Here is a 144,179-nt window from a genome sequence, read left to right on the forward strand (position 1 = left end):
TCAATTTCCATAGATAATTTTTCTCTTTCCAAGAAGCCACATAATGCAATATACAGATGATGTGCTATAGATTGTACACTTGAAACCTATAACATTTTATTAGCTCATGTCATCCCAATAAATATAATAAAATGAAAAGATACAGTTCTTGCCCTCAAAAAACTAAGTAATTGAAAACACATTTTGCCCCCTTGTCCTGGAGTGACCTTGGTTCAGGGTCTTTGTCTAGAACTAAGACAAATGGAGTTCTCATCCTGGTTGTGAAGTTACAGAAATCATGGTTGTTTCATCTGGAAATGCATGTTGTTTTTCTTTAGAAGGTGTTCTGTTATAGACCACATGGTTTCTGACTTAGTCAAGTTCTAGTTTCTTAATCATTCAGAAACTCTCATTTCAATCAGATACTGTTAATTACGCGTGGAGCCCCCTCCTTTTTCCTCCGTGAAATGACAAAGAAGATACCAGCTTTGGTTGATTTCCTTGTAGATCACTGATCCTACTGCTTAATAGAATAAATTTACGAAAGACTCCCTGTGGGAAACATGATAGTTGAGACTTTGCTTATCCAGTTCTTACATTTTTTTTTCTAACCCAGAAACCATGTATAAAGTACCGTTAGGTGCAAGGGATCTGATTTCATCAGTCTTTACATGGGAGTTCAGATAAGTTGGATAAAAACATGTGACATTTAAATACTCAAGGATAGAATATAAAATAAGTAAACATGTGGACATGGTAGGGTGTGGGGACTGACCACCATATCAATGCTTCTTTACTATTACTGCCAGAATTCTGATTTCAGTAACCTCAGTCATTTGAGGTCTTGGAGGTAATTTGAGAAAAAGAAAGCCAAGACTGAGCTGAGTTGCAAAAGCTTGAAAATATTATTGATTTCTGGATATTTGGCTAGACAGTGTGGATACAAGGGTCATGGTCAACTCTATCCTAGCTGCAAGTAGACAAAGTGAACAGAGACAAGTCCTTTTTTCCATCTTACTACACCAGCCTTCACCCTTAACCTGGGCAGTTGGTTCTGTGAAATCTTTTATATCCCGTCATTTTTTGGCATCTTTTGTTTTTCAGCTTGACCCCTCCATCAGCTGCCCCATGTATAGCCTTAAAAGATTAAACCCATCAGATAGGGAACATGCGTCTCTTCCCCTTCCTACTCCCTGCTGACAGGTTTTGACTGGCACCACTCTGAGATGTTTGTCTCAGAGTTCAGCAGCCAAAGGTAAACAAACCGCAGAGAAGTTGCTAAATAAACAGAGCCACAGAGCCATTTCATTTTCAAGAAAGCATCCTGCACAAAACAACTTTAAAGAGGAGAAAGCTTATCATCTCCCATTTGTAAAGCTGGTTACACAGTTTGCTCTGAGTGAGAAAACTTGGATCTCTTCAACGCAATTGCTTCTTCTTTATGACTTGGGAACTTTTTCTTTCTTCCTATTCTCAATGGCAATAACCTTGTCCAGGATCTATGGGCTATGCCCAGCTAAGTGTCATAGAGGAGGCACACAGGAGGGGAGTGACTGAATTCTCAAGAGAGGGGGATATTGGTGAGAAAAAGCTTTATAGAGGTGATCATTTTTGAACTGACTCTTGAAATATGAGCCAATATTAGTCTGAGGATTTTTTTAAAGATATATATTTTTATTGATTTTTTTACAGAGAGGAATGGAGAGGGATAGAGTTAGAAACATCAATGAAAGAGAAACATCGATTAGCTGCCTCCTGCAGGCCCACTACTAGGGATAAAGCTGACAACGAAGGCACATGCCCTTGACCGGAATCGAACCCAGGACCCTTCAGTCCAATGCTCCATCCACTGAGCCAAACTGGTTAGGGGCAGTCTGAAGATTTTGGAAGGATTGTCTAGTTGGAATGGATATGAAAATTGACAGGGAGTTATAAGAGATGAAGCTTTTGCAATAGAGAGTGACCACATATCTCCCTTGCATGTTACACTGAAAAGTTTGGATTTTATCTTAGGAGCAATGGGAAGCCACTGATAAACTAATCTAGTAACACCCATATTTCTGGTTTGGGCACCCTTGTGAATGATATTATTACTAACAGACAGGAAAAAAAAAACATGAGTGGGGAGCACATTTGGGGGATGGATAGCTCTATTTTGTGTCTGTTGAGTTTGGAGGGCCTGTGGAACTTCAGAAGGTATTCAGTAGGTAATTAGGAGCTCAGGAGAAAGATCTGGGCCAGGACTTAAATCTGAGAGTAAACAGCCTACAGATAGTTGAGAAAGTTGTGGGATAACCGCAATTTCCCATGAACGGGTCGAAAGAATGAGACGAGAAGATGACAACAAACTGAAAGCCAACTAAAGAAACTAGGAAGGAATGATCAGAGTAGTGAGGGCGAGCCAGGAAGAAGCCAATGTGATAGAAGCCAATGGAGGAGAGAACTTCATGAGAGGAGTCATCAACCACTCCAGATGCTGCCAAAGAATGGTCAAATCATATTGGTTTGGAGCTCTGTTATTAATGACCTTGGCAAAAGCCATTTCAGAGGATGAGATTTCAGAAAGATGGAGAGGGAGTACATTTTGGAAGATTAGCAAGGCAAGACAATCAGAAAGAGAGAGAGAGAGAGAGAGAGAGAGAGAGAGAGAGAGAGAGAGAGAGGGAGCAAAAAGTAGATCAGAGCAAAATCTCTGTTTTGGGAATCAGTGAAAGGAGTGTTGTATAACATTGCTCATGCCATGTTTTGATCTCCCTTTGCATGCAAGAAGGAGCCAGTTGGGCTGGACACACAGCTGTGGGCCAGTGTCTCAGGAGGAGCTGGTCTAAGGGGGTATGTGGAGGGCTGGCCCTTGTTCTGTATGCATCGACCTAGGAATGATCCAAGAAACTGTCTGCAAAAATAGGGTTGCACTGGATGTTCTCTGAGGGCTCTTTCAGCTCTAAAATGTTATGATTCTGTGATTAATTTAGTAAATAAATTAATAGTGCAAACAGTATTTCAAGAGGGATGTTTAAATTACTTATGAAAAAAAGCTTTTTAAGTACCCTCAAGCATCTCCAAAACATCTACTCCCATAGAAATAATTGATACACCAATTACAGTTTTTCTTACATATTCACTCAAGCAGATTTCCTAAGAAGTGTGCTTGGCCACATTCTATTTACCTAGTCCAAGTTCTTGTTTGTATTTCAAAGCCATCAAACTGCATTTCTTTAAACAACATGTTTCAGCCTGGCCAGGCCCCCAGTGGGGCTGAATTATTAAAGTTTTATATTATGTGCAAGATGGGTTCTTGATGAATTGGTTCATCTCTGGAGAAATGCCCATCTTCTTCTTAATTTAGGACACAGCTGTTAGAATTGCCGACTTCATCAAAACGGCCATATATAACTCAGACAACGCAGACACATTTCCTCTCAACTGGCATGGTCTTTGAGGACAAACCACAGTCTAAAATGTTTGTGTAACAGGAAAATGCGGTGTCTAGATGATCAAACAAGATGGAAAATAATATATTTTTACAAAATTTGCATATATTATTAAAAACCACCTGATGATACACCTACAAAATGAGGACACAGCATTTAAGAGAGACAGCCTCATAAAAATGCAGACAGATTAAATGTGCATGTGACCGACAGACCAAGCATTAACAACAATGAATTGGATTTTTTTCTTCTTCAAGTCTGGGAGTTCAACAGCAATGCTCCCTACCATTGCGAAAGCAGGTGAACCCTCTGCTATTAATCTTATGTTTTGGTTATTTTATATTGGGATGAAATGTGTGAGACACTTAACCACTCTGATGCTTAGTTTCCTTAGCTATATGAGGCTGTAGGGTAGGGTCCTGGAAGAAATCAGATGGCTCATACAGACTGGGTAATTCAAGGAGCATTTAATCTAAAGCTATTTACAGAAATGTGGGCAGAATTCAGGAAAGGCAGCAAGTGATGGGACAATTTCCAGAGATAGCAGGAGCAAGGGCAAGCTCTATGTAGAAGTTATCTGACATGATCTGTGCACTTAGGAGAGGGATGCAGTCAACCTGTTGTGACCTGGAAGAGAGAGAGCTGGAGACTTCACTGCCCACCTACCTACCCTTCAGATCTCTTGTTGCCTCCAATGGGCCAAACCTAACTATAAGTGAGAGATCAAAGGAGCTAGCCGAGGCACTCTATATGGACTTACCTCCCAGGGCAGAGAAGGGAGAAAATGGATTTGAGGGTCATAGGTGATATCCACTATCTTGAATAGCATAGGTACCAACCTTATATGGTTGTTGTGAAAATTAGGGGGAAATGGAGAATAAGTGTTTAGCTCAGAATCTGACTCCTATTAACTACTTAGCTTGATAAATATTAGCAGCTACCATCATTTTTATTAAGAAAGGAATTCAATGGTCTGACTTTTGAAGAAGTAGTATAGCCCTAGCTGGTTTGGCTCAGTGGATAGAGTAGACTGAAGGGTCCTGGGTTCCATTCCACTCAAAGGCACAGGCCTGGGTTGCAGGCTCGATCCCCAGTTGGGGGGCATGCAGGAAGCAGCCAATCAATGATTCTCTCTCATCATTGATGTTTCTATCTCTTGCTCCCTCTCCCTTCCTCTCTGAAATCAATAAAAATATATATATATATATATTTTAAAAAGAGGTAGTATATTAGTTCCCTACAAAGTGAGAGCCTAAGACAAAAGTTTTTGTGCAGATAATTTATTTTGGAAGTGGTTCCTAAGAGCATGAGTGATGAACTGAGGAGAGAGGGAAGGATGGAAAGCCAATTCAAAGATGCATTATTAACTTGACCATCACTGTGTAGCATGATTCAGCTAGGACTTTCTGAAGAAGACTTAGAATTTATTCCAGACTAGTCTGCTTAAGACAGTAGGGCTGGTAGGAGAACACTAGCTTAATCAACCATTGTTAAGAGTTTCCCTGCAGGGTGCTAAATTTCTTGTACTTCTAAGCTGTACATGCATGTGTCCAGGCAGCTTCTCCTAGGTATCCCATGATACATCAGCATTAGGGCTGAAAGCTAGAGATATGTGAGCAGCTAAGGTAAGGTTATACCAACTGCTTGCTGCCACAGTGGCTAAAGAGTGGTCCAGAAGAACACAAGATGGGGCATAAAGGATGGCTAATAAAGTCCCCAGGATAATAGTAAAGGCAGAATGACTATGTATTGGGATGGGTAAATGTGGCTTGTTGTGCAATGTTACAGTGAGATTCCAGTATTATTTCTAATTTTGCCCTAGTCCACTATTTCCTCAGAGAAAACATTAGGTCTGTGACATGCAGTTACAAATAAAAGATGAAAAGTATTTGAAACAGCCCCAAATGCAAAGTTCTTTTTGAACAACCACTCATGGTTTGCTGTATAATCTGGTGGAGAGGGCCAACATTAACATTAAACACAAGATAATACATAAGTAATTAAATTTTCTTGAGTGTTCTGATGTTATAGACCTGCAAGTCTGCAAGTCAGGGCAGGTTTCCTTGAGAAACTGTAATTAAATTCAGACTTGAATAAGGGAACAACATTCCAGATGGAGGGAAGAGCCTGTGAGACAGACAGAGCATAGCCTCAAAGCTAAGAGAAATCGGAGCGAGGGGAGGAGTGGCACAAGATGAAACTTATAACCTGGGAAGTGGTGAGGCAGAGAGAGATTATGCAAGGTCTTGCTGACCAATAAAACTTTTGAACTTCCTCCTGGGAAGTCATTGAATTTTTATGTGTGTAAATAGGAGATACACAAGATTAAATTGAATGTTTAAAAGGCTTCTTGGTGAAGGAGAGGACACGGGAATGGATGCAGGGAGATGAGTGAGTCCTAGTGAGAGATAATAATTGACATACTGAGGACACAAGTCACTGTGATAGGAGCTGAGTCAATCATTATTGGATTCCAAGATATACCAGGATGGACGTGACCTGCATCTATGGAAGATTTTATGACTTCTATAAAAACTAAGGTATCTCATTTCAGATTATGGGCAGCAGGTGAATCAGCAAAGATGAATAGAAAGGAGAAGGAGGAGGAAGAGGAGGATGAGGAGAAAGAGGAGGAGGAGGAAGAAAAGGAGGAAGAGGAAGAGGAGGAGGAGAAGAATAAAGAGAAGAAAAATAAAGGAAGGAAGAAAGAAAGAAAGGAAAGGGAAGAAAGAAAAAAGAAGAAAGACTTTATAGCATGAACTGGAACAAAAAGAGTTGAAGGGGATTGCTGGCTTAACATTATTCAAGACCAGGTTTTCTCCACCCTATTAACACTATTAACATCCTGGTTTGGGTAATTCTTTATTGTATGGGAGCTGCCTTGAATATTGTAGAATGTTTAAGAGCATCCCTGGACTCTCCACACTAGATGCCAGTAGCAACCTCCCCTTTCCATCTGTGACCAAAAAATGTCTCCAGACATTGTCAAATGCCCCCTTGTCTGGGAGGTGAGAGGGCGATCACTACCAGTTTAGAACTACTGTTCTGTGAGAGTTTTACATACCATTAGAAGGAACACAGATTATTCAAGGAGCCTAAAAAGTACATATATAATGCTAATTAGACCAGATAGACCGGACGTCTTCTGGACATCCTTCCAGACAAAGCCATGGTGGTAGGGGCTGAGGCAAAGGTGGTTAGGGGTGATCAGGCTAGCAGGGGAGAGCAGTTAAGGGCAATCAGGCCAGAAGGTGGGGAGCAGTTAGGGGCATCAGGCAGGCAGAGGCAGTTAGGGGCGATCAGGCAGGCAGGCAGGTGAGAGGTTAGGAGCCAGCGGTCCCAGATTGTGAGAGGGATGTCCAACTGCCCATTTAGGCCTGATTCCTGTGGGATCGCGCCTAAATGGGCAGTCAGACATCCCCCGAGGGGTCCCAGATTGGAGAGGGTGCAGGCCGGGCTGAGGGACACCTTCCCCCAGCCCCGGGCATGCTGCCTTCTGGCGATTGAGCCCACAAACCCGGGCACGTGCCCTTGACCGTTATCTAACCTGGGACCCTTCTTCCGCAGGCCGACAATGAGTCAAACTGGCTAGGGCTAAAATCATTTTTAAACCTCATTTTATGGGGAACTGAACCAACAGTTGGATTACCAATTTTTCACCTTTGGAAATAGTTAATTTACTCCCAGATAGTTTTGATTAATGGTAATCTAGGTCAAACAACAAGAGAGATGGTTTATTACAACCTCTCTCCTCTCTGAGCCAAAATGTTTCACGTGTGGAAAATAAGTTAAGTTGAAAAACAAGTTGAGTCAGTAGGTCACCAGAACTATGTGTGACGAAACTTTTATGCAAATTAATCTGCATTCTGCTGCTGAAAGAGAAACATGGAGAAGATAAAAAGTTGGCATTAATAAAAATACAAATATTCATTTTTTCTTCATTTTCCATAGACCAGAAAGAGTTTAGATGACTTATCCATGGTGCAGAAAGACATTTTTACTTGCAAATCATCAAACTATACATTCTTCCTCTTTCAAAAGAATGATCTAGCCAGTACTGGAAATTTCTCTCATTGAAATGTTGCATGACCTCTCCACTCCATTTTGAACACCTTAGCTGAAGGGATATTTTGTCAATATGCAAACTCAACCATGCTATAAAGCTGGTTATCGGCTTGCCATTGTTTTCAGGCTAAAGACCATAATCCTTACCAAGGCTTCCCAGGCATGCCTTTACCCATGTGTTACATGTGCTTTGTCCACACAAAGCTTATGTCAGTTCGGGGGATATTTCATGGGCTTTGCACACGTTAGTTCCTTTGTCTGGGAAACCTCCCACAACTTCTTCAGTTTAGTCAACATTCTCATCCTTCAGATCTCAGCCCAAGCAACATTTCCAGACAACCTTTCCTAACCAAACATACAAGTAAACAAATGCCTCTTTGTCAGTCTAATAGCATCACATATCTTTTCTTAATAACTCTAATCACATTTGTAACTTTATATGTGTGCTTATTTGATTAATGTCCATCTCTTCCACTTAGCTGTTATCTCTGTGGATCAGGAACCATTGTGTGCCCATCACCCAGCATAACATGTTCTCAATAACTATTTGCCAAATTAAGAAATTCATTAATTCGTTAGTCAATATTGTATCACAAGCAACCATGTACATCAGAAGTCAGCAAACCATGGCCCACTGGACTGTCAACTGTTTCTGTAACTAACACTTTATTGAAACACAGCCACACCCGTTTGTTTACTATGTCTTTGACTGATTTTATTTTACAAAGGTAGCATTGAGGAGTTGTGAGAGAACATGTTGTCTCTAAAGCTTAAACTACTATCTGGCCCTGTATAGGAAAAGTTTGCTGACCTCTGAACTAAGACATTTACTCTTGTTTGGCTTATAAACTAGTTGTCATATAATAATCCCAGGAAAATATGAGATAAAAGTATACGAATATATATTTTCACTATCAAAATATTTAATAGTAGCAATCCTCCCATGAGCACTTGCCATGGGTTAGCCATTGGGCTAAGCCTGTTACTTACATTATCTCTTAAAACCCGAAAAGGGCCCCATTTTATTTGAAAAAGAAAGTATTCAATTTAACTCAGTTTCCCAGAACCATGAAGCTGATTCAGAGAAATGTATGTCATCGTTTGATGTCTTTTTGTTTGATTCAGGTGGTGACAAGTCATGTCTAAAATGTTTCAGGTGCTACATTCCTCAGACTGTCCAAAGAACAGAGGTAAATGGGTCAGCTTTGGCCGTGAGAAAATGATAGGCAAGCAACTTGGGAAGTCAAGTGGAGGAACAAAAACTCAGAATGGGAAACTTGAAAATGAAAGTAAGAAGGCCATAGGAAATGCATTGGATCAAGAGAAGCCTCGCCCTAGCTGGCTTGGCTCAGTGGATAGTGAGTCAGCCTGTGGACTGAAGGGTCCCGGGTTCAATTCTGGTCAGGGCTCATGCCTGGGTTTCAAGCTCAGTCCCTAGTAGGGGGCATGCAGGAGGCAACTAATCAATGATTCTCTCTCATCATTGATGTTTCTATCTCCCTCTCCCCTCCTCTCTGAAATCAAAGGAAAAAAATATATATATATATATATTTTTTTTTAAAAGAGAGAAACCTAGATAAAAATTCTGGGCAACCAATCATTGTGATTAAGGCACAAGGGCTGAGAAGAGGATGCAGCTTGCTGGGAACTTGGCATTCTGAGGACACCCCTCGCAGAGCCAGAGCCAGATTCTCAGAGTGCAAGCACCTAATCATGATGGTAGAGGCAATTTAGTCTACCTGGCTACCTAGACTGGAGAGAGAAGACAATTCTTGGCAGGTATAAGAAAAGTAAGATTCCAGTTCATTGGGCCAGCTGGCTTTGTCTTTTCCTTCATACCTGTTCCTCCTTCTCGTCTTCATATTTCTGACATATGCCTGCATTTTCCAAGTTTGTTTTATTGACATCACCAATAAATCCCCAAGCCCCCTCCCCATCTTGCCACCACCATTTGCTAACACAAGCAGAATGTCAGGTGTCCTGTCCCATGTTTCCCTAACATGGTCAAGTTCCATTTCCCCCTTTTCCTTTTCTCATGCCATTGGCATTTTCTGGGATGGCTTTACCCAATTTTATCACCCAGAAAAATACACACTTATCTGACAGGGCCTAGCCCAAATGTTACATCTTCTTAGCAGCTTTTTCAGACTTCCCCATCCCTCAGGAGGAATTAATTACAGCATCTCTATGCCCATAGCCCTTCTTACATAGAATGTTTATACAGCGTTTACAGCTCCCTGCTACCCTTAGGGTAAAGACAAAACCCTTCTGTGTGGCTTATACCAGTAAGTTCCTCCATAGGTTCTGTCCCACCTCACCAATTTTGTACTCAGGTTTTCCCCATCGCTCTCTGACCTTGATGGAGCTATTTTTCCTGAATAGAAGGCTCTTTTCTCCCCTCTTTACCTACTTAATATCTACTTTTCTTTCAGATGTCAGCTAGAGAGAGAGACTTCCATGAGTTATCTGACTAGGTCAAATGCTCCATTTTAGCTCTTATAGCTGCCTAGGCCTTCCCTTTATAGCCCTGTAAGGGGAAATTCTACTATTGTTTGTGTGATTACCCAATTGGCTGCCTCTCTCACATACCACATATGACAAGAGTTAAAAAAATGTTCCTGTTATTACTGGCCTGCCAGCCCAGTGCCAGGCTCAGGGTAAGCATTAAGCACATAGTGGTCAATGAATGACTCAGTGTTATGTTTATTTGCCTATAGGTCTTTCTGTCTCTTCAGATAGAAAGCTCCTGGGAGGCAGGGCTGTAACTCTTAGTCCTTTAGACTCTCAGTGTGTGCCCTGGTACCTTCCATGTGGTAGGTGTTCAGTTAATGTATTTTGAATTATCTCATAGTCCATTTCAATGTCATGGGTTGGTTTCAAGTTTGACCAGCAAGTGTGGTTCTTTGATCACAAAGATGACACGATGAGAGTCTATCCATGAAGAAAAATCTGTTCCCATGGGAATGTTCCCATACAGACTTCTTTCAGTCATTGCATGGCCTGTATAATTTATCCCTCATGAACAGCGCTCTACCATCCCTGATGCTCTGGTGATCCATGTAGAAGCCTCAGTGAGTGGCTTTTTCTTCTCTTCTCTTCTCTTGACCTGCAACTTTTGGGCTTCTTTCCTATTAATTTCATCATAATCACACTTCTGTACCTCCGACTCTTCCACCCCCCATCTGGTGCTACACTGCAGGAACCATTATTTGCTTTCTTAATTGCACCAATTTAACTCTACTATCATCCTCCTGTGCAGATTTTCTTTAAGAAGCAAAATGACAGTATAAAGGGAGTGCCAAAAAAGGAAAACAGAGATTGTCTTCCTCTACTTAAAGCAAAATAATTCTGAAGGCAGATGTGGGAGGAATAGTTATATTTTTAAACAGAGGAAGGTGGGCAACTGGTGATGCTCTTTTTGATCTAAAGCAAGCAGAAAGTCATGGATGCAATTTAACTTTCTGATACTTAAGTTCTAAAATACTACTAGAATGGTTTGCCTTCTGACCTCAGAGTCCTTGTTCTGCACGAGGGAGTGAACCTAGATCAGGGATCAATAAATTGAGAGCTGAACCTCAGGAAACCCAAGGCTGCTGAGGGAGGTGACAGGCTCAGCAGAGAAGTCGAGAGGGCTCCTGAGACCCTCCAGGCTGCCCTGGAGATAAAATTTGATTCCTGATGTTTCAGTTCTGAGCCTAGTGTCTGGAAGATCGATATTTGTTAAATGAATGACACTGTCTTATAGATTGGAATTTTGTGAAATTTTATTTGGGGAATAAAAAAGGGTTTCAGTGATTAAAAAAAACTAAAGTAAAAACCACTGTATTAAGTACCCTTAAAGCCCTCTGTGCTTTAAAGAAAATGACCTCTGTGAAGTTTAGAATGTCAATTATATAAAAATAAGCAATATAATAGTCTCAAGGCAAAAAACATCCTAACCCATTATGCAACATGCATCTTCATTTGAAAATCATAATCTATAAAATATACATTAAAAAACCTAACAGTGTAAAGCAATTGGGCACATAGAAAATGAATTCGATGCATAATCCACTATCCTACTTTTGCCTCGATTCTTTAGCCTTAAACCTAATCTCCCCAGGAGTTTTCAGGACATTTCATGAAAGCAGGACTCAAGATTTCAGTATCATTCATATCATGAGTCCTGAACCAACTTGTCCTGATCCATCGCTAATCACTCCCCAACTCCTTCCTGAATCTGGCAGTCAGGGCTCTGCCCCTCTATGACCTTTAAGTGTCCTTTCCTGTAATAAAACCTATCCCTTTGGCCACACTGTCTCCAGTGTGGTAGGCTGCTTACTCAAATCTTGTCCACAGAAACTTGAACCTGGCACAGGCTTCTTAATTCTGCCCCATCAAACACAATTAGAACATAAGGCCTTGAACATCAGAATTCCAAGAGGACTCCAAAAGTGTGGTCCCTGAGTTAAGCCACCATGTAGTCCCTGTGTTTAGACCAATATGGCATGAAGAGAAAAGGCCACCTCTGAGAAGTGCAAGAGGCCTCGGGGGAAGTATGCCCGGACATTCCCAGGTCCTGTTTTGGTGGCCTGAGGCATCACTCTCACTCCAGGTTTCACATGTAGTATCTGCATCAGACATATTTATGAGTAACACAACCTTTTTTTCTTTTGGAGGATATTTAAGAAAAAAAATGAATCATTATACTTTGCAGATCCTAAAGTCTCAAGTTCTCTATCAAGTCAGTGTGTGTGTATGAGTTTAGTTAGGTATCTCAGCCCCAGGGAGGCAGGGAAGTCAATATAATAAAATCAGTATCATTTTTGTCTGCCCTGTATCTCCTTGCTGCTTATTCTACCAACAGGATCTACTCTATTTTCAGGGACCGTGTGGTGGTGGTGGTGGAGTTGCTAGTCAAAAGCCCCCATCCTTTTACCAAATCCCCAGCCATGAGGAGGGTCACTTTACTTAAACAATTCACCTGGAAACAGGGATGAGCTTAGAAGTTGGGTATATGACCCACCAGAGTCAATCAGAGACCTTTCATAGGACCTATAACTGGATGCAGTGAGGAAGACGATTCTCATTCTGCTGGGATATCTGCTCCAGAATGCTGTGGGCTCAGGGTGGCCAACGGTCTTGTCCTCATCACACAAAAGGATACCATCTTCTGGGAGAGAACGAGATCAGCTCTTAGAGAGAAGAGGGCCAAGAAGTGGAGACCCGAGAACCCCACTGTTCCCCAGATCTGCTTGAGATGGAAGCTTCCTCAACCTATGTTATGAGAGTGAGTTAAGTCTCCTTTTTATGTAAGCGAATTTGCATTAGGTTTCTGTCATTTGCAAGTAACAGGGGTTTGACCAACACAGAAATTGGTATCTAGAAGTAGGGCATTGCCAGTGATGGGCCCCATAATGTGAAATTTTGTACTTGGGTTGAGGTGAAGTAGAAGACTGTAGTGAATCTTCTTTCCTAGGCTGGAAAGATCAAATCTTTGTTTTGCACTAAGGATTTGCACTAAGGATTTTAGGACTCAGATTAAGAACCTACCAAGCCTGGAGCTGTAGGGGATTTGTTAGAGAAATAAAAAAATGATGGAGGGTGTTAGCTACTTGTGTAGTCACTATTGCCCTGAAGAAAGGGACAGGTTGATGGATCGAAAACAGTGAAAGGATAACATATATCTGTTGATAGCCAGAAAGCCAAGACTTCTACGGGTCAGATAAGCATTTATTTGTGTAATTACAAATGCTAAAATATCTGTCCCGTTCTCAATTTAGTACACAGAAAGACAGGAGATTATAATGGAACCAAGAAAAGGCCAGAGAATATGAGAACCTCTCCTAAATACTACCTACTCTGAGTCATGCCTGTTAAATAAAAATAATAATTACCCCCATATCCCAAAGGGATATGGCCTGAGGGCCAAGGATAGATTAGCTCTAACTCACTACCACAATTTATTGTCTCGTATAGTCCTACAGCGAAGACCAAGATGAACATATATAAAAGGGAGCTAGAAGCATGGGCAGGGAACCAAGTTTTGTTGCTAAGACACAGAAACTGAAAGTCAGGATTCAGATTTACAAATTGTTACTGGCCAACATTTCTGGCACTGGTTCTGACCTAATGGAATTTCTCCAGAATTGATTCCATTAACAGCTTACTAGCGTTAGAAGGAGTTAGCCTATATGAGAAACCGCAGACCAAGAAAGGGACCTGTGATGCTCGACCCTTAAGGTAATACCCAGGACCCCATAGCCTTGCCTTGGAATTGGGCTGCTAACCAAACCCCAGAATATCCCTCTCCACCAATGTCAGGGAGAGCCATGGAGTGCAATGGCCAAGGAGGACCCTCTTTATAAGTAGGACTAGGAGTGGGATTGGCTTCCATAGAATTCCTCTAGCCCTAGGGACATATGTTCTTATGATTCCTGTCCAGCAGGATATGGAATATGTATTTGTATTTTTTTCTCTTCTCTACTTACCAAATGGGAGTTTCAATTGCTGTTGTTCTGTCTCTACTATTTTATATTTGGTATGTTGAGGTGGTTAACCTCATTATTTAGTTCTAGGTTCCACTGTTGTGAGATGTTATTTCTGGATCTACTCAAGGCAATGTGTATGGTCCACAGATGCTAGATGTGGATGTGGATTTGGGAAGATAATCAAATTCTCAGGTGGGGACACCTGTGGGATTACATGTATTCAGTAAAGAGTAAACATTCTGGGAAATCAAGGGGTGGAATATAGAGAATACCTTTTTTTATGTCATCCAGAATATATTCACCCTTTTTCTAGCAACAACTCCCTTAATTTTCATGAGATAAGTTCCCCTGCCTATTCCATGGGGTGCTATTGGAGCTATTGGTCACAGTAGTCTCTGGCCACAGGGATGGATAGTCATTATGTTCCTCCTCCTAGAAATAGTGATTGGTACAAGGAGTAGGCATATGACCAAACAAGCCAATCAGAGCCCTCCCCTGAGATTATTGTATGGAATCTAGAAGATAGTAACTTGCTCTTTCTGCTGTGGTTTTTCTACCAGAATGCTCTAGGACAGAATGTTCATTATAGAATTAAGGGAGAACATCTACAAAAAGAGAGAAAGTGAATTACTTAGAAAGAGAAGCCAGGGCAAAAGTCAGGGTGGGTGGGGGGGAGGGGGGGGAGTAAGAAATAACAAGAGACAGACAGACCTAGACTAAATGACTACATTTAAGTCCTAGTCATTCCTGAAACAAGTTCTACCTCCAACTTCATAGTCACATAAGCCAATAAATTCCCCGTTTCCTTTGAGCTAGTCTGAGTTGAGTTTCTGTTGCTTGCAACTAAGAGAATCCAGACTAGTAGAATTGGCTGTCCTGCATGTGAAGCCCGGGATCTCTTTCTGAAAGTATTATGAAGAATCATAACAGCACTTATTTTTTATGCTGAGAGCACCAAGATTACCATTTTGTGCCTCAATTAAGACATCAATTCAGATAGCTGTTCTACACATGTAATGCACATTTGTGAATAACTTGTGTGAAATCAATAGCATCTTACTCATACAACTCTAGGTAGGGCTCTTTAGGACCTTTCATGATGAATCAGTTTGGACTCCTGAGGTCAGCAATCTAGACCACCAACTGAGCCATTGATATGGTCAGAAGACTGGTTAACCTTACAGACTACTCTTAAGATTAACAGTGAACTATGGCAAGTAGGGGAAGAAAGTTCTTCAGGGACTCATCTAAGGAAGTTCACTAACACCATGAAAAGCTCTTCCAGTGCCATAGGACAGCCGGGAACTTTTTGCCTGAAACCAGGGAACCCAGGCCCACATGCAGAAGACTAGAAATGGACAAGATTGTCACGCATGGCTGATTTCCCTCTCTGTCTATCACAACTTACTGTGATGATATATTCTGGGTGTCAGGTCTTGCTACAAAACAACACGATGGTAGATTCTATAAGACTGTGGTATTTTGTTAACCCACAAGACCAGTTATCAACCCACTCCAAGTCTGGACAGAGATGTTTGACCAGCATCTGCTGCTGTGATAGGACCTAGGCTCTATGGGACTCTAGAAGGTTTCTTCATGAGCTGGTACTCTGGAATCCCCTAAGTATTCCTCCTTCAGAAAGAATCTGTGTCCTACAGCTCTTTCAGCAGTTATCCACTGTTGTAAAGTGGTGTGGTGGCAAGGTGTGCAGTAAGGGGGGTGTTCTATAATCTTCTAGTTAAATCTTAGTCTTTTAGTGGGCCTGTGTCATGGAACTGTGACCTTCACAAGTTTTTCTCTAGAGGTATAGCTTTAATTTCCTTGCATCCTACTTCTTTCCAATTTATTTCATTGAAGCTTTGACCCCTGTTAAATTTGTATTTTCCCCTGTAAGTTAGAGGGGTCTGGAATGGGAAGAATGCCTTCCCGCCAGCTGGGAGAGGCTCTGGCAAAGTCTTTTCCCTTACAGAGTAGGTTTTTGTCATGAAGAAGGCTCTTTCCCTCCAGACCTAGAGGTCATCTTTCTCAGATTTTCATCATGAGAACCTGGTGGGATTCCTGGAAGGACAACCCATGAAGGTGTAGGGGCCGGCTCTAAGAGTATGATCCCCAGGAATTTTCACTCTCATGTTCCTTCACACTCAGCCTCTAGCAATTCGTCAAAATTACAATTTAAGTGTTTCTACCAATTTATGGTTCCAGTAACGCTTGTTCTTGGCTGATTCAGCAGATCTTGGCTGTGTTTCTCTGGATGTCCCAATCTCTCCAGATTTCAGAATGGCAGTTTGCCCTGCAACCCAAGTTTTCTGATAGGTCCAAGTAAAAACATCAATTTTTAATTTGTAAAATTTTCTTCTTGTCATAAGAACAGTAGTGATGACTTCCAAACTCTTTACATGATGTATCTGAGGCCAGAAGTCACAAGTGAATTCCAATTTGCCAGTTCCTTCTTGGATCTCCAACCCTCAAACTGTTTCTTGGTCTCTGTGCAGCAGGAAGGAGAGTAACATGGCCAGAGACTTCATACCTTATGCTAATGACTCATTGGGTCTCTGGAGCAAGACACTTTTAAAAATATATATTTTTTATTTTTATGTAGTCCCATTTGTTTATTTTCTCTTTAGTTTCCAATGCCATAAAAATAAAAAGTTTCTGCACAGCAAAAGAAACCACCAACAAAACAACAAGAAAGCCCACTACATGGGAGAACATATTTGCCAATGCTATCGCTGATAAGGGTTTAACCTCCAACATTTAAAGGGAACTCATACAACTCAACAAAAGGAAGATAAACAATCCAATCAAAAAATGGGCAAAGACCTAAATAGACACCTTTTAAAAGAGGACATTCAGAAAGTCAAGAGACATATGAAAACATGCTCAAAGTCGCTAGTCATCCGAGAGGTGCAAATCAAAACAACAATGAGGTACCATCTCACACCTGTCAGAATGGCTATCATCAACAAATCAACAAATCAACAAATGACAAGTGCTGGAGAGGATGTGGAGAAAAAGGAACACTTGTGCACTGCTGGTGGGAATGCAGACTGGTGCAGCCACTATGGAAGACAGTATGGAGTTTCCTCAAAAAACTACAAATGGAACTCCCATTTGACCCTATGATCCCACTTCTAGGAATATATCCCAAGAAACCAGAAACACCAATCAGAAAGGATATTTGCACCCCTATGTTCATAGCAGCACAATTCACCATAGCTAAGATCTGGAAACAGCCTAAGTGCCCATCTGTAGATGAATGGATTAGAAAACTGTGGTACATCTACACAATGGAATACTATGCTGCTGTAGAAAGGAAGGAACTCTTACCATTTGCAACAGCATGGATGGAAATGGAGAGCATTATGCTAAGTGAAATAAGCCAGTCAATGAAGGAAAAATACCACATGATCTCACTCAGGTATGGATAATAAAGGCCATTATAAACTTTTGAACAAAAATAGATACAGAGGCAGAGCTGCCTCGGACTGTCAAACTACAGCAGGAAGGCCGGGGAGGGTGGAGGGGGGGAAGGGTGGGGGTAAGAGATCATCCGAAGGACTTGTATGCATGCATATAAGCATAACCAATGGACATAAGACACTGGGGGGTAGGGAGGCCACGGGATTGTCAAGGGCGGGGAAAAAAAAAAGGAGACATATGTAATACTCTTTGTAATACCTTAAGCAAACAAAAAACAACAACTTATTTCCTCTACTATTTCATATGGTAATCTTATTTGCCACTGATGACTAGAACAGATGAAGTCAATGCTTTCTAACATTTGATAAATACATTACATCTACCATGAGCATTAACAAGAGACTTGAAAGCCATGCTCCCTAATGAAATAAAATCAGGTTATTGTTCTCATAAAAAAACAAAACAAAAAAACACACAAACAAAATGTATATATATATTTCAGAGAGGAAGGGAGAGGGAGAGATAAAAACGTCAATGATGAGAGAGAATCATTGATTGGTTGCTTCTTGCACACCCCACGGGGACTGAGCTCATGACCCTGGCATATGCCCTAACCGGAATCAAACCATGACCTCCTGGTTCATAGGTTGATGCTCCACCCCTAAGCCACACTGGCCAGGCTGGAGCCAGACACTTTGATGGAGAAAATCAAGTGTTGCTTTTCAGCTCAACACTCTATTCTTACTGGACATAAGTCAAGGCATCCTCAACCTCTTGAATTTTCTTCAGCACTTAGAAGTTACATCATTTATTGATGAGTCAAAACATCTTTTATTGTAGCACCAATTTTGTTTGATAGTAATTTATCCACAACTTGTCCTTCTCTCTCCCCTTTTCCCGTAGTCTTCAGTTTGGTAAATTTTTCTGCCGTTTTTGTTATTTCACAGTTCTAGGCTTATAAAGGGATACAGCAACACAGATCATGAAGGGGCAAATAATCTGAATACTTTACTTTTATGATTGCTCACCAATGTATATTCAATCTGAGAGCACTTGGAGTATGATGTCTGGGATGCTTTGAAGCAACATGAACTGCCAATCACACTCAAGGATGTATTCAACCCTTAGACCAGGCAGGTGTCCCCTCTCATGATTTATTCAGACACCTTGCAGGATGTGCAGTTTGGGAGGAGAAATCTGCTACTGACATATTGGTGAAAAAGAAAGGTGAGGTCAAATTGAAATTTTCTGCAGATGAAATGCAATCTTAACCATTGTAGTCTTGTCATTTAACCACAGTGGTTGAAGTAGAACTCTCTCAGTGTGTGTGATTTGTGTGATTTGAGCACAATCCTACTGATAGGTCAAAAGCTCAGATACTCTGGAAAAGGGTGTAAGATAATGCAGGGACTTAATTTTTTCTAAATCTTCGAGGTCATGTGGGTTCATGGCTAACATTTTCCAACTTCTATGAATGTTGGAAGTATGTGTAAAGAAGTAGGAAAGAATCATTATTTTATATTTTTAAGCCAGTTCTCCATGCTCTCCCATTTTAATTGAAAATGTTAATTTTATTCATTTTTTCAGGGGTTTTTTTTTGTATCTAGGTAAAATGAAGTTTGAAATGTTAAGCTATCAGGAGCAGAGGATCAGTTTTGAATTATTGTGGCTGTATTTCACACTAGTACATTTCAAATGGAGGAGAAAAATACTGAAAATACTACTTGTGTTTCTTTACTTCCCACAAAGTGAAAAATTGAATTATACTCATGATGATAATAATCTGAATTAATTACGGCTTACACAGTGTACAATTCTGGCTCACTATGTGGGGAGCAGTTATATCCTAAACTAGATTATGAGAGTTATCTGCTGTCACTCTCTCATCTCAAGCTAGAAAATGAGTGGCACTAGAACTTTATTCCCTGCTGTAAGCCACTGGACAGGTCTATGAGTCATAGTGTGATTAATGAATAAATTATCTGGGTAATGCTCTCTAATTATGCCCATATCTAACCATTGAATCTTCTGCCTACCTAGTTACTACTGTGCCTTTCCATTACACTAGACCAGAGAGTGTGGTTTGGATTCAAAGATGAGCAAGAATAATGGCTTAGATTGAGTTTAAGTCATCTTTTTCATAAGTGTTTTTACCAAAACAAGAAAAAGACAGAGGTAATTGGCTATGATTCTCCATTCCACCCATGTTTATCATGGAAACATACTTGAGGTTGGTGGTCTTGGCTGTGTGGGTAGAGCAAGGTGCCCACCAGAACAGAGAAGCAGACTCTGCCCTGCTTCCAGCCCCAAATTACTTAAGGAACTATACAAAGTAATAATTCTGTTACTCAGAACTAATAGAGATTCTAGGTCTTGAAATTCTTGTTGTGCCTAAATTGTCCCTTAACTGCAGCTGTGTTGGAGAAGCCAGGAATTTTCCATTGAAGTTCACTTGGAAACTCTCTGTGGGTGGTCCGACCTGTCATAACCATTCACAAAAGACATGTAGTGGCGTCACGGAGGAACTTGGTTTGGCTCCTCTCAACTAAAAAATCTCCACCCAAGCACATTCTGTGCTTGACAGTGTCTGACATCCAATTGCTGCCAACTGTGGCAATTCCTCCTGAGATCTCTTCTTACAAAGGACGGGTTTCCTCAATTGCATTAGGTTCTGAATATTTACATTAATGTCCTGGCACTTGTCTTGGTAAACTGATAGCTCACCTCCATGCAAAAGTAGGCTGTTCTTCTATTGGGCACGGGAGACCTTGGTCACCCCTTCAAATCCTTTTGGCTTCAACCAGTGCTGTGGATGCTTTGATCATCTTTAGGGAGTTGCAACTGGGCAGTATTGGACAACACTGCTTTAGGCATGTCTCATTTCCCTCTTGCGTGTGTGTGTGTGTGTGTGTGTGTGTGTGTGTGTGTGTGTGTAGATTTTCATGCTACATCAGAGAGGCACCTTGAGGCCTCTCTGATGTAGCATGAAAATCTCAGGAAATGGCTCTTCCCTTCCATATGTTTAACCTGGAAATGCAGATGTACATGAGGCTACTAGGGGACAGGGATCATTGATAAATGCTTTCTCTATTTGAACTCCTGGAGAGATGGTCTGAATGACATTTATGAGGATCTTCAGAAAGTCTTGGTAGGATTGAACACCAATCGCCTATAGTCAATAGCACTTCCTCACATGGCTTGTCCTGCTTGCACTTCTGATTTCTGAGGTCACATTCAGAAATAAACTACCTGCAGCCAGCCTTTGTTTCAGACTCCACTTTCAGGGAAAACCAAGCTAAGATACAAGGATCGAAGTTGGGCTCTTTAAGTCTCATGCTAAGATGTCGGCGTTGCTATCTCTGTTATCATCTGTTTTCTGGAGAGAAAGAAACTTCTTTCAACCTCATTGGGTTGTCTGCTGTAGAACACTTGTGAAAATCTTCAGAAAACAAATAACATATGAGAAGCAGTTGAGAGGAAATAACCTTGACAGGGAAAAACCAAGGGGTATTATGACTGTATCAGGATCCTGAGGGAAAACAGATGGCACATGCACATCCAAATAATTCAAGGGTAGTTTATAGACAAAGGCGCTGGCTCCAAAGGTGTAGCCAGGGTGCAGGGAAACCAGCAGAAGCCTGGGATTAGCAGCTAACAACACCTTTCAGACAGGATTGCCAGATAAAATACAGGGTGCCCTGCTAAATTGGAATTTCAGGTAAGCAATGAATAATATCTTAGTTTAAGTATGGTCCTAAATATTGCATGAAACATATCGAAAGGATTGTTTATCTGAAATTCAAATATAACCAACCATCTTATATTTGTCTTTGCTAAAAATAGCACCCTTTTCTTATACTCAAAGGGAAGACAGAAGGTTAGAGAACATGTTAGGAGACAGTCATGTAGAACAGGCAATTCAAGGCAACCTCACAGGGAGGGAACTGGAGAATAAATGCTGTGATCTCAGTCTCCCCTCTTCCTCTGATATCCTGCCAGGGCTCACCACTGGATGAACCCAACCAGAAACCAGAGGGCAGGGGAGCCTGTGGACATGGATCGGCAGGTCAGCCTCTGTGGGCAGGGGGAAGAGGGTGTTGAGGGCAGTGAGGGCATCTGAGGGGCAAATGTGGGGGAAATCCAGCCCCGCAGCCATTCCTCTCTCTGCTCTAAGTGAACCTTCTCTAAGTATTACCTTTGATCCAAGTGAAATCACAGAAAGTGACATCTCTAGATGGGAACGAGGCTGTCTGAATATAATTAGTATTCTCTCTCCCTCTACTCTTTCTTCTCCCCCTGTTTCAATGATTCTATAATTTTGTTAATTCCATGCCCTTTATTGTAAAAAATGTCTTAAGTCTTTTGGGGAAGAGAAATATAAAAACAGTTTCTTCACTCTTAGAGCTCTTGTATAGCAAAACATCTCCCCAGTGTCATAACTCTGCAGGTTCTATTCACCCTTAATTCTTCAATTTTAATCCTCTTATTACCTGTGGATTTTGCTTGTGGAATCTATGCAGTAGCAGGTCCTTCACATTTGTAAATGATACATTGAGAGACATCTGAAAATCATCATTTTGGAGATGACCTCTATAATCTATAGCTTCCTCTGCATGGGGCATGTGGTGGTTATATCTATGTCATGGTTCAGAACCATTGCCCAAAATGTCAAATTTCTAAGGAGGACACTATTTCATTCCATTATTACTTTTCTTAATGTTTTCTTCATTCTGTCACTAGTACTGGCATTTTGGCTTTTTTCCCCCAGAGTTGTTTTTACAAAGAAACAATGTTTTAGTCATACCATGAGTGAGGCACTGCAGAGCAGAGGACAGCAAAGCAGTACTGAAAGGCAGATGCCAGCGTCCCCAACTAGCTAAATGACTCGTTCCTTCTCAGAGGGCATGATTCAAATTCACACCTCAGAACATTAAAAGATAACAACATGCTGAGGAACTTCCCAGGTCACTTTTGAATGATAGAAACTGGCTGTTGGATACTCAAATGTGAGTCATCCTTAAGAAGAGCAATAGTCTGTGTGGAGTGCTTACTATGTACCAGCCCCTAGTCTAAGTACTTTGCATGTGTCATCTTATTTAATACACACAACAACCTTATGAGTTAGGAGCTATGATTATTTTCATTTTTATATGTGTGGCAACTAAGGTATTGAGAGCTTACATAACTTTATAAAGACCCACAGCCAGTATGTTAAATAATATACCTTTTTATTTTTTTTCCACATAAAAGGAACCCAGCAGGAGGCAGACGAGAACTGATACGGTAGATCCTCAGTGATTTTAGAGCCTCCAGTTCTAAATTTATGCACATGATTCGAGTTCTTTTATCCTCATGCTCACCTCATGGTCTAAAATGGCTGCTGGATCTCCAGCCATCACACACATATATACCTCGCAATCTAGAAGCAGAACAAAAGCTGGAATGGCGAAAAATACTCCATCTGCCCCACTTACATTTTGGCTAAAATTTAATCCCAAGACACAATCTAGTTACACGGTCTCCCTAGCCGCTAGGGTGGCTTTAGGAAACAGTCTTTTATTCTAGATGGCATAAACTTAGATAAAATTGTGTGGTGTTCTATACCATGAGAAAAAGAAGAATGAATATAGGGGTGGACAACCACCATTCTTTGTTATAGGGCTTGGCTGGGTTGGAACCCAGATGGTCTGGAATTTAGAGGAGCTCCCACTCTTTAGTGACTAGATCACAGTTACCCTTGGTGCTATTTTATAATATATCAAAGCCTTTGCTATGACATTTTCACAGTAAAGTCTCTTTCTTGCTTTCAGTGTTTCACAGACAGGGGAGGGTAAGGACTTTAATAAAGGTTAATATTGTCACAAGGTATGAGTTCTGACAGATGACCAGTGAGGGTGTGGGGCTGGGATAATAAGGTGAGAGCCTAAGCATGTGGTTCAACCACAGGCCTAAAGAGCTGCCTGGCTATGTCTTTGCAAAATAAAACCTCAAATCTCAGGCCCAGTGGACCTTAAAGAAACCAAACACATAAAGGCCTATCATCGTTCCATCTTCATTTATATTAATCATATTCTTAAATAAACTAATTCTCAAAAGAAAACACTAGTATAACATGCAGAAATTTCACAAAACCCATGCTGATAATGGTGATGAAAATTCTATGAGCAAAAGCATGTTTGATTAATCATATACATGCATGACTTTTCTCTTATACCATCTGTTTAGAAGATGAAAAATGTATTTTGCTAGTGGTTTGGCATATATTTATAGAAAGATTTTATTTAGAGTCTGCCAGTGGATTCTGAGCCTGCCATGACATAGCTTTCAGAACTAGGTATGCTAAAGTGTTCAAATATTAATGCCAACAACATTCTTATCATTAAAACATGAAAGTTAAAATGTTTTTATATTCAGTTCATATTTTGGAGTCTGTGGCTGCAGACTGAACAATCTATTTGGAACCAAGCTTAAAAAATACTAAAATAGAATTCTCTAGCCTTGGTTGGTCTCTGTGATGGATGGTATCTAAATGATTCTGGTTAGCCAATTTTATTTTTTGGCTATTCAGCGTTAAGAAACACAAAGCTTAATCTTGATAAACATTTCCACAGACTGTAATACATGTAATCACTGATTTGCAATGATGAAGAGACCACATTATAAGAACTCCAAAGTAATTGAAACAGGGAAAACTCTACAGGGTAGAATTGAGACATTGGATCTTAGGCTTTAACATACTAAAAGCAGAGAGATGATTAAAAAATAACACTAGATAGTGTTAAAAAAAAACCCACCAATACCCTAACCCATTGTTACATCCTTATTCATGCACATATTGCATAAGTTAAAATTTCAATTGTACTTGATAGTATTTTAAATCGCAAGGATGCCTATGTGAGTTAATGAGCCACTTGAGGCAAAAGGGAACCCTGTTGCTTTTGTGGGTTTTATGAGAAACAGATGGGTTGGTTAGACTCTGGGGATGATTCTGGAAGGTGGTTGTCCCAATTTTCGTGGCTACTTGCCTCAAGAATCACTGATACCTAAGAAAACCTTTCCCATGTAGCTTTTTTATGGTCTCTACTGTTTTGAAATATTGTTTAAACCCACAGGATGAGTCAGATTTGCAGTAGATTGATCCATACTGAGATGAGAGAGGTTAAGAATAGAAAAATTGGACATTTCTTATTGTCAACAAAAATTGGTCTTTTCTAGCCTTTCAAGCAATAAGCCCAAAGGACACAGATACATTCAGAAATAACAATCTGAGAGACATAGGGTTTATGCTGTATCCAAACCCAGCCATTCTCGACTCTTAGAATATTTAAGGCTTCTGGGAAAAAAATGTTTTGCCTTATTTCAAAGGGAAAAAAAATATCTTATTCATGGAACATCTTTAAGAATCCTGAATGGTGCCCTAGCCGGTTTAGCTCAGTGGATAGAGTGTCCACCTGTGGACCAGAGGGTCCTGGGCTTGATTCCAGTCAAGGGCATGCACCTCAGTTGCAGGCTCCTCCCTGGCCCAGGCCCTGGTTGGGGCACATGCAGGAGGCAACCAATGGATGTGTTTCTCTCACATTGATATTTCTCTTTTTCCCTCTCTCTTCCACTCTCTCTGAAAATCAATGGGAAAATATCTTTGGGTGAGAATTAAAAAAAAAATAATCCTGAATGGCATTAATAAAGCCATCAATATTGTGTGCCATTTGCACATAACAAATAATAGGGGCAATTCTCAAGTGTTTGTCAGCAGTTGGGTGGGAAAGGACATCCTGACACAATTAAAGAGGTGCTCCTTCTGGTTCTGTGAGGACAAGAGCCGAATGTTAGACAGAATAGAGACAAGCACAGAGCACCTGGCCATAGGAAACGTCAAAGACTCATCAAAGAATTCTCAGTAGCAGAATGCCAGAGCCCACGCTGAGACAGGTCTAACCAGGAGAGACTTGATGTGGTGAGAACTACAGCAAACATTTCAGTCCTCTCGTCTGACCTTGCCTGACCTAAAGGGACACAATCCTGTCCCTGAAGGCCTCCGTGGGCCTTCCCCAGACAAAAACCTTCCCATGCATGAGTGTGATATCCAGGAGGTCAGCTCAGGCTGAGCTGAGTCCTTTGTTTCACTTACGGAGACATCAGCAAAAGTGTCAAAGATGAAATGATAGTGACAGGTATCTACTAAGGCACAGCTCGGGCCCTGGACTGAGTGCTTTACAGCTGTTATCTTCTTTAATATTCACAACCTCTCTACAAGGGATGTTTTAGGGGAATTTGAGGTAAAAAATAGAATAGGGGCAGGCGTCTTTCAGGTCCCAAGCTGATAAGGAAGTTCTTTATATGTGACAGCACGCAGGAGGTTCAGAGTTGTGAGACAGAGAGCAGAGTCAGAAGGGTTTTGTTTGTTTTCCAGAAAACTTCCTTTATTCTGACTCAAGATCCTCTTAAATATGAATCAGAAAACTACAAGACTTTGTTTTTTGGCGTTCTGATGCCGATATCTCTCTTCTTAAGTAATAAAGGTTTTCAAAGTTCTGAATAGCAATAAAGATCTGTCCCTGACTCCTCTACCATCTCTTGGCTAGATCAGGCAAAAACTACGTTTGCCCGTGAAGAAGCCACGTGGATAAAAGCGCAGTCACATCTCTCCCGGAGGTCACCTGATTCCTCTTGGCACTGAGGAGACTGACATGAGTGGAGTCAATGCGACTTCTCCGCTGGAGCACCGAGAGGCTGTTAGAATGGCACGGATGCAAAACAGGACCACTGTCTCACAACAATCGAGAACAAAGCCAAAAACGCGCAATGTCACCCTAGGCCAGTGATGACGAACCTTTTGAGCTCGGCGTGTCAGCATTTTGAAGAACCCTAACTTAACTCTGGTGCCGTGTCACATATAGAAATTTTTTTGATATTTGCAACCATAGTAAAACAAAGACTTATATTTTTGATATTTATTTTATATATTTAAATGCCATTTAACAAAGAAAAATCAACCAAAAAAATGAGTTCGCGTGTCACCTCTGACACGTGTGTCGTAGGTTCGCCATCACTGCACCCAGGCTCTGTTTTATTTCCCGAATTTTCACTTTATATATCATTTTGTTGGAATGTAATGGTTTCAGCTCTACTTTTTTCAATACTGATGCATATTTGATATATTTGAAGATTTAGGAACAATTGTTACTTAGCAGATGGTCAAAAAGTAGCCTTGGCCAGGATTCATAGGATTGACCCAAGTTCTCCTAGGCCAGGAAGGCACTCTCACCATCTCTGCTTTATTCCTGAGGAAATGAAGCCCAGAGAGCATAAGTAACTTGACTGCATTTACATAATTAGAAAGTGGCAGAGGACAGAGTCAGAACTCAGATTATGTAGTGTTAAAACTGGTTCTCTGGCTGGGCCAGTGTGGCTCAGTGGTTGAGTGTTGACTTATGAACCAGGAGGTCATGGTTGGATTCCAGGTTGGGCACATACCCAGGTTGTGGGCTCCATCCCCAGTGTGGGGCGTGCAGGAGGCAGCCAATGAATGGTTCTTTCATCACTGATGTTTATGTTTCTACCTTTATCTCCCTTCTTCTCTGAAATCAATATAAAATTTTAAAACTGGTTCTCTGATCTCCTAGAGCAGGGGTGGGCAAACCCTGGCATGCGAAACCCAAACATGGCATGCCAGTAACTTTTGTTGGCATGCAAAACCCTCTCATAATCTTCCATTTACATTTTTTTTCTTAATATTGACTTTTTTATTTTTCAGATGAATTCAGTGTAGGTGCATCTTAGATAAATAAATAATTTTACATAACAAGTTATCTTAAAGACAATAGACATGGCTGACTTTGAAATGCAGTTGATTGAATTTCAGAGTAGTTCAATTTGGAAGCGGAAATTTATATACCTTAGAGTAGACTTGGAAAACATTGAAAAAAAGCGATTAGGGACAGGAGTACCAGAGAGAGGTGTCGAAAACGAACCATTGAAGACTTGGAATGCCATTCCAGAAAATTTTTTCTCTTTAAAAAACTTTGCAACAGCGTTACTCTCATGTTTTCATCCACATACGCTTGTGAATCTTTGTTCTCAGTGATGAATTTTGTTAAGTATCGTAATAGGAGTAGCCTGACAGATGAAAGTAGTCGCTCGTGCATATCTCTGAAGGTCACAAAATATAAACCTGATGTAAAATCTCTGTCATCAGTGATGCAGCAGCAAAAGCCCCACTGATAATATCAAACGGAGTCATAAAGTTTTCTGTTGGACTATCAGTGTACATGTATACATTAAAAAATAAATGTATTTTTCATCATCATATACTGTGTTTTTGTTGCTCAAATGAATTTTATTATTTCTTCAAGGTTCTTCACATACGTACACCTTAAGAGATATCAACTAGTCATAACATGTTCTCAAAAAATTAGGGTTGGCACACAGAAGAATTTTGAGTCAGAGATTTTGCTGGTTTTGGCACGCACTCACAAAAAGGTTGCCCACCCCTGGCCTAGAGTATACTGTCTCTTGGAAGCCAACATGTTTGTATGTTTATCTTGAAGTAGTTGCAAGATAATAATGAATTAGAGATGAGAAATACAGACAGGTGGCTTCTAAGTCTGTGATGTGCTAAGGGCAGGGGTGGGCAAACTTTTTGACTCGAGGGCCACAATGGGTTCTTAAACTGGACCGGAGGGCCGGAACAAAAGCATGGATGGAGTGTTTGTGTGAACTAATATAAATTCAAAGTAAACATCATTACATAAAAGGGTACGGTCTTTTTTTTTTTTAGTTTTATTCATTTCAAACGGGCCGGATCCGGCCCGCGGGACGTAGTTTGCACACGGCTGGCTAAGGGTCTAGAAAGAGACAAACTTCTTTCTGCAATATTAGATCAGAACCTCAAAGAATTTGTTGCTGACACTCTCCTTGGAATGAATCTGGGAAAATGCTCCAAAAGTCTCTTCAAGATTCTGGGATTGTTCATTAGTCAATTAATTTTCTTTCAAGGAAACTCTTAAAAGGATTTTTTAATTTGGAGGTTGAGGATGGAGATGCTAACTAAACATATTACTTGCCCTATATTACAAAAAATTTAAAGCCCATATTCCTGGAATCAGAATTAGGCAGAAAACTGGACTGAGTTCAAAGAATTGTAAGACAAATAATTAGGAGCTTGGCAGAAGTGAATAGCAAAGGAAGAGTAAAGTTGTTGAATGTGCAGTTAGATTAAGCCAGCAGTGGGGGACGAGGGCAGGATAGATGGAGCTTTTTGAGGTCTGCGATCCTCAAATACAGCTAGAAGGGGTTAGATGGCAAATATGCTGTCAGAGTGACAGTATAGATTTAATAACAAAAACTCAGTTTTTGACTGTGAGCTATATGAAAGCAAGGGAGGCAGCACGTCATCAAGATGGCATTACTTTGGAAAACGCTAAATAAAAAGCAGAGTATACTTATAAAATCAAGATATGTGAGGTGAGTTCGGGCTAGAAAACAAAATGCAAAAAGTTTGTTGGACACATCCTACGCAGACCCAAATTATCCTATGACATAGACCGGGCTTGTTTGAAGCACAGAGCTACCTAAATATTCTTTTCCTAGTTTCCAACTGCTTCCTTCAACTTTCTGTTCCTTCTTCCTCAAGAGGGCACCATCACCCCATCCCTAGGAAGGGTGCTGCTATGTGGAGGTTTCACACTGAATATTGACATCTCTCTACAGGAAAGGCTCTGGTTACAGACCAATAAACCAATAACGAGACTTCCTATTTTAGTTTCAAATATCTCCAAAAACTAATTGTATTTTGTTTAAACCCAGACTGATCATTAAACAACAACAAAAATCGGGCATATTTAGGAAAGAAAAACTGTGAGACTGCGTTCATGGTCTCAAAATGGAAGAGACAAAGTTCAGCTGAACTCCAACAATTATACATGATTGTGCATTCATACTTGCAGGATATTTTTCTTAAGCCTTGGTGGGAGCATGAAAAGAGACCTTATTTTGTATGTGGGACTTGTATACAAACCGGCAAGCACACATTAGTGACAAACAGTCTTTGTTCAAACGCAGGCAGCAGACACATCAGAGGTATGCCAAAGAAAGCGTAATGGTCCTCTGTTGAACATATAACATTTACTCTTATTTGATCAATAAGACCAAAATGACATATCACCACCGAGTACTTGCTGTGTTCTGTCAACATTTGCTCTCATATGTAATAACATGCTTCGTTTCTCCTAATCTTGATTACTAAATCTAAGCCTGGGTGGTAAAAGTCATGAATAGTATGATGTTGTGCTATATTGTCTAGACTTATTTGAGTAAGATGAAGCACTGTTGCCTATAGTTTTTTTTTCAGGTTGTGAGCTAATGACCACTTAGTAGGAGTCACTATGTATAAAGCTATTTAGAGTTTATTGCTTTGAGCAAATAAAATGAACAATAATTTAAACCTAACATTTAATGATACACATAATTGTTATTGTGCTATAAGCTTATTAGGTATAAATGCTAAGCAGTTTACATAATTAATATTATCTTGTCCAGCAGAACCAGATTTTGGTGTTTTACTCCTCATTATCCTTTGCCTTTGGTTATTGATATAAAGTCATTAACAAATGTTGCTATTTTTCTCTAGACTTATGCTTTTCTCCATATCTCCCCCCTTTTGCCTTTTCCCTCTTCTGTTCCTCGACCTTTTTTTTGTCATAGTAACCATTGTAGTCCTCATCGTTACCATCATCATCTTCCCCGGCACACTGACATACTCTGATATCCACACGTGTTGGAAGAGCAAGGCTTTGGATCTAACTCCCAACATTGGGGAAACTTTGGTCCCCATCTTCCATCTTCTGTGCCCCGGGGTGAGGTTCTCAGGGCTTCACGTTGTCCACCAGCACTTAACCCCTGGGGATAAGTTGTATTAATTTCCTAAGGCTGCTGTGATAAATCATCACAAATCTGGTGGCTTCAAACAACATAAATTTATCCCCTTATAGGCCTGGAGGCCAGAAGTCTGCGATCAAAGTGTCAGCAGGGCCATCCTCTCTCTGAAGGCTCGAGGGGGGGATCCTCCCTTGCCTCTTCCAGCTTCTGACAGTAGCTGGCAATTCTTGGCACCTCGTGGCTTGCGTCACTTCTCTGTTGTCACATGGTGTTCTCCCTGTATGTCTATGTTTCAGATGTTCCTCTTTTTATGATACCAGTCATATTGGATTTAAAGCTCATTCTAATCCAGTATGACCTCATCGTAACTTGATTACATCAGCAAAGGCTATAGTTCCAAATAAAGTCACATTCATAGATTTTGGGTAGACATGAACTTTTGGGCGACACTATTTAATCCAGCACGTACTTTATTCCATACCCTTCTGGAGGGGGTCTTGGATCTGCTTTCTGTTCTTACTTTCCATTTCATTTGCTGCCACATTTTTACACTGAATCGATGTTTATTTTAATAACTATTTGTTAAAAGAATAATGTTTCAGATGCATACTTTCTAGAAGCTCTAAGGCCTGAGACTCTTGATTTCCTGAAAAGGGGAGTGACTAGTAGCACTGAATGAAAAGAGGGAACCTAGGCCAATGGCAAAGCCATCTGAGGGTGGGGGAAGCACTGGAGGTCTCATGGGGCGGGGGGGGTGGGGGGGGCGAGGTGCTGAACAATTGGGAGTGTTAGAGCAGAAAGGTGAAATGAAAACGGTGGCCTTCAAGGTGTGGGGGAAGGGGAAGAAGACAGTTTGCAGTCCTGGAGCTGCACACAGAGTTGATGGGAAGCATGCGCTAGGAGAGAGCGTGAGATAGAGATCTAACCAACCGTTAGGTTCTGATCTACTTCCTATCCCTCACCACTTTCCCACCAAGAAAAATCTCTACTAACTCACTGCTTTCCAGAGGAAAGAACAAATATTAAAACCCAAACATCACCAGGACAATTGAATCTGGGTAGAATTTGGTAGACGTGCACATGCTAATGGTGGTTCCTTTGCTCTTTCACCTGGGAGGGAGAGAAAACGTGGGGTCTCTGGGAGACACAGCAGACCCCTGATGGAAGAATGAGAGAAGGAAGAGGAAGCTGTGGGCTTCGTTTGAGGTTTTGCTGAGAGGTTGGCCTGCTTATCTCTATCTCTATAGGGACATGCATAGAAGTGTTTCTTATTTAGAGCAGCTGGGCCAGCCTGCATCTCAGCAGGTGTTTCCTGTGAGAGAGCCTTATCGATAATTATTACCAAAGCATATGCCTAGGTGGCAAAATTCACAGGTGACACATGGATGTCACAGAATAATTGCATATTTAAGGGCCTTGAAAGGTCTGAGAGTCACATTCATTCTGGTTGTCACAGAAGACCCATCAAATGAACTATATCAGGTGATGAAAATAAAATCCTACTAAGTCAAATTTTAAGGTGAGAGCAGAAATTTTCACCAACCAGATGTTCTGGGCAGGGCTCTAGGTAATCTTAGAGCTAGCTCCAGCTAGCTTGCATAGACTCAGAGGGTGTTAGACAGGAATAAGCCTGAGATTCCTCCTGATCCAATCCCCTTTTCTACTAGTGAGGAAACAGAAGCCTAAAGAGGGAAGTGGTTTGTGTAAAAGTCACACAGATGATTCAAGGTAAAGCCAGGACTCAGACCTGGGCCTCCCTGAGCCAAATGCTTCTTCTATTCCATTCTGTTGCAAAATTTTCACACCATCTTAAGTTTGTTATTCTTCAGAGTACCATAATGAGGGAGGCCTTTGCATGTTTTCAAGAAAAGGTAATAAAAAAACACCAAAGAGAATAATAAGAAAATGTGTTTTTCATTGATCACACATTTATTGTGCACAGATTTTGTACCAAATACTGCACCAGTGCTGAGCCATTATTTGAACATCAGATTCAAAGACACATACTGTATCATTGAGGATCCCCATCTCAGTTTTAGTCAGCATTCTTGCTTTTAGCATGATTTTCCTAGGTCAGGAAAGTATTTTGTACAAGTCCTATTGCCCTCAAATATAAATCTTCCATATTTTATAATAGTGAGTGAGGAAAGCAGGGGGTGATGAGACTGTGAAGGTTAAGGTTGATATGAGAACATCAATTTTAGACCCTTTGGCTCAATGGGGCTAAAGTAATCACACTAACATTTGATCACTTGGTAATATGGGCATATAGGAACCACTCTCTGCAATGCCCTTCACCCGTACTCTTGTATTCTCTTATGGAAAAATACGTATTTGGGCTGCAAGGTAAAAGTTACTAATCATTCTCTCCACTATTCTTTCTTCCTGCTGTAGCTCTGAATTATGGGTATGTGTGTTAGTGGCTGAACAATATGATCAGTTAAACCATTATGGCTAGCCTAACAAGGTAAAAACTAAACTGTATTTTATGTGCTTTCATTGTAAATTATGCCTACATTGCTAGAGGTTCTTTCTTTGCCTAGCATCTTCATGCTTTCCTCTCTCCCATTCCGTATTTACCATAGAGTCCTAAAGATTCTTTCTTTAAAGTAGCTGAAAAGCTTTTCTTTTTCTCTCTGTTTACTGGGGCAACCATAGTTCAAACCATTGTCCCCACAATGAAAGAAAATACAGAGATAATCCTGTTTCAGGTTTTTTCCTGTCTCTGGACCAAAGTGATGACTTCATTAGACATCAATGACATCATAGCATTTTCTATGTAGATATGTCCCCAATGCCATAAAAAATTGGACTGCCTCTATGACTAGGAATGTGCTCATAATCTGACTTACTATTTGAATGAAGTCACATCATTTGTTCTCAAGGATCTAAAATTGACTCTCCTTAAAAAAATAAAATAAAATAAAATAGCCTCTCCTTGCTTTTTGAATCAACTCGAATCTAAACATTCATAAATTCTATTCTATATAATTGCATTCTCCTAGACTCTCCTTAATGCATCTTCTCTTCCTATCAGATTGGCCACCATATTGATTCACTTGTGCCCCACACACTATTTTTATTTATGGGTTTTTACTTTTGATTATATGGTTCTTGCCCCTAATGCCCAACCTCTTTCCCATCCAGACATTGTTTGCCCTATGCCAATCTTACCTATACTTTAAAATACATTCCAAGCACCGGCTCCTTCAAGATGCTATTTGTAGTCACTCTACTTAGTAATGATTTCATCCCTTCTGGAGCTTCCATACCTGAGAATCGTACACTGTAGAACCTGGAGATGTTCATCTAAGACTTACTTATATGCTATGTTGTATCATTTTGCACTTTCATGCACTTCATTCATAAAACCGAGATCCTAATATCTCTCTTGAAGGGTGGCTGCATTAAATGTAAAGTGCAGAATTGTGTTTGGTAAGTACTGTAGTTCTTGATGAGTTCCCATCTCCTTCCCTTCCCCTTTATCAGAGAGTTTGAGCTATAGCTGATGATATTGTGTCCTTCACAGCAGGTGTTAAATTCAAGAATATAGAAGTTCTTAATCAATACTTATTGACTAGAACATGGTTGATCTAGAGACCCACACCCACAAATTCTGAAATCAAATACATATATTTATGTAATCTTGGTACACAATAGCTCCAATTTCTTAAACCAATATTCTAAAATTATAATATTTAGTAATTTATTGCTACAAACTTTCATTTTACCCCACTTACTGGTCCTTAAACTTAAATATTATTCTGAGATGTGTACAGACCAAAAATCTCTCTCTTGAAGGCACAGCGTTGCCATTACTCATCGTGCCCTTTTCTTTGAGACATGTCACTACTGAAAGCTGGCAAGCCTTGCTGTAAAGTGCACATTTCCTTTTTTTGTATGTCTTGCTTTTCTGTTGGCAGCAGAGGAAACCGGAGCTCCAGAAATGAGGAAGCTTGCCTGAATTGAGTCCAACTTTCCAATTCTCAAAGCCCTCGTATGGATAGCTGCCCCTGTAAGGGAGTGGCCAGTTTTTACTCTTGATTTCAAGAGCAGTTTTGTTCTACTCAGATGCTCTTTCACAAACTTTTTTACTCACTTAAATTAAAACATTTGTTTCTGACTTCCCGGACATGGTTTATAGCTCTCAACTGCTGGCCAAGGCTGTGCAATTACTCCCTGGAATAAAAGAACCCTAAATCATATTTAGTTCACTTTCAGCTACTATCTAGAAAATCTTGTTTGAGCTTTCTGTGTAGCAATAAAATTCATACTAAATACAATTATCCTCAGCCATGTATATTCTACATATAATCCCCAGTTTAGCAATAGCTGTCTCCTAAAGCGATATTCCTTTGCTAGATGGTATTGTGCAATAAAGCAGATCTTTGCAAAGTATCTGAATCTAAGACAACATATTATTTACCTCAAATGGTCAGCGGCGTTCCAAATGCCACAGCAAATTAGATTAGAAATTATCTAGTTGGTGTGTAAACATCCCCTAATTTACCCGGTGTCTGGTTCTTTCACTTGATATTCAGGAATTTAAATAATTTAAGGTTGTTTAGCTCTTGGTTCAACCTTTGCTTTCTGGAGATTTACTTGGAACTTGCTAGTATTTATTTAAGGATATTAGAAGTGCTTGGGGAGGGTTTTCTTTATGGCCCAGGAGGGTGGTACAGCTATGCTGTAGCATTTGTACAGATAAGGCCGCAGTAGGTTTACAACTTGCCTGCTTGGTTGGGAAAGCCATTCTCTAAATATTCTCTGTCAGGAACCCACCCACGCTGCTTATCTCTGTGGCAAGATGGCCACCAGTGCCACTAGAGTGGCAGCTCCGAACAAAACTGAGAAGACAACCTAATTCCTTTACAGAGGTCCCTGTCTCCTATTTAATGAACTCATTTATCTTCCTAGGTGGTTTGGAGTCAAAGAAACCTAGACTTTTCCTTTTTCTGGCTGTTAGGTCTTCAGAAGATTCATCTATCTGAGCCTCAGTTTCCCATCTGCAAAGTGGGGATAAGAAAAGCCTTTCCTGAAAGGTCATTGCAAGAATTAAATGATATAATATGTGAGGCCACCTAGCAAGATTTTAGGTTATTTTGCTCTCAAAACAATCCTTTCTTGTATATTTACTAGGAACTTTGAGCTACTTAAGACTTACAAAGCATTAGCTCCCTTCTCTTCTTTTAAGCACCTTAAAATGTTATCCCTGCACTTCCTTTCTCAGTCATAACCCATTCTCAAGAACCTGAGGCTCATCAGACTCAATCATAAATTACTGATAACAACTTAAACTCTTAATCTATAAATGGGACTTTTTTTACTCCGATATTTCTTCCAGAGCTTTAAGTCAAAGTAGCATCTGCAGAGCTATAGGATTACAGGCATTAAATTGTAGGTTCTTTCAATCAATAATTGAGTGCCTACTATGTACCAGGGGCTGTTTTAGCTGTTGCGAGAATTGCAAAGAATAAAACACCCGAACGTTCCTGGTAGTCCTTCGGCTAATCTCTCTGAAGTAACAGCTATGGTGGTTAATTTGACCACGTCCAAGGTGAACAATAAAGAAAGAGCGACACAATAGAATGAGGCTACAATTGAGACCACAAGGAAGCCCAGCATGTCTGAGGCAGAGGCAGCTTTACTTCTCATAGACCACCCTTGCCCCCCCCCCCACCCCCACCCCACACACACACTCCTTACAAATAGCTCTTCTGCAGCCAGATGGGGTTAAGGACTACATTTATAGTTTAAAATGCTCAAAATATGGCTGGTGGTGATGGGGGATTTGGTTTATTAGTTCATTTTTATGTATGAGAGAAACTGTAGTAGAAAAAAATTCAGTGTTCATCTTTTTTCAATTTAGGTCTCAGAGATTTTTTGGCGTTAAAGCTCTTTCAGTTTCAGATGTTCCAGCTTTAGCTGTATTTATGTGGTGCCAAACCAACTAGTTGAAAAATTACAAGTATGGGAAATTAGCCAACTCTTTTGTCTACAAACTGCCAACCAACCAGGTTGCCTGATTTTTTCTTCACTAAATTATCCCATCATTCAAATGGAATTGACTGACAATGCTCTGCAAGACCCAAACAAAGCACAAATTCTGCTTTGTATAATCCAAAGCATTGATTCATTGTCCTCTGGTAGAACATGCTCATTATAGAAAATACAGATAGTACAGAAAATACAAGAAAACAAAAATTACCCAAAGTCTCATCACACACACACACAAATATATATATACACACACACACACACACACACACACACACACACACACACACACACTACACACACACAAACACACTAGAGGCCTGGTGCATAAAATTTGTGCAGAGGTAGGGTCCCTAGGCCTGGCCCGTGATCAGGGCCAATCAGGGCTTTCCTTCCCCTGCTGCAGGCTGCTGGCCAGGGCCTTTCTTCATTCTGCGCCACCCTCTGGTGGCCAGTGCATGTCATAGTGAGCAGTCAAACTCCCAGTTGGTCAAACTCTCAAGGGGATAATTTGCATATTAGCCTTTTATTTTATATATATATATATTATATATATATTATATTATATATTATATATAATATCTATATATACACACACACATATATATGGTAGAACACTACAATAAAAATAATGTTCAAACAGATTTTTATTTAATGGCATATAATAAACATGTTGCAAAATAATTTTTTAAAATCATGATTATTTTGCATATTGTTCACATAATCGGATGTACCACCATTTATTTAACCAAGCCCTTATGGATGGACATTGAATTATTTTCAACTATTAGCTACTATAAAAATTCTGCAATAAACTTTTAAAAAAGATAAATCATTGTATGTATCTCTGATTATTCCTTTAGTTCAAAACTTTATAAGTAGAATATTTGAAAGCTCTTAACCCATATTGACAAAACTTCCAACCAGCATAATCTAAGATTCTAATAAATTTATATCTCTACCTACAAGCTGTTTATAAGGCTGCTGCCTCTACTCTCTTCCTAATTTGTAAACTTTGCCAGTTTGATAGGTGAGAAAAATGATATCGCCTTGCTTTAATTTATATTCCTCAAATTACTAATGAGAATAAGCATTTTTGAAATTTTTGTTGACCATATGCATTTTTGTGATCATTCTTCTTTCTAAATGCCTTCTCTTCAAAATGAGGCAAAGCAAATTGCAGCAGCAGGTTAAAATAATGTCTCAAAGTTGCTATCTCCAGATAATCAAGGAAAGCACTTCAACAAATATTTTTGTCTTCTTCAGGTAGATGCAAAAATACAAAGTTGTTTTACTCATTTGCCCTTACAGCAATTAATTTTGGAATTATTAGCTTAGTCCTTGTTAAGGAACTTTAATAAAGTGCTAGAGCTGAGCTGAAGAAATTCAAAAAGATAAACATTCTGCCAAGAGTTTGCTGATTTTGAGGCTATCTTGGATGACAGGCGATTCAAATGGTATTCATGTCTGATGGTCATGCTAGGCTTATCTTTTGAATGTGACTTCTGATCACCTTCCCAGCAGAGGCTTGTGGGAAAGCTATTGAAGCCTGAAAATACTTATTGACTGCCTCCTTGAAGTCATAACAGAAGCTTCATGTCCTGAAAGTGTTATTCTAGAAATTATATAAGGCAAAATTAACAATTGTCCTTAATTACTTTCGCTCATGTGTTCATTAAAATCAAGTGTTGTCAGCCTGTGTATTATTAAGGAGTCATAACCCTGATATGGTCATTTCCTTTGATTCTGCCCAAAGTCCCTTTCCTTTGTGCCAAAATAAGCAGATCCCATGCTCATCTATAAAGAGCAAAGTCTTGGGGTAGTTCTAAAAGAACAAAATAATTTGCTTTCATAGAGGCTTTCTTCAGATTTCATTTTATTTTTAAAATAATGCATTTTTTTCTATGTTGCTATAAATTTTAAACAAGAAAAAATATCAAAATCAGCACATGGCTAGCATGTCTGGGCCCGGCCCTATAAATAACCATGCCAGCTAGACCTAATGTGGAAAATGGAAAACCAGATCCTGCTAACAAAAGGAAAATTCCATTTTTCATACATGATACTGCTCTTATTCCTGGCCAGTGAAAAACAAGCACTTTCTTTTTCTCAGTACTTATTGCATTAATGTGCTGGCAATACAGATGTTTCAATATTTAGAGTAAAAGCACAAATCTATCACCATGCTCATTTCACTGAAAGCGGGCTCTCTGCAGAAGCAAATTGATGCTGTCCTCCCCCTTATTCTCTCTCTTAAACTAGTTGATATTGAGATGGAGGTCTTGCCCAACAACCTCCAAGTCAGAACACAAATGGGCAGTACCCTACTTTTTAGATAGGACTTACTCCAGACCAATAGAAATGTGAGAAGGAAATATGAAAATGAAAAGGTGCTGAAATGGTACCCAATTTTAATTAGCTCTGTCTTTTTAGGACATATTTTTGTCCATTTCCCCCTTAAATCCAAGCTATTGTACATTTGATATATCCCCCCCCCCTTTTTTTTAATTCTATGGGATAATTTCCTTTAATAGAGAGAGACTCTTAAGAAAAAGGAAAGTTAAAGCATTACTCCTTTAGGTAGTAAAAAACTTTGCCACCACTATAATTTCCCCAACATTTCAAATATTTAAAACAGTCAAATATTGAAAAGTAATCAAACACACATGAAAGTTGAAAGAATTTTACAGTGAACATCCGTGTATGAAACATGTAGTTTTACCATTAACATTTACTCTATTTTATCACTGTCTCTCCATCTATCTAAGCTTCTATCCATCTGTTCATCTATCTTATTTTTTGAGACATTTCAAAATAAATGGCAGATATCAGTATATTTAATTCAAAATACTTCAGCCTGCATATAATTAAGTAGGGTTTGCTATTTGCTTAGTTTCCTTCATTTGATAGAAAATGTCCATATGATGAAATGAACAAATCATAAATGTACATTTGTGGAGTACTTCAAGTATACGCACTTCTGCAAACCTAACTCTTATGAAGATAAGAGAAAATTATCATCATTCCAAAGCATTTCCTGTTCTGCTCTTATTCCTGAAGCAACGACTATTCCGAGTATTTCCTACCAGGGATTTGTTTGGCCTGTTATAAAATGCCATGCAGCCCTAGCTGGTTTGGCTCACTGAATAGAGCGTCGGCCTGGGGACTGAAGGGTCCCAGGTTTGATTCCAGTCAAGGGCATGTACCTTGGTTGCAGGCACATCCCCAGTAGAGGGTGTGCAGGAGGCAGCTGATTGATGCTTCTCTCTCGTCGATGTTTCTAACGCTTTATCCCTCTCCCTTCCTCTCTGTAAAAAATCAATAAAATATATCTAATAAATAAATAAATGAATAAATAAATAAATAAATAAATAAATAAATAAAATGCCATGTAAAAGGATCTGTGAGGTATGTTCTCCTTGCATAGGGCTTCTTTCACTCAGCATTGTTTTGAGATTCATGCAACATCTGGTAGTTGGTTCCTTTTTCTTGTCGAGTAGTAGTCCATTGTATGCCACAGTTTATCCTTTCTCCTATTGACGGATATATGGGCTGATTCCAGTTTTTTACTATTTCGAATAAAGTTGTCATGACCATTCTTGTAATGTATTTTGTGAACACATGTTTTTGTTTCCTTTGGGGAAACACCTAGGAGTGTCCTTGCTGGGTCACAGGGAAAGTGTATGTTTAATTTTGTAAGGAATCGCCAGACCGTGTCCCAAAGTGTTCACACCATTTCCCATTCTCACCAAATGAGAGGCAAGCGTTTCAGGCGCTCCACAACCTTACCAACATTTGGTGTTGTCATTCTCTTAAATTGGGCTATTTTTCTTGGGTATGGGCAGCACTGTATTTTAATACATGTCTTTATAAGGCTAACATTAATACTATTGGCGCTTAAAGTTTGTAGCTATCTTCCATCACCTTGGGGAAAAAGTGGCCCATTGACTTTTGGGAAACTTTATATCTTTTGTGCTCTTTGGTATTTGATAAACACATAGTGTAAAACAAAATACATAAAGAAATAATAAAACATGGTAATATTAACAAATGGTCTGACGGAAGGCTGATAACACTATCTGCTACTATCACACAGAGAGTGTAAAATGCACCATGCACTCTGCTAAACCCCTATAGAAGCTTTTGCCATTTATTTTTTTCCCCAGTGATCTTGTGAGGTAAGAATACTACCACAGATTTTTTTTAAAAAAGAAACTGAAGATCAAAAGGCTAAAAAAAAATTTTGCCCATGGTCTCACTGCCACCAAGGGACTTGCCTAACTCACAAAGAAAAGGACTGAAAAGTCCACCTAACAATATTATTTAACTTAGCATAATAAATGGAAAGTGTATATTTTCCACCAACTGGTAAAGACATTCATAATTTCAGTGACCCTCGAAAGGGCAAGCAGAGGAAACAACGTGTTTTTTCTCAGCATTATCTGCGGCATTCACACAACACTGACTTAATTCATTATCAGACCTCAGCATAACCCCTTAATGGGTAACTCAGGTTCATACAGTTCATTATCTTTGAGTTTCTTTTGTTCGCTTCACAGATGGAGTACTTTACAAAGTCTATGAAAAATTTTCCATCTGGATTAGATCAACCTCAAATGGAAGTCAAAGAGAGAGGTACATGCTCCTGTGCATCCACTGGGATATCAGGAGAGGAAGACTTATCCAAAAACAACACAAGTTCAGTTTCATAAATTGGACAACAGGGAGAACTAGCACGATGACTAATAATCACTTCTGTGCTTTGCCTCTGGTAGCTTCAGATTGGGTCTTCCTCAGCGGTTAGTAGGCCTCTGTAAGATGGCTGTGGTGACAGCCAATGGGCTGTCAGGTGGGTAATTCCTTGAAAGTATGTCTTTCCCTCATCTGCTCACATTCCATATTTATCTTGTTGTCATTGTCCTCTAAGTGATTTCTGGTGATGCATTGCCTTTTAATGACACTTTTACCTTCCTTCATTCATTTCACTCTCACAATGGCTCTTTAATGGGGAATAAGAAAGGAGATTGATATGCAAAAATTCATTTGTTCATTCATTGATTCAACATTTAAAGATCCTTATGATCTCAGGCAGTTACAGAGCTGAAAAAGATGAAGTTTTTTGTTGAAAATCTTATGGTTGTGCTCAGAAAAGGTTTATTAATACTTTCAGACGTGAAAAATGGTAAACAAGGTTTAAGTAGAGTGTTGGGAAGGCAGAGAAAAATGGGTACCAAGGTTAGGTTAACTTCTGTTGGTAGCAAAGTCTAAATAGAGATGCCAGGTGGTTTATTCTTTGACTAAGGCTTCTTTCATTAGCAAAAATAAAATTTACTGTTTATAAATTATTTTTTACATATACAGACTGTTCTCAAAAATATTTAAAGAGGCTTACAAAAATGTACAAATAATACAAATTACAGGTACATGGATTTTTAACCTTTACAAAACAGATTTCTGACACTAAGCCTTCAAACAAACATGAAAGGTATTTTTTTTTTCTTTTCTTTTCTTACATTGTTTCCTCACTAGCCTGAACACAAAGTTGGTTAGGTCCATCCTATGATGTCAAGCTGCTTGGGAAAGTTTATGAAGGAGTCTATGGCTGTCTCATTACCAATTCTTACCCTCCTCCATCAGTTAGCATGCCCCTGCCCCCCCCAAAAAGTGAAAGTCCCCTATAGGCCAACAGATATCTGTCCCACTGCGTCTCGGCTTTGTCTAATCCTGATCCACATATACCTCCCCTCAATCCCAACATTCTTCATTTTTCAAATGTCATCAGTCTTTACTGTTTACTCTAATGTCTTTCCAGGGAATGACTGAAGAAAGGAAGGAGTAGGAGGACAAGTGATGAAGAGCCATTCTTTATACCAGTAGAAGCCCAGGGACCATTTCATATGTTAACATTTTCATGATATTTCAGTGAAATGGCTTCAGTTACTTGGTATTCCTTTAAAAGTTAGTAGCAACCTAGTTTCCATTGCTTGGGATATGGTGTCCAGAAAAGGAGGAGGAAGAGGAGGAGGAGGAGGAGGAGGAGGAGGAGGAGGAGGAGGAGGAGGAGGAAAACAAGGAGACAGAGGGAGAAGGACCTGCACATACTCTGAAAAAGAGGAAAAAAGTGTTGGAATTCAGTGTAGTAAAATCTTGTGAGAGTTTTGGATGAGAGTTGGACATGGTACTTAATCTGTTGGACTAAATTAAGCCAAATGAGAACAAGCTGTTACTGAGCTTTTAACTAACATGTTCAATTTTTGTTATCTTTTACCTCTTTCCTTAGAAGATGAATGCATTAAAAATAGCATCTCTTTCTTTTAAAGAGGTGACTATTTTATTTTCTGGCTAAATCTTCTATCTATCTTCACTTCCTTTCTGTCTCAGAGCTTTGAGAAATGTCATGCTGCCTAGAAAAATCCATCCCCTCAACTGGCCATCCGTTTCCCATTCCATTCATTTAGGCTTCAGCCACTTGAGTTTATGGGAAACTATGGTAGCCTTTTAACTAGCCTATCAGGTAAACTTCAATTCCAGTAATAAACTATGTGCTGGATTCACTGTTTACATTCATGGAAAATCATTTTTAAAAAAACGGTGTTTGGAACACTCTGTTGGCACTTCAAGCTCCATTTCTGGTATGTTTCAACAAAAAATCTATTTGTGGATTCTTTTTCTCTTCTTACACCTCCCTTTTCTCTTCCCTTTAAAAAAAGCTGGAGATCCTGTAAGTTAAATTGATGCTTGATGTAATTTCCTGTAATAGCAGACATAGGCTCCAGCACTAACTACCATTTCATGGAAAAACAGCTCATTGCCCCTGAATGTGGAGTTACACCCTTGAATTATGAGTCTGGATCATTGCGGGGTGGATCACTGTGGAGCCAGAAATGAGGGTGGGTAGCAGGAGAAAGGAGCTGGCAGCTGGAGAGAGGGAGAAGGTTTGCTGGGAATGAGTGCCAGAACAATGTTTAAGAAAAGCAGAAATATAGTGAGGCCAAGGGAAGAACACGTAAGCTCCATGGAGAAAACTAAAAAGCCAGGAGAGATTCAGACTGTTTGGGGCTAAACTTGATCCTGCCATACAGCAATTTAATTTCCAATGTTATTGATAAATGGGAAAATCCCAGGATTATGATGTTTTTCAATAGTTGGTGCAAACTACAGTCTTTGAAATATCAGGTGGACAAGTAAGCTGATGGGTAGACATTCTGTGGAAATGGGTTAAAAGCAATCTGTATACATTTGTAGGTCTGTGCTTACATGTCTTCCCAAACTCATCTCTAATCTCTTAGGTCTGGAAATGAAGCCTACGCGCCAGGCTTTCCGGTATTGATTTGCCTGTTTATCCTGATTTACGACAGCTCAGATTGCTGTGCAAATAGGATTTATCTGGTGGTGGATTATCATCGTTTATGTTTCTCCCTGACTCAGTCTAAATACACATCCAGAAACATTCAGTCAATTTACTGTGGTTAGCTCTTCTTAACTTCCAGGCTCTTTGGGTCAAATTGGTGGGCGAGCTCTCTTTTGAAATAATCTCAAACCCCATTTTTCTGCTGAAGGCAAAATATAGTCATACGAGATGCCATGTGCCCTTGTGACCCAAACAGCAGAGAGCAATTAGTCAGACCACATAGTGAGGTATGTGGATGGCTCGGAGACAGGGATAAGGTGGGCACAGGAATCCTTGGGATAGTAGTAAAGCTTTAATCCATACAATTTGACTTACACTTTTTTTTCTAGAGATTACATGCTACCAAAGGACAAAGCTGCTACCAAAAACAAAAAAGAAGATGATCGTTCTGGTAGAACAAATAACGACTTTATCTTTAAGGAAAAGAGAAATGTAAGTTTCTGAAACACTAAAGAAGGAAGGAAAATGGGGGAAATAATGGATTCCTGTGCAGCCAGACCAAGACCTGGTCTATGGCATTTTAAGTATGGAGACACTCCATCCGTCTACATGCCAGAGCAGTATTTCTCAGCCGCAGCACTGCTTACACTTTGGGCTGGATACTTCTTTGTTGTGGGGCTGTTTTGTGTGTTGTAGAATGTTCAGTAGCAGTCTTGACCTCTACCTACTAGATGCCAATAACACCCCTACTATAGTTGTGGCAACAAAAAGTGTCTTCAGACATTGCCAAATGTTCCCTGTGGGGGGAATATAACCTCTGTTTGAGAACCACTGAACTAGAGTAACCACCAAGACTAGTCTAGAAATGAAAGAACTGAGGAAGAGAGGAAAGGGAATACTCAGTATCAAGGAATGGGTACTCTTTAAAAAAAAAGAGTTCCATTCCTATGTTTCCAAAAGTACGTGTGTGTGTGTGTGTGTGTGTGTGTGTGTGTATTTGTATGTGTGTGAGAGATTTACCTGAGCATCTAGAATATAATATCATTCATTGAGTGAGTCACTTAAGTCTCTTAGTTTATTTGGGTTATGAATTGACTACTTACCATATACCATGTACTATAATAAGGATCCAATGGTTGAAAACAAATTTGGTCCTTACCTTCCTAATAATCTTAGTGGATCATCGATGTTGGGCCTGATGGGATATTGGAACTATTTAGAAGAAAATCATAATTGAGTAAAATCTGGGGAGTATATGTAACACATACAGGTGTTGAGAAAAGCAACACATTGGGTGCAACACATACAGGTGTTGAGAAAGCAATCTGTATGGGTTCTGAGCATCTCTACACATTCTCTTTTTGTTTTAATCCTTACCCAAGGATATTTTTCCATTGATTTTTAGGGAGAGTGAAAGAGAGAGGGAAAGGCAGAGAGAAACATCGATGTGAGAGAAACACATCGATTGATTGCCTCCTGCAGAAACCCTGACCAGGGCCCAGGCCAGGGAGGAGCCTGCAACCAAGGTACGTGCCCTTGACCAGAATCAAACTCGGGACCTTTGGTCCACAGGCCGACTCTTTATCCACTGAGCAAAACCGGCTAGGCTCTACACATTTTTTTGACTTTACCAGGAATGTAATTTCTTAATGATCTTCATTACCACCATTTCTTAGTATTAAGTCTGCAGCAAGCAACCTTCAGAGGTGAGGCAATGTCTCCCTCTAAGACAAAGAGCAGGCTTGCTTATTGTTTTCTATAAAACAACAAATTCTCAAGCCCCGTGTTCCTGTCCTATAAAGCAACTCACTGTGTGCACAGCATCAGCATTCACCTGTTCCCCTCCATATTGCTTCCATGGGAACTGGGGGCAAATGGAACTGACACAAACAGGATGCTCATGCTGCTTGCTGTGCCATGATTAATATAGTCCTTTGTTTCTGACCCAGGAGTCTCTTCTTTTCTTTCAATAGCCATTAAACAGCAATAGGCTAATTTATTATCTTACACATAGAGTAACATCAAATTCCATATCCTGAAAATGGGATTCAGTACACAGGGGCTTTAAAAAATCATCAAGAAAAAGAAATTTTCCAGACTATAAAGAGAGACTTTAGTATTTTATCTGTGCACCAGCCTAGAGAGCAACTAGTCCCAAATGAAACAGGAGAACATGGCTCCAGGAGTGACAGGAATAATCCCTTTAAGAAAAAAAATAAAAAGGAGAAGTTTTTGGGTGTGCTTAAACAAAAGAAGGTGATTTACACTTCTGATGGAGAGTTTGAAGATGAAGTATTTGTAGATTTTAGGAAATTTCAATACTTTTCAGTTAATGAAAATGATTCAGCCTTATAGCAAAGACCACATTAAAGCTGTTACCTTCCCAGGTATGCCTCTGGTTTCATATGACTTCCAGACAGCAACCATGACTCGAGAGAGAGAAACAGAGGTGAGGATATACAGTTAGGATTGAGAATGTCAAAGAAAGAACTTAGCATGAACATGGAAATGACTGGAAGCAAATCAATTTAGAATATAATGATTTTTTTTTTGAAAATTGTATTGTCAAGGATACTATATGCCTAGCCACAAAAGGCCTTTGACAATTAGATAACTCTTGAAGCAACCCCAAGTAGAAAGTGTGTTCTAAAATCGACACAGTCCCCAAGGAAGACACACATATCAACATCTACTTCAGATGTGTCGATGGAAAACATGGGACAAGAAAGAATTTCTCAGAGGGCAGATTCAGGAGGCATGAAAAACAATGGACAAGGAAGTTCTTTCCAGAGAACAGAATCAGTGTCTAAGCAAAGCTCCTTTGCTACTTTTTCATGGGATGTTTGTTAATACCTAGGAGCTGAAATCTCACTTACAGGATTTCATAATTGCTGTGTACCAATTGCTCATGCCTTTTATTCTTCCATTTTCCTGCCCTGACATTGCCTATTGAGTGTGTGTATTGGGAAAATTGAGGGGCAGGGGAGTAAATTACTTGTCTTTTGGTTCATAGGTTCTTGGACCTTGAGGAGTCACATCTGGACCTGATAGAGGACTGTGCAGTACCCGAGGATCATATCCTTGATGGGGAAGCCGTGACTGCCAGTATTGTCTTAATAGAAGGACTGGTTTTGTTCTACTGATTTTGTGGGAGGAAGAGTAAAACACATACAGACTGATTGGAATAACAAAGACAGCAATATGTTTACCAAAACCCAATTCATTTTTTTCTTCCTATGAATATAGTTAGACTCCATTTCTAACCTTCCTTGCATAAAGTTTAGGCTGTATGCTTTGAATTCTGACCAATAGAGTACAAGAAGGAATTATGCATACCACTTCCAATTTATCTCATAGAAATATTCATCTCAATTGTCCAGTCTTATCCCACCCTGGCTTGCCTGCAGAATATAAAGGATTCAAAAGAGAATTCCAAGGTCTAAGGGGATAAAGGAGAAACAAGTTGGAAGAAGCCTGGATCCCTGACTCAACCCAGAAAGGACCTTCTGCTAACTAGAAACATGTGCATTGAATTTCTTATGTGTAAGAAATAAACTTGAATTATGTTAAGCCACTGAGATTTGATGTTTCCTTTGTTATAGCAGCTAGTAAACTTAAGAAACACAAAGGGAGAAAATGGGGCAATTATTAATACCAAGGAAAAAAAATGGTACCAAAAAGGAATTGTAATCTTAGTATACTATGTAAGTACATGAGTATAATTTTAATGAAGTAAATACTGATTATTGATTTAACCAAAATTCATGCTATAATTTCTTAGAAAGGTGAGAACAAAAGAAAGAAAGAGGAGATGAAGAAATGGAGAGAGAGTATGTTTGACAGGAGAAGAAGGTATAAATGACTTAAATGGTCATCTTCTTAGGTTGGAAATCTAAAATGGAAAATCCAGACATAGTGTGTCATATAGAAATATGGAGACAAGTATCACATATAAGTGTAGGGAGAGGAAACCAAGGATAGAATCAGAGGCTGTGTTTTTCACTCTAAGATTTGCAGAACTATTTGTTCAAACCATACCTGGCATAACTGATAAAAATCAAAATGAAATAAAAAGGAAAATTATAGAACCTGAAAAATGACTGTAAATTAAAAAACTGTTGACATTGGAGAAAAGCTGGATCTGTGGTACTCTAAAAACCAAGAAGAGAGCATATTTTGAGAAAAGAGGATAAGAGCATAAAATGGCATTGAGATGTTTAAGCAAGAGAAAGAGTGAAAAGTGCTCATTGAATTTAGTGTTAGCTGATGATCTCAGTGAGAGAAGTTTTAGTGTTGGGTGGGAGCAAGAGGGAGGTGAAGAAACGGATGAGTACATTTGAAACTGCTTTAGAAAGGGTTAAGCTCTATGTATATGACATGATTTAGATTATTGATTTTCTAAGATACATGATTCATTTCTACACATGAACCTCACATCGATGTGTAAAAAGGGAAAAGATAAATGAGCTTATTTAACATTTACATGAATCTTCTGCCATATTTCTGGAACAGAGGCTCCAAGAGTTTTATAGTCCTGAATGCTTAACCAGGAAACTTGAGGCCAAAACACCTGGAAATCTGTGTTGGAAGAGTCACGTGACTTCTGGGATGGATGCTCACTAGATGTTTCCAGCTAGTGATTATTTCTTTTATTTACTATTTAAATGAAGGCAAGATCGACTCACTTGGAATGCATCACTCTCAACAAAGAAAATACGATTAGATAACCAAAACACATCATCCATCTTCACAGTAGTTAGTCCTTATGTGTATTAACTCTGATTGCTTTTCATAGTAAACAAGATTTTCAAATCACTTTCTAAATTTCACACACACATTGGAGAACAGCAACCCAGGGGAATCCCTGCTTGCCATGGGTAAAAAGAAAATTAAAAATTTAAAGGGAGGGAGAGGGTTTGCATATTTTCATAAAGGGGAAAATATAGACCCTCAATCCTCTTACTATTGTTATAAATGTGATGCATTTCTGTTTGTTTCTAACACAGAATTAAAGGATATGCCTTTTTCTCATATAAAATAAGGTGACTTCTCAGTCTCAAGATTAGAAAGTACCAGGAGTATTTTTAAAGGAAGGAAAATGCATGTTTCAGTTAAGAGAGACTATAAAGGTAATCTCTCTGAAGAAGAGAGAGCCTTATCGAACTAAATTTGCAGAAGTAGTAAGACAAGCTATTTTGACAACATAACTGAGATAAATGTCTATCTCTCCAGATGGCCTATTTCCTTAAAATAAATATTCTTGCTTTGGATAACTTCACTTAGATACCCTGAGAATCACTTTCTCTTATTTACCTCCAGGAAAATCACTCTCTCTTATTTACTCTGGGAAAAGTCCTACATTAGATATACCCTGGGATAACTTCCCCATAAATCCTAGTGCAGTCTGATGGAGCACTCACTATGTGTTAGGAACAGTGAAAGGCACTTTATATATATCCTCCCATTGAATTATCCCAACAACCTAATGAGATTGCTACCATCATGCTCATTTTTTCAGTTAAGAAATGTAAGGTCAATGAGTTTCCATTACTTTCCTAAAGTCAAAGAGTTTGTAAGTGGTAGAACCAGGATTCAAACCAGGCTTAGAAGCTCTGAAGGGCCCGTGCAGTAGAATGTTCTCACTGCATCCAAGGTGAGGCTTCCTCTCACTCCTGGGTTATCCAACTCATTTTGTCTACCATTGCCATTTCGGAAAACAGTAACCACTGACAACCATGCTTCATCTCTTATCATTTTCCCTATTCAAACACTTGTCTCTATATCTTTAAACACTTTTTTAATGAAAAGTTTAACATTAGTTTATAGTCTCCCTTCAGCCACTGACTAATGGACTTTGGAGGTCCCATGTTCTTCTTAAACATGGTCTCTCCCATTTATATGTATGGTGGTCAGCTCTTGCTTGCTGTTATTGTTGAATTGTGCCCCCCCACCCCAAACTCATATATTGAAGTCCTAATCCCCAGTGTCTCAGAAGTTGGACTTAATTGGAGATACATTCTCTATAGAGGTAATCAAGTTAAAATTTGATTAGTAGGGTGGGCCCTAAAATCTAACTTTTAAAAAAATATATATTTTATTGATTTTTTTACAGAGGAAAGGAGAGAGATAGGGAGTTAGAAACATCAATGAGAGAGAAACATCAACTAGCTGCCTCCTGCACACCCCCTACTGGGGATGTGCCCACAACCAAGGTACATGCCCTTGACCAAAATCGAACCTGGGGCCTTTCAGTCCACAGGCCAATGCTCTATCCACTGAGCCAAACCCGTTAGGGCAGAATCTAACTTTTTATAATGAGAGGATAAAGAGGGGATATTTGGACACAGACAGGTACACAAAGAGAAAATCACCTGAAAATGAAGGCACAGATTGGGGTGATATATCTACTAAGCAAGGAAGAACAAAGACTGCCAGCAAACCACTAAAAGCTAGAAAAGAAGCATGAACAAATTTTCCTTCACAACCCTCAGGAGGAACCAACACTTTGACACCTTGATCTCAGACTTCTAAGATCCAGATTTCTTAGATACTTCACCCAAATCGTGGTAGTTTGTTATGCATTCTAGCAAACTAATATACCTGCCCATCATTGCACCTTCAAGTCCCTGAATTCTCCCTCTAATGAAAGGAGCCTCTGAGTCTTCTTCCAAGGACTCCCTCTCTTGGCCACACTCTCTGCCCTTCTGGCTCACCTTCTCTTCCTTGGTGCTGTACCTCTAGGCATGATGCCCTCAAGACCTGGCATGTCTGCTGCCTTGCCCAGTGCCCTAGAGAGAATCTGTCTATGTAGCTCTTGCCATTTCTCCCCCAGAAATTGGGAGGGGTGCTAAGTAGAAAATACCTGAATGCTCTATAGAGTGCATAACAGTAATTTTTTTTACCTCATCACATTCATTAATATCAATGGGACTGGAGCTTGCTCTTGTACCATAGTCTCTATCTTTCTTGGGGCTCTCACCACCCAACCCCATCTTAATAGGTCTATTGCTCTCTCAGTCTGGATTCAATTCCAGACACTCAAGCCACCTGCTGCTAACTCTAGCATTATCTTTGATGAATTCTTTTTAAGCTAATGTGTTGTAATCCAACAGCCTTTGATTTTTTCCAATACCTTATGATGTGCCCCTACCCTAGATCAATCTCTTGTATATTAAAGCAAGTTTAATATGAACATTAATATTAATGTTTATTGAGCTTATGTTCTAAGAATTTTACATCATCTATTATTTTATTTCAAATGCACAGAACCCTATGTGGTAGGTTCTATTATGATCTCATTTAGTTTGTATTTTCATAATTATTATCCTAACATTTCATATTCATTAATTCAATCATTCAACAAACATTTATTGAGCACTTACTGTTTTGGAGTTGTGAGGACAGCAGTGAACAAACAAGATAAAGTATTACCATTCAGTAAGGGGATATAGAAAGTTCATAAATAAACATGTGTACTTTAGATGGACTGCTAGGAAGTACAAGGGCAGAAGATGGGGAGTCCTGAGGGAAAGGGTGATGTTTTATATAGGGGAGCTGGGGAAGTCTCTCTAATAAGGTGACATCTGAGTAGAACTTTGAGGTAAGGGAGAGAGATAGCCTGAAAAATATCTAAAGGAAGAAAGTTCAAGGCAGAGTGAAGAGCTGTTGTAGCTTGTTCTAGAAATTGCAAGTCCTTCAGTGTGTCTGGAGAAGAGTGAATACTGGGGAGAACGGCAGGATTTGAAGTTAAAGAAATAGTAGCGAGTCATCTAGGAGGGTCTTATAGGTCGTGTAAAGATTTTAGATTTTACTCTGAGATGGAAAATCATTGAAAGTGTTTGAGCAGAGGTATGGTATATTAGGACTTGGGCTTAAAAAGAATATTCTAGATGTTCTGAGGAGAAGGGACTCTTAGGGGCGTGGGTGGGAATGGAGAGACCACAGTTGAGGTTATTTTAATAGTCCAGATGAGAGATGGTGGTGGACTAGGGTAGAGGTGGTGGGAGCAATCAGTTTGGGGGTGCATTTCTAAGGCTGAGCCAAGAGGATTTTGCTGACATACTGAATGTGCAATATGAAAGAAAGAGTCACAGCTGACTCCAAGATGCTTTTGGTAGAAAAGCATCTTTTCTATATTGAGTTATGGAGAACTGTGGGAAGACCACATCTGTGGGGGTGGAAATGAAGAGTTTGTTTTTGGACATGTTAACTTTGATGTGTAAGTGAAGTTGGTGAGGGGGAGGCTAGCTATACAAATCTGGATCTGAGACACGGAGCGGTTAAGTAACATACTCAAGGTCACATTGCTATTAATGGTGGAGTGCTATTGGTGACATCTGAACTTAAGCAGTCTGGCTCTTGTCTTACTCTTAAAGAATAAACCACATCCTGAATCAGAATCCCACACCTTCCTTTATTCAATATTTCTATGCTGATGGGTACATTTCTCATGGGCCAGCCTGTCTATCTACCCCACAAGCCTCCTACATGTCTAACCCCATTCCTGCAGATAACTTGGTCTCAGTATTCTCCTTCTAATTGCAGAACTATTATTTAAGTCGGTTTACCTTCTATAAAAGGGTATGATGACCCAACAATGGCTATATGCTGGAAAGGAATATTGTTACAGAAAAATAAAAATACCTCCTTCTTCTCTTGGACACTGGTTCCATTTAGTTTATGTGCACTGGGTAGAATGAAGGAAGAGAAACAACTGTGAGATACCACCACACACCTACTAGAATGGCCCAAAGCCAAAACACCGATTACACCAAATGTGGACAAGGATATGGAGCAACAGAAACTCTCATTCATCACTGGTGGGAATGTGAAAATGGCACAGCCACTTTGGGAAACAGACTAGTGATTTCTTACAAAACTAAACATACTCTTTTTTAAAAAATATATATTTTATTGATTTTTACACAGAGGAAGGGAGAGGGATAGAGAGTTAGAAACATCGATGAGAGAGAAACATCGATCAGCTGCCTCCTGCACAACCCCTATTGGGGATGTGCCCACAATGAAGGTACATGCCCTTGACCGGAATTGAACCTGGGACCCTTCAGTCTGCAGGCTGACGCTCTAGCCACTGAGCCAAACTGGTTAGGGCACTAAACATACTCTTACTAAACAATTGAGCAATCACACTCCTTGGAATTTACCCAAATAAACTAAAAACACATATCTACACAAAATATACACGTGGATTTTTACAGCAGCTTTATTCATAATTGCCAAAAACTTGGAAGCAGCTGGATGCCCTTCAGTAGATGAATGGATAAATAAACTGTGGAATATCCAGATAACAGGACATTACTCAGAGCTAAAAAGAATGAAGGAACAGATGAATTTCATTGACACCTTCCTTCTGGACTACCTTAAAATTCTGTGTACTCTTAGTTATTTAGGCCTGTTCATTTGGGCTAAAAGTGTTACAGAAAACAATAGTATTCATAAGAAATATTAAGAACAGTGAAGCACCTTGTTTTAAGAGACATCTTGAATGCTTGCTTTTATACCACATATCTACTGGAAAACACTGTGAATAGTGCTCTTACTTGCATATAGCTATCCATATGGAAGATATTTAATGCATGAGTATTTCTTATGCATTGCTATAACAGTGATTGAAACTAGATTTCCCTGGTGTTTTACCAGGGAACAGAATACCAGAGCTAGCAGGGAATTTAGGGTCCCTCCAGCACAGTGCCCTCGGATTATAGATGAGAGAACTGAGGACAGATGGTGGCAGGGCTGGAGGGAGAGTCCAGACTCCCTGAGCCATAGATGGCCCTGCTGTGCTGCGGAGATTATGGACTGCCTTTTCACTGGGAGCTGGGCCTTTTGCTTGCAGGTCCTTGTTCCATTAATTCCCTGTCTAGTCCTTTATCAGGCTTAATGGACTTCTGGATTACCATCACCATGAAATTATGTTGCTTTTACAAGTGGTGGCCCATATTCTGAAAAAGAATACCTCCAAGGCGCTTTGTATAGTTCCTCTGGCCCAATCACGTGGACATCCCCCTTGAGTGTCCCAGTCTGCGAAGTTTCAGATGGTCTGCTCTCCAGATCCATCCAGTTCATTATGACATAAGTATTCAGAGGCTCAACTTCATTTCAGTCCATCAAGAGTTTATGTTCTATAAGAGATTTTGAGATCAACTTCTTCCCTATTACACTTAATGTGAAAAAGTGCCGGTGGAAATAAAAAAGCTCATACATCTAAATGATTTAAATTAAGTAAAATAAAATTTTCCACTCCTTTGAACTAGGCCATTAAAACTATAGCTTCATTTAAGTACAGTATTAATGAGCAATATTGCAAGGAGAGTTTTAATTTTGCATTTCCTGACATAAAAATTTAAAACATGCAATTTTAGCTTTGCTTTAGGTAATAATTTGTATTCCCTTGACTTTTATTTGGGGACATAGATAGCAGGGTCAAAAATGGAATAAGTTCAAAATTGGATGCACTGAGCCCTTATTTAGAGATATGCCACCCTCTCAGCTAGGTGGTATATTGTAGGCTTAAACCAGATCTAGGATTATGTGGCTGGCAAATCATACCATTGAAGCATTAATGGTGAAAGTATAAATAAAATAGAACTTTTAGACATGTTGACTTAATATTTTCAACATTTTTAAATCGACTGAAGAATGGTTTAGCAAAGATAGGCAAGGGTACAGACTAGTGACATCCTCAAAACAATTGGGACCCCTAGCGGTTGGGTGGCTAACATATTCGCATCCCGTTACTGGGATTTACAGGCTGGTGCAGTCTGGCATCCCTGCACCAGGGCAGCGCTCCTGATGCTGACCAACCATGTGTAAGACTCCGTATCTGGACTCGGCAGAGCTTTGCAGAATCCCTGAGATGGTGCGAAGACTCTGCTGGCCAGTACAGGTGCTTTGAGAAGTCTCAGGGCTTTCCCTCAGATTTACATGCCACTAATCACATCAAATCAGAGGTGTAAGATTACACTCCAGAGGCCTCTCCAGCCACCAGAAGGCACCAGTCCAGCCATTACTATCTTGGAACAATGGCCATTTCCTTTAATCAGGCAACCCAATTAGCCACACACAAATTAGGAAGTTGATGTACCTAAAGCAATTTGCCTGCAAAAAAATTTAAAACCTCCCATATGAATTTGCAATCAAGGAAAACCTTCTTTCTATTTCATTTGTTGTGTTGTTAAACTGAAAGTTGGACACAGGACAGAATAAAGCAAACATTTCTAATTTCTAGTGGTGCCTAAGAGATTCCAAAGTATCAGCCAACATTTTGCTTGAATAAGTTGTGAGTGAGAGAGAAATCCAGAGGGTAAGATTGGTAGTTTAATTGAATCATGTTCCCTAACAAGAAATGGCAAAGAATATTTGATAAAAAATAGAGGATGTCTTTTTTCCATTGTCATCTAGTCTTGCAATGAAAGATTGGCTTGTCTAGCCTACAGCAAAGTTAACTCTTGTTTTCCAGATCTTTGGAGCATCCAGATTCTCTGGGAAAATAATAATAATAATAATAACAACAACAACAACAACAACAACAATAATAATTAGGAGCCTGCATGACTGATGCTTGCTTATTTATCTCTTCAGTCCATGCATTATTCTTTACCATGCAAATCACCTTGGATTTAAACATGTCTAAGAATTTTCCCAGAATTGAATTGTCTAAGAATTCAACTCTTCATCAGAGAGGAAATCTTCCTGCTTCTCTTATAGGGTTGCCCTATTTGGTTTATATAATTTTAGGGTCAAATCCAAACTTCATTTTACAATGAAGATCTGTGGCCCAAGTAATAAAAAGATGCATTTAAGATTACACAACTAATTTTTAGGTGTTTTTAAAAATTACATATATTTTTATTGATTTCAGAGAGGAAAAGAGAGGGAGAGAGATAGAAACATCAATGATGAGAGAGAATCATTGATTGGCTGCCTCCTGTACAATCCCCACTACCCAGGCATGTGCCTTGACCGGGAATCGAACCATGACCTTCTGGTTCATAGGTTAACACTCAACTTCAGAGCCACACTGGCCAGGCTTCACAACTAGTTTTTACAATGCTAGGGATTAAGTTTCAGAGTGCCAAAACCCAAGCCTGTGCTTTATAATACTGCCATGAACCAAATTGGAAAATTGGTCAGGAATGAGAGTACAGCTTCCAGGAGCTATATTTGTAGACATCTCCATGACATATAAGGAAGGCTTTTTAAAGATTAGCACCATAGCCTTAGGGATGAGATATTTGAATGGCAGACAGTGATTTTTTTCATTCAGATAATCCAGGGATGGCTTGAATGTGTACTCTAACAGGGGAGGGGGACTGTTCAGGAAGAAGTGTCTGGTATGAAAAAAAAGGGAAAGAGTATGCATAGCTCCGGAACTCTGAAAACCCATGTCAAACTCAATCTAAAAGTGTGAGATTTGGAGTAGTCTCAACTTTCTTAGATAGTTAAGTCAGAAATAGTGAACAGGGACTGGCTATCCCACAGCTCTGAGGCAAGCGGTGGGTTGTATAACATATATATATGAAATACCAAAGAATAAAAAATAAAAATTATACACTCTGTAGTTATGCTGTACTAGATTTTATCAACTTGGCTAAGGTTCAGAACTGTTTCTCAAAATTCCCTTGCCTATATAGTTCCAAGTTAGTGTTGATCGAAAGGGGAACTTGTGTGATATTTGGAAAGCAGAGATGAAGCAGAAGCAAATACTCCTCCTAAAAGATCATCATGGTCAGATACTGTGACCATCAGGCAAGAGGTTCCTGGTGAGCCCACCTTTCCTTCTCAGGTTTGTGTCAAGTTCATGATCTGACCCTAACCGGTCGGCCACCAGGATCCTGACTGCAGACCCACAGAAGTGACAGCTACACTGAGGCAATAGTCTCCCAGACGTGGTGCTTTTCATGGCCCTCTCCATGAACTCTTCCGTCAACCTCATTCTGATGGCCAGACATACTTTCATCTCTTCCTCCTCTATTTCCTCCTCTCTGGTGCAGATGTTGATAGTGGGAGAGGCTGTTTTAAAGTTGTAAAATAAAATAAATAGGAAATAGAATTCAGGCAGAGATAATTACTGTGAATATCTTCAGGGTATTTCCACAAAGTCTTTTTTCCATGTCACACAAACGCATACTTCTGTTGTTGTTTTTACTTTTTGCAAATGGCAATTAGACTCTATATTCTTTTTTGCATCTTCCTTTTTCAGTTAATGCTATTACCCTTAAACATACTTTAAAACAGTGCTTGATCATATGGTAAAGCATAATTCACTTAAGCAATTCCCTGTTGCTGGGCATTTAAGCTGCTTCCTTTTATCCTCTTGCTATTATAAATAATGTTATAATAAACATCCTTTTCCATAAATATCTGTGTGTCTTCTTGTCAGACTCTTAGGATAAATCCTGGGAAATGGAATTTCTGAGAAAAGATATGACATTTTAAACTCTTCATTGTTACCTTCTACAATGGTTGTATTCAGCTCTCCTTTCATGAGCAGGGTATGTATGAGCCTAGTGTAATGCATTTATTTTTCTTTTCTCACGATGGTATAAAACACTTGAAAAATAAAGCAAAAATTTTATCTGCCAAATTTAATCTGTAAGAAACAAGAGTTAGGCATATAATAATAATGGCCACTTATTATTGAAACAATACTTACATTAACGGTTCTTAAGTAGAGGGTGTCATAGTAAAAAGATTGTTAGTAACTTCATAGGGTGGAGTTGAAGAAGGTGAGAAGGAAAAGGAGTGATTGATGAGTGGTCAGAAAACTCTAGCCCAGGGGTGGGCAAACTTTTTGACTCGAGGGCCACAATGGGTTCTTAAACTGGACCGGAGGGCCGGAACAAAAGCATGGATGGAGTGTTTGTGTGAACTAATATAAATTCAAAGTAAACATCATTACATAAAAGGGTACAGTCTTTTTTTTTTTTTTTTTTTTTTTTAGTTTTATTCATTTCAAACGGGCCGGATCCGGCCCGCGGGCCATAGTTTGCCCACGGCTGCTCTAGAGTATCACAAGTATTTCTGAGTTCACATTTTAGACAGCACAGGTGTCATGCTAAAGAATCCTTATGTATGTTTAGGCCGGGAAAGAGAAGATGAATCAGGGACATGATACAGTCCTTAGCAACTACTAGTAAAAGGGCTTTCACATGGCGAGAGATTGGAAGTGATTCTGAACACACTACAGAGCCAGGACCTAAGGAGAAAGGGAAAGAAGAGGTGAATTGATTCAAATTCTGGAGATCCTTTTCTAAAAAAATAGATCAACTTCTGAATGGAATGGACTTCCTGTGTGACTCAGAGGTCCCCATTAAGAGAGGCTTATTAAAAAGAACAGATGACTAAGGGGAACTGTGGTTGGCCTGGAGATTGGACTGGTTGACCAACTGGGTCTATGGGTTGTCTTAGCTCAAGGGAACTGGAACACTAGGAAAAAAAGCACAGCAGGTTCTTTAAGAAAATGAACTTTGTCTCAAAATATAAAAATTTTGATTATCTGGAGAAGTCCTGAGACTGCCAATGAATATGATGGCAACAGCTAGCATTGACTTTATTCTCATTACTTTTGAGATGCTGTTCTACATTTATTATGAGCATTGTCTCTTTGTTCTCTTAAAAACCCTTGGGTGGCATGGAAAATAGTAAGACGAATAATGTGCCCCTCTTCCAAAGATATCCATGGACCTATGACTATGCTAACTTATCAGGCAAAGGAAATTTACAGCCGTGATTAAGTTAAGGATTTCACATGGGGAGATTCACCTGGGTTATCTGAGTTGGCCCACATAATCACAAGTGTCATCGACAAATGAGAGAAGTCCCAGTGATGTGTTTGCTAATCTTGGAGATGGGAAGAGGCTAGGAGTCAAGGCATTGGGCAGTTTCTAGAACGGAAGAGAGGAAGGAATGGATTCTCCCCTGAAGCCTTCAGTGGAAATCAGCCCTGTAGATACTCTCACTTCAGACCTTGTTTTGACTTCCAATCTTGAAAATTGTAAGATGATGCGACATTTGTGTTGTTTTAAGTCACTAAGGTTGTAGTTGTTTGTTACAGCAATAAGAACCTAATACAGGAGGTCACTATTATCTTCTCCATTTTTCAGATGAAAAAAACTGAGGCACTGGTAGGTAAAGGGATTTTCTAAGTACCTTACAACCAGTAATTAACAGGAAACCATTCAGCTCTCAAAGCCAGTGAATTGAGATAAAAACATTTCTATTTATGTTTTCCTTATGTCAGCATTCTCAGGGCTTAAGTAACAAAGTCCTTATGAGATCTCTTGAAATCATTTTATAGTCAGATAAAGAACAGAAATATAAAACTTTTTATGGGTCAGACCCAGATTAATCAAGTCCAGCTTTCTTTCTCTCTCTGTGGAATATACTACAAATCTCCATAGTTCCTCTTAATCCATTTATGGACCTTGTATTCACAGATTTAAAAAATATAACTTTACTCTTGTTGTATGAAATAGAGCATTCTATTGTTATACTCAAATATACCCCTTGTAAATTTAGTGTGTGTCTCTCTGAATGCCTTAGTATTTTATGAACAAATCAGTGTTCAATTTATCCACTAACATATTTACACTGAAGGTCCTAATATTTGTCTTTTTTTTTTTCATATAGTGTCCTCCCATTGCCATATCACTGTGCTACTCTGAGCTATTTCTAACTCTTTATTTTCAAAGACTTAGGGGGGAAAGTTAAACCAACTGAAATAACGACTTGCCTTAGTTATGTTGGAAGTCACTGGCAGAGCCAAGAACAAAGCCCAAGGTTTTGGATTCTTGGTTAATTTCCCAAATCCCAGTCACAAGTGTTCTATTATAAAAATGTTCAGCAATATGCTACTAGAAGTATCCATAAAATCCATATGTCAATAATCTCAGTATTCAATGGTAGAGCAACACCTTTTGAAATAAATGGAAATTCATGTTGGGATATTGAACAATATCAAAGCATAATGAGGAGGGGAATGTTTCTGCTGGTGGAGAAAGCCACGTAATCACTCGACTGGCCAGGAAAATACAAGCGAAAAGTGTAGATATTAAATAACCATTTTTCTATTGTTCAGAGCAGTGTCTCAGGCATGCAATAACTTGGAGTCCCCAATCTTAAGTGAGAAAAAATATTTTTCATTTCCCTCAGTGTCTTAGCATTGCTTTCCCTTTTCTGCTGGCTAAGAAAGTTGGATATCCTACAAATGATGTTTCAAGTGAAGATGAGAAAAAAACAGTGTTGGTATTGCAGGGACACTTAAAAATCAATACGGTTTTATTAGTATTTATTGAGTACCAACTATGTGCCAGTTACCAAGTTAGATTCTGGAGAAATAATGTAAATAAAACACAGGTTTTACCGGCATTAGATAGGCTCATTTGGTCACAAGTGATCAAAATTCCAACCCAAAATGTCTTGAGCAAAAAAATCCATTTAGTGGGTCCCATAACTTAACAGTTCAGGGCACTGGTTGATCCATGTTCAACTAGGTCCCAGCTTCTCTTTTTCAACTCTTAGCTCTGCTTTTTAATTTGTTGACGCTATTTTTAAGTAAGGATCTTGTACTGCAAAATGGCTGCCCCTGATCCAGAACATCAAATGGGAAAGGTCAAGAATTTCAGGATATCGAATTGGCTACCACTGAGCCATATATCCATTCCTGAAGAATGCAACATTTTGACAAATTTAGTTTTAGTCCCACCAAACAATGTGGGCTCTATAGGAGGAAGTGATTTGTTAGAGGGAAATTGGAATATTGTTACCATAGGAAGAATGGATATTGATCACAAGATTTCCATTCTACTGTGCTTGAGAAGCATACATTCTGGTACACATCAGTTTCCTGTCATTTCCATTGCCCTCCTACAAGAAAACTGTAAAGTACAGTGGGGACTTAACTTACGAGTGTCCCGACTAACGAGTTTTTCAAGATATGAGCCATCTCTCTGCTGATTTTTTGCTTTGAGTTGTGAGCTAAAATTAGGGTTACGAGCCAGCTTCAGATACCCCACCGCTAGTTGGCGCAGCGAACATCACAGTGAACACCACAACATCAGCCCAGCATCACGTGTCTCACTCGTTCACAATTGACTTGACATACGAGTAATTTGAGTTACGAGCCCCGCCACAGAACGAATTAAACTCGTAAGTCAAGGCCCCACTGTATACCAAAGAGCAAGAGAGAAGAAGGTTTATTGTGTTTAACAGCAGTTTAGAGATTGATCAGTGGGTTGTCATTGCTGATTGGAGACGCCCCAAGTGAATGGACAACAAAGATCTTGATAATATTATCATTGTTTTAATCATCCCACCAAAGCAGCATTGTGCCCACCAACTAATTCTTGTCTAGTCATATTTGTACAAATATCTCTTTGCCTGCTATTGTCTACATCTATGACTTCTCAGTTCTTTAAAAATATTCACGTTTTGTACTTTCCCTCACACTCTGCCTCTCCCTCCCCTCTGGCTTTTACTTATAATGCATGCCTAAATATTGTAGAGCAGAGTTTTCAACAAATTAGAGTGCATCGTTTATTCTGTTGTTTTAATTATTGAGAACATTTTGGGAGACAGGCTGTACAAAAGATCTGATGTGCCTCAAAGCTGTTATATTTTATCAGGTTTGAAATGCTAATAAGAGTCTATGGAAAGAATAGTTTTTTTAAAAAAATAGTGAGGTTAAGTAGGGAAAAAATAACAAATTCTGAAGAGATGTGAAAGGTGGTCCAAAAAAAAATGATTGTAGTGTAATAATATCGGGAAAGTCCATTTATAGGAAAGAAAGAAAAATGTATTTAAGATTCACCTGGGACACTTGAGTCAACATTATTTTCTATAATAAAAAAAAGCCATAGGGCTGTTAAACTAGGTTAGTAGAAAAAGTGTCAGCGGCCTGAAAAACAATAGTAAGCACAAATGTGTGAAATGCGTACACTGCCCACCTCAATGAGGTATTCATTTCAAAGTGGAGAAGGAGGCTGGAAACAGTATTAAACATGTCAGGGTAGAGATTGGATCTCATTTTAAGGTTAACATAAACTTTTTTGAGTGCCTTACTATTGTTGGGCGTTTTATAGATCTTGGCAGCAAGTTTCAACGTGTGGCTCATTAGACGAAACGGAATGCTGGGATTTACTGGGTGATACGTGAGAGAAGTCTCTCCTGGGAAAACTTTGTATTTTTCCCAGAAAGACAGTACTTGGATAAGAATAAAAACATTAACTTGCTCCAGCACCTTTCTTCATGACAATAATATTACCTTGATTTAGGTTATGCCTATATCTTTGTAGGAGCTCAAAATGAGTTTTATGTAGAATGTTATTTCTTTTTATCATCACAAATTTCCTTGGAGGAAAGTAAGGAATGGGTATTTATTATTCCTATTTTAACATAAGCTCAGAGAATGACTTACATTAATTCCATGTCTTTAAGATGCAGGTGATAGCTTAAATGCAAATCCAAATATCCTCATCAATCTAAAGAAGTTAAACCAGCCCCCCCCCCTGCCCCCCCCCCCCCCCCCCGCCAAAGCCATGTTGTCCTTCTTAAGAAATTGCCCTCTAAGTTTATAGAACTCAGAACTATCTCTTGCTTTTGAGGCCATAAGGAGAAATCTATGGTATTATCTCTCACAACTAGATGTGCTGAGTTGGTGTTCAGTTTCCTAACTGCTCATTTATGCTTTGGGTCTGATTTGCAAGTTGGCTCCTCCTTTTTACCCCGGTATGAACTCTAATTCAGAACTTCAAACTCTTAGCTTCCCGATTTTTTGTATGTCCTGAAAGAACAGGGGGACCTTGAGAAGCCACTAGAGAAGGAGCCAAGAGTTACCTCTTATTTGCCATCATCTGTTTCAACTCTCACAGAATCTTGTTGCCCTGCTCTGTGATGCTCCCTCCCACTGGAAATTTAACAGCTCAAGATGGGGGTCAAGTTGAGAACCATTGTTCCAGAACTCTGCCCACAACCTATAGAACCCGAGTCTTGGTAGAATCAAACAATGGGCCAACCCAATGGTTGACAATCAAAAGCAAATAAGTCCAATCAGGTCATAAGACACAACCAGCAGTGTCTCTATATCAGTGGTTTCAACCTTGGCTGCTCTTGACAATCTGTTTTGAAGTTTTAAAAATAGTGGTATATCAGGGGCCTACTTTCTAATGATGATAACTTAATGGATCTTGTGGAGGGTCTAGGCTTTAATATTTTTCCTTTTTTTTATTATTATTACTTTTTAAGAGCAGTTTCAGGTTCACAGTAAAAGTAAGAGGAAGGTTCAAAGATTTCCCATATACCCCTAGCTCATACACATACATAGTCTCCCCTATTATCAATATCCCCCACCAGAGTGATACATTTGTTACCATCAATAAACACATCATAATCACCCAAGGACCATAGTTTACCTTAGACTTCGTTCTTGGTATCGTACATTCTATGGCTTTGGACAAAAGTGTAATGACATTGCAGTATCCTACAGAGTATTTTTGTTGTCCTAAAAATCCTTTGTGCTCCACCTCACTTATTCATCCTTCTCCTACCTCCAATTGCTGGCAACCACTGACCTTAATAGTATTTTTTCAAGCACTCCCTATTCATGAGAGCCACTGCTCTAAGTTCTGAATGTGAGACAGTGCATCTGTGCCATCATTAACAGTCCCTTGTGCTCTGCAAATGCAAGAAGCCATAGTAAAAATCTATAGCACCAGGGACCTCGTTCTATGCTAAGCACTCTGCATGCATTCTCTTATTGAATTCTCTAGCCACCCCCCTGGGATAGCTACTATTATTATCTTTATTTTACAGATGAGAATGGTGAAGCAGAGGGAGGTTGAGCAAGTGGCCTAAGGTATCACGCCTCTAGAAGTGACACTTTGCCTCCAAAACTGAGGCACATTGATCCCTGCATTAAAAAAAATATGTTACAGGGTAAATTCTGTGTCTCTAAATAAAACACACACACCCACCCCCCCACACACACAAACAACAACAAAAAACTTTTGCTGCTATTAGTACCCCCATCTCAATGGTTATAGACTCTTCAAGTCCAGACAAGAACATTGGGAATATGCCAATCTAATACCTGGAAATTTAGGAGGAAGTTTTTTATTATCTGCTATTATGGAAACAAAGCTATAGATGGTTCTAACCTATCTCCAAAAAATAAAAAAAAATAAGACTCATTTACATTGTAAGTCCCCTTCTCCATTTTAGTATTTTCACAATTAACTTGCAGTTTGGGGTCCCTCCCTCCACACAGTAAGGAGCAAATTCAATCTCTATATTATATTAGTTTTTTTTTGTTTGTTTTTTTTGTTTTTTTGTTTTTTTTTTTTTTAGTTTTAATGTTTATGTGGCATGTAGCACCTACCCAGAGCACTGAAGAGTGTAAGGGTGAACCCTGGCTTCCTCTATACCCTGATACCGAGGCTGCCTTTATTGTCCTATTTGGCAGACAGGTGCAAGTACAAGATGGCAGCGTTCTAGGTCATTGTCTAATGTAGAATAACAAAGGGGAAGAAATCTTACCCAAGAGTTTTGAATTCATCTGCCCTCCAAACTGTTCCCTGGTCAATGGCAGATGACTGTATACAGGAAAAGTCCCAAGGCCATCAGTTTCTACCACCTGATGTACTTCTATCAATATTTACATATTGTTAGTTCACACAGGCATCAAACCGGGCCAAAAGGGAAAAATGGTAGCCTGACCCCAATAGGTGAAAAGAGGGGGAAGAAGACCAAATTTGGGGGCGGGTAGGGTAAGCAGATGGGAATGACTGAGGCACTGGGGCAGTTCATGGGCTGATTGTATTTAAATAGCTTGTTTAAAAAAAAAACACACACTATCATTACCTCATTCCTCTCCTGGAAATATTGACCAATGCTCCTTTTTCCCCAGGAGATTAGTTCTCTCTACTCCTCACCCCATTCCAAAATTTAGGGTCCTAAGAATGCCCCTGTCTTCTATACCAAGAGTTGCTCTGTGTCTAAATAACACCAATTTGTGGGGCCCCAAATACATGCCTGGGATGATAGTTCTTATCATCCCAGGGCTGCCAGATTTAGCCCTGAAATCTCACTTCCTGGGAGACACCTTAGTTCCAGGCAAACCAGGAAGGACTGTTGGTTGCCCCACGATGTCGATCTCCATAACTTTATTATGGTGACTCCATAGCAAAAGAGAATCCTGGCTGCAATTTAGTCACATAGATTTGCAGCTCCCTTTTCTTTTCTAGCTGTTATACAAAAGCTCATTGACATTTCTTCTGGTGCTGGAGGGAATTCAGGGGTTGTGCCCTCTGGCACATCTATGAATTAGGTGAGGAGAGAATAGTTTCCTACAGCTCGTTTAGATCAGGGATAATTTTCAGCATAACCCTCTCTCCCGCCTCCAGAGACATTTCTGTGACTGTGTGATTCTCATGAATGCATTTGTGTGACCCAGGGGTGTAAATAACCATCCGTTCCTGGTGGATTTGACTTCTCTGAGGCGGTTGTGAGAAATCTTAGCTGCATTGCGACTACAGGCGGCTGCGCTGATATTTTTTTCTCTTCCTAATGCAATACGGAAATTATTGTTGATATTTAATGACAAAGCCTTTCCTGAGGAAGAATGAAGAATGAGAAATTCCACTTCCCTCCCCAGTATCATGCTTCCCTTTCCTTCCAAAATATGTAATTTCACAAAGGTAATTTTTTATCTCACTTCTGAAGCAAAGAGCGTTGTTATACTTAAGAGCCAAAATGTAACCAGTTGAAATATGATCTTTCCCACTCAGAGAAAAAACACACAACACAAACAAACTGTGGACTGGACAAGAAATGAAAATCTCATTTTAATAAAAATTCTTGTTTTTTTTTTAAAAAAATCAATACTACTAATGGTAATTACTGAGCATATTTCATTTTAATGTAAATTCATCCATGGCTAATTTCCTCTTTCCTGTTTTCCTGGTAAGGTGTAATCAGTACTTAATAATCATTCTTTCTTCTTATGGGACTAGACTAAGGCAACACTTTTCAGAAAGGCCATTACAAGCGTCTACAACTTGATCCTCACTGCTCAAGTTACTCATGTGAAGTGTAGCTGAATGTTAAAAACAGATGTAAGAGCACTAAATGTAAAATTAAGGGTAGGTGATGGAGTGGGGTGATACAGTTGAGTCATTCATTTGAGTAAGAGTCATTGAGTCTACACTGGATCCAACGTGCTGAGTGTGGACTACACAGAGCTGAATAAGACATTCCTTGGCCCCAGGAAGCTACATTAACATGAGTACATCCATGATTACCTAATGCAGGAGTGGAAATAATGCACCACCTAGGCTTTAAAATTAAAGCCAACCTTTTTTTTTCAATCCTTACCCAAAGATATTTTTTCATTATTATTTTTTTTTTTTTTTAGAGAGAGAGTGGAAGAGAGAGGGAAGAGAGAGAAATATTAATGTAAGAGAAACACATCGATTGGTTGCCTCCTGCACACGCCCTGACCAGGGCCTGGGCAGGGAAGGAGCCTACAACCAAGGTATGTGCCCTTGACCAAAATTGAACCCGGGACCCTTTGATCCACAGGCCGACACTCTATCCACTGAGCCAAACCAGCACAGCCAACATTTTTTGTTGTGATGGAGGTTAAGTGATTTCATATTTAGAATCTTACTTTACTCTTATGCAAATTTAAAAATTTAAGCCCCTGAAATATTCCCCTATTGTGGAACATTGGCTTGGACCGGGATGCTGGAATAGATGCCGGTAGATTCAGAGTTCAGGAACAATTTGCAACCTCACTCTGGCTCACCTCAGATTAGGCAATTAGTCCCACATTATTTGAGTACCCAATTTACTGTTACATTTTAAAGTTGTAAAATGCAAAATGATTTTTTTTCACTTCCTAATTACAAGTAATAAAATTTTCAGGCAATATCAAGTTTAACTTGTCTGTTAATTGAGGGGGAAAAGTCATGCTAAATCAGTCAAGAGCAGAATGGTCATTGAAGACACCCAGAAGAAACTGTCATGAGGATCCCGGTTGCTATTTTAATTAGCATCTGTCAATTAGAAAGGAATGACGGGGGGAAAGAATCCTGATTAATAAAATCATCATCCCAAATTGAAAGGGAAGGTCAAAAAGAACACGATGTCTCATTCGACTTCCTCTTGAGGGTCTATACACCTAAATTTCTGGAATCCTCTTTTAGACCTCATGGGACTAGACTGGTAATATGACCACTTAATTAACTCTGGGTATAATTAACTGCCTGCATGGCCCTGCCTAATACCAAAGCTCTCTGTCAGCAAGATTAGAGCAGCTGGCTCACGTGTGGGGGGCCGACATGGTTTCCTCTCCCGCACGCTGGCTGAGCAGGGCAAGGGAGGGGACATTGCTAGTCAGTCCCTGACCCCAACATGTCTGTAGGACATGGCTGGTCCTCTATGATTGGTCCATAGCATGCAGAGAATATTTGCAGCTGTTTGAACACATTTCAGCTAGTTTGGCAGCTATACTAGTCTAAGTCATAAAAAGGGAAGCTTCTAAAGCATATTCTGTCACTGAGAAACAGCCAACCCAGTTTCCAACCAGTAACCCCTGCTGTGAAGTTGGTTAGCAGGGCATCTGTCCTTTGTCTTTAACAAACAAGGCATAGATGCCAATCAGTGCTCAGCAGGGCTCCATGGAATCTGTTGGCAAGACACCACTTCCTAGGCTCTCCTTTCTGCAAGCTCAGCACAAAGTAAAATCTTAAAAAAAAAAGAATTAAGCATTTTTAAAATTGACTTTTAGAGAGAAAGGGAGAGGAAGAGGGTGAGAGAGACCGAGAGAAAGAAAGAGAGAGAGAGGAGAGGAGAGGAGAGAGAGAGAGAGAGAGAGAGAGAGAGAGAGAGAGAGAGAGAGATATCAATTGGTTGCCTCCTGTATGCGCCCCAACTGGGGATTGAACCCACAATCTGGGTATGTGCCCTGACTGGGAATTGAACTGACAACCATTCACTGCACAAGATGATGCTCAACCAATTGGGCCACATCAACCAGGGCTAAAAATCTTAATTTTTTGGCAAAATTTAAATTGTATCTATCAAAACATTTGCTTATTGAATGCTCTGGTTGGAGGAATTTATCTTACTGACAATGTTTTTATGACAATAGCTTCAGTTCACATCTCCTGACTCCACATCACGTAAAGCTTTTTCTAAGAGGGTAGCATGGAGTGAGGAGAGACACCAGATGTAAATAGTATTAAAACAGGTACTATTTGGAAATATCCAGATGAATGCTGAACATGTTAAGAACAGAGATAAAAATATTTGGAAAATGTTATGAGAACCATAAACACATGAACGATTAGTATCTTGGCCATCTACAGATGCAGTCAAGGACTATTAGTTGATGATTTAGAAATCATTTAAGACAACTGAAAATATTCTAAGACAAAAATGGTTCAGTGCTCATCTTAGTGAAACAAATAGGAAGCTTGCATGTGAGTAAGAGGCCTATTCAAAGTAATTCTGTTTTTTAAGTAGAGAAAGAAAAGAAGAGGGAGAGAGAGCGAGCATAAAATGAGCCATTAAATGGTAGAAGAAATCTATTTTAAAAATGTGATGATGTGGACATATAACTTACTCAAGCAGTAGCTGCTGGGAGAAGTTGACATCATTTATGGAAACACTACAAACTCCACAGAGAACAATGGACTGAGGAGGGCGGCTGGGACTACATATACAAGTGAGGATATGAAAGCCTGAGAAAGAAAATTGTTCCTTTCCAAAGTTCCCTCACAGGTACAGTTAAGTCTACATGACTAATTTTTAAAAGAGTGGCAGTATTCAACTGACCCGAGACATGTGAGGTGGTGTTAAAACCTGAAACGAGACAGCCACTGTGTCAATCCTGCTTCTTATGCTTACCACCTACATGTCTCCTGGCAAGTTATTAAACCTCTTTGTGCTTCTGTCTTCTCACCTAAAAAATGAAGGTGATAATAGTACCTAGTCCTTAGGCTCCACATGAGGACTCCATCGGCTAATACACGGGGAGAACTTAGCATAGTGCCTTGCACTAAGAAAGTACTCCATCAATGTTAGCTTTTACTATTTCAACCTAGGACTGATGAAACCTTGTAAATCCTGAAACCTAAAAATAGCCAATGCATGTGGTGATAGCTGTGCAACTCTGCGAATATACGAAAAACGTTGGATTGTATACTCTACATGTGTGCATTGCATAGTATGTGGATTATAGCTCAATAAAGATATTACAGGAAGTAAAAAGAGTAAGAAAGGACCTTTCCTTTTTCTAATAAAAGTTTTTCCCCCTCTAATGTGGATGTAGTAAGATGGTAGGGCTTTATTTTTTTATAGAACAAATGTAATTTTCCTAAGTCTGAATTTCAGTGTTTTCTTGAGCTGTGAGGCATACATGAAATTGAAGTATTTTGACTACTAGTGTTTGAAATCATGGAAATAAGTAAAGAAATGTATAATAGAATTGAGGGAATAAAGCAATGAAAAGAAGAGATCAAGAACAAACAGAAGCTGTTTAAGTCAGTTTCCTATATAGCAAAGGAGTCAGCCACCATCGATTATGTTTTGTTAGATTCAAAGGTGGGCAGTGCAATGGGAAAGCTTTAGAGTAAAAAAAAAATAATAAAAATGAAAGGCTTCAGGTAAGCTCTGGTTGGAGGAGATTGGCATGGGACCTGGAGGTGTGTGTGCTAAATAGGAGTAGGGTGTTTTATGTGATTGGTTTGGGGAGACTATTTGGCTTTTGCTGGTTGATCCTGAATTAAAATATTGAAGGGAGCAGGGAGAGACCAAAAATAGGGAAGCTAGCAGTCACTGACCAGTGTTGACTCTCTGGGCCAATTGCTACACAAATTAAGGTTTAGCTTCCTAGACCAGTGGCTGCAAAGGTTGTGGGCAGAATTCTATTGGTGCATATGGTATGGCCACTGTCCATTCACATAGTCAGTCTCTCAAAACAGGTCATAATTTGGCCAAGGATTCCTACTAAAAACCATAGAATGTCCTACCAGAATTCTTTATAATAGTTTCCTATGGCGCTGAAGAATGACAATAAGAGGCAGGAAAGGAGGAGGGGAATAGGTGAAAAAGAAAAAGACACAAATCATCTAAGTTGCAGTTGAAGGTTTTAAAAGTGAGTACAAGCACAATATTGCAAATTAAGAACTTTAGCTGCTCAGCCGCCTAAGTGCCCAGACTTTTTTTTTTTTCATCTGGCTTCAAATTGCTCAGGTGGCCCAGTTCCACCTTCTTCCTTCTTCCCTCTTGGACTGTATAGCGGATGCTCACAGAAACCTACAGAAGCTTGAGCCAGGAAACAGACTTAGTGGTCTTTGAGGATATAGCTGTGAAATGTACCCAGAGGGAGCAGGCTTTGCTGGCTCCCACTCAATGGAACCCCTACAGAGATGTGATGCTGGAGAAACAGCCTCAGGAGGCTGGCTTCAGTAAATGGTGAGATTCAACTTAAATACAACGAGTTAGTTGCTTGGCAAGATATTCATGGATAAAGAAGGCCAATGGAGAGAAAGTAGAATCACAGATGAATAACTTCTGTTTCTCCATTTTAGGAGAAAACTGAGAATATCTTGTCATTAAATTTTAGCACAAGAACAAGGAGAGATATTTGAGAAATCATAAGATGAAAAGCCTCTGTGAATGTAATGAATGTAATCAATGCAGAAAAACCTTTAGCCATTTTCCAAGTCTTACTATGCTAAAGAGTTCCCCTATTGGAGTAGAATTCTATATGAATGCAGAAAGTATGGAAAAGCTTTTATGGATCATTTAATCCACTGGCAATCATATCAGTTCTTACCTGGACACAAATCCTATCAGTGTAAGGAATGTGGATAAGCTGGCCATTGTATCTCATATTTAAGGATGGTTAGTCATTCTTCATATGTGATAGGCAGACTCTAAGATGTCCCTGTGACCCTACCTCCTGATATTCACATAGTTGGGTAATTCTCTCCCTTGAGTTTGGGCTGGCCTAATGACTTACTTCTAATTAATAGAATATAGCAAAGTGATAAGATATCACTTCCATGAGTTGGTATCTCACTGTATTTGGGCTGCCATAAGCGAATACCACAGACTAGGTAGCTTATAAGCAACAGAAGTTTATTCCTCATAGTTCTGGAAGCCAGAAGTTCACAATCAGGGAGCCAGCATGGTTGGGTGAAGGTTCTCTTCAGTGTCACAGACTTCTGTTATATCCTCAAGGTGGGAGGGGGAAGGCAACGGGTCTGGGAATCTCTGGAACCTCTCTTACAAGGCACTAATCCATTCAGGACGGTTCCACATTCATGACTTAAGCACCTCCCAAAAGCTTTGCCTCCTAATATGATCACCTTTGGGGTTAAAATTTAAACATATTAATTTTAGGGAAGCACAAACATTCAGACTGTTTCATTTGGCTACACAAGGTAGTGACTTTTGTCTTCCTAGCACACTCTCTCTCTCTTGCTGGCTTTAATGAAATAAACTTTCATGTGGGAGAGGCCATCTGGGCAAGGAACTGAAGGCTGCCTCTAGCCCATAGTCTGCAAGGAACAGAGAACCTCAGTCAAACAGTCTGCAAGGAACCGAATCCAGACAACAACCATGTGAGTGTACAGCAGCTCCTCCCTCAGTTGAGTCTGCAGATGAGAGTTCAGCCCTGGCTGATGTTTCCATCACAGCTATGAGAGAGACCCTGACTGGTAAGTTATGCCCAGACTCCTGATCCCCAGACTCCTGATCCATTGAAACCATGAAAAATAAATGTGTGTTGTTTTAAGATGCTAAGTGTAGTTATTTGTTATGCAGCAAGAGATAACTAATGCACTGTTCTTCACTCAACATTTAAGGACTCACAGTGGAAAGAAGCCTTAATATAAAATTTATGGAAAAGTTTTTTAACTAGTTTTCAAAATTTGCTCTACACATTAGAGCATACACTAAGGAGAACTATCAAAATGTAAGGAACATGGGATTGTCCTACACATGTTAGGACAGGTGAGCACTCACACTGCAGACAATACACAAGGATAAGGAGTATGGGAACACTTTCACCAGCTGTTTACATCTTGTTGTGCATGTGAGAAGTCAAACTATAGATAAGCCATATGAACACAGGCATTTGAGGCTGTTGGATAAAAAATTATTTTTCCTGTAACCCTCCAAGGTTCTCTGGCATAAGCATGGTAAACTGGACTAACAAAAGACAGATTAACAAAAGAAAAACAAACAGATGTTTATTAGCATGTGAATTGTGCTTTTATATGTGTAACTCCAAAGGGTGGTTAGAACTTGAGCTTATGTAGCATGTTAGCATAGCAGCAATAGATTTTTAGAAAAGTGACAAGACAGAGGAAGGACTTGAGTTTCTAGGGGTGGCAAATTGTGAGAAGGTAAATATAAGGGGAAACATGAAAGATCAGAGCTAGTTGGTAAAGGTTGTTGTGCAGATTCCTCTGGTGCCCTCTGTGGGCTGATAAGGATCTAAAGATGTGGCCAGTGATTAACTTTTGTCCCTTCTGGTAGAGAGGGGAGGGGTCACACCTTTACTAATTTACGTTCTACTTTTAGGCAAACCAGGGGAGGGTAGAGAGCTCTTCTTGTATCTGCTTCTTTTCCATTGCCATGGGCTCAAAATAATCCTTATACTGTTTGGGGGTGGTATACTCTGTGTTCCTACAAAGTCTACATTTTTTTCTAATTGTAGGCAACATGGTACATCTCCCACTATGGAGAGACCCTACAAATAAATGTGAACATTGTAGGAAAGTCTTCCGTTGTTCCTTGTCCCCAGGACTCTTATGAGAACACTTCTGGAGAGAGAGCAGTGTGGGAAAGCCTTCATGCACAGCATTTCCTTATTGTCCGAAATAAAACACTAGGTCCTTTTCAGTATGGATTACCTTTATCAACAACTCATCCTTTAAAACTGGACTGCTCACTTATTAATTCCTACTTTTTATATCCCGATTTAAACATGAAGCTAATAAACATTCCCCTGGGAGCCTTTTCAGCTGTAGCATATACGTTTTGATAGTGTTTTTATTATGTTTGGGCCAGGCAGAGATTATTTTATTTCTATTAGAAGTCTTTTGGGCCTGTGAGTGAGTTGAAGTGCATTTTTTTTCCTTCATTTTTTAATGTTTTAGATCAGTGATGGCGAACCTTTTGAGCTCGGCGTGTCAGCATTTTGAACTTAACTCTGGTGCCCTGTCACATATATAAATTTTTTGATATTTGCAACCATAGTAAAACAGAGACTTATATTTTTGATATTTATTTTATATATTTAAATGCCATTTAACAAAGAGAAATCAACCAAAAAAATGAGTTCGCGTGTCACCTCTGACACGCGTGTCATAGGTTCGCCATCACTGTTTGAGATCATAAAATAGTAAATATTTATAATGGAAAATTCAAATTTTACATTGAAATATAAAGTAAAATTCACTTGGCATCACCCATAGTCAGTATTTTGGATTATTTATTTTCGACCTTCTTTCTGGGTAGAAAGAGGTTTTAACTGGCGGTGGGCGGGGCGGCGGGGGGGGCAGTGTGAATACAAGGAGAGTTCACTGAAAAGAAGAGAAAGTCTTTTCTTTTATGAGTACAATAAATTATCCCTTGTAGATGATGGTAGCACAGTAATAGAGGGCAGAGATGGAATATGTACAATGAGACACAGACTACGTTCCTGGAATACTAAAAAAATCACGGATTTTTAGTTATGTATCACCTTGTGAAAGCAGTTTTGAATTTTTTACTTATTTTATGGCCCAGGATGGAAATGCCATATCATTTTTCTTTTCTGTCATTGCAGTTCCTGCAGCAGGACAAACAACGTGCCCTTGCTTAGCCCTTCGGAGCCCATAATTTGGTCTAGGAAAGCCAAGTCCCAATCCCACATGTGGCAAATATCTGCTGTTCCTCCTTCGGAGCCAGTGACGGGACCCATCTTAGATGCACAGTCCTCTCCATGCTTTATAATTTAAAATATATTATTTTCTTTTCCAATTATAATAATGACAGAAAAATGCTAGTCTGCTGGCAGTTACTATAGTAACCAGAAGCAACTCTCTTCTTTTCAATGGGAAATGGACACTTAGCTATAAGTTTTTGCTTCATTTTCTGAAGCCAATATGTAGTCACAAGCTTTGAAAAGACTATACTTCTGAATAGTATATACCATAAATTGTGTGTGTTTGTGTGGGTCTGTGTGATTTGTGTATGCATACATATGCATAAATATTAATGCAAATCCATAAGAGACACCCATCATAAATCGTTTTTTGAACTAAATTACTTTCTGACAGACACATGTGAAATTAATTGAAATGCAAACAACATCCAAGAGATAGATTTAACACATGGCTTCTCTTTATTATGACTTGTTTTTGGGGTGGGGGGAAACTTATGGGAAACTCTTCCTTTCCTTAAAGAAATAAGGGATGCTTGATAGCTGTGAGTCACACAAAGGCATTTTCTTTTCAATGAAAAAGAATGAACTGCCATTGGTGAGACAATTGCCAATATTTACATTATTCAAGGTAGCCTGAACAATGGAGGATGTAGATGCGAAAAAGCTAAGTATTTTTAATCAGGAATGAAATAAACACTAAGAGACAACCTGAAATGTAAGATAAATCTGATAGCTAAGTATGTCCAACCCTAATGTGGAGATGAACAGGTCGGGCTCAGTCAAGCAATTTGGTCCTTTGGAAAGTACACTTTGAAATAGACAGCTTTATAATGTAGAATGATTGAAAGACTTTGAAATTCCAGGCAAATTCATAAAAATATTCCTGCTCTAAAAATATATATTCCTGTTTAAATCTATCATGGCATTTTAAGGAGTGCTGACTCTATAAATTCTGACTTTTATCAACAGCACTTCAATAATGTTCAGAAAATAAACTTCACAGGAAAACCTCGGGTGTTCAATTAGTGTTAAACGTTTTAGGGCAGAAACCGAGATAATGAAATTATGAGGACAACGGCAGCTTAACGTTTTTGTGGCTCACAAGAGATTTATGCATTCCAATATAACCTCGAGCTACGCATATGGCATAATAAAAAAGAATGGATTCCTGACAGGGGAACACAGGGCAGGGAATTTGACTGTACTTGTCTTAATACTAGTTCTTTGTCTTAACAGAAAGACTGAAAACGCTATCCTTTACTTACTCTCAGTACAAATTCAGGCTTTACTCAAACCCCCCATCATTATGACTCAGAAAACATTTGAATGGAATCTAGCTTCTTTCACAAGAATCATTTCCTCTTTCGCACAAATTGCATTTGGTTCACAGGGGTCCTGTGGGAATTGTGGGTCCAAAAAAAGTCAGTGAAGAAATGCCTGGCCTCCTCCCAATTTCGTGCTAAACAAGAGTGAGCGGTCACCCTCACATACGGTTTCCAAGATTTCAGCAGGAGGTGAAAGCAGGAATCAAATGTGATACCAGTCTCTATGCCAGAGGCATCTGGCTGTCCCCTCACCCTGCTTGCTAGCCCTGGCGCAAACACACCTTTTTCGGGGGGTGGAAAAGTTCCTTCTTGGAGTGCGCCTGTGAATCTTTCAGGATTTCTCTCAAGGCTCATTAGCTTGGAGGACTGCTAGGAAAATTGGACAGCCTTCTGAAACATTTCCATGTCGGACTACCAGGGCATCCCCCAGCAGTCTGCAGAAATTAAAGGACTGAATGCAAAGAGGCTGCCAGTCGGCTCGTTCCTAGTGGGCTTCTCAAGCAATTTAACAGGCCCTATAAAGATAATTTGGAAATGCTGAAGAGCTTTCCATTTGCCTGCTGAGGCTCCTCTTTCAAGGTTAGGGGTTGTGGTGATGAGGTAGGGTATCGCCTTGGTTTTAGAATATCGTCCTTGGGTATAAATTATCCTTTGGTTTCCATGACCTTGTTGAGATCGACATTTTCTTTTGAATAATGGTTATTCTTCAAGGTGATGTTCATATTCACACATGGACATGCATATACTCCATCACCTCAACACCCGCTCTGACAGGGGCAGAGGAGTTAGAATGTACCAGAGATGTGTTCTCTGAAATTCCACACGGAATGGAGGGTAAGGGGGTTGAGGTCATGGAGATCAGGATCTTAAGAATGCTACTTAACAATTGCTTTGAACCTCAGTGTCCTCCCCTTTAAATGGTGATAATGCCTGCCTCACAGGACTGTTTTGAGGATTAAATAAGGTAGCATAAATACAATGCATGTGCTCAATAAATGGATCTTATTTTGCAAAACTCAGTTAAAACGGTAATATTTGCTTTAGAACCAGTAGCTGGCAATTGCCTTTGGTGATGTATGTACCTGGAAAAAGCTCTCTTCTCCATGGAAAGTGATGGTAGTGCACCTTTCACCAACTCCTCTGGTCCCACCACCCCCATAATGATGTACCCAGGATCCTACTTCCAATGCTAAGTTCCTAAGCTTTGGGGAAATGTGGGAAGCAGAATATAATCATAGAATTTCTAAGGGCCATTCTGCATTCATAAATGTAAAAATCTGTAATAATGACTATCATTTATGGATTCCTTGCTTAGTGCTAAGAAAACTAGCAGATGGCATTAAATCTCGCTTCAGCTTTACAACAAATTGAGAGCATATCCCCATTTTACAGATCAAGAAATTGCGATAGAGAGATGCCCATGCAGCCCATGGAAAATTCAGGACTAAAACCCAGGTTTATTGGAGAGCAAAACCCATTCTAGTATAATACTGCCTAGCAATCTAGGTAGCTCTTCACTCCCCTTGAAGTATCTTTAGGGATGAGACAGGCAGCTTCAAGTGTTCAGTCACCTGTGTAATCAAGAAGACTTCTTTATATCTATCTGTGATTTTCTTCCCCGTAGAGTTCATTTGTGTTGATTGGTAGTCTATTGAGATTCAAATAGAGAATACTTAGTGTGCTTTTAATCATAGCAACCATTTGCAATTATGTGAAGTTTAAGGCACCCATTAGTTAATTTTCTTTTCTACCAGTGAACTCCCCAATACTTCATTCGTTTTTTGGAGAATGCAGGGGAATAGGAAAGTGGGACCTGAAGGGAAAAGAGGTCAAACTGTCAATTAAAGTCCCACGGGATAATTTTGGCTTAACCCAGCAGGGGAGTCATTGTAGATCACAGGGAGGGTGTCCTATCAGGACAAACCAGCAGGGTATTTATTCCTCTTGACCTGTCGGTCATTGGTGAAGCGCTGCCCCTACGGAGACATAAATTTCCAAGTACTTTATGGTGTCCCTGCGAACAAAACAGGCTCCTTCAGTGTAAGGGCTGCTGGCAGACAAAGAGGTGCAGGTGGCGGCAGCTGAGAGCTGGTGCACTTAAAACCTGAAAGAGACTCGAGGGGTTGTGGGCTGAGGACAGACACTGCCTGCCATGCTGACTAATGCTGAGGGAAGCAAAAGGATCTCGCCCTGGTGGGCATTTCACATTCTGTGAATACTTCCCAGGGCCTCATCTACTTCTTTTCCTCTCAAGCAAAGGGAGAGCATCCTTCCTCTATTCGAGAAGCAGTAGAATAAGGTTGAAAGACCATAGGTTCGTGGCAGAACAGTTGAATCATAATATGTTACTTCCTAGCTATGTGATCTTGGGTAAATTGCTTGAGACATCCTGAAGCCTCAGTCTCCTCATCATCTTAATTAGTGATATAGCACTTACCACACAGGGGTGTTCTAAGGTTGGCTGAGATAATGATTGTAAGGGGCCTGGCACATAGCAGGTGCATAAAAAATGGTAGGTGTCATATTACTTCTCTTCCTATCTCCTCCCTATACTCCGACTAAGGAAAGCAGATAAGAGGCTTCCTTTAAATTATCACCAACACTACAAAATGAGGGGACACTGCTATTAAGAGTCAGCTCCTGGGTGTCCATGTCAGAAGTACGCAGAAACAACACTATTGAATGTGTGTGTGTGCGCGCGCGCGCGTGTGTGTGTATTTTTTCCTTGAGTTGTGTCAAGATCCATCATTGAGCTGAGGAGTAAAAAGCATTTCCAAAAAGTCACTTCTATTCTTCAATGGTACAGAATGCTTACGTTTGCAAGGGCAATTTCTATAAGTCAGGGCTGGGGACATGTAAAGATTCCTATCACTAGATAAGGAGCTGTTACTGCCACATGCCAGGGCCTCCGATCATGGAAGTGTGCGCTCATCGTCCTCCAACCAGGGGTTGACTTATTTTCCCTTGGTAGAGCATGGTTGTCAAGGCTGCTCATGAAGTGTTTTCTAACTTGAAAATAACAGCATGACCCTGTAATTATCAGTAGCCTTACCATTAGCATCGTGTAGAAAAACACAACTGAAAATGTTACTTTGCAAGTGCTTGCCATGCTTAAATGCAATAGCCATTTTCCGGGGTGTTAGCCACTGGAGCAAATCTTGACCAGAGGATCTATGGGCCTAGTTTTGATAGAATCTAAAGTGCATCCTGTAGCCCAACTTAATCCTTCTGGGAGAGGTAAGAGGGACTTGCAAGTAATACCTCTGCTTGGTCAAATCCAAGATATTTAGGTTAGAACCTGTTAACTGTTGTCTTTGCTTTTTGTATGTGATAAAATTACAATCCTGCACTGTATTAGAATATACAACCTACAGATACACCACACACACACACACACACACACACTTCTTCTTTATATGTTGGTCTGAACATTTATCATCTAAGTACATGCACGTGTATAAATGAATCCTGCAAAACAATCTTGGTTCTATTATTTCCTCCAAATATAGGGTAATCACAACAACCCCACGCTCCCATCTCACAAGTTGCCAAAATTATGTTCCGTTATGGCTCACTGTGGGGTCTCAGAATCTTCCTCCCTGTGCACATGTTTCTCTCATGGATGCTAATAAAAGTTATGCATATGTGTTATGAGGAGAGAAAACCCTGTGGATGTTCTCTCCCACATACGGATTGAAAGGCTGGACCGAAAAGAAGAACACCGCGTTACTGTTTATCTTTATCACACCAGCTTTTATTAACCAGATCTCATCTGATGTGGTCCAGGCATCTCACCAGCATGATTGTGCTGATGGAGAACATGTGTAGCTAATCTCCATATGCTCTGATCCATAGGCTGGGCTTGGGAAAGCTGGTCTGCGGGCTTCCAACTCTCCACATCCACAATGGAAGGGGAATTATAAAAAGCAGTTTTAGATTATTTGACCCACACTGGGATTTGCTCAGTAACTGATGAGGGTTGTAGAGTCTCTTGGCTGCAAAACTGCAAAGGTCTCTAGATAGCCTCAAAAAGCCTCTTGTCCTTCCACATCCTGAGAAGGACTGTTTCTAAAAGAAATCTATAAAATGCATTAATTAACCTTTCCCTCTGATTGCATTTTAAAAAAAATTCTTTTCATGCTCATCCCAAAAAGTTGAAGTGACTCTTAAACAAGCCAGACGTATAGCAAATTTGATTCTCAACACAATCTCCAGGGTACACCAGGTGTACGGTTAATAAAGCGGATTTTTTCAACAAATGGAGTTACACATATGTTGATATATATGCGATTTGATATGTATGCTTTTTTTTGTTGTATTGACAGCAAGCTTCAAAACTTCATATGTCAAATTTGCTGAAGGTGTTAACATCATAGATATATTTATGCTTAGAAATGTCTAATTTTGTGCCAAAAAAAGAGCATTTGCAGGAAGTTTTAATTCATTATTTATTTTGAAGAAAAAGTTATTGTATATTTCGGGAAGCTTATAGTGAACATGCTCCATTTCAAGATACTTGTGAACACTGGTTTAAATGCTCTAAAAGTGATAATTTCAGTGTGAAAGACAAAGAACATCCAAGTCAACCAAACAAGTTTGAAGATCAACAATTACAAGCATACCCTTTGTAATACTTTAAGCAATAAAACAATAAAAAAACAATTACAAGCATTATTAGATGAAGCTGTGTGTCAAACTCAAAAACAACTTGCAGAAAGATAAACGTTGCTCAGCAAACAATTTCCGATCATTTACAAGCAAATGGGAAAGATTTTAAAGGAAGGAAAATGGGTGCCACATTAACTGAATGAAAGACAATGGAAAACTGAAAAGTCATCAGTAAAATGTTGCTTCAACAGCACGAAAGAAAGTATTTTTTTTTTTTTTTGGCATCGAATTGTGACTGGCAACGAAAAGTGGATTTATTTTGAGAATCCCAAATGCACAAAATCATGGGTTGATCCAGGTCAACCATCAACATTGACTTCAAGGCCAAATCGCTTTGGAAAGAAGACAATTCTCTGCGTTTGGGGGGATCAGGTAGGTGTGGTGTATTACGAGCTTCTAAAATCAGGTGAAACCATTAATACTGATCACTACCAACAACAAATAATCCATTTGAACTACACTTTGATGGTAAAACGACCATAATGGGCCAGAAGACACGGCAAAGTAATTTTGCTTCATGATGACGCACCATCACACACTTCAAAACTGGTTAAAAACATGTTAAAAGATCTTGCCTGGGAAGTATTAACCCACCCATTGTATTCACCAGATCTTGCTCCTTCAGATTACCACTTGTTCCAATCGATGGTACACACACTTTCTGAGCAGCACTTCAAAATGTACGAAGAAGTGGAAAATTGGGTCTCTAAATGGTTTGCCTCAAAACAAGAAAAGTTCTATTGGGACGGTATCCACAAATTACCTGAAAGATGGGGGGAATGTGTAGCTAGCGATGGACATTACTTTGAATAAAGCACTTTTGATGTTTCTCTTGAAATTATCGTGTTTTCTTTGATTACAAAATGGACCATTATTAACCAGTACACCTAGTAGATTCTTAGATCATTCAACCAATTAAAGAAAATCAATAACTTTCTGATCCACCTCTGAAGTCCCTAAATACTTATAATTCTGCATTATTCAAGCTTCTAAAGACACTTTGTATATTGCATTTTGAAGAAGACTCTTAAACAGTGACACATAATATGGAAAGAGAGTCCTTTATTGTCAGGTGGGAGTTATTTGTTTTTCCATTTCAATATATGATTAAATATGATTAAAGGTATTGTGTTGTAATAAGGTAACCTTGGAAAATTGCCCTGGGGGGAACCATAGCTGATGGATTCATTAAAGTTGGGAAATGGATGCAGCTGCTATGCTAAATTCAATGAGCGGAAAATGGGAACAGGAGGCAGGTGCTGGTCTCCCTGGCAAGCTCTGCAGTTGTAGCTGAGCTGGGAGCTATCCGTATAGCAGCTTTGTAGGAAAACTAAGAAAGTAGCAGAGCCAAATGCCTAGAGAAGAACCTGTGCAAGGGACTGCAGCGATCAACAGTTTAAGTCAACTTTAAGAATCAATGCTCTCAAGGCCCCAAAGAGGACAGAGGCCGCGGATGAGATGGGCACACTAACAGTGTACAGCACCGCTCTCTAGTGCTTGCTCTGCGCCAGGTACCGTGTCTCATTCTTGTTTCACCCTTTGTCTACCACCTTGTTAAGTTCTTACAATAACTCTTAGAGGGAGGCATGATTAGTGCACACCTCCTTTTTCCAAGTGAGAGGACCGAGACTTGGAGAAGGCAAAAAGAACTTGGCCAAGGCCACATAGGTAGTCACTGGCATTCGATTGGAATTCAAGTTCAGGCAGGCTGAGGTCAGGACAATTTTTTGTTACTACTCTGCTGTAAGACTTCGTCGATTCAAAGTGATAAAATGGCATCAAAACAAGTCACACTATATTCCCAGAGGAGAAGAGAAGTATAAATCTCGGTGGGTCGTAGGGGTATCTACCATAGCAGGTAGTGGTCAAGGTGAGGCAAAGAAAGAAACAACTAGGAGGCATTTTTTTAATGTTTGAGTCTGGTGAAGGGCTACCATCTTCACTTCTGACCAATAGTCAAGGAATTTAGTGGTGAAACTGGATTGCCCAAACCAGATAAACATAACAGAAACAAGAAGCTCCAGCAGAAATCACTTGATGTGAGAGATCTTCCCACACATTTCTCAATTATGACTCACACTCTTGAGCACTAAGTATTAAGAACTGTTAAGATACTAAGTATTGCCCAGTCGGCATGGTTCAGTGGTTGAGCGCTGACCTATGAACCAGGAGGTCACAGCTCAATTCCCAGTCAGGGCACATGCCCGGGTTGTGGACTCGATCCTCAGTGTGGGGCGTGCTGGAGGCAGCTGATCAATGATTCTCTCTCAATATTGATGTTTCTATATCTCTCTCCCTGTCTCTTCTTCTCTAAAATCAATAAAAACATATTTTTTAAAAGATACTAATATTAAAGCACTAAGATTTTACATGCTCTGTCCTTAGGAGATGGGAAGATATTGGAAGAATCCTGATTTAGAAATTCATTTTGTACTCACTAGGTTATTGTCCACCCCCCCTCTTCAGATAGGGTATATTGTGTACAGCAGAAAAACAAACCAAATGGGCTCTTATCATGTTTCTCAAAAAAGTCCCAGAACTGTGTGGGCTCAAAATTGAATTATTACAATGTTTGTTATCAGGGTCTCCCTTGATCCGTCGGTTGGTAATTCAGACTGCAGTTTAATAGTCTTCCAATTGGTGTCTCATATAGAGGTTGTTGTATCTGTGTTTGAAGATAACACTTACTGTCATCTTGCTCCAGGTGCAATTCAACTCAATAACTTTGATCTTTCCACTCACTCAAACAATTGTACAGGCTACTTTCTTCCTAGGGTTCTACTTAAATATTTAAATAAACAATGGACCTTTGGCTAACAAATGCCAACCTAGGAACCTTAGAATATACTTTCATTCAAATAGACAACTTTGAAATTATGATTTTCAAAAAGAAGCCCACATTTTCTGACCTTTCTCATGGCTCAGTGCAAATTTCTCTGTTCTCTTTGGCTGACATAATGACAATATCAGAATTTTTATACTTGGCAAGTTACTTTCAAGATATAGAAAGAAAGAAAAGAAAAGAATGACAGTGATGGTTTCAAGATTATAAACCACTCTTTGGTAGCATTAGCATTTGTGGTCACAGGAATACCATTTAGTGAATTAATTCAGCCATTCAGTCAATGTTGTCATGAGAAGAAGCACAGTTTCCAGTGTCCAACTCTGCCTCAAGAACACATCCCTCATCTAGCAAGATGTGCTCCACAGAGACACCCAGTATTTGTATTATAACTATAAAAGTCTAGTTTCAGCTACGAGGTTGAGAATAGCCTATATTCAAGGCTAATATGCAAATCGACCAAACGGTGGAACAACAGGTCACTGTGACACACACTGACCACCAGGAGGCAGATGTTCAATGCAGGAGCTGCCCCCTGGTGATCAGTGCACTCCCACGGGGTAGTGCTGCTCAGCCAGAAGCTGGGGTTAATGGCTGGCACGCAGCAGCGATGGCAGGAGCTGCTCCAGCCTCCGCAGCAGTGCTAAGGATGCCTGACTAAGCCATCAGTCGAACATTCCCTGAGGGATCCCAGACTGTGAGAGGGCACAGGCCTGGCTGAGGGACCCTCCCCTCCCCACCCAGTGCACAAATTTCGTGCTCTGGGCCTCTAGTTCTGTTATACTTTAATATCTACTGGATGCTTCACAGAAACATCAAACACTGCAGGATGCTTCTCCTCATGCATATCCTATACATTTCCTATTTCCTATTACAGTGCACTGTATTTCATTCATCCCAGTATCCCTTATGCCTAACACATTGTTCCATACATGTTTATGAAATGAATGAATGTAGATTTCGATGATATAAAATTCCTTGATATGCATAAGTATTTATTCTGGGAATATTAATATTGTTATTATTGTCATGTGCAGACTGGTAGAGCCAGGTAGTCTAACGTTACTTTTCTTGATATTTTTTTCTCAGTGTTCTCCTAACTCTTATGTTTATTTCTACATGCAATGGTTTGAATGTATCTGTAAATGCATAGTGTGCATGTATTCCTGTATTTTCTTTATAGTTTCCTACTTATAAGATCAACTGTATTTTCTTCATACAATAAGTAAAATTATCATACTGGTGCTATGTGCTGTCAAACATAATAAGCATAGGCACCTAGTACATTTCTTCCTGCTAGATGGTATTTTTTGAAATGTTATTTTTAAAAAATAGATACATCTATAAATATGCATAAGTGTATATGCTCTAAAGTCTAGATTTTTGTGTATATATTTACATGTTTATAACATGCCTTATTTCAGAAAGATTATAAAGCCACTATACAAGGTATGTGTGTGTATATTATAATGTTCAATTCAATTAAGCATGAACAGTAGAGAAAGTCAAAGCAATAGAAAATAAGGGCAATTAGGGAAAAAAGGAGCCTAGGCTACAAAAATAATAGTCACAAGGTGCAACTTACGTGCTCTCACCTCTCTAACAGGCAATGTGTAAGCTGGAACTCAATGCTCCTACTCTTTGTTACATGAAAATAGGTGTTTGGGTGTGGCCCAACCATTCTTGGTACTGAAGCCTGAAAAAAAATTTGTCACATAGGTCCTCACAGAGATGATGCTATGAAATGCATTTGATAATGTCTTTACCAACATCCTTATAGAAAACACAGTGAGCATCACAGGACTGCTTCTGCTAATGTCCCTCAGTACAGGCTGATGACATTGAAGTCAATGTAAAAGCAATTCTACAGAGGACTAATTTGATGAGGTCCAGGGACACAGCTCTCTGGCATCTAGCTTATCTCAAGATAGATTCTTAAAGGGTCAGAGTCATGGGTGGACATCAGGACACCTCCATAAATTATTTCTTTCAATTAGGCTTTGGCTAACTATGGGCTGACACTGAGTTCAAGATAATGCTGTTATTGATGGGGCCTGCCCTGGGAGCCACGGACTCCTGAGCTCTCAGGAAATGTCATGAAGACAGAAGCTAATCAGATTCAGAGATTCTAGGAAACCTACTGTCTACTGGGTGTTCTCCAGCACAAAGTAAAAACCATGACTCAAAAATAGCTCTAAATTGTTTATGTAAAAGAAAATTCAAAACAGCATCCCTGAAAAACATTTAAACTTTTTCATTGGATAGGGACATGCATAAGTATTAAGTACACTCCTGAAAATTAAAGGGTAGTCATGAAAAAGTCAAGATCTAAACGAAAGCTTGCTTTTAAGTAAATGGTAACATTTTACTAATTCTGAGATCAAAATTACTTAACAAAAGATTAATTTAGAATCTGTAGACTCACAATAGAACCCCAAATATGCCTAAGCAATTAATCTAAACTCTGAAGAAATGACCCAGAAAAAAATAAGGTATTCTACTATCTTCAGTAAATGCGTAGCATTTAGAATATACTTACAGAGCAGTGTACATGCTTAAGTAATAGAGGAAAGAGTCCTGGGGTGTGTACCAGTGATGTTCCAATGGCTTCATATAGAATTCAGCAACTATGGCCTGTCCATTGTGTAAGTGGCTGATGGGGGAAGCAGAAAGAGCAGACAAATAGGGTCCGTGACAATGGGGAGACCGATGCTATCATTTATATTGGCCTTGCTGAATCTACACAAAGCTCTTCCTTAGTACTTAGGGTTTAAATATCTGTCAGATGGCACCACAGCAGGCTAATGTGGTGGCATGTTCTGAAGGCATTAATTTTTTTTCCCTCCTGCTAAATAGTGGGGAAAAGTGAATTTTAGTAATTAATAGGCACTTACCCTTCTTTCCTCATATTGTCAGCTTCAGTTGGTTTCTGTCTTGCCATTAACATGTCTAATGCATATGTCAAGTGGAAGCCTGACATGCTAGTGACAAACAGAATGTTATGTGAAGGCGGCAATGTGTTAAAACAATTGAGCGAACAAGCACTAAAGTTTGCTGCTCAGGCCATATGTTGCAGTGTTTAATTTCCCGTAGTGGAGAAACATGGCTGTCAGAGAAAAAGATGATGAATACATTTACTTTGGGCAACTTATTACAATGAAGAATGACTTTCCAGAGGAAGGGAACAGCGGAATTAGGCTTGCATGGAGAGCATATGGGAGGCATTCAGACATAGGCAAGGAGAGCAGGACTGCGTGCTTTTGAACGAAAGACATTTAATCAATGCATGTGGCTGGTGTTGACATATGGAAGTGAGAAATGGGTTTTGATTTGGAAGACAGGAAGAAGGTTAACGGTAGTACAGGTGGTTACAGAATGATTGATGCTTTGAGTAACTAACAGAGAAAGAATATGTAACTCTCTCAGTTGGGCAACAGACTCCAGAGAACAATGCAATTTAGAAAAACACAGAACATGAAATGATCCAGGGCAGGTAACCTGGCTACAAGAAGAGATGACAGAAAGAACAAGCTGATGATCAATGGCAGTCAAAGGGATGCCCTTGGGAAGGAGCAGCCAGCAGAGGCCAAGGGCTCCAATGGGGAAAATCAGAAGTGGCTTAGGCTGGGGACAAACACTGCCTACACCCGGGGGGAAATGAAGGCTAACAATCTTTCTGGGCTTCGGTTGGTGCAACTTTGATTTGCTCGCCTACATTCGACTTGGAGCATCAGATACTCTACTTGAAACTCTAGAAAACTGTCATCTGCTGATTATCAATTCCTTGCTGTGGAGGCATGAAAGCAAACTAAATAGTGTTGTGTATTGTGTCCCCCACAACAAGGATTTCTAGATAAGCCCGTGTAGTCACTTTCTTTCCCTGGTTCCAGAAATGTATAGGAGAGAGTCTTAAATGACCTTTATCCAAGTGGTATTTAATCTTATCCTTCCAGAGGTGAAAGGTTAGCTCATGAACTCAAGGAAGCGACATATGATTTAGTATTTAATTCCTGTTTTCACCAGTTGTTTTTGTTACTTGGTTAGGGAGATGGCCTTGGAAAGATGGTGTTTCCGGAGCGGTGATTTTGATCACCAATGATTATTACAAAGAATATGTAATGGCCAGAACCCACTCAAAATACCATGAATACCTACACCCTAGAAATACTGTGTTGGAAGAGGCATATAAATCAGTGCCTTATAATGGTTCATTTAAAATGTGATTAGAGTAATGGGTTTAACAGTCAAAGCCAGCCCATTGTTCTTTTCTGAACTGAAAGCACTTGCTAGACACTTGAAGTGTTGATCTAGCTAACAAAACTTTCTTTTCGTACAAACTCACACTTCTCATGGGTCAAAGGACTTAGAAGTCTCCCTTAAGATGTTTCAAGAATGAGACATTTAAAATAAATGCTGCTTTAACACTAGTCTCAAACCAGTGCGGGAGGGTGTGAGAAGGTGAGGAGGGAGAGCCAGGGACTATTGAAAAATGGAAGATGGGGATTTTGAAACATTGGTGATTACCTAGAAGTCAGATTGCATATACCTGATTTTATATTTTGCCTGTTTATGCTCTTTAGTCCTTACACTTTTTCCTAAAGATTAAGCTTTAGCTGAGGAGAGCAGAGGGTATTGATTAACTTCTGAAAGTGAGTCTAAATTGATCTAACATAAATTACCCTAGAAACCAAAGAGTGGGAATGAGTGATTAGGGAAGGGGCCAGAAATGGAGATAATTAAATTTAACTACCTATTCTCTTGCAGAGAAGTCCTTACAGCACACACTTATCTATGCCTCAGTTTCCTCTCTCAAGAGAATGAAGACAACACTTCCCTTTTCATCAAGTCCTGTGAGGCTCCATTACTGCCTACAGTCTACATGGAAATCTTCACACAAGAGGTGCTATGGATGTGAGATGAAATGTTAGCATCCAATAGCACACAGGTCTCACTCTCTTTATTTCTTTTCAAGTGTCTACCACTTCTGCTTTCAACAAGTATGCCTTTTGTCTTGCCACCCTGGGTCCCTTGACTAATTCTCTAATGTTTGAAAATTGCACTTACAGATAAGTGGCGATGGACATGGAGCTGCCATTACAGCTCTTAAAAACACTCTAAATCATATTTTTATCTGAACATGTGTGGCACTCTTGGGAATTTGATGGGTGGGACAGAAAGTAGAAGGCCAAAACAATAACCATTAAAGTAATCGGAACCTGTATGATTTAAAAATAGTCAATCTGAGCCTCATAAAGGGCGTGGGTGGATCATTATCTCTGTTAAATGTTCAAGGACTCTGTGCACATATGATTTGAGAAAAGAAAAATATGTAAGTCAGTCTGGTCCTTATAGGATCTAAGAACAATAGTCTAGTCAGTGACTACGGTGAATTGGCAAATTGCCGGTGGTGAATGAATTACCAATATGCCAGATCTGATTTTTTTTCCCTGAGAAAATCTGAAAACATGGATTTTTATGTGAAGTCTCCAAAATGTTTAATGTTGCTGACAATTAAAAGACAACCTTGTGTGTCAAACAAAATATGTATGCTGGCCACCTGTGAGCAGATCACCAGCTTGCTACCTTTGACTTGAAAAATGTTGCATGTCACAATAATGTACTTTGCAGATAAATGCTCAGGCCTGCATTGGCTCTCTTATGTTCTGGAGCAAAATATCTCTTTTATTGATCATAGCTGAAATATTCTCCATGTGTAGAACTGTCCTTAATCCAATTCAAAGACAGTAACGCCTGGAGACCAATCCTGTTCCAGGTACCATCAGGCATACAGAATGTGGGTAACAGGGTTCCTGTCCTCAAACGGTTCCAAATAGGAGGCAAGGTCAGACAAATTCACCAAAGCCCACAACAGAAGGAGTGAAACAAGTGCCAAAACAGCAGCAGAAACCAAGTGCCACGGGGCTCTGAAGCAGGAGTGGGTATATGCAGTCATAGGTCCCAGGAAAAAGGCTATAGGGAATGCATGGACTGGAATGAGCCATGTGGGGAGATGGAGTTTTGACAGATGGAAATGCTGGAGGAGGGCATTTCTGACAACAGCTTCAGCGAGGGCATGGATGTGAGAGAGGCTGGGGCATGGTTAAGGAGGCATTCACAGCCAGTTTGGCTGGGGCATAGGTAAGTGTGGGGGATTTGTGGAGGCAAGCTGAGCAAAGCAGTGGACTGGCTCCAAGTTGTGGAGAGACTTGAATGCTCAGGTTGGGTATGTGCACCTGATGAGGGGCAAATGAAGAAGGTTGGACTGGATAGACATGTAGCTTGTCAGTTTCTGTGTACCTGAGCCCATTTACCGACAGAGAGTGGCGACTTTCTGTTCACTGGCATAACTGCAGTCAGGTCTTGAGCTAACATGTGCCCTGGTGGCTCTGTGTTAGGCCTCCACTTCCACCCATGAGTGATGTCTAAAAGTTGGTTTACTCTCCTAAGGCTGGCTTCTGTGATGTGCCTTGGGTATTCATCTTACCCCAAACACAGACTGGGGTGCTTAGTCCATGAAATGGCATTTTCTCCCATGTTCCTGATGGGTTTCCAAGGATTGTAGTTTAGCCTTGAACCCTAATGAACCTGTCTATTGTTTTAACTAAATCTCCTTGGTGCTTGCTGACTTTTATTTATTGATATAAGAGAGAGAGAGAGAGAGAGAGAGAGAGAGAGAGAGAGAGAGAGAGAGAGAGAATGTACTGGTAGAAAGAGAGAGGGAGGGAGAGAGGATGTACTGGTAGAAAGAGAGAGAGAGAGAGAGAGAGAGAGAGAGAGAGAGAGAGAGAGAATGTAGAAAGAGAGAGAGAGAGACATAAACCCACAAAGAGAGAAACATCTATTCCCCTTTCCACCTATCCATGTACTCACTGGTTACCCCTTGTATGTGCCCTGACTGAACCCACAACCCTGATGCATCAGGATGATGCTCCAACCAACTGAGCCATCCAGCCAGGGCTTGATGACTTTTAAAAAATGACAGAGTATGAGAGAAATGAATTTGTTTCTGTCTTATGTCAGCAACTACCCACAAGCCATCTGCAATCTGTGTGGACTATTCCTCACAAATTAAGAAGCCTTCATCATCGGAATGGAATAGGTAAAGCTCAGAGATTCCCACTACCGTGACCTCTGCACCCTTGGAGGCTACAGTTTGGATAATTGGCCACTCTCTTTGGGGCTATATCAGTGTACCTTGCATTCATACATTACCCCTCTCTTGCCTGCTTTTAAATTTTAAATTAATTTAAATAAAGTCAAACTGAAAATACAATTTCCTCAGTTACTCTAGTCACATTTGAAGTTCGCAATAGCCACAGGTGGTTACTGGCTACCAGATTAGACTGCAAAACTAGAGAATATTTCAATCATCAGAGAAATTTCTATTGGACAGCCCTGAAAGCACTATTCTCTTTTATTAACCAATGGGCTCAGCCCTGAAAGATGCTGATGTGACATCGACGTACACATGTGCACAAATAAATAGTCATTGAGCTGGTAGAGCTTTACTCTCAGCTCTCACCTGGTCTGAAAGGGTGTAGGAAAATAGAGGAAGATGGAAATGCTATTCGAGGCATTGGTACGAACACCCAGGAACAGATATTTGACTTGAGAAATCAATCATAATGGAATGTAAACTAATAAAACTAAGAATAAGAAACAGGAAGGAAAGGAATGCAGTGGCACACTGTATAATTTTAGAGCATAAATACAAAGGCATCAACATAAATCACAGGAAATTATTATATCCCTGGATAAGTATAAGCCAGGGCCATATTTGGAACAGAAATTCAAATTGTATTGTATTATACACAATAAAAGATATTGTGAAACTCTACAAAGAAGTGCCATTGAGAGAAACCAAAAATGTCTCCAGCTTGTATGCATCTTGTTTGCTCATAAAAATCAAGGCTATATGAATTTGTGAACCCTGTACCAATGGAGATTTAATGTGCTTGCACCGAAGATGATATTGTAATGAACTGAAACTTGTTGATGTGCATCCTAGGGCCCTTTCATGCTGATTAGAAACCCCCAGACTCCAGGTGGAAAAGACCCTGAAGCAGAATGTAGATTCCTGCAAAGCAAAGATCTAGTGGGTCCTGTCCTCCATGCACCTGTGGAGCCTAGTACAGCACCTGTCACATAACAAATTGTAAATAAGTATTTGTTGAATGAATGAAGGAAAGAAGAAAAATGAGGGAATTAAGCCTCTGGGAAGCCCCATGTTAACCTGGAATTCTTAGCCTTTATACTAACAGAGAGACTTGTTAAGCATCCTCAGAATCAGGAAGAAAACTCAGATTTTTTTCTTTGATTTAAAAATATAATTTTTGAAAACATAATTTGCATGGTTCTAAATATATATATATATTTATATATATATAAATACCTTATTCCTCCTATATCTCCCACCCCCAGTTTCTATGCCTAGTTGTTACTAGTAACTACTATATTTAGTTTCTTGTAAATGTTTCCAGCTTCTTTATGTGTACAACGAAGACAAACTCAAGTTCTTATTTCTCTTTTTTTAAATACAAAAGATAGCTTACCTAACATACTATTTTGTTCGCTTTTCTTCATTCAGTAAAGTCTCAAGGATCTTTTAATGTTGTGATACATAGAGTACAATTTTTTGAGTTTCCTAGTATTCTGTTGTATTCATGTATCACAATTTATTTAACCGGTTTATTTAAGCAATTTACTGAATTTAGCAATTTAGGTTATTTCAATTTTTTGGTCTTACGAACAATACTGTGATGAAAAGCTTAAACATATGTCCTTTCATTCATTTGCAAGTGCATTTGTAACATAAATTTCCAGAAGTGAAATTGCTGGGGGAAAGGATATATGCATTTGTAATTTTGATGGATTTTGTGATATTACTCTCCATATGGTGCTATGCTAACATATACTCCTACAGCCTCGCCAATGGAGTGTTATCAAACTTCTGGATTTTTGCCAACCTGATCGGAGAAAAATGGTATCTCAATATAGTTCTAATTTGCATATCTTTTATTATGAGTGAAGTCGAACATATTTCCAAATGTTTAAGAGCCATTTGTATTTCATTTTCATAATGTGAACTATTTTCATATCTTTTGCCCAGTTTTTTCTATCAGCTTGTTGTACTTTTAGTTCTCCATTTGTGGGAACATTTTATGTTGGGGAAATTAGCTTTTAGTTTATACATGAGTTGCAAATATTTTATCATAGTTTGTGGGTTTTTCTAACTTTTGACCTTGCTCATGAATATGTGTGTGTGTGTGTGTGTGTGTGTGTTATTTGTCATGTAAAAGCATTTATTTTTATATATTCAGACTTACTAACATTTTATTTTACTGCTTCTGGATTTTGAATCAGTTTAAAAAACGTCTTTCCATTCCAAAGATTAAAATTATTTTTGGGTTCTTTTAGTAATTTATGACTATATTTCTAACATCTAAACCTCTGATCCATTTAGAATTTATTGTTGTGTAGAGTGGGAGATAAAGACCTAACTTTATTTTTTCAGATGCCTACTCTTTTGTGTTAACACCATGTATTTAATAGCCCATCTTTCCCTGACTCATTTTGAAGGGCTCTTTTAACATATACCAAATTCAGGAATATTCATTGAGTTGAGTGGAGATTAAAGAACCACGTTGAGTGTCTTTTTTGCCCATTGAAAAATCTGTTGGGCTTGCCTTATGGGGCAGGGAAGAACTTTTGGGTCTCCTAGACTTTTCACAGATACCCAATAGGCCTTCTTATGGCTCCAGGAACAACAGGAAAGAAAGGCAGGATTTTGCTCTCTTGGCATATTAACCCTTAAGGCTTAAGGTCTCTGTAGTCAATGCCACTGGGATCAAGGTTATGGAAGGGGTACAGAACACATATTCTTAAAGTGATAACAGAAGTAGGCATTCCAGATGTGGAGAGAGAGAAAGCTCTCTTTGGTGTGTAACCTTCAAGGAAATTGTTTCGCCTGAGTGTTTTCATTTACCTGCAAAAAGAAGGAGCTGAAGTAGGTGCACTCCAAGGTCCCTTTAAGCACTGACATGCCATGAACGGTAAGCAGCAACAGTTTGATGAGAGAATTTCAGCTGCATGACAAGAGGGCTGGATCATATTCCTCACTCGGCCACTGGCGCCATCACATAAATCGTGCCCTCCAGTGAGGTCAGTTCCAGGGCTCTATGTGTAAATCTGAGGCCGAGGCTGACCACTTGTGAAATGGTTAGAGAATGGGGCACAGACATAGAAAGATTTATGATGTAGCAAGAGATTTGCAAGACTACAAGGGAATGAGAGAAGGCATGTATGCTCTCCCTCGTTGTAATTTCTAAACCTGTAATAATCCATCTACCTGCAAACTTTTGAACCTGTCCTATTGCCCTCCTAGGGCTTATAGAGTTTGACATTTTCAAATATGGTATGAGCTCTTCTGATGTGAAAGTAAAGACTCTTGTTCATTGCAAGGGCAAATTTTAAGATGACATGATCAAAGATGGTAGAAGGACCAAATGTTGGGAGCGGTTATTTATATCATCTTGGATAAAGGGCCTCATGGGTACCACATCAAAGGCTCTGTTTGTGACATTCAAAAAACCCCAGCCAACTAGCAGCAGGAGGTATTGGGTAGGCTGGCAAACATTTGCTTTTTATGTAGATCCTAAAAGCATCACACATTTAAATCATAGATCAGAATAACATATCTAAAAAATGGTTGGGAGGCAAACATATTTGAGTTTAAACAACATACATTAAAAATACGAATAACCATCTTTCTCTATTAATCACAGCAAATGATTTTGTTTTTCTACAGTATGCAGATGTCTCTCCCTAAGCAAAGTAACACATTTCTATTTCAAGGCTATTAACAGTGGAGCAGCTGTACACTACAAGAGAATTTTTAGAAATCATAATGAAATTAAACAGCAGATAGAAAGAAAAAAAAGGAGATGCATTCTTTAGAGCTATGCTTGGTTGATGATATTATCATATTAAATATATATTTCAAATACACGATACATTTCCACACATTTCCACAGAGTGATGCTAGATCAGTATATTACAACTAATTAGAACAGCCCTGAGGTTTAAAAAATTCCAATGTTAAGAGAGGAAAATGTTTTCCCTGATGGATGAATCAAGACAACCTTTTGTCCACATATTCTGACTCTCCATTGAATGTGTAAAGTTGTTCTGTAGGTGAGGCTGTGAGTGCCTGTGAAGGTCTAATAGCAGCAGCAGTCCCAGCATTTGCTGAATAACCATTGTGTACAAATAGTATTCAGTATTCGGCTCTGGAGATTAAGTATTTAGATTTTACTCATTACTTCCCAGGAGAGGGTTGGTCTTTGTTTCCTTTTGTTTTTGAGAGAGAGAGAAATCTCGAGTGTAGTGTGTCTAACCTTCCTATATTCTAAAGTGACTTATTAACTGCTGAGTTCTTCAACATTTACCCCATTTTTAGTTGTGCTGATTTTTCTCACCTCTTAACAAAGTCAAAAAGTACATCTATGCTGACATATCATAACATGACTGGGAGGAAATATCTCAGATGATAAGATTTTTAAAAATATTTTAATTTCTTAATTACAGTTGACATACAATATTATATCAATAATTAGACATTTATATAACTTACAAAGTGATCACCCCGATAAATCTAGTACCCAGCTGATACCATACACTGTTATTACAATATTAACTATGCTCCCTACGCTGTGCTTTATATCCCCATGACTATTCTGTAATTACCAATTTGCACTTCTTAGTCCCTTTATCTTTTTCACCTATCCCTCCAATTCCTTTCCCATCTAGTAATTGTCAAAATTTTCTCAGAGGATAAGATTTTATAAACAGAAAGTTTATATTCTGATTTTAAAACTGGATAATAATGGTGAAGATATATGCTAGCAAAATAAAATAAAAAATGAATACCCCATCACTACACACTATATATTCCAGGGGTGGGCAACCCTTGGCATGCTTGCCAAACATGGCATGCCAGTAACTTTTGCTGGCACGCAAAACCCTCTCTTATAATCTTCCATTTACAATTTTTTTCTTAATATCGACATTTTTATTTTTCAGATAAATTCAGTGTAGGTGCATCTTAGATAAATAAATAATTTTACATAACAAGTTATCTTTAAAGACCATAGACATGGATTGACGAGGGAGGGGAAGAGCAATTTCTATGCCTCTACCTTAACTCTCCCTGCCTTCCTAGATCCGACCAGTGTTTTGGTTTTATCCACATATGCTTGTGAATCTTTGTTCTCAGTGATGAATTTTGTTAAGTCTCATAATAGGAGTAGCCTGACGGATGAAAGTAGTAGCTCGAGCATATCTCTGAAGGTCACGAAATATAAACCTAATGTAAAATCTCTGTCATCAGTGATGCAGCAGCAAAAGCCCCACTGATAATATCAAACGGAGTCATAAAGTTTTCTGTCGGACTATCAGTGTACATGTAGACATTAAAAAATAAATATTTTTCATCATCATATACTGTGTTTTTGTCGCTCAAATGAATTTTATTATCTCTTCAAGGTTCTTCACATACGTACACCTTAAGAGATATCAAGTAGGCATAACATGTTCTCAAAAAATTAGGGTTGGCACGCAGAAGAATTTTGAGTCAGAGATTTTGCTGGTTTTGGCACGCACTCACAAAAAGGTCGCCCACCCCTGATATATACTATATAATTTGTATAATATATAGTGTTAGCGATGGGGTTTTCATTTTTATTTTATTTTGCTAGTATATATATATATATATATATATATATATATATACACACACACACACACATATATATATATATATCAGTTCCATAGTTTCAACTATTCTTAATTAGAATTGTAACAGTCAAATAAAACCCAAATGAAATAATAACAAATGTTGATTATTTTACCTTTGGAAAGTACTATCTTATGGGAAAAAATAATTTCTTTTAAAAAATAATTTCTTATTTATCATATGCAATTATCATTATCTTTAGCTCCAAAAAAACAAGACTGTAAGTTGAATATGCAGATACCATAGATTGATTAAAACAGACCAAAAGTAGAGAAATGAGTAAAAGCAAACCAGTTATATTGGTGGCTATGAGGTTCCATGTTGGTGTTTTTTTTGTATTGGAGAAATATTTTAAATTTTCTTATTCATACTGCATGTCATCATTTTGTTATTACAAAGGACAGCTGAAAACCTCTTCAAAGCTTTATACATGCTATAGAATAATTTGTTATTGCTGAATTCCTTATGTAAGTCAAGCTCCTGTGGCAGAGGTTTCATTTTAGAAAAAATATTAGTCTTCAGTTTCATGTACCTGAACTTAATCTTAAAGTGAACTACCAAATTTATCACTCTTTTGACTTTACAACATATTTTGAATATAAAAATATCTTACTGGAGTTGTCCACACTAACTTTACACAAAGGAAAAATAAGGCGTATATAATGGAGCTGTGGGATAAAGCATACTGCTGAGTTTCCTTGCAAAGTTTTAGTAAAGCCAACCCATACAGTAGACACCAACCAAAGAAGCCAGCTGACAGCCTCTTCCTCTGGCAACGGCAGAAGGGAATATACCCACATTTTCAATGTCAGTTTTCCCCAATTCCAATTCTATCCAAGTTAAAAGCAAAATACATACCTAATATGCTGGGAGGCCACCCCATTTCTTTATGAAGGAGATGTGGGTATTGAAAACAGGGCCCGTAGGACATAACATAAAGTCACCATTTCAAACTGGGTCCCCCAAGGAAATCAGAATAGGACAATCTATTTCAATGGAATCCAGACAAAGTCTTCTTCTCCCAGATGTACTTTTTAGTTTACTTATGGAAACAAAAAGCTCAGGTTCCCATCATCTTTTCCTACCCGACTCCAGAAAACTTCTAAGAGAACCAAGCAAGAGAGGGCCACAATTATCCCCAGCATCTCAGGGAGCCTTCTACGGGCAAAACAATTTGTTATACAGCAAAGCATCTCCAACACATGGTCTATAAGAGAACTTTGATCGTGCGCCTCGGATTCTTTTTACCTATCAGAAATATTCTGTCTCCCTTTTTTTTTCCTGCAAAGTCGAGACACAATATTAAAACAGCCTGTCTGCAGTATCTAATTAGCAAACTGACTACAGAAGATCACTTACAACATAAAATATTAAATCATCCTAAAAACTAATATTCTCCACACCTCATAAATTTAAAAAAAGCAAGAGACTAAAATGAAATAAGACCCTGATGCATATCATTCTAGTCCTATTCCCCCCGAAGAGGCTCTACTCCTTGAAGCATTTAACCATTTCAAAGAAAAAATATGTACACAGACGCAATTTTAAAATGCTTTCTATCCCCAGTCTACACTTCATCACAGCAACCCTAGCTTGAGACCCGAGTCTGTACTTCTCTTGATCTGAGGCTTCACAAATCATTTTGAGTTCAGATATGGAGCCCATCAGTTATGTGTCTTTTCATTATAATTTCAACCCAGTCTTAGAGCTCAGTTCTGCTCCCATTGGCTCAATGGTCATCATTTATCTGCTTTGTATATTTAGGGCATTATTTAATAGGAGCAGCAATCTGTTTGAAGAATGCAAGGGCCGTTTGATATTAACACAGAGAATGATTAATCAAAGAGCTCTTGGTCCTAAAGCATCCAGAGAGAGCTAAGGTCATTAGCAGGGCAAAACCGGGAAGCAAGCTTTGACCAAGGGAACAAAATAGGCCAATACTTTTGAGGATTAAAAATAAATAAATATGTGGTCATTCATTTTCAGAGCTTTCACTTTAAAAGACCACTGCCGTAGGAGATCTGAAGAAATATTACATTATTTCTAATGCTAGAAATCATTGCCTTTACAGTAAAATATGAAACTATTTGCATCCATGTAATAACTGAACCAACCAGTGTCTCTAACAATAATTATTTTTAATACCGGAATGTTTAACTAATTTCATATTTCATGTGAGAAATATCAACAGATGCAGAATCAGGCGCCGGGTATGAGGTAGAGCTGGACTAATTAAACCTGCTACCCTAGCGAGACTTTCTTGGCGCACCAAGGTAAGAGCTCCTCTGCCAAAGAGACAGAGGTTTAATGTAATTAGCCAGACATCATTCCAAATTCATTCAATTTTCTACATTGTTCTGGCAGTCAACTCCACCAAGCATTTACCCCATCATGTAGCGAGAAAGTGGGACTAAACACCACAAGACTAATAAGAAAAGCAATTGTCATCTTAAATTTGGGTTTTCCCCAGAGCGTATCCTGAGACAAGGTGTAGTAGTTTTTTACTGCTTCTATAACAAATTACCACAAACTTCATGGTTTATAACAACAAAAACTTACCTTACATTTCCATAGGTCAGAAGTCCCACAAGAAGCCTGTCATCAGGCTACCTACCTTTATGGAAGCTTTAGGAAGAATTCATTTCCTGGCCTTTCCAGCTTCTAGAGGCTGCCTGAATCCCTTGGCTCCTGGGCCCCTTCCTCCATCTTCAAAGCCAGCATGATCAGGCCAAGTCCTCCTCACAGCGCCATCTCTCTGGTTGTCTCTGCCGATTCCTTCTTCCACTTTTAAAGACTCTTGTGATTAAATTGAGGCCAAAATAATCTCCCAATATTGAGGTCAGCTGATTAGCAACCTCAATTCCATCTGCAAACTTCATTCCCCTCTGCCTTGTAACCAAATAGATTCACAGGTTCTGGAGATGAGGATGTAGGCTGTGGGTGGGGGCATTACTCTCCCTGCTACCCAAAGATTTGGTGTTAAGCATTTTGTTTGGGAAGTGATTCCAGGAAGCACTAGGAGGGAGTGAAGAAGTGAGATGGAGACAGGCAAAAAGCAAACAAAGGGAGTGTTCATGAGCAAGTTACTGTTGTGGGCAATGGGGGCTCAATGTACTGGGGGCCCTTGAGAGAATATGTGAAACATGCCGCAGAATTATAGCACTGAGTGGTGGAAAAGCTGGGTATTTATCCACCTGCTTTCATTGTTTATTGTTTGAGGGTTATTCCACAGGTATTATGGTCTCATTGAAGGTATATCTCTCTATAGAGCTTGAAAAGATAGCTGCCAAGATCTAATTCACATTGTTCGCATAGTACTGAATCCCAGAAAAACAGCATCTCACGATTAAAGCGCGTTAGATACTCCAGCATTACTTGAGTTATATAGTTATCCTTGAACCAATCAGTGCCATTCAGGAGAGATAAGATGTGGTAATTGGCTAGGCCTGGGTCCAAGTGCCATCAATCACATGATTGGCAACTTCACTAGATTCACATGAGATGAAGGAGGAGCAGTATTCCAATGAAAATAGGGGTATTGTGAGAAACAGTCCAATGGTTTCCAGAAGAATGGAAAAAATATCTGTAGAGGGCTCAGAGAGGACAAGATCAAAGAGCAAGCCTCAGGGCTCATAGCTGCAGTGAGACCACCTGCCATCCAGAGGTCCCAGCTCTTACCTATAGTCCATAGAGACCAGGAACATGGCTGCCAGGGAAGAAGAAAGCAAACATCTCGGACACATACATTATCAACCTCAACTCACAAAGCCGGGTTGTGGACTTTCTGAATATGCTGCCTTAAGCTCAGATCCTAGGTGTTAACAGAGAAAAGCTGCCCTAGAAGGTGGTAGTATAGAAGGAAAACACTTGAGAAAGAGCAAGAAAAAAATGTCATGGAAAAGAGAAAACACAAATAAAAGATAACAGTAGAAGATGAATAGATAATGAAAATAAAGAGAAGAATAAACATTGGCAAATTGGGGAGGAAGATATTTTTTAAAAATAAAGTAGGTGAAAGGCATTCATTAGGAAAATAGGTAGAATGATCACATCATTTAGGAATAAATCAGATATTTTGATAAGTGGAAATTATTTGCTAAGCTTTGTATTTATCAATCAATCATCTGTTTCTCCATCTATCTAATCTAACATTTGTTTAATCAGAACCTTCTAGGATTAGGATTTGTCTCTGAATGGTATTGCATCTAAAGAAATTCAAACCTGAGTCCAAAGTGACTTAAAAATGTAAAAGTTGCAAAGGGAGAATTTTAGGATATAACACACTGAAAAAAAAGCCTAAAAATGTCTTTAGCCTGTCTTTGTCCCCAAAGATCCACCTAGTCTCGATCTCTCAGTCTCTCCCATCTCTCCCCTGCTTCCTGCCCCTATTGGCCCCCTGTCTAAGTTTTTCATTTTTTTCTCCCACTCTCCAGATTTTCTCTTTTCCTCCATGGAGAACCCCTTGCCCTCATCATCTCAGTCGAGCCAGGAGCCAAGCATTCTCTCAGGAAGGCAGAGAAGAGAGGCTCTGAATATTCCCGCTTCCATCTTCTTGGCTCTGCTTCCCATGCATCATCTCGTTTAATCCCAACAACGGATTTAGGAGGTAGGGATGATTATCATTGCTTGACAGATGGGCCAAGTGGGGCTTAAACCAAGGTCTGTCTGATTCCGAAGCCCAGGCTCCTACACTCTCTGCTGCACTCTTTATCGGTGGTCCTTCAGTTCTGGCATAAATTAAAGGTCACCTGGGGGATATTTGTTACATATGAGAATTCCAAGGCTCTACCCCCAGAGACTCACTTTTAATCGCTTTGTGGTGGGGTCAGGAATCTGCATGTTTAACAAGTACTCAGGTGACTCTAATGCAGGTGATTGTAATGCAGGTCAGACCCTGAACACACTAGGAGGAACATTATTAGTAAATCTTCCACTGGGGCGGATCGTTTGGAAGTGATGTAAGACTGAGTCATCAGATGCATACATGGGCTTATGCATATGAATCTATTTTTTGTATTTAGAAATACAGCATGTGCTGTTCCCACAGATGTATGGATTTTATGTGTTTGAAGCCTACATAACCATTTGTGCTCTCTCTTGGTTCTGTGCACACTGCAATAGTAAACGTAATATTTTTATTTAAAGCCTTTCACAGTCTAAGAAAAGAATTCAGTCTCTTTGCTATGATTCAGAAATCATACACAGAAATCCCCCAGGGTGTTTCAGGCTTAGAAACCATTACAAATAGCTGTGGTCTCTGACCCTGGCCTTCATTCAGAAGAGTGCTGTTTCTCTACGGGAATTGAAGAGAGAGAGAGAGAGAGAGAGAGAGAGAGAGAGAGAGAGAGAGAGAGAGAGAGAGAGAATTCAGCTAAGTGACAACCCTCGGAAGTTAACAGCTCTGAAGAGTTTATTTCTAAATTGATATTCGTTTGTGGAAATTTTTCATCTTTTGAAAGTAGAGTGAGGTCACCCCCTCAGAAGCACAGAGCGGTGATTCAGTGAATTCAGAGAGTTCTTAGAAGTGGCCCAAAGTGCCTGGGAACAGGGAGACCCCTGCAGGGCCAGAGGTGAAGATCACTACAGTCCTGAGGTCTCTGAACAAAACCCCTCCCCACTTCACAGTTTTGTCTTCACTCAGCTTTTCCTGGGCTTTGGGTGGGAAACCAGGAGGGCAGCCCACAGGGCACCTTCCCTAGCAGTGAGCAGTCCTACTGGGGGCTCAGGTTCTTTTTGGTTGCTCTCCAACCTTTATTTTAATGAGCCCTCACCCCCAGGGGTGACTGTAGTGGAGTGTTTGTTATGAGTTGAGGCTTTGGTGCCACACACATGGGTTTGAAGTCTACCAGACCTGAGGCCCTGAACCTAACTGTCCCCTTTACCTGGGCTCCTGAGCATTAAAGAGAAAAACCAACATGATATAGAAAAATGTTAGTTACATGCAAACAAGTGGTTAGAATAAGATGGAACTTGGAGACATTGTAGAAAATAGGTCTACCTTTCATCTACCTTTCATCTAGCGCCAATATTCCACCTTTGTGTGGAAATTACCTAAAAATCGGTACAGCGGTCTGGTAGGGTGAATCCTGGCCCTGTCACTTACCAGTTGGGGGAATGCAGGCAAACTTCAGCTCCTCTTCTGTAAAAGAGATATTGGGTCAGGATTTCTGTGTAAAACTAAATATAAATGGAGTCCTTAGCAGGGTGTCCACAATATAGCAAATGACTCCATGAAGGTTAATTTACAACTAAAACTAAAATTTACTGTATGCCGTTAAATGCCACAGAATGTGCACTTGTGCAATTTTCACTCAATGCCTATGTTGAGCACCTATCCTGGCCCAAGTCACAATGAAGTGAATTCATCACACGCAGCCCTGCCTGGTGCACTTTACATTCTAGGGAGGAAAACAGACATTGGTCAAATACTGAGCACATTTTGATATGATAATATCTGTCTCAATTGATAGGGAAACAAAAGCTTAAAGAAGTTAGAGAACTTGGCAAAAATTCAAGGGCTGCGTGCAGCAAATTAGAATACAATTCTGCCTTTCTCCAAATCCATATTCCACCCACCACCACGTGGATTTGGCAACAGAGGAATTATCTGCTGTGGAGTTTTCACCATTTCCCCTTCACCACTACCAAAGGGCCTGGCTGCATTAGTCATACTATGTGTATAATAAGCAATTTCTAACTGACAGGAAGCTTGGATGATTATGTTTTATGTAATGTTTGGGAGATGTAGAGGTGAGGAAGAACCTTTTATTCATGTGATATTTTTGTTTGTTCAAGCCCAAAATAAATAGACAAAAATCAGAGACTGAGGAAGAGAATGGTCTGGAAACATGTATCAGGTATTTTTAATTATACCCCAATAAGCAATAAAGAGCTACAAATAGAAAAGTGCTTGATTCTATAAAATACCCATTTATTAGGGGGCACCGTATTATGCAAACATACCCACATGTCATGCAACAGAATAAATAGCAATAAGCTTTGTATTGCTTGTATGGAGAATAATACGATAATCAATAAATAACAATACAAAAATAAACTTTCATGTACTCACAACTGTAAACCTACATTTGCCACACCCTGTATATCAGGGCTCATGACTAAATCTGGTGGGGGAAAATCCACAGTATTGACCCATCAATGAAATAAAATATTCTTTTATTGTTCAATTTCTTAATTGAAGCCTTATAGTCATTTCTGTGAAGTGGATTTTTGTATATCTAAACAAAATTTGGGAGAAGCTGACTTAAACACCTACAACAAACATGTATGTACAATGAAACATAAAAATAATCAAAACATGCCCTGGCCAGGTGGCTCAGCTGGTTGGAGCATTGTCCCATACACTAAAGGGTTTGATCTCCTGTGGGGGCGGGTATAGGAGGCGACCCATCAACGTTTCTCTTTCACATCCATGTTTCTCTCTTCCTTCCTCTCTCTGTAAAGTCAATAAAAACATGTCCTCGATGAGGATCGAAATAACAACAATAGTAATAACATTTTTAACTCTGCTGTTGGGTTCAAACTTCTTCTTATGCAATGTTTTCTAAGGAAGTCAAGGATTTCTTCTCCAGCTCCTGATCACCTTCTAGTGCTAACATAGAGATCAAAAGTAAGACCGTGAAAGGGAAGTGAGAAGATAAGGTAGGAAGGTGGAGAAGAATCTAGGAGCGTGAACCAAAATGTGGAGTGAAAACACTTCCATTCACATTCACCCATCTTCCAAAGCCTTTTTGCTTTTTTGTTTTTCTGCTTTCAGCTACTGTCACTACAACAAAGTATTTAGCAAAGAGGGTCGTAGTTTCATCGTCAAAGCTACAATTATTTTTAAATACTTAGAATGAAAACCATACCTCTTATTGGTAAAAGCTAGATCCATAGGGAGGTGCATTACTTTTTTTCAAGTCACCAGGACAGAATTAATTAATCAAATGTTCACCCCAGGGGTCACCCAGAGCTTTTCCAGGCTCCCACTCAGCTCTGCATCCCAGATGCACAGCACACAACACCTGACGAGTTGAAATAAATCATTGTCATTTTATGTAGATGTTCCCACTTAAATAATACACTCTTTTGGCATCGCCATTAGCGCTGATGAAGACCCTCTTCAGAGACGGAGCCACAAATGTCACAGGTCTCCCCAGTGCCTGTCAAGTTTCCAGAGTAAGTCACAACCAGGAGGACTTCCTTTGAGGGCCGTTCATTCTGCAGCAATCGTGTGCATTTTGGGTTACGGCAATTTGTCATCTGAATGGGCAGTTATACATTTTAAGTTTTATCTGATTGTCTCCCCATGTGGGATCACAACACTCCTCTGCTTTCTGTCTCTAGAGAAGTGCTTCTTCTCAACCTGGGCTCTGCGAATGGCAGGAGGGGCTCAGTGAGCATCTGTAATTGTGTGTGCACATCTAGGTACTTTTTCTTTCTTTCTGAGAAGTGGATCCACTAATTTCATCAGATTCTTAGAGGTCTTGGGAACCAAATAAGGTTAAGGAAGCTGGCTTTCCAGGCTCTAATTCTTATCTGTTACCTGGAAGCCCACTCACTCTCTTGACCCTTAAGCACTCAGCAGCATCTTTAGTTCTTGAATTTAAGCACAGGTCTTTTCTGGATTCCTGGTCACCACTGCTCAGGAAATACATGAAAGTCATATGCTGGAGGTTCTGAAGAGCCTTGCAAGCATTAGAAAGCTACAGATTAAAATGCTTGGATCTTGGTCCATTTTTTACTAAGACACCTATGCTACACATTTTAAGAAAAAATCATGCTTAGAGCTGCTGGGATGGGTTCAGCCCAGCCACAATCCTTGCTAAATAAGACGTGTGTTGAAGTCTAATGCACCTTTTATTTTCTTTTAGAGAAATCAAAGGCAAGGAGGTCCTCCTATTTTTTCCATAAAGCCTCTAGGACAGTGATTTTCAACCTTTTTCATCTCACGGCACGTAAAGTTAATTACTAAAATTCTGTGGCACACCAGAAAAAATATTTTTGCCAATCTGACAGAAAATAGGTATAATTTTGATGGATTTACTATCCACCCCCAATAAAACAAACAAACAAAAAACTAATTGTAATTACCTACCCTTTCTGAGTGACTGTTAAAAAAAATCAGGTGCCTATACTTGTATATAAGTATTTCTGGTACCAAGAATTAACCAATCAGATGCAACCGTACTATGCTACGGACCAATAACATGCAACTCTATATGTAACCTATCTAGTTATGGTTCAAGATGGCACTCACACCTGATGCCACTGTTGTGTTGGCTATTATTATTGTTTTTTACTTGACAATCTAAGGGAAAATAGGTCAATGCCCCTGACTAAATAGGTAGATGTTGCAGATTTAAAAAATGTTTGCAATTCACTGGCTGAAAATCCACTGCTCTAGGAGCCTCCCTGATTTCTGTGATCCAGGAGAAAGCCCAAATCCTCACTCCTTCCTTCCCCAGGCATGGGGGTGAGGCCAAATCCCCCCGAGAATTTCCCCACTCAGCCTCCAGGTGTCAGTAGAGGCCTACACATCTGCCTGCCTCCCTGCCCCCCTCCTTGTCCATTCATAAAGTGGTGGGTGATTTGTGACCGCCTCACTGTGATTGCAGAGGCAAACAGCCATCTTTGCTTGTCTCTCTACTAGATTTGTTTTTCTAATTTCTTTTTACTTGAAGGTTTACCAGCTGCTTTATTACCACAGCGAGGCTTCCTTGCAGTCTCTTTTCTTTTTCCTCTCCCCCCTCGGCTCCCCTCCTTTTTGTTTCTAGAGACAATCAGTGTCTCTGGTCCCAGCTGCCACTGCTGATTTTTCATTACAGTTTAATTTAAAACTGGGATTGGAATGGAAATGTCTTTTTGCCATTTGGGGTTTGCAAGGCCTGTGGTTTTATTGCCAAAGGCACAAATGTTAGTTACTACTGTTTTTCCAGAGTTTGCTGGGGAGGGCGAGAGGGTGTTGGAGGATGGGAGGGGAAGAAAGACAGGCTGATGGAGCAGAAATGGGAGGGAGACTGGAGGGAAAACCCCGCTCAGGGGCAGCGTGATTCTGTGTTCTGGGCATTGTTTTGTTTGATATTTTAAAGAATGGAGTTGGGTCAGAGGAGGAAAAAATAGTGTCTCATCTCCCCAAATGGATGTTTCTGCAGGTCAAATATCTTTCAACCCTGGGAGAAAGGAGACTGAGGGAGGGATGCCACACATAAAATATGAGACTGGCATCTTTGTGGAGAAGTTTTTGTGTGTGTGTGGAGTAACAGTAACACCTCCAGCTGTTCACCTGACCACAGCTTGGACTGGGAACACCCAAGGAGGGACTACACTAGACACAACCCCAGAGGGAACAAACTATGTTATACTTTCACCTCAAAGGAGGCATCAGGCATCTTTCTCCACTGGCTTCTGTTTTCTCTCTCCTTTTACACTCCTGGGCTCAAGTCCGAAGGTTTATTTATGAGTCTCCCTCCAGTCATGAAGCCCAGTCCAGCTACCAGTTAATGCTTCCTATAATCTCTCAGAAGACTCTTGGTGACTTAGTGTATTGATCAGATTAGGGCAAAACAAGCCTCTCCAATTGATTACGTTTTTACCCGTCTCGGTGTAAAATTAAAGAGGAAGGAGGGAAATTCTTACTTAAAAGTAATCTTGCAGGAGGAGACGGAGAGATGACTTTGCATGCCTGCACTGAAATATTTACCACCGGCCTGAGAAGGAGCTGTTTGCCAGGTGTGGCGAATCTGCAGAAGCCAGGGTGGCTTATCTGTCATCCTAAAAACAATTACTGTCTGCCCTCCCGGGGAGATTCCCACTCTTTCTGGATTCACCAGTTTCGCTTGTCAAATTGAATGCTCCATAATCTCTACAGATCCCGCTGACTCCCCACACGGCGAGCATTTCCAAGCGGCCTCAGGCGGCTCTGGGATTCATGAACCTGTCTGGGGTGCAGGCATCTCACTGTCATCCAGCAGCTCGGAGACTGGGGGCGCCTGAAGGGATGACTCGGACCTCTGCTGCCAGCGTGCTCTTGGTTAACTGGCTACAGGGTACATTTTCTCTGAAAGCACACATTTTTCATGGCCAGACATTGCCACTGGGTTCCCTCTCTTCCTGATTTGCCCCATCCTCTCCTCTCCTCTCCTGCGAGTCTGGTGGATGCTATTGCTATGTCAGAGGGAGGAGGGAAGTAGCCCAGGAACCCAGCCATCATCCCGCAGACAAACCTCCGGGGGCTGTCGTGGTTGTCTCTGCCATTCCCAGACCCTTCCAGCGGCTGGAATTTCCTCCCAGGAGCAGTTCCCCTAGCCCAGGTGGGGCGCTCATTTCTGCAGTTCAGAGTTCAGGACACCCAGAGGGGGATGGAAAACAATCATGATGGAAACCCTTTGAACCCCAACTGCTGCCCTGCCTCCACTCCGACAACAGCAAAAACAATAAGAACCACAACACATCTTTTCCCCACCCTGTGCCTCGTGTGGTTAACGCCAAGGTAGCCACAGCCACCGGGCGGGGGAAGCATGTGTCACTGAACTGCCCCAGGGAGACCCTGAATCATGGGCCTAGGCCTAGGCCCTAGGGTATGCCTTCCCTGACCACGGGATAAAGTCTGGACCTTCAAGGAGCTGATGGGCACTTGGGGAAAACAGTTATTTGCGCGTCTGTGCATCCTTCCTGGATGAAGGACGTTCCATGGCTGCTACCTCTGGCTGGCCAGCCCTCCTCGCTGGGGTAGATTGAATAGCAAGCAGTGGGCTCCCAGGGCCGCTCCACTTGCGCTGGGAAGAAGCAGGTCGCATCTTTAAATGCTTTCTTGCTCCAGATTAACCTGCTGTGGTCAGCTCCTTGCAAGCAGACATTCCAGCCACATTTTCTTCCCGTGTTTACTGGGGTAAATGCAGGGGGAGCTATGGCTTGAGCATTCACTGTCCTGTTTGATGGGAAAATGAGTGTTTGATCTTCTTTTGGGGCTACAGGGTTCTCTTCCGAAATCTCTTGAAAAATCTCATAAACCCAGGTTAGCGGCCACATCTGGGACCCATTAACTCCTCATTTCTGCTTGTTCTTAGCAAATTTTTGTCTGGTGACAACACATGAACTCGGGGGTGTTTTTGTTTTGCTTCACACCACGGAGAACGCTGTTGACTTGCTTGGGTTTTGAGAAAATATTAGCAAAACGCAGGCTGTGGTTGGCGTGAAATGAATTGCTAGGAAGACTTGGTGGAACATTTGGTTCCTGAGGAAGCAGGGGGACATTTTTCTTCTTCGGATTGCAGGGGGATTCCGGAGTGGCCAATGTTCTGGGAAGAATTTTCCTGAAATTGAGTAAGAAATCTGGGTTCTCTTCCTATCTTCATCTATAGGGTAGTTTTGGGAAAGTGGATTGGTCTCTCTTAGTTTCTAAATTTTTGTTTTCTAAATGTAAGAAAAAAACAGCATTTTATTTTATTTTATTTTATTTTATTTTATTTGGCAAGACATGCCAATATCTCCAGAGATTAAAAGGCATTAAGTAATGACATCACACTAATATTTAGAAATAAAGCTACTCGTGTATGACAAAAAAACCCACAACAGATTGGAGCACGTTAACTCAAAGACGAAAGACAGGCTGAGAAATGTAGTAGAAAATTAGCTTTTATTTTTCTGTTTAAAGTAATTAATAAACTAAACACAACAATCAACTCTTTCACCCACAGCCAGCATCAGGGGACTTCAAACATTGCCTTTGAAGTGGGCCCCCAGTAGGGAGGACCCCACTGTTCAGGCTACTTTATAGTGGTAATATACTGTCTGGAGAAAACAGATGCCAAGAAAAGTGCACAGATTGTATCTCTAAGCATCTGAAACCCTAAAACTTCAGGGGGCCAAGGAAGGTCCCAGGCTTTTGATTTCCCCCTCCCTCCCCCCCAAAAAGCCTAAAGTATTAAATTGAAACAGGCATTTCATTTCTTTCCTTCATATCTCCCTTCACCTCAGGAGACCTACGTTAAATTCCACTTAGATCACAGCTAGACGTGGGTTTGATGGTCTCTAGCCACCTTTTAACTGTACGTTCATCCCATAAATAGAAGATGAATAAAGATGTCAAGCTTCATCCGTATGATATTCTGACACATGTGGATCTCTGCGAAGGAGGGGCCCAGATGAAGGGGGGCTCAATGGATTCTGCAGAGGGAGAACGCATCAAGGTGACTGTACCACGTAAACAAGAATGTGCGGCAGCGGAGCCCATAGCCAGCGGAGCTTCCGCGGTCAACAGTATTCTGCGTGGACACTGGCAGCTGAACAGCGATTGTGCCGGTGTAACATGAGTTCAGTGCGGGCCACTTCCTACAGCCACTGTCATCGCACTTTGGGTTTAAATGGCTGTTTTCCAGGGTCAGCAAACTACGGCCTATACTTAACACACTCAAGACCCGAGACCAGATTCAGTGCTTCATGTTCTGGGTTCAAATACCTGGATAGTGATTTGGGGACGATACTAAGATTTCTTCATCCACCTGGATGTATTCGTCTGAACGGGGGAAGAACCAAAACAAGGGATACACTGCCAAATCGTGATCCCTCCTCCCCTGGAGTACGCCCGGCTGTCTTTAGTTTGTTCATGTGGGAAGCCAGTGAGGCGAAAAGTGAAGTGATACGTCCAGAAGAAAAACCAGTCGAAGCTTCATTAATAACTCCTGGTAGAATGCTCCATGGCCCTTTATCGGACAGCCTGGCAAGCTGAACTAAACGACAGAGGCTGCAGGAATGTAAAAGACATAGTCTTAACACCAAACCTTCTGAAGATGTGGCTGTCATTTGACATTAAAGGCAAAGTGTAAAAACCTCCACTGAAACAGAGGGGGCTTTCGCATGGTCATAGTGCTAGAACTTAGTGGGGGGAGAAAAGCCAGCTTAGGAGTTAGCCCAGGGTGGCATTGAATAGTGTTGAGTGACCAAGCTTTCTTTCCATGCCTGGCTTGGGAATTTTGAGAGCAAAAGATGACAATGCAGGTATGATGAGGTGCAATTTAGCTATTCCTAATGCTAGTGACAAATCTCCATTTTCAGTAAAGACTACGTAACAGGTGTTGGGCATAGTATATAAACTAATTCAAAGATCGAGATGCTGCTTATGTTTCTATACCAGTTCACACTTTCTGTTGTTTTCTCACATTATAGGGTTTCATTGGGTTTCTATGGCAATGCACGGGGCAGTCGGGATAAACATTATTGCCCTACCCTGCACCTGAACCAACCATCCTTCTGAAACGAAGGAACTCATCCAAGGCTAACTAGCTGATAAATATCTGGGTTGAGGCCAGGCCCAGACTTCTGGCGTTGATCCCTATACATAGTCCCAATATAGTTTATAAATAAAAAACAGGTGCAAGTAGCAAAACGTGGATGGTCTCATGTCCAGCAAAAGCCAAGCTCTGCAGAAAAGAATGAGAACCAAGTGACAGGTCAAGGGAGCATGGGAACATGTGGAGATTCTCTAAGTGGAGGGTCTTCTTGCCCATGTCCTGAGCACCATCATGGAGGGAAACGGTGTGTTATTGGGGCATGCTTAGCTCTCCCTGCCCCCCACCATCACATGATAGGTACTAATAAAATTCAAACTCTGTTCCCTCTTATGAGGTACTTACTGTATTTCAGGCTGCATTCTAAGCCCTTTATATTGATTGATTCTTCTACTTCCTATGAAAACAGCTTTAATATTGCCCCCATTTTGTAGACAAGGAAGCCGTGTGCTCACCTGACAGAGTCCTTCCCTGGAGCAACCCTGCAATAGGGTAAGATGCATTGCAGACGCCTATAGGGGCAGCCTTTAAAATGGCCCACAGGCCTCCACCTACAGAAATGAGCGGGGGGAGGGAGTGGGGAGGAGGGGGGCATCTCTTCCTCTCTCCTCATTCTCTCTCTCACTTTATCAATATTTCCTGAGCAACCCCTGTCATGTGCCCCTTGGTTAATAACCCTCCTTGCTCGCGGGGCAAAGGTGGGCCTGCAGCTTTCTCCCCTTCCTGCCGCCTGTCAGGAGAGGAAATCCCAGCTTGCGAGGGGCCTGACACAGGGGGAACTGGATAGCACCAAAGGGTCAAGGGTAAGAATGCAGGGAAGAGTGAGAAATCCCAGATAGCGTCCAGCCGGTGCGACGCAGGAAAGGCTCCTTCCCACGCCGTTTCTCCTGTCTGCTCCCTGGCTGCCCCGCAGGAAACAGAACTGCAGCCGGTGGTGCTGTGACCCTGTGTGTACAGGCGTCCACACCGCGGAGAAACGCGAGGGCCTAAGGGGGTAAATCCTGCGCTCTGGGTTTGCCACTCTCCTGTGTGCATCTAACTGAAACGACCTGGTATGGGTTAAATGCCACCAATTTAGTGTACCATTCATCACCGGGGCCTATTGACCTAATAACCAAATGGCACATCGCGCTGTGTGCTTAGTGGCAGGGGTGTGCCGGGGAGAGGGCACCGGATGGACCCTCCCTGTACACGCATCAAACACGTTTCCTTCCACGCATCTCATTCCACACCTGGCTGGTTGCGGACACCCTGGTGGATGGGGCGTGAGACACGCACCTCTCCTCCTCCTCCATCTATCTTGGCTTCTGCTCTGCCATGAGCACTTGGCCTTGATGAGAAAGCACCTTCCCCCTGAAGGCCAGTGTGTCCTGATGCAGGTCTCCTCTCAGCGCCTTCTGCTCAGGGCTAAGGTTTCTCTGGAAAGACCTCAGGTAGATACAGGCAACACAACGACAGACCAGGGGGGCAGGGGTTAAAGTTTTGGGCATCGATTGTTTTGCTAGCCATGGCTCTCATCCCCATGAACTTGCATGGAGAGTTATGGGTGTGGAGCCTGAGGAGAAGGCAGGCTGATTAACTGAGTCTCTCTCTCCTACTGGCAGTGAATACCGCTGCTTGTTAATGAAGCTGCGTGTTCCCGGAGCATGAAAGGGTAAGGATCAGAGAAAGTGAAACCTACAATGGGCAATAGAGATCATTTAGCCTAACGCTCCCGCTGTAAAGAAGAGGAATCAGGTCCTGTGAGGCTAACCACTTCCTCAGGAGGGTCATTTAGCTGGTTGGTGGCGGAGGCAGGGCTACCCTCTGGTTTATTACTCCCCCCCACCTATGCCGCAATGACAAACTAACAAGTATACACAGCCCCTAGCGCCTCCAGAGCCAGTGCAGTTGTAAATCGGCATGGCATTGCTTCCAGTGTGTGCAGAATCGGAGGCCTGTTAGTGGCCGGAGGCTATGGGCGTGCTATCTTTCAGAAATGCATATTGCTATCTATTAAGTAAAACGAGTGTAAGTTTGAGGAAGTTAGTTCCACTGGAGCTAATAGGCAATAGTGTTAATTAGTCCAAGGGCATAGGTCCAACTCCACAAGGGCCAATTAGCTCACACAATGGGAAAAAAGACTGTTTCTTTGAGTTGGACCGTACCCCAAACTCAGCCAGGGGGTCCCTGGGGAAGCCAGGTGAAAGAGTGAGGAGGACACGGCCCAAACCCCTCCCCGCTGCAGGAAAAAACCAGCTCAAGGCATTTCTCAGTGGAATCACCATACTGCACTGAGGGCAGATGTTTTGTAAAAAGCTTTATTAAGGTTGAAAGATGGGAATTCCTTGGAGCACGTTCTCACATCCATTCTCTTCACATCTTTGTGGAACGGCAGTGAGGGGGATTGGGATTCCAGTTTTGAAAATTGGGACCTAAGACCCAGAGAGGTAAAATGATCTTCTTCTTCTTCTTCTTTTTTAAACCCAATTATCAGGCAATCAGAGAACATCAGACTCCAAACCTAAACTCTAAACCAAGGTCCTTGAGACTTTCCACTCCTTAGATGCCACAGCCTCTTACTAGCACAGGGCGACTGCTTTGCTGACACAAAGAGAAACATCGAGGCCCTCTGAGCTGCATCCCTGTGCAGGCTGTTGCTTAGCTGGAAAGCCAGCTCCGTTCCCTGATTGGGCCAAAGGACAACAAACAAACAAACACGTGGTCACAATTCATCTGCCCTTTTTCCTCGGCAAAATATGAACCGGCACAAAGGCGAGGTCTCCTGCAGTCCTGCCTGGAAGGCCCCAGTCATGTTCCACAAGTCAAAGTCGGAGACACGTCTGTGAGAACAGAGGAAGGAAGGAGTGGCCACAGCTGAGCAAAGAAACTTGAAGAGAAACAAGTGAAGGCACATCACCCACTCCATGTCCCTACGGCCCGTTCAGTCCTTCACTGTCTTATTTCAGGCCACTGTCTTTTCCTGGGGACCTAGTTACTCAGATAGACTTTGTCCTTTAGGGAAACACCTAAGAAGTTGTCAAAATCAAACGTAGGTAGTCACAGGGAGACACTGGGGCGCTACATGATGTCTGGGAAGTGGAGCCAAGCAGCTAAATTGTAACCTTAGCCCTCCAACAGAAACACAGCCACGGCACATCACGCATTCCCCCAGCGAGGCAGGTTTTAAGCTTCATAACAGCGATGGCACCTCGTTTTACATAGATTGTCTTTTGACAACTTGAGTAACTCAGCCATGGCTCAGAAATACTGTTACACAATGCTACACACTTCAGCCAGCACTTAGGTTCAATTTTATTGAATCCAAGAATTCCTGACCAGGATGCAGAGTTCTGGCAGCCTCTCTTCTACTCCTACCTAAGGTATTTGATTAAGTGCTTACGGTTTCCTTGAGACTTATACTCATAATCGAACAGAAAGCAGCCAAGACAAGCCCTAACAGCTTCTCAGAGGATAGGCGTGGCACCCTCTCGCCTTCTGCCCCTGGTGTCTCACATCCGTGTGTGGGAGTTCTTCTCAGCGAGGCTGGTGAGTTTCTCTCTTTGTGCTCACCCCAGAGGCCTGATCTCACCTGGTTGTTCAGTGCTAGGACGGTAAGGTTGGGAAGACCTTATTAACAATTAGGTTTTTGTTTGATAGAAGCTGATGTGGTAACAGAAAAGTAAAAACCACTGCGAGAGTTTCAGGTAGCCCCTAGTCTAGCCCTCTATGCTAGCCTTCTCATCTCTTTTCCACATCTCTAATCAAAGGATATTCATTGACTCCCATGGAAGTCCATTCCAGTCTGGGGCAGTTCTAATTGCAGTAAAGTTGTTTCTTAAAATAAGGAGGCATCTGTTTCCCAGGTAATTTTGAACCACTGGTCCAGGTTCTGCCCTCTAGAGCAAAAAAAAGAACAAATTCAACCTCTCTCCCACTTTATATCCAATTCTGTATAAAAACCCAGATATCTTTAATTTATGAATTTACTCATTCAGTCACTCAGTTTGCACTTTATAGTGTCTACTGAGTCATAGACCAAGTTGAACAGACCTGCCCTCTCACCTAAGGAGATATCTTTAGCCCATTTATGCTCATTTCTCTTCTTCAATCTAAAATCACTCAGTTCTCTCAACTTCTCATAAAACATTGAGGCGACCACAATCTAAATCTCTTCCTCCAGACTTCACAAGGAAAATGCAATTACCAAGAAGAGTTATTGAGAATCCACTGTGTATGAGGTCCTAAGCTAGCTCTTATAATATTCTCAACTACCCTGCAAGTGTTATCAATCATGTATTAGCCATGAGAGACTGGCTCAGAGAGACGGAGTAATGTATCTTGGTTCATATGTAAATGAGCCAATAGATGGTAGGTAGGATGTCTGGGAACAAAGATTGACTCCAAAGCCTCCAGCCTGAAGGTGTTCCTTTTAGGAGCAGTGCCAGGAATTGAAGGCAGTACTTCGTATCTGTCTTCTCCACAGCAGAGAAGACCGTTTCCACCCTGATGATAGCAAACCGCTCTCAGCAGTAGCCCTTTCTTTTGGACCTTCCACTGTACCATATAGAACGCCATAAAGTACAATGATAGCCCACATGAACTGTATTGTCTGTTGTAAATTTTCTGAGGGGATTAAAAAAAACTTATTTGCTCTCGAAATATTTTTTTTAAATCTAGGAGTAACCCACTTAATTTATGATTGGCAATGATTTCTTGGCAAGCACCATGCATACTCAGGAATTCTTATAAAATGAGAGAATCTGACCTACAAATTTTCGAATGCAATGAAACTTTTATGAACACTAAATATAACAAATAATGAAGTTGAAGTCCTGTTACATTTTGTAGATGTTTAATTAAACATTTATTAATGTCAATTTATCAATTTTGTATTTTGGAGACAGTAAATCTGTTGAGATCTTAAAACATTTTTATAGGCCTTTGAAAAGAGCAAGGCTGCAAGGGCTGTGCCGCTACTGGCTAAATGATGCTGGGTCTTTCACGTTCTTTGACAGGAAACAGAAGAGCCAGGACAGCCCTGTGTGTGACTTAGATGGCCTGAGCTTCTTTTGGAGAACACAGTGTTGATTTTTTTTTTTTCTTTCTAGCTCAATGTGGCCACTTTGGTTGCCCTGTCTGCCCATCATGCTGAAAATCAGATTAAAGGGTATTATTTTGGACAACATTCTGTGCCTTTCAGCTTCCCTGGATCACCTTCTCTTTCACCCTTTTGGTCGGCTGAGTTGCTTCTTTGCTTCCAATCTTGGATGAAAAGTCACACTGATGCATCTGGTTTCATAAGCGGCCACCGAGGGGCTGGATAATGCAACCTGAAAGTGAGGGGGAGTTCACTTGGCTCTTGCCCAGTAGGAAACAGGAGAAAGGAAGGAGCCAGATAAATTCCCCATCCTTTCTCCCTTCTAGCCTTTCTTCCGGAGAAGGCCTGCTTGCCAAGCAGAAAGGCTGCTGTGCTTCTTCATGGCTTGCGAAGCAGGGACAGCGTGCGAACGCATCACGTTGTGTTGGGTTGCATATGTCTTTACATTTATTTTTCCTTCACTCCCAACACCCGGGGTTTGTGCCATAATTCTTGCTTCTGGCTCTTCTAGAGAACCTTCTAGAGAACCCAGTTAAGGGAGTGCCAAGCACCAAGTTGTCATCCACAGATTTTGCACCAAGTTGCTTTCCTTGACCTGTTCTTTACATTGTGCTCTGGTTACCTTCCCTGGCTTTGTACTGTTGCTGTTTGTTTTCCTGGTGGTTTTCATTCCCAGCTCATCCTGGGATATCACTTTTTATGGGGCAGACCCAGAAAATATTAAACTTCCTATTGACTAAATATCAAAAGCTGCTAAACTAGGTCGCTCTGATCCTGCCTGCATGCAATTAGATTTTTGAGCCCATTGCAATCCCTTTTATTTATCCCTGTTAAATGTAATCATTTCAGTCAGCTCATTATTGCTCTCGCCTGTCAAAAACATTTAGAATCATGATATAGTCATTTTCCACATTGTCCTCAGCTTTGTGCCACCCATAAGTCTGATGAGACTTTTTTCCCTTTGTTCGCTGATATTATATTATTCAGGCCATGATGGATGAAAGAGCCCTGGAAAACCTGTAGAAAACTTCCAAATACTAATCCTCACCACTTGGACACACTTGTTTATTTACTTACTAATTCAATTGTCATTGCCTTCGGGCAAAGTAACTCAATTCCATTCCACAAACCTACATTTAATGATTGCCGAATTTGTTCAAACTACAGTCTTACATGTCTCTTGTTGGGACCTAAGATAAATAAGACACCAGAGAATTTTTATTGGTGAGGATTTCTCTTCTTTGAAGGAAGATAAGCCAGTGGTAGAGACATTGCAGGAAAAAACTGGCCTTTGGGGGCACCTCTTAAGTCACACAGAATGGTAACTACCTAGTTCTTCTCCTTGAAGTGCAGGCTCTGATGAAGGTAAAAAGAAATGCAAGTTAAGAATGCTCTGAGAACCTAAATAAACCAGCGCAAGAATCACCTTCTCCCACTGAAAACTGAGTTTACAAAGAAGGTGTGAGTTTAGAAATTAAAATAGCCTCCTTCCTAAGCACCTATCGTTGCCGATGAAAATGCTTTGCCAAATCACAAAGTCCTATCATGGTTGCAAATTACTCTGTCACGATAACCGTTTCCTGTTAACTTTTAAGGAAAGAGTGAGAGGTTTATTGAATGGCAAGAAGAGCAGCTGGCATTTCTGGTTTAGTACCTGGAATTTCAGCAAATGTCAAACATATATTGCTTAGAAGGAGAAAGGGAAAATGTCACGGGGAAAGAAAATGAAAAGTTAGCAAAACTATTGGAAAATAGCATTACATCTGTATTCTCAGAAGTGTGTAAGGATTTTTTAAAAATTTATCATTATGTTTAAAAATGAACTTTTCTTGCATAGAAAGATGCTACTGCTAAGAAACTGGTTCAAATAGCCATACGGAGACAAAACAGGAAAAAATACAAATCTCTGAAAAACAAAACAAAACTAGGAATAAAAGTCATAGGTTCAATCAGCTGGATAATTTGGTAGGTACCCTGGTGAAATACATGGAGAGGAGCAGAAGGCTAAACATAATTTGATATACAGGTTAAAGGATGACCCTTAACAGGTGACTCAATTCCAAAGAAAGCCATTGGTTAACATTCACCAGAATGCCAACAAAGCACGGTTGGGGGTGGGGAGTGGGCAGTACACTTTTTTTTTTGTAATTTAAAAGGCTCCGAATTCACAGACATGCCTTCCTCCCCTTTTATTTGTGTCCTATTTTATGGCTTCAGTCTAGAGTATTGCTAACTGACTCTAATCCTTGTTAAAAGCAGACAACCAATAGCTACATTAGCACAGACATCCATAATGCACACACATGGGGAGAATATTTCGATAGTAATCTCTGATGACGTCTGGACTATGGCAGAGCTGAGATGGAGAGACCAGCCTACATCAGACATGGGGAAGGTGGTGGGGCCACATTTCTGGTCCCAGCAGCTACCCAGTGGCTTCCGGGCAGTGGCCTCATGGTGGCAGCCCGGCGCATCTTCCACCACAGGGAACTGGAGAGGGAAGAACACGGGAAAAATTACACTGTTTGCAACCCAAATAAATCCCTAAGGACTTATGACTTAATCTTAGCGCAGCATCACTGAAAGAAACACAATCCAGTTAACGGAAAGTAATTTAAAAAGCAATTTTAATCTTTACTTGTTCTCCCAAGGAACATTAAAGGGGATCCAATTCATAATCTACAGCGATACATGAAAACAAAAATCTCCTTTCTTCTGCTTTTTAATTCTTGAACACACATGACACCCCACACATGGGGTCTCTCGAGCTTCTTTTCCCTAAACCCCTCACTCCCGGCTCTCTGTTCCCCCCTCTCCCCCAACTCTCAGATACACACCTGCAGCCTCTTTCTTCTTTCCCTGGGGCCACCCAGACACACCTGCATGTGATGCTCTAAGAATGCCATACTCTGCAATCCCCTGCTGAAGGCAGCTCACAGCCGCCACTCCCTGCCTCTCCCTCCTCTTTTTAGTTCCTTTGGTGGCATTGCCAGATCAAACATAGGACCACCCAGTTAAATTAGAATTTCAGGTAAATGACAAATAATTTTCAGTGCAAGTATGTCTCATGAAGTATGTGGGGCATACTTATACTGAAATATTATTTGTCATTTTGCTGTAACTCGAGTTCAAATGGATGTCCTGTATTTTTATTTTCTAAATCTGTCAATTTAAACATTTTGGAGAATATTATTCACCAAAATATCTTTTTCATAGCAAGGAAATAAATAAGACACACTTTTTTGACCCTTTCAGAACTATAAAACCAACTTTTCACAAAATTAGGCAGAGAATGCTATTTTATTTTGTTCTTGTTGACATGAATCATTTTGTCCAGCTTCGCCCATAAGAAAATGCTCGGTCAAAATTAATTTACAAGTATAAATGAACTATGTTTGCATACTCTCCATCTAGAAATTTAGGCTCTGTTCATCATTGTAGTTGATATGCAATAGTAGAACCAACTAGGTATTTTTGAGTTAAATTAGGAGATTCCTCATTATCTAAAAATAAATAAATAAAGTGTCCCAAACACATGTCAACGGTGTTAATTGCATGTTAAATTTCAGCAAGTGTCAAACACACATTTCTTAGTTTGGTCTTGAAGGCTATGAATCTATTCTAACGTTGTTGTTCCCAACGTGACTGTGTCAGGTCGTCTGTAAGTCAAGTTCAGCACCTGCTCCTGAGCCACGTAGAAGAATCAGGCTTGTTTTATGTTCCCTCTTTTTTGCCCTCAGACTGTACTCCCCCAGCTGGATGTCCTGCTTGACCTATCCACTTGGTTCTAAATGACTCTTGGCTCCCTCCAAAAGGTCACAGCCACCCTCCAGGGATGAAAATTCACAACCACTGGGGACCCAGTGACACCTCAATTAACAAACCCCCTGGGAGCAAAGTGCTTCTGTAATAAAGTGCCAGTATTAAAAATGAGATTAACTCCTTATAAATCACACAAAAGAGAGCAGCCTGCCTATGCTAACCGAGCAAAAATGCCTTCTGAAAGAGCTCCTGTTTGTCCCTGTCCCCATTCAAAAGATTGATTCCACTCCAATGGCAATTGTGAGGGGTCATTTGACCACCCTCCTCCCTCACCTGCACCGCAGTGGAGACCTCCTGCCTTTGTACCCCACCTCCAACTCCAGTATGCAATATCCTCTCCACACTAACAACCATGTTGAATTTACACGGACTCATTCTTCACCAGATTATATTTTACTGGGAATTCATTTATTGAAAAATATTTATTTAGAGTAGCTTTTAGTCAATGTGTGTGTTTTAACCAGCAACTTGGATGGTGGTTGGTATGAAAATCTTTGTCCCTGATCCAGGAGAGCCAAGAATCATCAGGCATACATGGATATATTTTAGGAAATGAGAATGCATCTGGAATTACTCCTGACTGATCAGCCTGGTTTTGGAGGGAGTGGAGAGAGGGTCAAAGGTGTCATCTCTTATAGGCCAATGGTTCCCTTCTCTTAGAGAGGAGGAGGGAGGTGGGCCAAGTTTGTGTTTCTGGAAACTTACTTCTCATAGCAACGGGGAGTAGAGCAGCCCGTGTGAGACTTTATAACTATCTTCTCTGAGGACCTCCCCAGACCCTCTGCAGTGTCTAAAAAAGTAAATGCCCCCAAGATGGTAGAGAGAAAAATGAACAAGGCTTGTGGGTTTTGGTGAATGTGCCTTCCCATTAGTAAAATGGACAAGGCAGGGGTGGGTCCTTCTCCAAAGCCAGTAAATGTTCCCTCTTGGCATCTGTAATTATGTCATTGTAATTAAGACAGATTACATGATATCTTAATTGACATCACTGACATTGTTAAAACTAACCAAAAATAATGATCTTCATGTCAGTACAACATATTTATATTCTTTTAAGTTTTTTAACCAAATTTTGGGCAACTATCTGAAAGAATCGGTATACAATTACTTTAATTCTTTTCCTTTAAAGAAGTAAACATCTAGCTAGAACATTACTGAGAACATCTAGCATTTAGAGGCTCAGGAAAGTGACATGCGGGGGTAAATGGCAGATGCTTGAGTATCACTCATTCTTCTGCACTCAGGTAGAAGTGGAGGTGTTCCTGCCCTATTCCTGTCTCTCTCTAGGCCATGAAAATAGGAATAAACAAAAGGGTGATGCATTGTGATGATGAATGATACTCATGCAAAATAGTCAGACCTGACTTCAGTTGTGCCTGCGGTTTCTTAGCCTTTTTGTATGCAGAGGAAGAGGTGGGTTTTTATAGCAAATCTGCCTGTAGACCTAAGTGCCTTCCCACTTCTCATACCCACTCCCAAGCACACCTTCTCACTTTGGGGCTCAAAAGGGGACTTTTTGTGTGTGAAAAATTTGACATTTTACAATTTTTAAATATAAGGCAATCTGCATGGTTGGTCAGTGATACGTAAAAATAATATCCAATGATAGCTAGGTTTATCAGAAAGGAGATTTTTTTCCAGCAGGCAAGTAAGCAACAAAATATGTGAATAAGAAGGAAATTACTCTTTGAATGAACCCCAAACTCTTGATTTTTCTCTCAATCTTCTAAGCCTTTCAAGGTTTTCCACTAAGTACCCATGAGGTTACAACACTTATGTGCTGAACGTTGAGAACGCAAATGTTTGTGCAAAGCAGAAAGAGTGAAGACCATTTCAATTTTCATCAGAGCAAAGCCCTTTGTCTCATGGGGGCATGATCTCAGTGCGAGGTGGAACATTCTTAGTCCCTGCCTGTCCCTGAGGGTGCATAACTGCAGCCGGTAAAGTACAAGCTCACCGAGGTGTCTTTTACAGTGGGGCCTTGACTTACGAGTTTAATTCGTTCCATGACGGAGCTCGTAACTCAAATTACTCGTATGTCAAATCAATTTTCACCATTACAATGAATTGAAATGCCATTAATTCGTTCCGGACACCCAAAAAACACTGCAATTGTTTTGTTAAATGTTTTTAAATAAGAAACATGTATTTAAAAACAACGAATATTATATAAAAACACAATACTGACCAATAGAATGTAGTGCAATAAACTTGTTCTATTAAGTTTAATGTACAGCATTTACCTTGGCGATCAAACGACTTAAGATGCTGATGGAGTTGGAGGAGAAAGGCTGAACTGAATAACTGAGTAACTGAATCTTATTTGCTGATTTTTGCCCTTTTCGCCACGCTTTCATCGCTTTCATCTACAGGAGTTTTCGATAAAAACCTGTCCAATGAGATCTGTTTCATCCTCCCTTTCAGAATATTTCTGAAATGAGTTAGGCAAGTGTCATTAAATAGCTCCATCGCACGCCCAGTTGCATTTTTTTCTGGGTGTTTCTTTTGAATAACATCTGAAAGTTTCTCCCACATTCCCAACATTTCCTTTATCTCTCTTATAGAGATAACCTCCTCCTCCTCCTCCTCCTCCTCCTCCTCCTCCTCCTCCTCCTCCTCCGTGTCATCTATTTCCTGCAAAACCTCCAAGTGTTGCTGTGTCTGTAGCTCCTGCGTTGTCAGTTCCTTGGAGTGCTCCTCGATGAGCTCGTTGATGTCACCTTCCTTTACATCCACGCTCGCTGCCTCACCATGTCTGACAACGGAGTGAATGCCGGTCCTCTTTTTAAAATTTTCGAACCAGCCCGACTGGCTTTACACGGCTCCCCCGATGCCTCGTCCATTGAAGTGCCTGGGGTCTGCTGCAGCAAATCAGCGTAAACAGCTCGTGCCTTCTCGCAGATTGTAGTCTTCGTCATGGTATCTCCTGCAGGCTGCTTCTTCGTTAACCACACCATTAGCATCTTCTCCATATTTTCATGGATAGATGTCCGCTGTTTAGAAATTATTTTAACGCCCTTGGCTGGAGTTGTAGCCTGTATCGACTCCTTCTGCTTCAGTATGGTGCAGATCGTAGAAGTGCTGCGTACTGCTTGCCAAGTCGATTACACGCACACCTTGGTCATGTTTTTCGATAATTTTTTTCTTTAATTCAATGCACATCATCCCCTTCTTCTTCTCAGCACTGTCCTTCGCACTTACTTTCTTCAGATCCATGGTTGAAAAAACGAAGTTTTGCAAAATAACTGCAAGCACAAATGCGAGCACAACACTGATGCTTCAACTAAGAGCTAACCGCTTAAAGTGAACGAGTGAGACACGTGATGCTGGGCTGATGTGGCGTTCACTGTGACGTTCGCTGTGCCAACTAGCGGTGGGGTATCTGAAGCTGGCTCATAACCCGAATTTTAGCTCGCAACTTAAAGCAAAAAATCGGCAGAGAGACGGCTTGTATCTCGAAAAACTCGATGGTCGGGACACTTGTAAGTCAAGGCCCCACTGTAGTTAAACTATGGCTTATACTAACGGGGGGAGGGGGGGATCCGATCATAAGCTCGTGTTTGAATGGAAATTTTGTTTAGAAGCACTTTTGGCCTCACCTATTGACTGTAGAATCTTTGTTAAGACAAAATCCTACAAAGCACCCTGACACTAAACGTTTGTATTGAATTTGGGAAACCCCGAAGATATGTTATAGACGTTGCATCAGATGAGCACTGGGCTGTGAGAGCACCGTATTCTAGGAATCCTGCTCCAGCTTTGAAAGTGAAAGCCAGGACCTTTTGTTTCTCAGAGATTCCTTCAAGCTGGATATGAAGCTGGATCCAGACTAAACAGGAATTGGTGGGTGACACCAGATGACATTTCACAAGGTTAAAATAAAAAAATAATAAAAATTCTTCACCTTGATGCTCACTTTTCCAATAACCTCAACCTAAATAATTTAGGTCAATTTGATCTCACTGTCAGAGAAAGGGGTCAAGAGCAAGAGTGCAAAGAGTGAGAGCTCAAGTACTGCTCCAGTACTCCTGTTTTAGGTAGTGCATGAATGGAAGTCGTTATTTCTCTCGATGGACATCTGTCGAGCTTCCTCCCCAAGAGATGCCATTTGGGGTGTCACATCCAATTTCAGGGATGTCAGTTACCAGCCTGTAAAATGTTTCTGGGATAACTCTTCTCAATAAGAAATGCCTGGACAAGTATGACCTTGTCATGGATACACACCAAGGCAACCACTAAACAACAGCATCCTTTTCTGCTCCTCTTTGGAGTTCTGAGTGACAACTGTGGTCAGATGAAGGTGGAAAGAGCACAAAAACACCAAGCAGTGATTTCCAATACATTTTTTCCTTATCTTTGGGCAAAAAAATTTACACCATTATGTCATTTTCGTGATGTGCTCATCAACAGGATGCAAACCTCATTTGTCATCTTTTGATCTTATAGAAAATCAGAGTTTAGGGAATTCTGCCAGGCTGTCGGTATTCTTTGTTGTCAAGTAGAACAGCTGAAGGGAGGCAGCAAGAACGTAGGCCAAGGAGAGCTGCTGGGCCCCCATGCCGATGCTGCCTGTGGAAATCCACAGAAAGATCTTCTGTTCCTTGGCATCCAATCCAATTTGCTGGGGCTGTTTATCAAGTCCCCATGCAGACAGGATGTAAATATGCCACTTAAATCTTCAAATACAATAATGAAAACTGATATTTGTAATTGTATCTGTGTGGCCCCACTGACTCAAACCTAAATGGATTTCCAACCTAATATTGCTAAATGAATCCTTGAAAAATGTGAGGTCCATTACAGGGGAAGAGTGGCATCGCTTCTCACATCCTGACACGATAGGGACATCTCTGTCATTGTGCATGATTGAAATACATATTTTGTATCTGTCTCTTGAAATTGCCTTGCCACAGCGTTAACCCCATCTTTTGTGCTGAAAAAGTACCTGCCATGTCAGTGTTCCTTCCATTCGCTCTAGTCTGGGGAACAGTGATTGTATCCTGCCAAGGAGAGGGTTCTAGATACAGAGAAAGACGTATGGACATTTCCCTTCCCATCCTCAACCCGAGTATCTCCCCAGAGCGGCCTCCACAGAGCCCTTCCTTATTGTAAAAGGTTCAAAGACTAATTCTGCCACTTAACCATCAACGTGTCTGGCAAATTACAGGAACTTCCGTAAAGTCCCACCACCTCCTGGTAGGTGCAGTGCCACAAGCCCAGATACCAGATGGTGACATTAATCATTATTAAAACACAATTAAGTACTTACTGTGTACTCTATTAAATAGGTAGAGGGGAGAATCCTATATAATAAAAGCCTAATATGCAAATTGACCAAACAGCAGAACAACCGGTGGAATGACCAGTGGCTATGACATGCTCTGACCACCAGGGGGGCAGATGTTCAATGCAGGAGCTGCCCCCAGCCCACAGGCCCCAGGGCAGCCAGCGGCAGCCCCCCTGCCCATCACCCCACTGGTCACTAGCAGAGGGAAGCGACCAGCAGTGACAGGTGGGGGGGAGGGTGGGAGGGGCGAGTGGGCAGTGCCAGGCCGGCCAAGGCGGGTGCCAGCGGGAGAGCCCACGATCACCCCGCCGGTCTCCCCACAGATCATCCCTGATCGCTGGCCAGGCCTAGGAACCCTACCCATGCATAAATTTCGTGCATCGGGCCTCTAGTATAGTCATAATGACCATCATAACTTGTTTACCATCTGTTTTCCCCTTTGCCTCTCAATATGCCTATTACAAGGTTTCTTTTCCCACCGCAAGCTCCTTAGAACGCTTCTTTGTCTCTGCCCACATGGATTCTCTAGTCCTCTCTCTTCTTTTCTTCTCTGGCTCTGCTCTTTATTTTGTACAGTGACTTGACCATCTCACTCCCTATTGCTCTGGGTCTGTGACACAGAAGACCCTAGACCAGCCGTGGGCAAACTATGGCCCGTGGGCCAGATCCGGCCCGTTTGAAATGAATAAAACTAAAAAAAAAGACCGTACCCTTTCATGTAATGATGTTTACTTTGAATTTATATTAGTTCACACAAACACTCCATCCATGCTTTTGTTCTGGCCCTCCGGTCCAGTTTAAGAACCCATTGTGGCCCTCGAGTCAAAAAGTGTGCCCACCCCTGCCCTAGACTATCAGGAGAAGGTTGAAAGAAGAAGAGAATGGGTGAATCACAAAATTGTGTAACTTTTTAAGTTTATTTCTCAAAAATCTCCATTACACTCTTGAGCCTCAGCTTCCTTACCTGTGGAGGGGATATAATGGCAATATGCCCCGCATGTCAGGGTTACTGTGAGGAGTCAGTGAAAATGAATATAAAAGCTCCTCCCACAGGATGGAGACATGCATGGGTGCACAATAGCAGTTATCTCTTTCCCCTGTTCCCATTGATATTTCAAAACACTCATCTTTTATTATGATGACTCTCCTTTCTGTGAAGGATATTTTTAATAGTTGCACTTGTTTAGGAATATTTTCTGATGTAGTAACTGTCATAAAAGTATGCTCTAGTCTCTACTATTTCATACTTTTACCATTTTAAAGGGAGGAACAGTGTTTTGCTCATTTTGATATCTCCCATAGCACTCATCAAAATGCTTTAAACATATTTACTGCCCAATAAATGTTGGACCAAATTGCACCAGCGGAGTATGCTATGGATTGGATCTCGACGCATTACCTAGACATCTATGTCACATCTGGCCGGACTTGGAGTCACTTTAGAAACCCGGCGAAATGATTGGGTACACGTAATGTCAACATCGCTGGAAATGACAGCCATGTCCATCGGTTAAAAGGTAGCATCACTCCTTCCAGGGAGAAGGTTTCACTGGTTATTTTTCCCACAGCTAATGCATTTACGGTCTCTAGCCATGCAGCTCTGCAGTGAAACTTGGCAAAGCGTTCTGTGATAGCTTATAACATAAATTATTCAGACAAGAGGAAAATCTTAATTCCCTGTAGCAGAAGTTTCTGTCCGGCATAGTTATATGTTCCTTGTTGATAAAGTTAAACTTTGACATTACTTTTATCCGCACAGCTTTCTCTTTTTCCACCTGTGGAAATCTCAGTTCCCAGTAAACAAAGGATTCTGAGGCACAAGTCTTGTTTGAGAGTAGCATAGACTTTCACAAAATTAGTCATTTCGGTGCCCAAGTCTGTAATATAATTGTTTGTTTCTCTTTGTATATGAGAAAAAAAAATGAGTTTGGCAAACTTCATTAAAAACTTCATTGTATTGCTATGCTGTGCTGGTTTTTCTTGTGTCTCCTCTTCCTTCCCTACTCTCCCTTCTCTCTGTGACTTCCTCAATAGAAATAAAGTTTTAACTATTCAGTATCCGCCATAGACTTTTTACCTCCTATATTTTCAGGCAGTTACCATCGACATTTATAATATAGAGATGCATGTATAATTGCATCTATAATAGGCGATTGCATGGTGAGTCCTCTGAACACACAACATGGTCACAGCTTGGGAGTCAGATGTAGCCATCACAGAAAAATTCCGTTTCCCTGGAGTCATTTTTGCCTCTTGGTTGGAGCGGAAGGCAAGCTAGCCAGCAGACAGAGGAGGCATGGAGAGGGAGAAGAGAGGCAACCCTCCCCTCTCCACCACAGTCAGTGCCTGAAAACGAGGCTGAAACAGACAACCCCAGCAAGGACTCTAAAGCAAGTGGGCAGACACTTCTAGAAATATAAACAAAAATGTATTACATCATAGACCTCTCTTTCCTACTTCTCTTGACTCATCTCCCCCCAAAAATAAAAAGCAATATTAACACCTGGTTTCCACAATAATCTCTTCACGTAAGACAAATGACTCATGGAAAGCAAACAGTATTTAAGATCACTTTACATGTAAGTTTCTGACTCTATTAGTGATACATGATCAAGATTTTAAAAATGAGGAAATATAGAAAAAATCACTTTAATCTCAATATTTAGGAGTAGTCATTTACTTTGACATATAACTTTGTATGTTGTGTGTGCATGTGTGTGTACACACGCATACATTTTGCATTAACTTTAATTTGCTTAAATTATCGCCTTAAACACATGAGAAAACTGCTTGAAATTACATTGCCATTTTCCCCCTACTACTCCTAACTGTGCTTAAGAGAAACATTTTTTTATAAACTGCATGCAAAGTGAGCTTTGAAGGCATATTTTCAGAGCGCTCATAATTTTAGAGCTTCTAACAGCCAGATTTTTTGAATGGTAAGAACCAAGAAATAGAAAAGCACAGAAGGCAGCAAAGGGTAGAGAAAATGGTTGAATAATCAGCTGTGTTGTTGAAGTGGGTGGAGGAGGGGAGGCATCAGCCTCTCCCATCTAAGCCTATTCAAAGGGAAGTGGGCTCCGCTCGATGGGCATGTTGCCAGGACTCGATAATAAAGGAGCGATGTAGGACAGCAACATGGTGCTCTAGAAATACATTTTCCAATTAGTCATAAGTGTTTATTCATCAAGGCACACCACAATGCTTTCCGTAACTGAGTTGTACAAGCAGCTGTAATTGGCAATTGGGAAGCATCAGCGCAAATGTTTTGATGTCTAATCCTGAAATCGTTCACGCTCCACATCGCCACTGAATGGTCCCCCCGTCCTGGAGTGGTGGCGATGGTGACTACAGGTTTAGGTCCTTTATAATCATCAAGCGTTAAATTAGATCCATCTTGCCCATTTAGTCTTCTTCCCTGATTGGTTTGAGGAAGAGACATGGAAGCAGTTGAAAACGGTTCTTTCAGCAAGGATCGGGAATATTTTGTTTAAGCATAAAAGGGGGCTTGTAGGAGGGTCAACTTAAAAATATTTTTTCCAGGCCTTCAGAGGAAAACAGGAGGTATCAGAGACCCTCACTGCCCACAGGTTCCAACAAGAAGCTCAGGTGGATTCACACAAAGGGCCGCAGCCTAGCCTGGATGGCAGGAGAGCGTGGGCCAGCTCCGGATGGCTCTGCTTTGGTGGCATACTACCTTTGCCTCCTGGCCATTAATCTAGAACACTCTTTAAGCTAGATAAGAAGCTCCAGTGAAAAGAAGAATCCCACGGATATTTCCAGACCTTTAAAAAGAAAACCATCAGGACTGACAGTCTTTCAAATTAAAAATAAATCTTTTTTTGCACTTCCCAGTAGCACAGAACTGCAAATGATGACTTAAAAAGCTCTCCTCCCTCTATGCCCCAAAGTTTCCAGGTACTTAGCATGAGAGGCTGTGACAATTCAATCCATTTCTACTGCAGTCCCCACAGGTGGGGCTTCTCCCAGCTTCCTCAAGGACACTTCTTAGACTAATAAGAAGCCAGCAACTTCCCTGGGGCGAGGCTGCAAGGTGGAAGAATAGAATTTCAGGTGAAAGAAAAACTTTGTAGCAGAATTACCACTTCTCATATAGACTGAAAATCAGCTTATAATAGAGTCTTATTTATAAATAGGAAGAAGAGTGTAGCCAAAATTAGGCTTTGAAAATAGCTTTCTGATAGCACTATTTGACTCTTGAGAAAAGAGCTGTCGTTAAAAAGAAATGTACTCCCTCCTCCTTCCAAGTTTAAAGGCTACTTTTTAATTTCCAGGGGTAAAAAAAAAAGAACCCACTGATTTTGGTGCATGAAACTCATGTTATATGGAGAGTTATAGACACAATAGCCTGAGCATTCATTTTACAATCATGGAAACAAAAGCAAAATAAATCATCACCCGAAGCCCTTTGCCTGTGTTTAATCCCAGTAATTAAAATGTTAACTTCCTTCAAACCCACAGACCACTGCCCTCCACTTCTGCTCCAAATCGCTCACGCACAGCCCAACCAAGGATTCCAGTACTCATCTTCTTCATCAACAGGCTGCCTAATCTGGCCAATAAGGCCTTCCAACCCCTTCTGATAAGCACTATTGGGCACCCTGTATGCATTTAGTACATCCAGCCAGGAAGATCACTGTGGAACTAAATAGCCAAAGGATTAGAAGATGCGGCAGACATTCTTCTTGGGCCACCCACCTGGCCTTGGAGCTGATCAGCAAGCACCAGAGCCACCTGCTCAGGTCACCAGGCTCCCTTCCCATGAAACATCTGTGCTGGGTAGGTGGTAGTACAAGTAGACGGTTGGCTGACAGCATGCAGGTATGGGAGGCAGTCTGAGCATCTAATGTAATGGAGAATTTGTTGGGCAAAGTTGGGTTGTGACAAGGAAGGGTTTTTGAAAGCTGAGGTCCTAGCAGCCAGGGAAGGTTCTCAGAGCATATTCTGGCCCAATATTCCGGGTTAGCACTGCTCCACATCACTAGCGCTGCTGGGTTAGAGTCTCATCAACTCAGGTCTGTCACTCACAGTGTCTGTTGTTAGGGTATGGCCTTCGCATGCACCAGGATACAAACCACCTGGAGACTCAAAGCCGGGCCAGAGAGCAACCTGTGCATCCTCACAGGGCTCCACGCTCAGAACAGCCTCCATGATGTACTAATGCTCCGCTAGTGCCATCTTGAAATTATATTACTTTAGTAAAAGAGGCCTTGCATTTCCATTTTGCACTGAGCCTGCGAATTATGTAGCCAGTCTTGACAGCAACCCTGCATTTCAGGCTGCCCCTGAATCTTCTTCACCTAGGAGCTGGCTACTCCATCCTCAGGAAAGGGAACTGCTGGATATAATTAAGGCCAGAAGCTCTCCTGAAAATACAGAGAGCAGCCATGAAAAGCTAGTGTAGGGCTTTACTGAGATGCATCTGGCCTCCTCATGTAGAGCAGGAAAAATGAAAGGGGCTCATTGTGATCATTGGGATCCATTGATTTAAAGGTCGAGACAGGTTCCTTGCTAGCTAATTGGGTAAATGTTGTTCTTTTATCCTATGGATTTAGACTTCACTCTCAGGGGACAACTCAAGGTTTGTTCTTGGAAGGTCAACTAATAAGTAGCCGGTAGGTCTATAGCTCATGGGGATATTGAAAAGGAATTGAGGGTGTACATGGAGCCCAACCCTTGGAACAGGAGCCTTTCCTCCCAAACCATAAGACTAGACAGCAGGGCAGCAAACCCACAAGGATACCCAGGCCACAACCCAGGACAGCAACTGTGGCCTCTGAGTTGGGGCATTGTTCCATGAGTAGGACCTAGTGGTTGAGTGCTTCTAAAAGCACTCACTTAATTTTTGAGAGAAAGTCCTGCACGAACTTCTGCACTGAGTGCTGAGGCTTCTCAAAATTTCTCTCCCATCTCCAGATCTTCTTCCTTTCATCACATTCCAGTTATAATCTTCTCCACATTTCTAGATCTTTTGAGTGTCAAATTCCCAGAGAGTGATAGCACATGGGGCTGAGGATGAGTAGAAAGTGAGGCGCTCTGGGATCCTGGGCTAGGCTTGGGTGGGGGTAGCGATGTCATCACTCAAGTCGTTCACTCTCTCACACCTCCAGGGAAGAGACCGCTAGGACCTGAATCTAAAACAACCCTGTACTGGCCTCAGAGAGAGGAAGCCTGAAGGTGGGGAAGGAGGAGGGTGAGACCTCCAGTTTGCCTCTTCCCAGGGGCTCTGCACAGACTTTTCCCATCTCCATCTTTGCAGTTGTCACTGGTTGTGTTCCCCTTTGCTTTTTCCATCACAGGGGACCTTGTTTGGCATAGAAGTCCCACCTTTCATTTCTGTATCCCCAGCATCCCACATCAGTGCTTGGCTCCCAATGCTCATAGAGTTAATTGTTAAAACAGGTTTTTCTTCAAGACATTCAGTGATTAGTTTGGCAGAATAGAAGTCGTCATATTCCTCATGGGGCTGGCAGAGGCCAACATTAACTGAGACACATGAACAAAGAAAGGGGAGGAATCCAAGACCATCAAACATAGTCTGCTTTCTTGTTTTGTCCACTTACTTCTCACTCATCAAAGCAAAGATGGATAGGGAATCCTGGGCTTTGAATAGCTCTACACGTGCCTGGCAGAGAGAGAATGCTGGAGACAACATATGCTTAAGCCTTTATAAAGCCATAGGTCTCGGGCTAGTGCATGGCAATGCAGCACAAAAGGGCTCAAGGACCAGACCATACTCAGAAACCCTGGGTGTGGCTTCTGGGCCTGCGACCTACCAGCCGTCTGATTTGGGACATCACCATCCAACCTTTTCCTACCTTTTGAGATTGACTTACACAATAAAGATCATAATGCCCACTTTGCATCCTGGGAGCGTCATAGGAGATAATTGCAGGTGAAAGCACTGGTTAACTGAAAAGCAAGAGACACAGGTGGAGTTACAGTATCAGTGTCTGCACCCCAACTCCCCGAGGCCAGAAGAGGCCCAGCAAGGAGACGTGCTGTCCCTGGAAGAAGAGTGTGAGCACCGAGGAGGAGGCAGGTGTGCTGATTTCATTCCAGCAGTTAATTGTGCGTGCTCTGGAGACCCCTGACATTCTCCAGCCCCACTTTGGGGCAGTGGATTACTAGGGAATTTGTGTTTTTGCCCATGCAGATTCCCTCCTGCTTCCCAGAGCTGTTCCTCTCTGTTTTTCCCTCAATGTGATTACTCACTAATCCCTTCCCCTCCTCACATGTCCTGCTGACCGGACCCATATGTTTGACTCGAGACTGAGCCCTGTGGATGCAGGCTTGGGTTCAAGACATTTGGTTGGAAAGACTCTCAAGGCTTCTACCAGGAGGTTTACAAATACATTCTCTTGCAACGATCAAAATGTCTTAGGTCAGAATGTTTTCATATTGCAGGGGTGTGTGTGTATGTGTGTGTGTGTGCCCACCCAATGGCTGTATTTAGTTGGAAGAAGGCTCATGGTCCAAAAAACCATTTGGGTTTGTTTGGATGTGAATTCAGAGTGTACAAGATTATAAATATTACAGAGTTTATTCAAAATCGCATTTACTTTTAGTCTGACTGCCTCTTTACATTTTTACATTCCTTTTGCAGCCACAGACCCTGATACTCTCAAAGAAAATAACAAACTAGCTACTGCTAAGGGAAATGCAAATTGGTTTGTTTGTTCGCTTACACTCCTGGGCAGTGAAAACACAAGCAATGATTATTCCAAGGGTCTCAATGAACATACCAAGTCTTTGTCTTTCTTAGGAGTGGCTTGAAAGGTTAACAACTTTCTAAAGAGCTCTTTGTATCTAGAAACCAATTTTATTCTTCTTTTGTCCAGCTGCAAAGTTCTTCTAAACTTGTTCAAGTTTCCCACACAAACACATCTGCCCTCATTTAGAAAACGAAGAAAACAGTTTGCTTTGGGAAAATCTGTTGCTTGTTCTCCTTTGACATTTGCAAAATCCTCATGGTGGGCTGGGAGCTGCATGGAAACTCTAGAAGTGACTGTCCCAGGAGGTGTTTGTGTTCAAGGAAATGGGGGTGGGGTGGGGTGGTGGTTAAGGATGTTGAGATGCCAGCACCCTGGCCCTGGGCTGGAGCTGGTGCACACCCAACAATAATCAACACAGTAGGCATCTGTGCTCAAAATGTGAAGTCTATGCTCATCCCACCCAATTCCCAAGCCCCAAGGCCCTTCCTTCCTGGGTGAGTTTTTCTGGTAGCTTATTTCATTGCCTAAGAAAGGTCTCTTCCCACTTGAATCTCTACTCGACTTCCATTCACTTTTTACTCTAAATGATTATCTTCTAATGATGCTACCAAAGAGAACTACTACAACGTCCTCTGTCCTCATCCTAAGTGGGAGTCATAAATGAGCAATGTAGCTGTCTTCTGCCTTCCCCTGGGATCAGGGAATATCACACCTAAAATCTAAAACCTAAATTACAAAAAAAAAAATCAGTATTTTCATATACACGGATGAAAAGGATCTTTTAAGTAGGGAATCAACGGACTTTAAAATGGGATTGAATTTACAAAAATTTCATTTAAGAATGTGCAAAGGGAGGTACACTGCAATATTGTAATTTGTATACACGTCTCATACTAAATAGTTTCTGAGCATTTGCCAACCACTAACAATGGTTGATTGTCAAGAGTTGGATGTGCCTTTTTTAAAAATGCTGTTTTCTCAACAATTCAAAAGAAGTCCTCCTCTGCCTCACAATGGGAAGACTTTCTATTTAATCATAATACAGGCCTTTCTTTTGCCCTAATAGTTTATCAAACATATTTTCAAGATCCTGTCTGTTTCATAATATACTGTATTTGTTCACAATCTATCACTGCTCAATGATATAGAATGCAAATGTAATTATAGCCCATATAGGCTGTAATTGTTTAACAAAGGGGAATTCAGTGAGGTCAACAGAGAATGTGAAAGTCAATACAGCAAAGCAGGTTGGGCTGGTGGTGCAGTAGTGACTCACTGCCGTGTGGGTGCAGAACAAGCGGCTGCCAGGACCTGGGTGAAAGACAAGCTGACATAATCAAGTAGGGATCCTGAAGACCACTGGGGCTGGTGCAGTGCCCTTGGGCCACAGCCAGGAAGACTGCCTGATGTCGGCTCCTGGCCATGCCCTGATCCTTCCATCTGGATTTAACAGCAAAGTATCCGTAAGTTTCAAACCCAGCCAAGGTTTTCATTCCCAGTAACCTGAAGATGTGCTCCCTTTAAGAGGAAGGGTGGTAAACATCACAAATAGCAAACCTCCAGGGTAGCCACTGAAAGGCATACTCAGACCGCAGTTTGTTAAAGTTGATATGTGTAACCGTGAGACTGTTCTATCGGTTACGATGCAATTGGCTTCCTCTTAATTCTCTAAGAACCACAATTCTAAGCACCAAGTCCTCATGCAATAATGTCCAAAGACAAGAAAAAAGGAAGTGTGAGACACCATCCACTCTTAGCCACTTGTCTCAATGGCTAGCAATTTGGGTCAGGTCATATGCCTACCCTCACCCAACCACTGGGAGAGAGCAGGGTCTTACAGGATAGGCTGGGATCAGCCATTGTTCACCTTGGTAGGAAGGAGCAGGACAGAGAGGATCTCATTTTTTCTGGAAAACATCACCAATGCGATCTGGATGTAATTAGGGTTCTAAGTTCTATCCCGCCCCCACAGGACACGAAAGAACATCACAAGCTGCTAAAAACATGGCTTCCTAAAGTACGCCGAAGCAACACAGCCTGGTAGATAAACGCTGAATTAGCGAGCCATTGCTCTGAATTGCTTTGTCAAATGACTCTCCCTGCCATGTGTCCTTGGGCAGCTCTCAATCGATCCAAGCCCCATAGTGTCATTTACCAGCTCCTGGTCTCACAATTGGGTTGGATGATGATTAAAAGGAGCCTAGGAAGGTCTATGAAATTCTCAAGATGGAAGTGTGAAGTGCTGACTTTTCCAGAGATGATACAAATGTCCAATTGCTGAGCACAAAACCAGCCTCGGTTCACCTTGCGAAGTGGCTTAGAGGCCAGGAGTCAAGGACGGGTTCCTCTCTTGCCAACGCTGATGTAAGGCCCTCAGGCGGGCACCCCGCCTTTCTCAACTTTTCTCTGCCCAGATCTCACCTCTTCCCTTCCCCGCTCCCCCCCCCCCAAAGCTAGGTACACAGAGTATGAGTAATAATAGGTCAAGGTCAAGAGTGAGAGTGTGGTGAGAGAGTTGGAAGAAGACGTGGAAGATGAGAGCTAAGAAGATTACTCTCATTTTCTTCCCGAAATTTCAAACCCCCTTCAAACCCATTACTTTAACACTTCAACTAGACCATTCCATGTTTTCATGGTGTCTGAGACTGGCACGTTTTGGTCTCTTGACCATAGGGTTCCACATGGTTAGGACCTCAAGCCAGGGTGCCCTGGTTTCCAAAGCCGCCCCTCTGATGGCAGTGTGATCACTGGTCCAGTCACAGCAGACAGAGCAGAGGTGCACAGATAAGATGTTCTGTGTACCTTGCACATGCCAGTCCTCAGCTTTTTTAGACATACCTGTTAAGGATACACCCAGTGCAAACATAAACACATTGTTGTTATGTTTATTTTTACCTATTCCTAAGACAAGCAGAGGTGGCTTACATTTAAAGGTATAGAAAGTACATGTTTAAAAAAAATAAGGAGAGCTTAGAAATAATTTAGAGCAAAGCTATATCAGATGGTGACCCTAAAACAAAGCAGAATGAATACAAAATTCCACAGCCAGAGACAAAAGGAAAACCTAAGGGGTTATGCAATTCTCCGTATGGAATTTATTGTTTTCATTTTTTTCTTCTCGCTCTCTTTTCTCTCTTTTTGAAAGACATCATTTTTTTACCTGGAAAGTTAAACTGATAGCTGTCATCAGATTCGTCAGGAACTTTACTTATGTATCTTAAATTATTCTTGGACTAAGATACAGCATTTGTTGATTAATGAGTGGGCCAGTCATGATGCTTCTTACAGAAAGGACATGTGGACCAACAAAGAAGAAGATACTTTAATTCTGGCTTGGCAGAAGATGCAATAATGTTCTCCATACTAAAGCTTCTTAAGACAATTTATTTAAATAGATGATTTATCCCTAGTTTGTGACTGAACGACAGTATTTCCAAAGGAAGCTAGCTAAGAGAAAGAACCAACCATAAAATGTATAAATTACGTTTCGGTTTACAGTTCTGTTCCTCATGCTTACTGTCCAACTCTAAAATGTCCCAGTCTGCCTATGGACATTGTGATCTTAAGCCAAATGGAGTAATTCTCCTTTCTTCACTCGTAAGCACTTCTCTGGTTGACTTGGTAAGGAGCCTCTTCTTCAGCTGTGAGAATATCTAGGCTTATTGGAAAGAATGTAAGCTCTGCAATAAGATGGGCATGGGTTCCAATCCTGTTCCTGCTGCTTAGCAGTGGGAGTTTTAGGCAAGTTATTTATCTTCTCTTACCTTCAATTCTGAAATAAGTTAAAAAAGAAGACTATCACTTCCTGGATCCTTTGTTGCCTCCTCTCCCTCAGCTACCACACACAGGCCTCTGGATCAGGCCCCCTCCGTAGCCTCCCATCTGCCCTCCTCCTGCCACTCCTTCCTCTCCTGACTCTACCTTAATCCACCTCCCATTGTCTCTCCCTGGAGCCCACAGCCTTTCCTCTGATCGCCCTGGTGCTATTTTCACCTCCTCCACTCCATTCTCAACGTGAACTTGCTAAAACACAATCCGAACTGTGTTACTCTTCAATATCCTTTACAGACTTAACAATGTCTCTGGATGAGGTCCAAACCCTTTCATAGGGACCTTCTTAGTCTGGCCCCATCTTTCTCTCTTGCCTCTGTCACCAATCCCAACCTGCTCCATGTTCCGGCAATAGTGAGCTCTCCTCGGGGAACCTGTCAGGCTTGGACTCCACACCCTGCCCTTGCATGGATTTATCTCTCTGCTTAGAACACCCCTTCTCCCTGGTCTCTGCTGAACTTCACTGTTCACAGGCTCTGCTTCCACAGAACTCCCCACCAGGTCCCCATCCCCAGCTCCAGGATCGCCCCAGAGCCCAATGAGAAAGTATTTCTCCCATGAGCTTCCTTAGCATCCTGCCCTGTCATAAGCCTATTTACTTATCTCTCACACTGGCCATGAGCTCTGAGAGGGACCACATTCTCCTATCCTCACATCTTTCAGGTGCAATTCAGTGACTCATAAAAGGTGCTTAATAAGTATAAGATAAATGAAAATGTGAACTAATGAATGTCTTTCAGGCTTTTGTGTGGCTTAAATGAGATACAATAGGAAAGGCACTGAATACATCGCATGCAGCATGCACTCAATGCACGATGATCCTGATTATTGTCATTGCTGCCAGGACTGCCACGGCTACTGCATGAGATTGCACTGCTTTCAGAAAAGATTGTGTCCTTTGCCTGTAGAGACCCAAGTGCAGATATCTTAAAGGCTTTTGACATTTTTAACACCAGAAATATAATGAAAACTATTATAGTAGTAGTTTTGTTGGGTCTTTATAAAAAATGTGCCCCTACCTCCACCTCCTTTATTTTCTGGCTTGAGTGTCTCTTGCAACCTTTTACAAATAAGTGGGTTTATTCACTCGAACGTGCACTTTCGCCAGTTGGTTCACTTCTATGTAACCCCTTGCGTCCCTATTCAACAGGGCTGGTAATTACCATAGCAACCACAGCATGTGGTGCCTGTGCACTCTCTCAGAAACAAAGCATTTGCTTGGAAAAAAAATTACACACACACACACACACACGCACACACACACACATTAATTTGCAACATGAAATTCTATTTCATGGTAGTTATAAAGGGAAATCATGCCTCCAACTAAGTAGACCTCCCTTCCTCCCTGGACTAGGGACTCACACTGTTCTTCTCCTGTTTCCCCCACCTCCACTGCACTCCCCCCACACACATTGATTCATTTTAAAAATAAGATTTTTGTGCAATGGGAGGGGTGGGGAAGATGGGAAGGATTTGGTTTCAGCGGGAAGGTACAGAGGTCAGGGAGAGGGTGCAGAGCCTCATCGAGCAGTTGTTCCTGTCTGAGTGATGATTATACTACCAAGGGGATTTATTAAAATGGAGCCTATTGCTGTTACACCAAATGAGGCTCTCCATAAATTCTGGGTGAGCCCGTCAGTGGCTAAGCCCATATGTAACACTCACATACAGCGCCTGCATCTGCTGGCTGGTGTCCGCATCCCAGCCCACATACCCCCCCCCATCCCCACCCCCAATGGCTGCATGTGCACACACACTCCATTCCCATCAAGAACCCAGAGCCCGGGAAGACTGTGTATGCCCAGAAATGGAGACTTCCTATTCCCACAGAGGCTTGTGAGTGAGAGTGCGTGACTGTGTGTGTGTGTGTGTGTGTGTGTGTGTGTGTGTGTGTGTGTGTCCAGCAATGCATTATGTCCAGAATCCAAGGCAACCCAGCCACTTGTTCTGGGTCTCCATCCGCCGGGAGAAGGGAAGGGGAAGAAAGGAGTTTGGTGAGAGCCATTCCAGTCTGCATGGCACCCTGACCTCCTCATGCCCGCAGCTTACCAAACAGAAGGAGGGAGATGGGTGCCAGGGAGAGTTCAAGGTACAGAGGACTGTCAATGTCATGAGTCCTAATAGACAGGCCGGCCCCAGAGGGTGAGCTCCCCCTGCCTCCCCCTGTGGCTGAAGGGAGAGAAAGCCTGGGAGGCTCTGCTTCCACTAGACTTCTTTCCAACCGTGGTTTAAACCCGGGCCGCTGGAAGCCTCTTTATGAGTTCTCTAGTGGAAACTCTGACTTTTTTTTTTTAATTGCTTTGGTCTGAGGAAAAAATAACACATTCCAAGCAAGGGCTTTGCAGGGCCGGGACTGGTCGGAACTCTCACTGTGCAGCACGAATTCGGGTAGACAGCCTTCTCTAACAACGCGAGGACGCTTCCACTCAGAAAACCCAGCTCAGGGAGAGCTGAGAGCAGGGCCATGGGAGAATGGGTGCGTGGGGGGTGCAGTGTGGGTGCGTGGGGGTGCAGTGCGGGTGTGTGGGGGAGCAGGGTGGGTGCGTGGGGGAGCAGGTGAGCAGCCTAGTCTCATTAGCTGTTACCAAATGTTGAATGAAATGCTCTAAATCTACTCTTTAAAGGGGAGTTCCTGCTTATTCACTATTATTTCCCTGCTTGGACAGAGAAGATGCTGACACAGGCATAAGGTAATTTGCAGTCCTTTAATAACAACGCGGCGGGTCCCCTGAAGATGCGCAGCTCTCTGGGCAGCCACTGCCTCTGGGCTTCAAGGCGCAGGGTCTCCAAAACCAGGTGAAGGAGAAGGCCCCTCTTTGTCTGCTCAGAGCCTCCCAGGCCCCTGGCGGCCTTGCAGGAGGAGCCACTAGAGGGCGCCTTGAGCCCAGCGATAGCTCCACAGGCAAACCTGTTTCTTAAGGAGAGTTCATTTAGCTGAGAAGCCCAGAAATCAGTGACGTGCGGAATTATTATGCACAGTTCATTTCCTTGTAATTTAACTTTCACAGTAACAAAAGCATAATGTATAGTCTAGTTTTCGGGTCTGATTTACAACAATTTAAACTAAAAGATGAGTTCTGCCTCACCCCCGCCCCCCCTTCTAATCACTTCTGCTGATATCAGCAGCTGAGAATTTTGTGTTTCATCACCCTCCCAAAGCCACAGATCCGAGGAGAGGAGAGAATGTAAAACAGGGCTCCTGCAAACCGCCGGGTGCCAATTTTCACTTTCTGCTTCCAATTTCATTATTGCTTTATTGTCCGTTTAAAAACTTTCTGTTTTTATTATGGCGGTTTGGTTCCTACTCCTCACTACTTCCAAGCGTTGTGAGGTCCACATGGGGCTTTAAAGCACTTCTCTCCTCAAAGGGCTGCGGTGTCCGTTTCAAACCCAGAGGTAAAAGGAGCGGCCCCCAGCTCACCCCGCCTCTGCCCTCTCTCCCTCACCCCAGCCCTTCCCTATAGATTCCAGCCTCTTTGATCTCCCCTTCCTCTGGCTCCTTGAGCACTTACTGACTCTACCAGCAATTTAGCGTTTTGTAGCTATTGTCTTGTTCTCTAATTGCTTCACATGTACACTTTTTCCCTCCCTAAGGAAAGGAAATAGCATTTTTTTTTTGAGTGCCTACTTTGTCTGAGGCTCTGTGCTAAAGGTTTTAGGTGTAACGTCCTTTAATCCTTTTTAACAACCCTCCTCGGGCTTAGATGCAATTGATTTCATTTTACAGATGAGGAAACTGAGTCGGAGACTCAGTTATTCTTTGAATAACTTACACAAAGTTACACTGGAAGTCAGAGGGAGGATTCAGACACAGGTGTTTCTGTTATATTGTTTGGATCCCACATTGGTCATAAACTAAAATGCGTCTCTCTCTCTTCCATGCTTCCAGCACCAATCATAGAGATAGGTGCGTGCACTCACAAACATTTCTTACAAGATTTAAGATCTGTCTGTGGCTAGCCCTGATATCCGGTAAGAAAGTTAGAATTGCCCCCATTTTAAAAATGAAGTAACTCGCTGAACGCGAGCCAACTCCCCAGCCCCCGCCACAGGGCTGTCTCCATATACTTACCGAGCACTTCATGTTACTTATTACTGTCCCATTTCCTTGAATCTGCTGTGGTATCTTCTCTGGGCCGTTCCATCCAAGGGAAGGAGGTCAGGATTATTCCAGAAATTTATCAGGAAACATCAGAACCAGAGCCCCTTTTATGGGGCCTAGTCGTCAGCGACCAGAGTAGCGGACTAACTGGGACTCAAGTCAATCCAAAGGGCATTTAGCATTTATTGTCTTTCCCCCTTTGTGATGCCTGACTTGGATAGGTTAGGTTTCATCTAGGATTTGAGTGTTTTCAGACCCCAGATCTACCCCCATCTCAAATATTGGAGGAAAGCTCAGTCAGGAGGGATAAAGTGGGCTGCTTCCTTGGCAGTGGGGAAAAATACACTGCCTAAGGACAATCAGGGGCCAATAGATCTAAGGCTGTTTCATTTGTGTTCTATGTCTGATATGTTCAGAAGGGCACGTGGTAGATAAAGGGGACTGAGTCAAGGTGTGTATTGATATAAAAAGAAAATTCTTTCCATCTGTTGATTGGGTTGGCAAGTGAGTAGTAAAGTGCCAACCGTATGCAACAGGAGCTTTTTATAAACATCTGGTACCTCCCAGAGCTGCGTCTCAGACCACTGGCCCACTCCAAAGGCACCCACGCAAGTTAAGGAGATCAAGTCTCTATTGAATGAAGTCCAGGAGGGGGTGGTCTCTAAAGACCCGTGGGACCTACAAACAGGAGGCCAGTCCTCATCTCCGGTGCAGCTGACCTTCAGGAAGGGAATTGGGAGACAGAGGAATGTTGCTTTCTAACCTCTGAAACCACATTAGTAAGACATATGGAACCGATAAGGAAATTATCATGGTCTTGATGGGGTGGTTTTATGAACTCAGAATTGTATCACATTTTGGGATTAAAGATAGAAAAAAGGAAAGATTGAATACATCTTGGGGGTTTTGAGTGTTAAGGCTACCAAGAAGCCAGCTCATGCTCAACTTTAAAGGGTGTTCCAAGGGCGAGATGATCAACTACTCTGCCCACCTTTGACATGAGTCTCTGGCTCTTTGTACCATTTTTGTGTGAAAAGTTCAAGATGGAGGAGAAGGCAAAGGGCTGAGCTTTGAGGACAGAACAGACAGGCTTCATTCCTGGCTCTGCCTCTTATCTTCTCTGTGACCTTGGCCCCTTGACTATATTTGTCTGAACCAATTTTCTCACATATAGAATGGAAATGATAGCACCTGCTCCTTAAAGGCATCGTGAACATTAAATCAAATAAAGCATGAGCAACGTGGACCCAGGAAAATGCCAGAACTGGGATTTAGCAAAACTGACCCACAAGGTCTCTACGATATCTCATCACAACTAAGACACCATTGGCTATGAGAGGCAGCATGGCTTTAAAAATCACCATGAGTGGGGGAAAAAGCATTGCTTTTCATTAATTTGTAAGATATATCCCAATATGACACATGTTAAAATGTGAAAAATGTTTCCTAAATATTATCCTAACAAAGAATATCAAGAGAGATAAAGGAAACCTATAGAATGATAGAAAATATTTGTACATCATATGTCTGATAAGGTAATAATCTCTAAAATATATAAGAAACTCCTGTAACTCAGTGGCAAAGAAAACAAATAACCTGATTTACAAATAGGCTAAAAACTTGAATAAACGTTTTTTCAAGGAAGATATATAAATGGCCAACAGGTATATGAAAAATGCTCAGTAAGTAATAATCGGAAGTGCAAATCAAAACCCTGATGACATATCACTTCCTAAATGTCAGGATGGCTAATATATATATATATATATACAAGTGTTGGTGAGGTTGTGGAGAAGAGGGAACCTTGTTCATTGTTGGTGGAAATGTAAAGTAGTGCAGCCCCTATGGAAAACAGTATGATGGTTCCGCAAACAATTATAAATAGAACTACGATATGATCCCACAATCCCAATCCTGAGTATTTATCTAGAAGAATTTAAATCGGTATCTCAACAATTGGAATCTCAAGACACTATCAATATTCCAATATTCATTGTAGCACTATCTATAATAATAAAAGCATAATATGCAATTTAGACTAGACATCTGACCGGACATCCTTCCAGACGACCTTCTGGACGAAGCTGGGGCTGCTAGGGAAGCCCGGGTCCCAGGTGCCAGAGAGTAGCCGGTGCCACAGCCAGGGGGAGGAAGGCCTACTCATACACGAATTTCATGCATCAGGCCTCTAGTTTACAATAACCAAGATGTGGAAGGAACCCAAATGCCCATTCACAGATGAATAGACATGAAAACAAGTGGTAGATACATTCAATGGAAAATTATTCAGCCTTTAAAAAGAAGGCCATTCTATAATACGCAGTAACCTGCATGAACCTTGAGGACATTATGCCTAGGAAAACAAGACAGTCACTGAAAGACAAATACTGCATGATTCTATTTACATCAGGTAAATAAAATAGTTATATTCATAGAACCCAAGAGTGGAATGGTGGTTGCAGGGGTTGAGGGTACAGGGAAATGAGGAGTTACTAATCCATGGGCATGGTGTCTCAGTTAAACAAGATGAATGAGCTTAGAGATCCTCTGTACAACATTGTACCTGTAGTCAATACTGTACTATATACTCAAGATTTTAAGAGGGTAGATCTCATGTTCTTAACCCAATAAAATAAGATTTTTTAAAAGAAAAAGAAAAGATATTTAAATTAAAAAACTAAGTCCAGCCAGTGTTGCTCAGTGGTTGAACATCAACCTATGAACCAGGAGGTCATGGTTTGATTCCTGGTCAAGGCATATATCCCAGGTTGCAGACTTGATCTCCAGTGGCGGACAAGCAGGAGGCAGTCCATCAATGATTCTTTCTCATCATTGATGTTTCTACTCTCTCTCCCTCTCCCTTCCTCTCTGAAATCAACATATATATTATGATGCATACTCTTCTGACTTACCTGGATGTTGAGAAAGCAGAGTGGTGTCTGTGACAAGGGCGCTAACACATGGGAGCGAGTCTGAATGATGGAGGGATGGGGTAAGAATGGGAGGCTCACAGAAATCAAAGCATAAGGTGAGGATAGGGTGCAGGAAGCTCCTGAGGTAGAACTTGTTTTGTGAAAGAAAAAGTTAGAATCTGTGATGGACCTGAGGGTTGGAGGAATGTGCTGATTTTAGAACAGGGACACTGTGGAGAAATACGAAATAGGAGGAAAAGATGGGGGTGAAAAGAGGAGCATTTCGCCAGACCGCGGAGATTTGAGCCCAGCCGAGGACGCTCCAATGGGGCTCCTGCACAGAGTGGGGTGCTGTGCTCTGGTCCCTCGTGGTACAGGCGCTGGGCTCCTGAGGACAGAGCGGTGCTGCTTCTGCCACTGTCCATCCGTGGTAGCCAGTGGGAGGAAGCAGCGGTGGGGACAGTGGTGATGATGTTTAGCCGTCTAGGGCACATGAGAAAGCGGAGGCCGGTGGGCATCCAGGTGGCAGCAATGGGAAGTCTGAAGTGGCAGAGGGGATCTGTAGTTGGACTGATGCCCGAGAGCATAGATGATACCTCCTGGGGTATCCCCACCCCAATATCTGGCAGGAGGAGGAGACTCTGGAAATGGGCTGGGAACCCTACATGTGCTGGTGGGAGCGCGGAACCAGGAAGGTGAGATCCAACTTGCATCCCAAAGCTGCCAAGGCTTGTGGGCTCCAAATAACCGTCAAATACCTGGGGCCGAGTAAACACCAGCAGCTGTCAGTTCCCTTCCTTCCTCCTCCCTTCTCTAGAAGGCCTGCATTTGGGGCCCTTGTCCTAATTTATTAAGACTCCATGTACCTCCGATCATTATTACAAGCTTTACAAAGCACAATTAGAGTCACTTAGGTGCTAACAAAATTAAACAAGATGCTTTCCTCCTAATGCTGCAGCTCTCTCCTCTGCTAGAAGCCGCCATAAGTCCCGACAGATGACCTGGGCAGCCTCCCAGGCGCCCTCCTGCCTCAGGGCCGCTGCATCTGCCACACCCTCACCTGAAGAAAGAGCGTCCCAGGTGGTCTGAACGGCCCTCTGTCTTTGGTCTTTGCTCACAGGTCACTTTCTTAGTGAGATCTCCCCTCCCCTCAGTGACAATGGCAGCCATCCTGTGTCCCTCCCTGCTTTTTTTTTACCATAGTATTCACCACCCCGATGCCTGTCTTGCTGATAATTTGCTTATTGTCTACTTCTTGTCCCAGAAGGACGGAGATTAGTCCTCTTCACTCGTGTATGTGTGGAGTCTGGGACAGTGCCCGACACATTACAAGCCCTCAAATATAAATATCACCCCTTTCAGTAATATTTCTGCCATCCAGTGCTGCTTGGATTAAAAGCAACATTCCTTTTCTTCGTATCTTTCTTTAATATATCTAAGAATGCTTTCTTACCACAATTAACTCCCGGTAAAGACAAAAAGAATGTGCATAAAGGAATAAGAAAAAAGGCCTCATCAAAAAGCAAATGAAGGCACACAAAGCCAGCCTGGCAACAAAAGCAAAGGAAGAGAATTCAGTCCTGGAAAGCTGAAGTGATAGTCTAACAATAACAATAATAATAGTAATAGTGATAGCTGTTAGCGGCACCACCTGCAGGCTAGCGCTTCAGTTTCAAGACATGTAATTAGCATCACAGAATTGTCTTTCAGGAGCTTAGAATTCCCGTGACCCTACTGGGGCAGTGGGTGGGGAACCCCGAGGAAACTGACAGGAAGATGCATAATAACAGGAAACAGGCGTATCAACAGGAAAAGGAGGAGGCGAAAGAGGAGGAAAGTAGAAGGGAGCAGGCCAACATCCTGGGCTGCCCCCCGCCCCCCACCCAGACGGCCACCCCTGGCAATGGTCCCTTCTCCATCACCGAGGCTTCTGCTC

Source organism: Myotis nattereri (genome assembly GCF_964212035.1).
Source record: "Myotis nattereri genome assembly, chromosome: 7".
NCBI classification, from domain to species: Eukaryota; Metazoa; Chordata; class Mammalia; order Chiroptera; family Vespertilionidae; genus Myotis; species Myotis nattereri.